Source organism: Aulostomus chinensis, chromosome 12 (assembly GCF_037954235.1).
Source record: "Aulostomus chinensis isolate RoL2024-O1b breed Wild chromosome 12, RoL_Achi_v1.0, whole genome shotgun sequence".
In the NCBI taxonomy this organism is placed as follows: Eukaryota; Metazoa; Chordata; class Actinopteri; order Syngnathiformes; family Aulostomidae; genus Aulostomus; species Aulostomus chinensis.
Window position 1 is genome coordinate 16,704,981 of NC_141331.1, and position 136,377 is coordinate 16,841,357.

At 42.6% G+C, this 136,377-nt stretch overlaps 3 protein-coding genes and 2 long non-coding RNA genes across 8 annotated transcripts in view; 2 read left to right on the top strand and 3 right to left on the bottom strand.

The window, feature by feature from the left end:
- Nucleotides 1-1,292, bottom strand: part of LOC147252278 (uncharacterized) — a 2,656-nt gene extending 1,364 nt beyond the window's left edge. Inside the window, exons 1-3 of the long non-coding RNA XR_015118739.1 lie at nt 1,044-1,292; nt 399-914; nt 1-167 (exon numbers count right to left, since the gene is read on the bottom strand). The exon at nt 1-167 is cut by the window's left edge and continues 90 nt beyond it. This is a non-coding gene — a long non-coding RNA (uncharacterized LOC147252278). The remainder of the gene's footprint in view (nt 168-398; nt 915-1,043) is intronic.
- The window catches only part of klhl6 (kelch-like family member 6), a 5,547-nt gene extending 3,930 nt beyond the window's left edge, over nt 1-1,617 (top strand). Inside the window, exons 6-7 of the mRNA XM_086220527.1 lie at nt 2-215; nt 366-1,617. Coding sequence (XP_086076653.1) covers nt 2-215; nt 366-658 — 507 coding nt within the window. The 3' untranslated portion in view covers nt 659-1,617. The remainder of the gene's footprint in view (nt 1; nt 216-365) is intronic.
- Nucleotides 1,618-6,101: 4,484 nt separating this feature from the next.
- Nucleotides 6,102-43,597, top strand: LOC147252279 (uncharacterized). Its single transcript, XM_086221136.1, has 37 exons — nt 6,102-6,507; nt 7,929-8,219; nt 9,085-9,354; nt 10,444-10,548; nt 10,717-10,773; nt 11,094-11,219; nt 11,611-11,646; nt 11,729-11,815; nt 12,703-12,939; nt 13,487-14,042; nt 15,514-15,653; nt 18,648-18,938; nt 19,804-20,073; nt 20,829-20,933; nt 21,102-21,158; nt 21,300-21,425; nt 21,814-21,849; nt 21,932-22,018; nt 22,903-23,139; nt 23,687-24,242; nt 25,717-25,853; nt 28,843-29,133; nt 29,999-30,268; nt 31,024-31,128; nt 31,297-31,353; nt 31,495-31,620; nt 31,785-31,949; nt 32,929-33,093; nt 33,794-33,946; nt 34,451-34,615; nt 35,295-35,447; nt 35,952-36,116; nt 36,805-36,957; nt 37,462-37,626; nt 38,290-38,442; nt 38,947-39,111; nt 39,830-43,597. The coding sequence occupies exons 1-37, from the start codon at nt 6,420-6,422 to the stop codon at nt 39,904-39,906; spliced, it is 6,423 nt and encodes a 2,140-aa protein (XP_086077262.1). The 5' UTR covers nt 6,102-6,419; the 3' UTR covers nt 39,907-43,597.
- A 6,444-nt stretch (nt 43,598-50,041) lies between these two features.
- Nucleotides 50,042-63,760, bottom strand: LOC147252280 (uncharacterized). Of its 4 annotated transcripts, XR_015118741.1 has the most exons (5): nt 63,618-63,760; nt 62,001-62,111; nt 58,406-58,511; nt 53,455-53,501; nt 50,043-51,444 (listed from the first exon to the last, which is right to left on the bottom strand). It is a non-coding gene; the product is annotated as an uncharacterized LOC147252280 (long non-coding RNA). The 4 variants fall into 4 exon arrangements; XR_015118742.1 differs by lacking the exon at nt 53,455-53,501; XR_015118740.1 differs by lacking the exons at nt 50,043-51,444; nt 53,455-53,501 and adding an exon at nt 53,562-53,850.
- Nucleotides 63,761-81,100: 17,340 nt separating this feature from the next.
- Nucleotides 81,101-126,984, bottom strand: anos1 (anosmin 1). Its single transcript, XM_086220528.1, has 14 exons — nt 126,750-126,984; nt 120,101-120,148; nt 102,397-102,459; nt 101,903-102,125; nt 96,876-97,060; nt 96,421-96,550; nt 93,929-94,134; nt 91,374-91,518; nt 89,696-89,842; nt 87,027-87,115; nt 85,728-85,899; nt 84,221-84,441; nt 83,455-83,596; nt 81,101-82,301 (listed from the first exon to the last, which is right to left on the bottom strand). Exons 1-14 carry the CDS (start codon nt 126,939-126,941, stop codon nt 82,243-82,245), a joined length of 2,022 nt encoding a protein of 673 aa, XP_086076654.1. The 5' UTR covers nt 126,942-126,984; the 3' UTR covers nt 81,101-82,242.
- Nucleotides 126,985-136,377: the final 9,393 nt, after the last annotated feature.

A 136,377-nucleotide genomic window follows, 5' to 3' on the forward strand; every position in this document is an offset into this window, starting at 1 on the left:
GGTTACGCCTCTGGTGGTCGGCGTGAGCTCCTTCGCTGCAGCAAGCCTTGACCGTTCGATCTATGTGATCGGAGGCGGACCGAACGGAAAGTTGGCCACTGATAAGGTTCAGTGCTGGGAACCTGGGAGCAACTGCTGGGAACTGCGGGCCCCCGTTCCAGTCGAAACTAAATGCACAAACGCAGTCAGTTTCAAGAAGTGCATCTATATCGTTGGTAAGTTTCTGTTTCTTTGTTTGACTTCAAATATGAGGACTTTTATTTCAATTATTATTTAAAAACAGAATCCTGATCGAGCTGCAGTTGCTGTGAAGAGATGTGTATTTTCAAAGAAAGCTTACAGTCCAGTTGCTCATGTGCTCCCAGGTGGCGCCATGAACGCCATGTACTGCTACTCACCTGCGTCCGACTCCTGGACACTGGTGACCCATCTGGTGGAGAGGGCAAGCTGCGCCATTGCTGCCTGTAGCAACAAGCTCTTCATCACGGGGGGCCGGGATAACAAGAACCAAGTCATCTCCACGGTGATGTGCTGGGATGTCGTCACCGGAATGTTAACGGAGGAATGTGTTTTACCTATGGGGGTGTCACACCACGGCAGCGTCACACTCATGAAGTCCTACACACACATACACAAAATAACACCTTCTTCAGAGTGAATGAACGAATGCAATAAATCTGTGTCTTTCTGTATGTCTGCCTTTGAGTTGAGGATCTCAACAACTGTCCATCTGATCGACATCAAACTTGACATCATTGCTGGCAACTCCAGGAAGTGCAGTACGGAGTTTGAGGGTCTGGACTCAAAAACTGTCTAACTTTGTTGACACTAACATGGCCATAGACCGTCGTACCAAACAGGACCTGAGTCACGAGGTCATCTGCCTGGAGAGCTTTGATGGTCTGTGACATCATCTGAACTAAAATAAGACATTAAAGTCAGAGCCCTAAAACCTGAATTAGTCAGTGGGATTTTTCCACGTTACTCAGCTCAACCCACGACCCCTAAAACTACTGGCACTGCAAGAGTTAAAAAAGTTTTACCTGCATTACAGTCATCAAATAATGTTATAGCACCACTGTGTTGAGTCTGATGTCACACACAATTCTTTGTCCTCATATTTCTGTTTTCCTTGACCTGTGTCCTTAAAGAAAGAACAAAATTAATTCAATATATAAGATAACCAAGAAATAAAGTCTCAGTATTACAAATTAAACAATAAGTGAGTCTAAAAGGAAACAAAACTATGTACATCGAAACAGAGAACAAATAAAGACTCGGAACAGCGTAGTTTTCATGTGACGCAATCACATGATGAAAAGCGTCATCGCGCTGCAACAGTGGAACATTGTTGATGAGAAGAGAAAAAAAATGGGGGGTACATGATTGACTTTCAAACACTGCCACCTAGTGGTCAGTACATCAAAATGGTTTGTTCTTCTCTGCCTGAAGAAGTTAAGATAAAAAGTATCAAATTTAAAATCTTAGGTAAAACATTTTTTCAGACAAAAAAATGTAACTAGATAAATCAAAAAATCAGCATATGTGCATCATTAGGCCGTTTTTAGGGGGAGCTGAAGCCTCCCTAAAATATCCTTAAACCCTCCCTAAATAATTTGGTGTTTATATATATATATATATATATATATATATATATATATATATATATATATATATATATATATATATATATATTTTTTTTTTTATTTTTTTTTTTTTACAAAAACGTGCAGACAAATTCAATATAAAGATGCAGGAGAATGAGTTTGAATAAAGAATACATATAACCAGTCATTAAATCGGATCATAAATCATTTGGTTTCCCTTCACTTCACGCTGTGAGGTGGCGAGCCTCCGCCAGTGCTTGGTTATCCGATCCGTTCCACTTGTTCATAGCGAGAACCCCCACGTTCCTGACAGCCCAGTCTACGCTCTCCCCATTCTGATCATTAAAAACCTGGCTAGCACATCAAGTTAAATTGTTAACATGATGCTGATAGCTGTCGCTAGCTGCAAAAAGGGAGCTGAGCTCATTCACCTATGATTATCATCAGTGGAAATAAAAATACACCAATAATACTCACTCCACCACCCCTATTGTCCTGTAGGGGTCAGTGCAGACACCACTATTGTGAGGCAGACAGTCTGATGAGAATTTTATGGAACTCAATCCGGATATAAAATGTGAAAAACTTCAGTCATGTTGTACCATATAAGATTTATTTCACTTGAGTTTTTATTTAGAGAGTCAAGATTAGAAAGTGGAGAAAGCCAAGAGATATATATGAGCCAAACCAATATTTTTGGGGTTCTATTATAATATTATTTTAATTGAGTTTTCTTGTGGGTGGCGCAGTGGTGTAGTGGTCAGCACTGTTGCCTCACAGCAAGAAGGTTCCAGGTTTGAGTCCCGCCTCCATGTTCTCCCTGTTCCTGTGTGAGTCTGCATGTTCTCCCTGTTTCTGTGTGGGTTCTCTCTGGTACTCCAGCTTCCTCCCACAGTCCAAAGACATCAAGAGAGGACGAGGCTGATTGATACTCTAAATTGACCGTAGGTGTGACTGTGAGTGTGAATGGTTGTCTGTCTCTATGTGTTGGTCCTGTGATAGACTGGTGACCTGTCCAGGGTGAACCCAGCCTCTCACCTGAAGGCTGTTGAGATAGGCTCCACCCCCCACGACCCTTAACAGGATAAGTGGAAGAAGATGGATGGATGGATGGATGGACGGACATTTGAAGTTCGACTGTAAAGTCAAAATTCTAGGTCAGGTATTTTATTGTTTCCAAACAACAAACTTGTGACCCTTATCGTCTCTCATAAGGTTTCTAATTAAAATCACCAATTTAATATGGCTCTCTTAAAGGTTTTTTCTAAGTTTTGTTTGGTCAAAGGTCAGGGTCATGATGAGGGAGGACACGCCGCGGTTTATTCAGATTACCGCTTTTTTTAATCCGTATCTTCAATTTCAGTAAATTCTCTGGTTGTGTTGCTCCTTCTAAATTTTTATCTTTTTTTCTTCTCTCTCTCTTTGCACTGATAGAAACACACACACACACACACACACTCACTCACACACACACACACACACACACACACACACACACACACACACACACACACACACACATTTATAGGGTTCCTGAAATTTTCAATCCCTACATACTAGTCTCACTAAAGTTCAAGCATTGTATTTAACAGTGATCATGTCCAACATGTAACCTATTCTGTATTGTGTGTGTTGCTATGGTGGATTGAGTTACAGCCTACAGAGGGGTTGGACAGTGTCTAGTAGTTATAGTAAAAGTAGTAGCAGGAGTAATACCAGAAGCAGTAGTACTAGTAATCATCATGATAATGATATATCGAGCGTTGGCGTTAGTTCTGTTAGGCCGTGTCCATCAATCAAACTGATCAATTAGCTGATCTACAGCTGCTCCGCATCAGCTGATCAAATCCCTCACTTCTGATTGGCCCCTCTCAACTTAAATGTCACCTGGCCTCAACTACCGCTCTGCTAGCTTCTGGCTATGCTGCTCTGCCCGCTGTCATCTGCTGCTCTCTGCTGCTCTCTGCTGCTCTCTGCTATCTGCTATCTGCTATCTGCTATCTGCTATCTGCTATCTGCTGCTGCTGCTGCTGCTGCTATTTGCTGTACAGTTGCTCCTGCTCACAACTTGCTACCCTCCACCTCCCCAGCTCCACCTTGTCGTGTATACATGGCATAGTTTGTTCCATGTCATGTTGCTGCTCTGTTCACGGGGGTATGTTTGCTCTTCCAGTCTTAAACTGGGAGAACCTTCCCTCACGCTGCTGGTCCCCAGCATGGTGCTCATGAAAAATGATCAGGGGACTCCTCTGAACAGAGCAGTACTGCCAATCTGTACGATAATAAACTAATCAAGCTCATTATCATCTCTTGTGTTTCTTGACGTGAATGGACCTGACAGAAGTTTATTGAGTACAGCACCTTTCACTATGTCACATGAATGACTCACCAGTGTCCAGGAGGTCATAAAATCAAAACATTAAAATAAACCTTAAACTGTACAATAGCCAACACTTATGCTGCTAGTTTTGATTGCAGTTGACTGTTGTTTTATTATAGTTTATTATAGTGTTATTTTAGTTTAGTTTATTATGTTTAGTTTTAGTACTGAGATTGATCTGCTATTTATTGCCCTTGTACTTGTTTCTGCTGCTGTAACAGTGCCAATTTCCCCACTGAAGGATGAATAAAGGCTTATCTTATCTTATCTTATTAAAAAATAACATAAAAATGTACAAACAATAAACACCTAAGGCCCAGCATATGTCCCTTAATATGTGTAAAATTAGACTTAACAGTCTTCTTTGGTTAATTTAAGCTCAAAAGAGGAGAAAATTCCAGTCGTCATAATCTTATTATTTTAGAAGCACTAAGAAGAAACCAGAGCAAGTCCTCCAGCATGGCCTCGGAGGACCTCGCACAGATAGAGGAGCAATCAGGTGGGCAGAGTTCAGTCAGAGAGCTGTAATCCATGGTCCTCTGCCAAGTCTCAGTCAGAAACTGAAAATCCAGGCCTTTTTTTTCTGCTGAAAAACTGCTCTGCAGGAAGGACTTATTTATGCTAGAGTTAGCATGTAGCAGCACTATCCCGAGGGGCACAGGCCTGTTACTGGCAACAGCTGGACCACGGGGCGCAGGCGCTGCAGCTCTCTATGAAAGATGGGGTAGGTTACTGCACTGGAGCTGCCACTTGGACGGGATAACAGTCATAACAGTCCTGGCTGGCTCCATCTTCTGAACTACTTGTGTGAGTAACGGCAGCACTGGGCTACAGCCGTCGCCTGCGACCCCCGATCCTTCACCTTTGCTGGGTCAATTGAGCAAAACTGTTATGAACAGGAATAAGATAACGCGTTACTGGACAAAGTGATAGTATAACAGTAACACCGTTACAGGAACTTGTTACAAATGAATACTGCTTCTCAGTGACTTTTGGTTGTTTGGTAGTCACTCCATCCACGTGGCTCCAAAGACGAGCCAGTCAAGGTGAGTCTGATAGGTGAAGCTGTTGAGTAGCTTTCATGTAAAAGGACTAAATGAAAGAGGAAATCATGCTAAAGTGATGTGGTAAATATTGCAGAGCAGGCGCCAACAGAGGAAGTTACATGTAAGATGGAATGACAAGGAGCTTCGGGGACTTCCAGGGTAACGCTGTCTAGAGGAAGATGAGTCGTTGAGGTTCCACTTCTGGGAAATTCACATGGAGGGATGAATGTTCTGATAAAATAAAGAAATCATCCAAAATGAGACAAGGACCCAAATAAACAAACTATATTAATGTTGTTAGAATATTGACAAGGAAGTGTGAGTCTACCAAGCAGTTCAAATACTTAAAGCTGACTGAATTAAGTCTCAGTAATACAAATTAATCGATAAGTAAGTCTGAAACAAGTGGCTGCACGGTGGTGGAGGTTCCAGGTTCAAGTCCCGGCTCAGGCGCGGGATCTTTCTGTGTGGAGTCTGCATGTTCTCTTGTTCCTGTGTGGGTTCTCTCTGGTACTCCAGCTTCCTCCCACAGTCCAAAGACATCAAGAGGGGACGAGGCTGATTGATACTCTAAATTGACCGTAGGTGTGACTGTGAGTGTGAATGGTTGTTCGTCTCTGTATGTTGGCCCTGCGATGGACTGGTGACCTGTCCAGGGTGAACCCCGCCTCTCGCCCGTAGATGCTGGGATAGACTCCACCCCCCCGTGACCCTTACTAGTAAGGAATAAGCGGAAGACGACGATGGATGGAAGTCTGAAACAGAGCACAGTTCAACACGTCCAGACATTTTCTATACCGTTCATCCATTAAGCGTGGCCTTCAATCCTGTAATTCAGAAATTGTGGGGAAAAAGATGTGCAGACTGCAAAGCTGTAAAATTATATTAACACAAATTTTAGTTTCTAGTAAACAATATTTTTTGACCAAATATGTTATAACCAGGTAATTAACAAAATACATGTATTGGAATTTTGAGTGTAAAATTACAATTCTGATTTACGTACTTTCCATTTACACATGTAACCCCAGTCTTCTTCCATAAGGTTTCTAACCGAATCACCAAATTTATTTGATTCAATCTTAAAGGTTTGCGCTAACCACTGTCCAGCCGGGCAGATTTGCACTTTTATTGTGAAAAGCTTATCTATCAGACACCGGACACGCTCAGGTGTCACACCTACAGTAAGACTCAGTGCTTTCCCTTTCGGAAAAAAAAAGAAGTACCCAAACGAAACGCATCTAGCAGTTCACCTGTGGTGATATAGGGTTGGGTTGAGGTTTTAACCTGCCAGGACGTGTTCGGGACGACGAGACCGAATAGTTCGGGTTCTGCGAAGCAGGAGGATCCCGATTCACCCTGCAACACCTGCGAGGACTCGGCTCGATGTCCTGCTCGGCGGCCTCGCACCAGAGATTTACTGCCATGGCTTATTCACACATACTGACTCTTTTCTTCTGTAATTTGGCTTTCGGTGAGTTCTCTGGTCGTAAATATCTGTCGAGCCTGACGTGTCGAGAGACGAACCGTGAACTGATAGAAACACTCAGGACGCGGGGAGGTGACGTACAATCAGGGACACAACAAACTGTCGGGAGCCTCTGGTACGCTCACACCGTGTACCTTGTACTGCTGCGTTGAATGGGATTACAGCCTCTTGAGGAGTTTGACAATGGAAGTAGCAGTAGCAGTAGCAGTAGCAGTAGTAGTAGTGTAAGAGGGGGAGGACGAGCAGTAGCAGTAGGAATTCTTACCAAAACGCGACTCGCAGGAAGTGCAGGGCTGCAACTTGTAATCATTTATCATCCCTGATTTATCTGCAATGGACCTTCTCAGTGAATTGTTGTAAATCAAGAAAATTCAATTCATCAAATCAGCTGTTTGACACCAATGATTTAAAGCCCAACGAGGCAGAATTGTAACTATATGATCAAAGATGGAATGATTTAGAAGCTGGAACAAGAGAATATCAGAACTTCTTCTGCCTCAACACCATCCTGCTCTCAGTCAGAAATGGCCTCCAGGACGGTTTGGGACTGACTTGGGAATTACAGCGGTACTGCAACTGGGTAATAATGCTTCATGAGAGAAGTACAGAGGACCAGGCACTTGTAGAGGAAGGACATAACTGACACGAACTTTGTCCATGGTGGCCCCTCCAGTAATGAGAGTAAGAACAATGATAATCAACTTTATTTATATAACACCAGTCGCATCGCGCCAGTGCTTTACGACATAGATGTAAGAGCGTTCAAAGAACCCGACTGTGCCATATCGTTATGATAGAAATTAAAATAAAAACTTTGAATGCAATTTGACATAAAAACAAAATTACAGAGTTCGTTTAAAAAAGTGCAGCAAGAAAGCAATTGCAAGCTAGCCAGAGTCTGAAGTGAAGAGGTGAGCTTCCCTGATGTTGGAGGGGTTTAGGGCCACATTGTGCATCTGATAAAAACTGCATCACTCGATCTTTGTTGTGCTGCTGATGGAAGCCTCCAGTAATCCAGCAGCAAATGACTGCAGTGCTCTTGAGTGGGTGTAGTTTACAGGGGAGTCGCACATCAGTATCTGAGGGAGAAAGAGCTAAAACTTAAGATTTCTCTCATTTCCCATTATTTTTGTACTTATTTATCTGTCTAAAGGGTGGTGGGACACTAGGGGATGGATTTTAAATTCACTAAATTACCCAATAAACGTTTCTACACAAGGACATCAAATGTATCTTGCCAGCACAGATTCATTGAGCTTTTTCACAAGAATTGTGGGATATATCATTTGTATTTTATGTTAGATTGTAAGGGTGTACCAGACAAACTGGTTCTTATTTTGACTTCCACACCCTTCAAAGTTTATTCACGTGTCGTAACCTAAAATATCCACACCTCTCACTCCCAGCTGCTGGACAGATTCCAAAATATGCTCTCAGAGGGCAGGAGATCATCATGGTGCCGACCATCTCTGGACAACCCGATGAGCTTCTCTGGAAACATAATGGCAACAAAGTGGTGGATTTTAATGGCAGAGAAGAAGAAGTATACGGCTCGTTTGAAAACAGGGTCACTCTGGACTGGACCTCTGCAGAACTCAAGATCATAGACCTCAGATATGAAGACAGAGGAGAGTACGAGTTGGAGGCGTTCATGAACAAGAGGTTACATCGTTCAAGTCATCATTTGGAGGTTATAGGTAAGTTACTTCCATACGTTCAATATAAAACACATTTTCTGATGTAACGGGTTTGCTCATATTTGCTATTTGCATTGAAATGTAATCCTGTTTGTGATCAAGTTCTTCTTTTTGTAGAATTAGCATGTTGTTCTACTTATACCACTACCTTTTAACACCGTCAGCTCTCACATGATGACCACCTGCCTAATTCTGGACTCCACCAGACCTGCAGGTTTGCTGTGGTATCTGGTACCAAGCCCTGAGCAGCAGATCCTTTCAGTCCTGCACATTGCAAGTTAGGGCCTCCATGGATCGAACTTATTTGTCCAGCACTTCTTAAAGATGTTCTTTTTGGTCAACATCTAGGGAATCGGTGTAGTAGCTCATCTGTGGGAGGGCATAGCATAGGCTTGTCTTTCCCTCCCCACATACACCAACAAGCCTCGGTCACCCGTATCCTTGTCACCAGTTCACCACCGATCATTCCTTGGGATGCTTTTTTGTTGGTAGTAATCACTGCAGACCAAGAGCAGTCCTTGATACCCAAAGTTAAGGATACGCTGTGACCCGTTCATCGAGACATCAGAACTGGAGCCTTGCCAGAGTGGCTCTGATCCAGACGCTCAGCCATATTTCCTGCTTGCAACCCACCAACTTTAAGGAAAAATGTTCACTTTCTGCCAGACACTGTAAATCCCCCTCTTGACAGGTGCCGCTGGAATGAGACAGCAGTGTTGTTCCCTTCACCTGACAGTGGTCATGAGGTTATGGCTGATGGGTTCATATGGTGAATGTTAGGGCATCGATCCATGTCATTTAGCACAGTATTGTATTTCTTTAGGTTGGCCTAAACATGTTTATTTCCATTCATGTGCCTGCATAGACAAAGTCCCCCAGCCCTCCATTGCCTGTGAGATGAACAACAATGGTCGCGGTAACACGTCGGGAGTCCAGGCAACACTTGTGTGTTCTGCAGAGTCCAAACACCCTCAATTCTTAAAGTTCATGTGGCGCTCAGGTGGAGTCGAGCAGCCTGGGCCAAATTTAACAATATCTCTGGGAGGGCAGCATGAGGAGGAAGAGTACAGCTGTGAAGTGAGCAACCCCCTGAGCAGAGGAGACGCTACATTCAACGCTAAGGACTGTTATCCTGGTAAGAGCTGGTATTTGATCCACTTTATATTTTAAGTCATCATTTCAAGCAGTTGAAGTCAAAGAAGCTAATTTTCCCTCTGACAAGTTGCAGATCAGGAAGGCTTCTTGAACCAAGATGGTTTTCTTTAGTGAGAGGCATGCAGTGAATGAGAAAAACAGACCAGGGTAGACACGTCTCTGAGATGGAGAAGATGCCTTCATCAACTTAGCAATCGGTCCAAGTTCATAAAGGCATTTGAACCATTTTCTAAAGACCTGTGTACCTTGGTCCTCTCTTGTTTTTTCACTCATTTTTACTGTATTTGGTACTTATGACATTGAATTTCTTTGCTGATGTTTTAGTAATGATTTGACTGATAGCCGATACAGACAAAACAAACAAAACAAAACCAAATTTACATGCTGCTGACATTTTGTACAAAGTGAAAATCACATGTAAATGTTGCCTATGTGAGAACGTAATTGAAACATTGCTAAACTGATCTGAAAATGACCACACAATTTCCTCATGAAAAAACAGACCAGCAAAAAGAGTTCGAGCAAAACTGAGCCAATAAAGATAAGTCCATCTGCAGCAGATTACAAAAATGATCCATTAAAATAACTGTACCGATGATGTGCAGGTATTATTGAGAATCACCAGTGGTTCTTTTCTTTAACGTGTACTTTATTAGTGATAAGTTTCATGAAGGTAGAGTTATGTACTGCGGCATTCACTGACCGTGAAGCAGACGCATGAATTTCGATCTCTAGAAAGTTTTATTTCTGTTTTTTTTAGTGACAACAAGAGCAAATCAAAGAAACTAAGAATGAATATATAATGGGATTACTCCTTGATGAAACTGGTGTTTAGCTGCAGCTCTCCTGCTCCACATGATCAGGAACAACAAAAAAATGGATCCGTAGAGCCTTCAGAACGGTGTGATTGGAACAAAGTAAATTCTGTTGCCCAGTGATTGTAATTTAAGAGTGAAGGCTGGTGTTTACGTCCGTGAATCGACACTGCAGTGAAAAACTGAGTGTAACAATGAACACACATACGGTGCATGGACTTTGATGAATGATTGACTGTTGTGTGTCTGTGCAGGCTTCAGTTCTGGAACAGTCGCTCTCCCGGTTGTGGTCGTAATCATCGGTGCGATGTGTTTCTTACTCGCGTTCCTGGCTTACGTGTTCTGCACAAGACTCAAAGGTGCAGTTAAAACAAATGATGTTACAACCAATGACTCAAATTATTACAGTTTGAAATTAGAAGATATTTTTCCATAACTAAGTAAACCAAGCTGGTACACAAAGAGATTTTCCTTGTAAATCATCAGTAAGAGTTCATGTCTTATGTCTTCCTCTTCCATCCTTCCAGCTTGTCACAAGGCAAAGAAGGGTAATTTAGAAGGAGCGTCACCAACTCCAAGTGGAGGTAGGAACTGGAAGGTGTCTCAGCTGCAAGTAACCAGTTGAAGACAGTAGTTGGACTTCAGATTTGTTCTTTTTTAAATCGGGTTTTTCAGGAAATCCAATGAAATATAGATGGCTGGACCGTGAAGCCCCCTCTGTTACCTGTTCTTCAGTTGTTTGTTGATAGTGCAAAACAATTCTTCTTTTGATTATAATTTATTTTGATGCAGGTTGCTGCTCTCGTGTTTTCCCAGAGTGAACGCTCATGCCACTTTTCTCTTGAGTCTTTGATCTCTTTCATTCTGTCTAGTGTTTCTTTCATGTTTCTGTCATGTGTTTCAGGGTCCAGTGATCAAGAGATGCGTCTCCTTCACAGTGCAGCCACACTTGCATCCAAGCAGCAGCTTCAGCCTCTGATCCAAAGGGACTCTGAGGTGGAGTCTCGTGACCCTGACAGCAAACGAACAGGTGAAGGACTCTCATTGTGATTTGGTGTGTTTTCCTGTTTTAGCTGACAACAGGTTACTACTGCTCAACTTTCACTCTGAATATGTGCCGCAACAGTAGCACTGACAGAGGTTTACAGCTGATTGGCTAAAGAAAAAAAGGCAGCATCTTGGACATAAGATGTGATTTATATTTTGGTTTTTGTTTGGTCGTATATAGAATAAAATAAAATACTCACCTTTTATCTTTGATCCCCTCTTTCGGTTCCTGTATTGTACTGTGTTTTTGTACATCAGTTCTACCGTATACTGTAGACTGCAGAGTGAAGTGAGGAAATGTATTTAAAAGTCAGGGAAAAATGTGAGAAATCCTTTTGAATCAAAATTTGACTTGATTGTTTTTCTGTTAACAGCAAAAGAAATGGATCTAGGAGACATTCGAGAAAAAGGTTGAATGAACACAAATGTTGATAACAGAGCAGTTCTGAGAGTGGAAGGATATTGCAGTCTGTGACTGTGGTCTCTTTGCAGGAATTGTCAACAAACATCGACAGAATTTTGAGATTCACTCCAAACAGACTTCATCTGAAACATTTTCCCTGAATAAAAGAGCAACAGGTAAGGTTTTGTTTTGCTGAAGAACACCCGCAACTTTTCATATTAACTTCATGTTTTGATTTTTTTTTTTTTCTTGAATTAATGAACCATTTTATTTGTAATATCCCTGACACGCGTGGTAAATTACTCAAACTCTTAACTGATATCTTCAAGTACTGTTTGGACAGAGATAATAGTACCAGAGAAAAAGTGACATTTTTGGTGATGTCACTTAAAACTATGAATGGATTCTTGAAACTTGAGTTTTTCCAGCGGTTCATCCTTCAGGGATGCGCGTTTGGTTAAAAGTTGTTGTCTGAGGTGGGCTGCTGTCATGGGTTCACTGTTGAGAACTTCAGCTCTCCTCGGCTCTTCCTCTGTTCCAATCCAACTGAAGATGACTTGAGTCACAGCTGTTGTCGACTTTGGTTTCAACATGCATCAACTCGGTTGGAGTGGGAGCCAGAGTACCTGGAGAGAACCCACGCAGGAACAGGGAGAACATGCAGACTCACACAGAAAGATCTCGTGCTGGAGCTGGGGCTCGAACCTTGAACCTTGCTGTGAGGCGACAGTGCTGACCACTGCACCACCGTGCAGCCTTGGTTTCAACAGCACTGCTCAAATATTCTCCCCCTGCTCCACACTTGTTCGCCTGGTAGCTCCTGCTTGTAGCCTCATTAGCAGAGTATTTAAATCTCTGATTTTACCTTCGCAGCAGCAGCAGCAGCTGAGTTAGGCTTGGATGGATGATAGGTGCACGCACTGTGTAATGTGAATGGACATGAAAACATAGCGGTCTGACAGAAAACATTACAAGAAAGACAAAACCTATTGTGAGTTAAAATTGGGTTCAAGTATTTTCCTTGAAAGTATCTGTGGTTTAATTGTATTGATTGTCTCACCAGGAGATGATGAGCTCCCACCATCCCCGAACTCTCCTGAGCAGAAAGAGCCACAAAAAAATCAACCGTTGGAATCCCGGGAGAGAGACGATAACCAGCAAGAGAGGAGCTCAGCAGTTTCTGCAGATGAAGAAGTATCTGACGGGGAAGGTGACCAGCAAGTTACGGAGGAGGAAGATGTTCAGTCCCCAGCTGCCACCCAGGACTCTCAGACCAGCACACTGAGAAAAGCTGACAACGGTAACACAAGGACCTCTCAAGGTTCTCCAGACGCTGCTCATGGAGGTCCAGATCCGTGCAGGTTCTGGCTAGTTTGGGGGATTCTATCAAGCACTTCCAAGTTATTCTTACCTTCACTCAAAAACTCCATTAAAAGCTTAAAACATCCAAAAACTTTTTTGACATTTTTAGGATCAAAGTTTGCCAGCGGTCAGAGTAACGTGCCGCTTTGCAAGTAACACACATTGTAGATTGCAGTTGCTTCATAGCTCTACTTTACATCAGAGTACCAAGGGAGCTGCAGAAATTATGAATGCAGTTTCTTTAGAAAAATAATTTCAGTGTTTCTTGGCTCAAAGAGGAAAGAGAAACTCAACCGGTTTCAAGAAAAAGTGTGTTTACATGATTCGATTGCTCATTTCAGTGTAGTCCATGACTGGCTGTAGAAATGGACCCAAAACTGATTTTTGAAAAGAAAAGCCTCACATTAACATGTAACAGCTTCGCAAATATTTAACTACATGTTCCTGTTCTGATTCACAGTGTCTTATATTTTTTACTGTTTCAGGCTCAGAGGAAGTGGAGGATGAAGATGAGGGAGCAAAGTCTTCTCCTACAAGCGATGTCACTCCTGCTGCTGTTGACCTTGAGTCACAGCAGGTCTCTGATAGAGCAACAGGGGAAACTGTCAGAGAATCCCATTCACCAGGAGATGATGAGCTCCCATCATCCCCGAACTCTCCTGAGCAGAAAGAGCCACAAAAAACTCAACCGTTGGAATCCCGGGAGAGAGACGATAACCAGCAAGAGAGGAGCTCAGCAGTTTCTGCAGATGAAGAAGTATCTGACGGGGAAGGTGACCAGCAAGTTACGGAGGAGGAAGATGTTCAGTCCCCAGCTGCCACCCAGGACTCTCAGACCAGCACACTGAGAAAAGCTGACAACGGTAACACAAGGACCTCTCAAGGTTCTCCAGACGCTGCTCATGGAGGTCCAGATCCAGAAGGTGAAGGCGAGGATGACTCCGGTGTGTCTGACGAGCAACCAGGCAACAGCGCTGAGGAGGAGGAGGACGAAGTGACGGTGAGGAGACAAACAGTGTCCAGAGTGACGAGCCAGTCAAGGTGAGTCTGAAAGGTGAAGCTGTTGAGTAGCTTTCATGTGAAAGGACTGAATGAAAGAAGGAATTCCGCTCAAGCGACGTGGTGAATGTAGAAGAGCAGCCGCCAACAGAGGAAGTTACATGTAAGACGGAATGACAAGGAGCTTCGGGGACTTCCAGGGTAACGCTGTCTAGAGGAAGATGAGTCGTTGAGGTTCCACTTCTGGGAAATTCACATGGAGGGATGAATGTTCTAATAAAATAAAGAAATCAACCAAAAACAAAGGAGCCAAGTTCACAAACAGCACACACTATGAACCGAAGCCTATTTTATCTACTTAAAGAAAGAAACAGACACCTGACTCTGAATCAACAACTTGATCGGCTTATTTCACAAGAACAGAAGCGAATTTGTTTTCTCAAGCGAATGACCGAAGCTTTCGGACGCACCCTTTCCTATCATATCTACCAAGTAGACACAGTTGAACTAGAGGAAGCTCCCCGTGCTCATAAATGCTGCTACACCAGAGGGAGTCCTTGTGTCTGGAAGTCAACAGATTCTGAAAATAACAACGACCATACAGAAGCTGTGGAATCTTTTTGACTTTTATTTTGCTTTTCAATTTTTTTTTTTATTGTGCTTGGGTGGCTGTTTTTTTGTGTGTTTGTTTTTAGTTTGGATATTTTAAAGTATTTCAAAAATGTGTCCAGTGATGATGCTGGTATATGATTTCATGAATTAAGCAATTATGACTAACACGGGTGTAACGCTACCCAGCTTTTGATTTGATGACATCAAGCTTTAATTAACTTACTTAACTTTTAACTGCACGAATCGCTCTCGACGTGACCTTGGATTGGATTAGGAACATTCTACAGTATCAACAGAAAGAATTATATGAACATCAAATCATGACGTTTGACCCACGTCACAATAAAAAGGAGCAGAATAGAAATTAACTGTAGTTGTCAGTTAAATGAATTTTTCTTAGCACAAAAAAACACGGGCTGGACGAGAATGGTCACATATTGAACTTGGGTTCAGGAGGAGCTGAAAAATGACGCTGCACTGTCTGATGATATAAATGTAAAAGCCATGAACAAGTTTAAGAAGATCAAAAGGATGATTCTGTTGACAAATGTCATCTTTTGTACTTAATAAAAAAGAGACTCACCAATTTTTATATTTGCTTTATTTCTACTAAATGGGTGCTGTGTGTAATATTTATTACAGGTATTCTCTATTGTGTGTATTCATTATAACCTTTGTGACACTTTTTCAGGTAGTTTATCTTGAAGTTTTGTGCTTAATCCTAAAACCCTCTGGTCAAGTTTGCACTTTTATTCTGAAAACCCCGTTTCTGAAACGCCAAGAAAGCTCAGGTTTCATGGCCTCAGGCCAGACACTGATACTTTCACTTTCACCGTAAGAGTCGCCCGTGCTAAACACATCTACTGCCTACCCTGAAATGTACAGTGGAGTTGAGGTTTTAATCTGTCGGAACCTGCTGGAGGAGAAGAGACCAAATACATGAGTGTACGTGTGGACTCTCGTCCGTGCCTGGAGACGAGAGATTCACGGCCATGGCTCATTCACGTATCCTGATCTTTTTTATCTGCAACTTCGGTCTTGGTAAATTCTCTGGTTGTTACGCACTATTTAACTCTTGCTTTTTGCTGTCCGAGTGTTTATTATACTCCGCCAGACCAAGTTCATACAGAGACATGTTAAATATTTGAGGAGTTTGATGTCTAGTAGGAGCAGCAGCAGCAGGAGGAGGTGTACTTGCCACTCCTTAAATCAGAGGTCTTGGAAACAAAGTGTTTTCATTCGTGGCCATCTGCAGTGGATTTTCTCAGTTATTTTAATGTTTAAAATAAAATAGTGAAGTTCAACAAATGAATTTTTTTAATGACGTCATTAACGCGGTGCAGTGGTGAGCGCCGTCGCCGACGCTTCACCTGTCCAGGGTGAACCCCGCCTCTCGTCCGAAGGCTGCTGGGATAGGCTCCAGCCCCCCGCGACCCTTCACAGGACAAGAGGTAGAAAATGGATGGATGATGACGTGAAATTGGTCATTAAACAGCGACAATCTGAGGCCTAATGATTACAAATTGTAACACAAGGCCCGTAATGATTCAGTAGAGCTCGAGAATATCAGGTTCACCTCTGCTGTCAGTTGACGAGAGGACAGGAGGCAGGACAAAGATTTCAAATAACTGGAGAGACATACAGTTGTGGCTGGAAATGTTGGCACCCTTGCACATAACAACCCAACAGCTCAACTGTCTGTAAAATAAATTGAAATTGACAAAAGTAATTGGTCTCCAAAATTCTTTATTTAACTGATAATAGCACAGAAGCGTTGTTTTTTAAATCCAAACTTAACATTTCAACACTATAAATAATCGATTGAACAGAAATTGCTGTGTCAAAATGATTGACACCCTAAATTTAATATTTGGTAGAACAGCCTTTGGAGACAATAACTGCTGTCAACCGCTTCCTGTAGGTTTCAATGAGATGCCTGCACCTCTACACTGGCAATTTGGCTCATTCTTCTTTTGCTAACCGCTCCAGTTGACCCAGATTAGAAGGGTGTCTTCTTCCAACTGCCGTTTTCAGATCCCTCCACAGATGTTCAGTGGGATTTAGATCTGGACTCATTGCTGGCCACTTTAGAACAATCCAGCGTTTTCTGGATTCCTGGGTGCTTTTCGATGTGTGTTTTGGATCGTTGTCCTGCTGGATGACTTGCGATGGAGACCCAGCTTCACGACACTCTTGAGAAACATTTCGCTCCAAAATACCTTGGTAATCACCTGATTTCATAATGCCACACACACATGCAAGCACAAAACAACCCCAAAACATTCGTGAACCTCCCCCACGCTTGACTGTTGGGAGGGCGTTCTTTTCTTTGAAGGCTTCATTTTCCCCCCCTGTAAATATGGAGTTCATGTGATCTACCAAAAAGCTCTAATTTGGTCTCATCTGTCCTCAGGACTTTTTCCCAGAATGTTTTTGGCTCGTTCAGGTGTGCTTTGGCGAACTCCAGCCGGGCTTTCTTGTGTCTTCCTTTCAGTAGTGGGGTCTTTCTGGGTCTCCTACCATGGAGGCCTCTTTCATTGAGCTGACGACGGATGGTGCGCGCTGCAACAGTTGTACCCTGTGTTCGAAGATCAGCTTGAATCTGTCTTGCAGTTGTCCGAGGTTCTTCTGCCACCAGTCGAACAATCCTTCGCTGCAATCTCTGGTCAGTAATACTCTTGCAGCCTCTTCCAGGGAGGTTGGCTACAGTACCATGCGCCTTAAACTTCTTAACATTGCGCACAGTGGACACAGGAACACCAAGGTCTCTGGAGATGGACTTGTAGCCTTGAGATTGTCCATGCTTGGCTACAATCTTCTCTCTGACCTCCTCAGACAATTCTCGGCTTTTTTTTCTTTTGTCAATGCTCAGTGTGGGTCATGCAGTGACACAAAACAGCAGAATGAGGGTGTTGCTCCGTTTAAACTGGTTGGATGACTGATTACTAGATTGCAGTCACCTGTTACAGGTGAATCACCTGCTTGAAATTTCTATTTATTTTTTGCAAATCTAGAAGGGTGTCAATAATATTGTCCAGGCCATTTTCATATTTCTGTGTGAAATGAGCGAGGATTCAGTATTTATGCCAGTTTTTTTGTTTTGTTCCTCTGCGAAACAAAGACTTACGCACGTTGATGCCAAATTATGTTTTCATTTCCCAAGTTTCTGGAAGAAATGTTGTGATTTTTGAAAAAAAGAAATGCAAGGGTGCCAATATTTTCAGCCACAACTGTATTTGTGTCTAGATAGAAACATGTTACAAGAGGAGAAGGGTACAATAGTTCAGAGTGTAACGACAAGAGTAGATGTGTTTTTAGAAATGATCATTTTTAAACCTGAAGGCAGGTGGCAAATTAGACCATAAAACATGGATAAAGAAGCAGATTGGGATTAAACCTGTGAGCTGCACCCCTCCTACTGCTGGGTTACTGCAAAAACAACCCTTCAGTACAAGAGTACTACTACATTCTTGTGGAGGAAGGACAGAAGTGTACTACTAAGAGGAGTAATATTAATGATAATCAGCTTTCCTTCATATGGGAATGTTCCCTGACCCAATGAGAAAAAAAACATTATAATTAACATAAGAACCACATTAAAAGAGAATGTTAAGAAAATAAAACCCATAACGCATTTCACAAGATTATATTTGAACATAAAATTACAATTACAACAAGGCCACAATGTGTAAACTTACAGGCACTACACAGGTTGGTAAAGGCTAGAGTAAAGAGTTGATCTGACATCTCTGATGTTGACTTCCAACACCTGGAAACCTCCAATAATCCAGCAGCAACTCAGTTCTGAAGGTAAACCCCCCCCCCCTCCCCCCCCCGGTACACCATCACTGCTGCCAACAACACAATGATCCTACGTTTTCTTCTTGCCAACACAGATTCACCAAACATTAAACACTGATCTCATGATACTAAACATCATATGAAGTAGAATTTTGAGCTCTTAACTTGTTTACCAGTCCCTTCAAAGTTTATTCACGTGTCGTAACCTAAAATATCCACACCTCTCACTCCCAGCTGCTGGACAGATTCCAAAATATGCTCTCAGAGGGCAGGAGATCATCATGGTGCCGACCATCTCTGGACAACCCGATGAGCTTCTCTGGAAACATAATGGCAACAAAGTGGTGGATTTTAATGGCAGAGAAGAAGAAGTATACGGCTCGTTTGAAAACAGGGTCACTCTGGACTGGACCTCTGCAGAACTCAAGATCGTAGACCTCAGATATGAAGACAGAGGAGAGTACGAGTTGGAGGCGTTCATGAACAAGAGGTTACATCGTTCAAGTCATCATTTGGAGGTTATAGGTAAGTTACTTCCATACGTTCAATATAAAACACATTTTCTGAAGTAACGGGTTTGCTCATATTTGCTATTTGCATTGAAATGTAATCCTGTTTGTGATCAAGTTCTTCTTTTTGTAGAATTAGCATGTTGTTCTACTTATACCACTACCTTTTAACACCGTCAGCTCTCACATGATGACCACCTGCCTAATTCTGGACTCCACCAGACCTGCAGGTTTGCTGTGGTATCTGGTACCAAGCCCTGAGCAGCAGATCCTTTCAGTCCTGCACATTGCAAGTTAGGGCCTCCATGGATCGAACTTATTTGTCCAGCACTTCTTAAAGATGTTCTTTTTGGTCAACATCTAGGGAATCGGTGTAGTAGCTCATCTGTGGGAGGGCACAGCATAGGCTTGTCTTTCCCTCCCCACATACACCAACAAGCCTTGGTCACCCGTATCCTTGTCACCAGTTCACCACCGATCATTCCTTGGGATGCTTTTTTGTTGGTAGTAATCACTGCAGACCAAGAGCAGTCCTTGATACCCAAAGTTAAGGATACGCTGTGACCCGTTCATCGAGACATCAGAACTGGAGCCTTGCCAGAGTGGCTCTGATCCAGACGCTCAGCCATATTTCCTGCTTGCAACCCACCAACTTTAAGGAAAAATGTTCACTTTCTGCCAGACACTGTAAATCCCCCTCTTGACAGGTGCCGCTGGAATGAGACAGCAGTGTTGTTCCCTTCACCTGACAGTGGTCATGAGGTTATGGCTGATGGGTTCATATGGTGAATGTTAGGGCATCGATCCATGTCATTTAGCACAGTATTGTATTTCTTTAGGTTGGCCTAAACATGTTTATTTCCATTCATGTGCCTGCATAGACAAAGTCCCCCAGCCCTCCATTGCCTGTGAGATGAACAACAATGGTCGCGGTAACACGTCGGGAGTCCAGGCAACACTTGTGTGTTCTGCAGAGTCCAAACACCCTCAATTCTTAAAGTTCATGTGGCGCTCAGGTGGAGTCGAGCAGCCTGGGCCAAATTTAACAATATCTCTGGGAGGGCAGCATGAGGAGGAAGAGTACAGCTGTGAAGTGAGCAACCCCCTGAGCAGAGGAGACGCAACATTCAACGCTAAGGACTGTTATCCTGGTAAGAGCTGGTATTTGATCTACTCGACCATAGAAGTTTTCTTTTCAAGAAACTAATTTTCGCTGAAAAGTGTACTTTTTTTGCAAGTATTTTATAAATTTTGGCCAACTGCCGATACGATCTAGTGTTAATCAATCTGAATTAAAAACATTTACATAACAAAAAGAGCAAAGAACATGGAAAAATATTCGGTACATTTCAGGGACGCGAATACAGAAAAAAAAACATTCTGCACATTTATAGCTCCTGATGTAATAAATTGATTGACAGCACAAACAACGACATCATGAACAGGCAAATACGCAGCCATTTTGTAGCACTGCAACAATGAAGCGACTAGTCAATCGAAAGAGGATACATTGACAATATTTGGAAAATCAATTACTTTGTACCTTTATTCAAGAAAAACATTTGCTGAATCCAGACTCCAGTTTCTTGACATGCTTTTGATGAAACCATCATCATCTGCTAATTCCTAAAAAATTGTGGATGGATTACTCCTTGATGAAACTGGTGTTTAGCTGCAGCTCTCCTGCTCCACATGATCAGGAACAACAAAAAAATGGATCCGTAGAGCCTTCAGAACGGTGTGATTGGAACAAAGTAAATTCTGTTGCCCAGTGATTGTAATTTAAGAGTGAAGGCTGGTGTTTACGTCCGTGAATCGACACTGCAATGAAAAACTGAGTGTAACAATGAACACACATACGGTGCATGGACTTTGATGAATGATTGACTGTTGTGTGTCTGTGCAGGCTTCAGTTCTGGAACAGTCGCTCTCCTGGTTGTGGTCGTAATCATCAGTGCGATGTGTTTCTTACTCGCGGTCCTGGCTTACGTGTTCCGCACAAGACTCAAAGGTGCAGTTAAAACAAATGATGTTACAACCAATGACTCAAATTATTACAGTTTGAAATTAGAAGATATTTTTCCATAACTAAGTAAACCAAGCTGGTACACAAAGAGATGTTCCTTGTAAATCATCAGTAAGAGTTCATGTCTTATGTCTTCCTCTTCCATCCTTCCAGCTTGTCACAAGGCAAAGAAGGGTAATTTAGAAGGAGCGTCACCAACTCCAAGTGGAGGTAGGAACTGGAAGGTGTCTCAGCTGCAAGTAACCAGTTTCGTGTTTTCCCAGAGTGAACGCTCATGCCACTTTTCTCTTAAGTCTTTGATCTCTTTCATTCTCTCTAGTGTTTCTTTCATGTTTCTGTCATGTGTTTCAGGGTCCAGTGATCAAGAGATGCGTCTCCTTCACAGTGCAGCCACACTTGCATCCAAGCAGCAGCTTCAGCCTCTGATCCAAAGGGACTCTGAGGTGGAGTCTCGTGACCCTGACAGCAAACGAACAGGTGAAGGACACTCATTGTGATTTGGTGTGTTTTCCTGTTTTAGCTGACAACAGGTTACTGCTCAACTTTCACTCTGAATATGTGCCGCAACAGTAGCACTGACAGAGGTTTACAGCTGATTGGCTAAAGAAAAAAAGGCAGCATCTTGGACATAAGATGTGATTTATATTTTGGTTTTTGTTTGGTCGTATATAGAATAAAATAAAATACTCACCTTTTATCTTTGATCCCCTCTTTCGGTTCCTGTATTGTACTGTGTTTTTGTACATCAGTTCTACCGTATACTGTAGACTGCAGAGTGAAGTGAGGAAATGTATTTAAAAGTCAGGGAAAAATGTGAGAAATCCTTTTGAATCAAAATTTGACTTGATTGTTTTTCTGTTAACAGCAAAAGAAATGGATCTAGGAGACATTCGACAAAAAGGTTGAATGAACACAAATGTTGATAACAGAGCAGTTCTGAGAGTGGAAGGATATTGCAGTCTGTGACTGTGGTCTCTTTGCAGGAATTGTCAACAAACATCGACAGAATTTTGAGATTCACTCCAAACAGACTTCATCTGAAACATTTTCCCTGAATAAAAGAGCAACAGGTAAGGTTTTGTTTTGCTGAAGAACACCTGCAACTTTTCATATTAACTTCATGTTTTGTTTTGTTTTTTCTTGAATTAATGAACCATTTTATTTGTAATATCCCTGACACGCGTGGTAAATTACTCAAACTCTTAACTGATATCTTCAAGTACTGTTTGGACAGAGATAATAGTACCAGAGAAAAAGTGACATTTTTGGTGATGTCACTTAAAACTATGAATGGATTCTTGAAACTTGAGTTTTTCCAGCGGTTCATCCTTCAGGGATGCGCGTTTGGTTAAAAGTTGTTGTCTGAGGTGGGCTGCTGTCATGGGTTCACTGTTGAGAACTTCAGCTCTCCTCGGCTCTTCCTCTGTTCCAATCCAACTGAAGATGACTTGAGTCACAGCTGTTGTCGACTTTGGTTTCAACATGCATCAACTCGGTTGGAGTGGGAGCCAGAGTACCTGGAGAGAACCCACGCAGGAACAGGGAGAACATGCAGACTCACACAGAAAGATCTCGTGCTGGAGCTGGGGCTCGAACCTTGAACCTTGCTGTGAGGCGACAGTGCTGACCACTGCACCACCGTGCAGCCTTGGTTTCAACAGCACTGCTCAAATATTCTCCCCCTGCTCCACACTTGTTCGCCTGGTAGCTCCTGCTTGTAGCCTCATTAGCAGAGTATTTAAATCTCTGATTTTACCTTCGCAGCAGCAGCAGCAGCTGAGTTAGGCTTGGATGGATGATAGGTGCACGCACTGTGTAATGTGAATGGACATGAAAACATAGCGGTCTGACAGAAAACATTACAAGAAAGACAAAACCTATTGTGAGTTAAAATTGGGTTCAAGTATTTTCCTTGAAAGTATCTGTGGTTTAATTGTATTGATTGTCTCACCAGGAGATGATGAGCTCCCACCATCCCCGAACTCTCCTGAGCAGAAAGAGCCACAAAAAACTCAACCGTTGGAATCCCGGGAGAGAGACGATAACCAGCAAGAGAGGAGCTCAGCAGTTTCTGCAGATGAAGAAGTATCTGACGGGGAAGGTGACCAGCAAGTTACGGAGGAGGAAGATGTTCAGTCCCCAGCTGCCACCCAGGACTCTCAGACCAGCACACTGAGAAAAGCTGACAACGGTAACACAAGGACCTCTCAAGGTTCTCCAGACGCTGCTCATGGAGGTCCAGATCCGTGCAGGTTCTGGCTAGTTTGGGGGATTCTATCAAGCACTTCCAAGTTATTCTTACCTTCACTCAAAAACTCCATTAAAAGCTTAAAACATCCCAAAACTTTTTTGACATTTTTAGGATCAAAGTTTGCCAGCGGTCAGAGTAACGTGCCGCTTTGCAGGTAACACACATTGTAGATTGCAGTTGCTTCATAGCTCTACTTTACATCAGAGTACCAAGGGAGCTGCAGAAATTATGAATGCAGTTTCTTTAGAAAAATAATTTCAGTGTTTCTTGGCTCAAAGAGGAAAGAGAAACTCAACCGGTTTCAAGAAAAAGTGTGTTTACATGATTCGATTGCTCATTTCGGTGTAGTCCATGACTGGCTGTAGAAATGGACCCAAAACTGATTTTTGAAAAGAAAAGCCTCACATTAACATTTAACAGCTTCGCAAATATTTAACTACATGTTCCTGTTCTGATTCACAGTGTCTTATATTTTTTACTGTTTCAGGCTCAGAGGAAGTGGAGGATGAAGATGAGGGAGCAAAGTCTTCTCCTACAAGCGATGTCACTCCTGCTGCTGTTGACCTTGAGTCACAGCAGGTCTCTGATAGAGCAACAGGGGAAACTGTCAGAGAATCCCATTCACCAGGAGATGATGAGCTCCCATCATCCCCGAACTCTCCCGAGCAGAAAGAGCCACAAAAAACTCAACCGTTGGAATCCCGGGAGAGAGACGATAACCAGCAAGAGAGGAGCTCAGCAGTTTCTGCAGATGAAGAAGTATCTGACGGGGAAGGTGACCAGCAAGTTACGGAGGAGGAAGATGTTCAGTCCCCAGCTGCCACCCAGGACTCTCAGACCAGCACACTGAGAAAAGCTGACAACGGTAACACAAGGACCTCTCAAGGTTCTCCAGACGCTGCTCATGGAGGTCCAGATCCAGAAGGTGAAGGCGAGGATGACTCCGGTGTGTCTGACGAGCAACCAGGCAACAGCGCTGAGGAGGAGGACGACGAAGTGACGGTGAGGAGACAAACAGTGTCCAGAGTGACGAGCCAGTCAAGGTGAGTCTGAAAGGTGAAGCTGTTGATTAGCTTTCATGTGAAAGGACTGAATGAAAGAAGGAATTCTGCTCAAGCGACGTGGTGAATGTAGAAGAGCAGCCGCCAACAGAGGAAGTTACATGTAAGACGGAATGACAAGGAGCTTCGGGGACTTCCAGGGTAACGCTGTCTAGAGGAAGATGAGTCGTTGAGGTTCCACTTCTGGGAAATTCACATGGAGGGATGAATGTTCTGATAAAATAAAGAAATCAACCAAAAACAAAGGAGCCAAGTTCACAAACAGCACACACTATGAACCGAAGCCTATTTTATCTACTTAAAGAAAGAAACAGACACCTGACTCTGAATCAACAACTTGATCGGCTTATTTCACAAGAACAGAAGCGAATTTGTTTTCTCAAGCGAATGACCGAAGCTTTCGGACGCACCCTTTCCTATCATATCTACCAAGTAGACACAGTTGAACTAGAGGAAGCTCCCCGTGCTCATAAATGCTGCTACACCAGAGGGAGTCCTTGTGTCTGGAAGTCAACAGATTCTGAAAATAACAACGACCATACAGAAGCTGTGGAATCTTTTTGACTTTTATTTTGCTTTTCAATTTTTTTTTTTTATTGTGCTTGGGTGGCTGTTTTTTGTGTGTTTGTTTTTAGTTTGGATATTTTAAAGTATTTCAAAAATGTGTCCAGTGATGATGCTGGTATATGATTTCATGAATTAAGCAATTATGACTAACATGGGTGTAACGCTACCCAGCTTTTGATTTGATGACATCAAGCTTTAATTAACTTACTTAACTTTTAACTGCACGAATCGCTCTCGACGTGACCTTGGATTGGATTAGGAACATTCTACAGTATCAACAGAAAGAATTATATGAACATCAAATCATGACGTTTGACCCACGTCACAATAAAAAGGAGCAGAATAGAAATTAACTGTAGTTGTCAGTTAAATGAATTTTTCTTAGCACAAAAAAACACGGGCTGGACGAGAATGGTCACATATTGAACTTGGGTTCAGGAGGAGCTGAAAAATGACGCTGCACTGTCTGATGATATAAATGTAAAAGCCATGAACAAGTTTAAGAAGATCAAAAGGATGATTCTGTTGACAAATGTCATCTTTTGTACTTAATAAAAAAGAGACTCACCAATTTTTATATTTGCTTTATTTCTACTAAATGGGTGCTGTGTGTAATATTTATTACAGGTATTCTCTATTGTGTGTATTCATTATAACCTTTGTGACACTTTTTCAGGTAGTTTATCTTGAAGTTTTGTGCTTAATCCTAAAACCCTCTGGTCAAGTTTGCACTTTTATTCTGAAAACCCCGTTTCTGAAACGCCAAGAAAGCTCAGGTTTCATGGCCTCAGGCCAGACACTGATACTTTCACTTTCACCGTAAGAGTCGCCCGTGCTAAACACATCTACTGCCTACCCTGAAATGTACAGTGGAGTTGAGGTTTTAATCTGTCGGAACCTGCTGGAGGAGAAGAGACCAAATACATGAGTGTACGTGTGGACTCTCGTCCGTGCCTGGAGACGAGAGATTCACGGCCATGGCTCATTCACGTATCCTGATCTTTTTTATCTGCAACTTCGGTCTTGGTAAATTCTCTGGTTGTTACGCACTATTTAACTCTTGCTTTTTGCTGTCTGAGTGTTTATTATACTCCGCCAGACCAAGTTCATACAGAGACATGTTAAATATTTGAGGAGTTTGATGTCTAGTAGGAGCAGCAGCAGCAGGAGGAGGTGTACTTGCCACTCCTTAAATCAGAGGTCTTGTAAACAAAGTGTTTTCATTCGTGGCCATCTGCAGTGGATTTTCTCAGTTATTTTAATGTTTAAAATAAAATAGTGAAGTTCAACAAATGAATTTTTTAATGACGTCATTAACGCGGTGCAGTGGTGAGCGCCGTCGCGGACGCTTCACCTGTCCAGGGTGAACCCCGCCTCTCGTCCGAAGGCTGCTGGGATAGGCTCCAGCCCCCCGCGACCCTTCACAGGACAAGAGGTAGAAAATGGATGGATGATGACGTGAAATTGGTCATTAAACAGCGACAATCTGAGGCCTAATGATTACAAATTGTAACACAAGGCTCGTAATGATTCAGTGGAGCTCGAGAATATCAGGTTCACCTCTGCTGTCAGTTGAAGAGAGGACAGGAGGCAGGACAAAGATTTCAAATAACTGGAGAGACATACAGTTGTGGCTGGAAATATTGGCACCCTTGCACATAACAACCCAACAGCTCAACTGTCTGTAAAATAAATTGAAATTGACAAAAGTAATTGGTCTCCAAAATTCTTTATTTAACTGATAATAGCACAGAAGCGTTGTTTTTTAAATCCAAACTTAACATTTCAACACTATAAATAATCGATTGAACAGAAATTGCTGTGTCAAAATGATTGACACCCTAAATTTAATATTTGGTAGAACAGCCTTTGGAGACAATAACTGCTGTCAACCGCTTCCTGTAGGTTTCAATGAGATGCCTGCACCTCTACACTGGCAATTTGGCTCATTCTTCTTTTGCTAACCGCTCCAGTTGACCCAGATTAGAAGGGTGTCTTCTTCCAACTGCCGTTTTCAGATCCCTCCACAGATGTTCAGTGGGATTTAGATCTGGACTCATTGCTGGCCACTTTAGAACAATCCAGCGTTTTCTGGATTCCTGGGTGCTTTTCGATGTGTGTTTTGGATCGTTGTCCTGCTGGATGACTTGCGATGGAGACCCAGCTTCACGACACTCTTGAGAAACATTTCGCTCCAAAATACCTTGGTAATCACCTGATTTCATAATGCCACACACACATGCAAGCACAAAACAACCCCAAAACATTCGTGAACCTCCCCCACGCTTGACTGTTGGGAGGGTGTTCTTTTCTTTGAAGGCTTCATTTTCCCCCCCTGTAAATATGGAGTTCATGTGATCTACCAAAAAGCTCTAATTTGGTCTCATCTGTCCTCAGGACTTTTTCCCAGAATGTTTTTGGCTCGTTCAGGTGTGCTTTGGCGAACTCCAGCCGGGCTTTCTTGTGTCTTCCTTTCAGTAGTGGGGTCTTTCTGGGTCTCCTACCATGGAGGCCTCTTTCATTGAGCTGACGACGGATGGTGCGCGCTGCAACAGTTGTACCCTGTGTTCGAAGATCAGCTTGAATCTGTCTTGCAGTTGTCCGAGGTTCTTCTGCCACCAGTCGAACAATCCTTCACTGCAATCTCTGGTCAGTAATACTCTTGCAGCCTCTTCCAGGGAGGTTGGCTACAGTACCATGCGCCTTAAACTTCTTAACATTGCGCACAGTGGACACAGGAACACCAAGGTCTCTGGAGATGGACTTGTAGCCTTGAGATTGTCCATGCTTGGCTACAATCTTCTCTCTGACCTCCTCAGACAATTCTCGGCTTTTTTTTTCTTTTGTCAATGCTCAGTGTGGGTCATGCAGTGACACAAAACAGCAGAATGAGGGTGTTGCTCCGTTTAAACTGGTTGGATGACTGATTACTAGATTGCAGTCACCTGTTACAGGTGAATCACCTGCTTGAAATTTCTATTTATTTTTTGCAAATCTAGAAGGGTGTCAATAATATTGTCCAGGCCATTTTCATATTTCTGTGTGAAATGAGCGAGGATTCAGTATTTATGCCAGTTTTTTTGTTTTGTTCCTCTGCGAAACAAAGACTTACGCACGTTGATGCCAAATTATGTTTTCATTTCCCAAGTTTCTGGAAGAAATGTTGTGATTTTTGAAAAAAAGAAATGCAAGGGTGCCAATATTTTCAGCCACAACTGTATTTGTGTCTAGATAGAAACATGTGACAAGAGGAGAAGGGTACAATAGTTCAGAGTGTAACGACAAGAGTAGATGTGTTTTTAGAAATGATCATTTTTAAACCTGAAGGCAGGTGGCAAATTAGACCATAAAACATGGATAAAGAAGCAGATTGGGATTAAACCTGTGAGCTGCACCCCTCCTACTGCTGGGTTACTGCAAAAACAACCCTTCAGTACAAGAGTACTACTACATTCTTGTGGAGGAAGGACAGAAGTGTACTACTGAGAGGAGTAATATTAATGATAATCAGCTTTCCTTCATATGGGAATGTTCCTTGAACCAATGAGAAAAAAAACATTATAATTAACATAAGAACCACATTAAAAGAGAATATTAAGAAAATAAAACCCATAACGCATTTCACAAGATTATATTTGAACATAAAATTACAATTACAACAAGGCCACAATGTGTAAACTTACAGGAACTACACAGGTTGGTAAAGGCTAGAGTAAAGAGTTGATCTGACATCTCTGATGTTGACTTCCAACACCTGGAAACCTCCAATAATCCAGCAGCAACTCAGTTCTGAAGGTAAACCCCCCCCCCCCCCCCGGTACACCATCACTGCTGCCAACAACACAATGATCCTACGTTTTCTTCTTGCCAACACAGATTCACCAAACATTAAACACTGATCTCATGATACTAAACATCATATGAAGTTGACTTTTGAGCTCTTAACTTGTTTACCAGTCCCTTCAAAGTTTATTCACGTGTCGTAACCTAAAATATCCACACCTCTCACTCCCAGCTGCTGGACAGATTCCAAAATATGCTCTCAGAGGGCAGGAGATCATCATGGTGCCGACCATCTCTGGACAACCCGATGAGCTTCTCTGGAAACATAATGGCAACAAAGTGGTGGATTTTAATGGCAGAGAAGAAGAAGTATACGGCTGGTTTGAAAACAGGGTCACTCTGGACTGGACCTCTGCAGAACTCAAGATCGTAGACCTCAGATATGAAGACAGAGGAGAGTACGAGTTGGAGGCGTTCATGAACAAGAGGTTACATCGTTCAAGTCATCATTTGGAGGTTATAGGTAAGTTACTTCCATACGTTCAATATAAAACACATTTTCTGAAGTAACGGGTTTGCTCATATTTGCTATTTGCATTGAAATGTAATCCTGTTTGTGATCAAGTTCTTCTTTTTGTAGAATTAGCATGTTGTTCTACTTATACCACTACCTTTTAACACCGTCAGCTCTCACATGATGACCACCTGCCTAATTCTGGACTCCACCAGACCTGCAGGTTTGCTGTGGTATCTGGTACCAAGCCCTGAGCAGCAGATCCTTTCAGTCCTGCACATTGCAAGTTAGGGGCTCCATGGATCGAACTTATTTGTCCAGCACTTCTTAAAGATGTTCTTTTTGGTCAACATCTAGGGAATCGGTGTAGTAGCTCATCTGTGGGAGGGCACAGCATAGGCTTGTCTTTCCCTCCCCACATACACCAACAAGCCTTGGTCACCCGTATCCTTGTCACCAGTTCACCACCGATCATTCCTTGGGATGCTTTTTTGTTGGTAGTAATCACTGCAGACCAAGAGCAGTCCTTGATACCCAAAGTTAAGGATACGCTGTGACCCGTTCATCGAGACATCAGAACTGGAGCCTTGCCAGAGTGGCTCTGATCCAGACGCTCAGCCATATTTCCTGCTTGCAACCCACCAACTTTAAGGAAAAATGTTCACTTTCTGCCAGACACTGTAAATCCCCCTCTTGACAGGTGCCGCTGGAATGAGACAGCAGTGTTGTTCCCTTCACCTGACAGTGGTCATGAGGTTATGGCTGATGGGTTCATATGGTGAATGTTAGGGCATCGATCCATGTCATTTAGCACAGTATTGTATTTCTTTAGGTTGGCCTAAACATGTTTATTTCCATTCATGTGCCTGCATAGACAAAGTCCCCCAGCCCTCCATTGCCTGTGAGATGAACAACAATGGTCGCGGTAACACGTCGGGAGTCCAGGCAACACTTGTGTGTTCTGCAGAGTCCAAACACCCTCAATTCTTAAAGTTCATGTGGCGCTCAGGTGAAGTCGAGCAGCCTGGGCCAAATTTAACAATATCTCTGGGAGGGCAGCATGAGGAGGAAGAGTACAGCTGTGAAGTGAGCAACCCCCTGAGCAGAGGAGACGCTACATTCAACGCTAAGGACTGTTATCCTGGTAAGAGCTGGTATTTGATCTACTCGACCATAGAAGTTTTCTTTTCAAGAAACTAATTTTCGCTGAAAAGTGTACTTTTTTTGCAAGTATTTTATAAATTTTGGCCAACTGCCGATACGATCTAGTGTTAATCAATCTGAATTAAAAACATTTACATAACAAAAAGAGCAAAGAACATGGAAAAATATTCGGTACATTTCAGGGACGCGAATACAGAAAAAAAAACATTCTGCACATTTATAGCTCCCGATGTAATAAATTGATTGACAGCACAAACAACGACATCATGAACAGGCAAATACGCAGCCATTTTGTAGCACTGCAACAATGAAGCGACTAGTCAATCGAAAGAGGATACATTGACAATATTTGGAAAATCAATTACTTTGTACCTTTATTCAAGAAAAACATTTGCTGAATCCAGACTCCAGTTTCTTGACATGCTTTTGATGAAACCATCATCATCTGCTAATTCCTAAAAAATTGTGGATGGATTACTCCTTGATGAAACTGGTGTTTAGCTGCAGCTCTCCTGCTCCACATGATCAGGAACAACAAAAAAATGGATCCGTAGAGCCTTCAGAACGGTGTGATTGGAACAAAGTAAATTCTGTTGCCCAGTGATTGTAATTTAAGAGTGAAGGCTGGTGTTTACGTCCGTGAATCGACACTGCAATGAAAAACTGAGTGTAACAATGAACACACATACGGTGCATGGACTTTGATGAATGATTGACTGTTGTGTGTCTGTGCAGGCTTCAGTTCTGGAACAGTCGCTCTCCTGGTTGTGGTCGTAATCATCGGTGCGATGTGTTTCTTACTCGCGGTCCTGGCTTACGTGTTCCGCACAAGACTCAAAGGTGCAGTTAAAACAAATGATGTTACAACCAATGACTCAAATTATTACAGTTTGAAATTAGAAGATATTTTTCCATAACTAAGTAAACCAAGCTGGTACACAAAGAGATGTTCCTTGTAAATCATCAGTAAGAGTTCATGTCTTATGTCTTCCTCTTCCATCCTTCCAGCTTGTCACAAGGCAAAGAAGGGTAATTTAGAAGGAGCGTCACCAACTCCAAGTGGAGGTAGGAACTGGAAGGTGTCTCAGCTGCAAGTAACCAGTTTCGTGTTTTCCCAGAGTGAACGCTCATGCCACTTTTCTCTTAAGTCTTTGATCTCTTTCATTCTCTCTAGTGTTTCTTTCATGTTTCTGTCATGTGTTTCAGGGTCCAGTGATCAAGAGATGCGTCTCCTTCACAGTGCAGCCACACTTGCATCCAAGCAGCAGCTTCAGCCTCTGATCCAAAGGGACTCTGAGGTGGAGTCTCGTGACCCTGACAGCAAACGAACAGGTGAAGGACTCTCATTGTGATTTGGTGTGTTTTCCTGTTTTAGCTGACAACAGGTTACTACTCTCACGTTTTCACAGACTGAACGCTCATGCCACTTTTCTCTTGAGTCTTTGATCTCTTTCATTCTCTCTAGTGTTCTTACATGTTTCTGTCATGTGTTTCAGTGTCCATTCAGGAGAGCAATGAGGGCGATCAAAGGATGCGTCTCCCTCACAGTGCACCCAAACCTCCACCCAAACCTCAGCTTCACCCTCGGATCCAAAGTGAATCTGATGTGGAGTCTAATGACCCTGACAGCAACTGTGGAGAAGCGACGGGCACTGCAGGAGGTAAAGGACGCTCAATGGGATTTGGTGTCTTCCGGGTTTTAGGTTCCAAGCAGGTTCGTCTCACTTCCACCATTAATATGGCAGTCGCAAAAACACTCATTTAAAGCAAATTGGCTGAAAAAAGACTGCATAATTAAAATTCAATGGAAGGTCACATTTTTCTCTCATTGTCTTATGTTATTAAAAGAATGAAATGTCTAGAACAGGTTTTGAAAACAATTTTAGAATAATAAGATTCACACTTTTTTTCTTTTATCCTTCCCTTTGTTTACTTCCCTTTGTTTTTGGTACATCAGTTGTGGAAGAAGTTCATAGTCCCGTTCAAGAAAGTAGAAACTCCCAGATAAAGCAGTACTCTGGTAAAGTTACAGGCACCATTCAAACGTCTACTCATGTGAAAGTCGAGAAGTATTTGATAGAAGTCTTTCTTCAGTATAAAAAGAAAGCAGACATGTTAAGGTCATGTCAAAGTTTCATTTGTGCTGCTCTCTTTATGTCCTCTTTCAGTTGGCAGCTTCATCACTGAAGGTCCCTTATCTTCATCCGTTTTAGCCAAGTAAAAAATATTTTTCCTCAAAGTAACTGGTGGTGTAGTGGTGACAGCCTGACAGCAAGGAGGTTCTTGAATATTTTTCGTGCAGAATAAAGGAAGGATGGCCTTGTTGGCCTACGGTCTGAGTGTATGCTCTTATTACTGACCCTCATTTTCACATTCTGAAATCTAAGAGTTCATGTCATCTTTCTCTTTAGTCTTCAGCCTCTGTCTTTCTCTCAAGATACACATAATTACTCATGAGCAATTATATGCTTGTATATTATATACAAGGTATTGCTTCCTACAGGGAAAATTACTATCAGTCTCCATTAGGAAGACACAATGCGAAACATGGAGATTCACAATGAACTCTGAGCTCATGTCGTCTTTCTCCGCAGTCTTCAACCACTTTCTTTTCTCTGGTGTTTCTATTTTGTGTTTCAGGGTCCAGTGAGGGTGAAAGTGATGGCGATCAAAGGATGCGACTCCATCACAGTGCACCCAAACCTCCACCCAAGCCTCAGGCTTGCTCTTTGCTCCAAAGTGTATCTGATGTGGAGTCTAATGACCCTGATAGCAACGGTGGAGAAGCGATGGGCGCTGTTGAAGGTAAAAGACGGCAAATACGATCCGGTGTTTTCTTGTGTGTGTAAGGGACTGACAAAGAGCTAACAAGACTGGCGCGAGACATGCAATTACTCATGAGCATTTACTTTATGTGATATATACAAGGGTGACACAGTGGTCAGCACTGTCGCGTCACAGCAAGAAGGTTCCTGACTCCAGCACAGGGTCTTTCTGTGTGAGTCTCCATGTTCTCCCTGTTCCTGTGTGAGTCTCCATGTTCTCCCTGTTCCTGTGTGGGTTCTCTCTGGTACTCCAGCTTCCTCCCACAGTCCAAAGACATCAAGAGAGGACGAGGCTGATTGATACTCTAAATTGACCGTAGGTGTGACTGTGAGTGTGAATGGTCGTCTGTCTCTATGTGTTGGTGCTGAGATGGACTGGTGACCTGTCCAGGGTGAACCCTGCCTCTCGCCCGAAGGCTGCTGGGATAGGCTCCACCCCCCCATGACCCTTAACAGTTTAGGCAGTAGAAAGTGGATGGATGGATGGATGGATGGATGGATGGATGGATGGATGAATGGATGGCTTCACGCAGGTTCATCTCAACCTACACTGTTATGTGCTGAAACAGTAATGATTTCTTATTGGTCTGAAGCTTTATGTCATCTTTCTCTTTGATCTCTTTTAATCACTCTGATGTTTTGCTCTGCTTATTTTTAAATGTTTCTGTCATGTTCTTAAGGGTCAAAAGAGGGAGGAAGTGAGGTGAATCAAAGGATGCGTCTCCATCACAGTGCACCCAAACCTCCACCCAAACCTCAGCTTCACCCTTTGATCAACCCTGAATCTGATGTGGGGTCTAATGACCTCAGAGAAGCTATGGGTGCTGTCAAAGGTAAAGGACACCCAATAGGATCTGGTGTTTTCTTGTTTGTGTAAAGGACTTGACAAAGAGCTAGCAAGACTGGTTTGAGACCTACAATGACTCATGAGCAACTATATACTTTATACAACATATACAAAGCATCGCCTCTAACCAAGACATACATCTGTTCAAGCTAGGTGACCTAAAGCTTAGCGAAGGGAGCGTCAATGACGCTGGTTCAATCCTCATCACTAACCCTGCCCTCTGTCTGAAAACAAAATCTTGGCTCTTAGTGAATCACCCCTGAATGAGGCTTAACGAAGAGAGTTGAGATTTGCTGCAGTTAAAATTACTATCAATCTCCATGTGGAAAGACAATTTAAAACATGGAGATTTGCAATGAAATCTATTGCTCCTCCTCATCATCTTTATGCAGGTTATCACTCTTCTTTTTATTGGACTGAAGCTCATGTCGTCTTTCTCCGCAGTCTTCAACCACTTTCTTTTCTCTGGTGTTTCTATTTTGTGTTTCAGGGTCCAGTGAGGGTGAAAGTGATGGCGATCAAAGGATGCGACTCCATCACAGTGCACCCAAACCTCCACCCAAGCCTCCACCTCACTCTTTGCTCCAAAGTGTATCTGATGTGGAGTCTAATGACCCTGATAGCAACGGTGAAGAAGCGATGGGCGCTGTTGAAGGTAAAAGACGGCAAATACGATCCGGTGTTTTCTTGTGTGTGGAAGGGACTGACAAAGAGCTAACAAGACTGGCGCGAGACATGCAATTACTCATGAGCATTTACTTTATATGATATATACAAGGGTGGCACAGTGGTCAGCACTGTCGCGTCACAGCAAGAAGGTTCCTGACTCCAGCACAGGGTCTTTCTGTGTGAGTCTGCATGTTCTCCCTGTTCCTGTGTGGGTTCTCTCTGGTACTCCAGCTTCCTCCCACAGTCCAAAGACATCAAGAGGGGACGAGGCTGATTGATACTCTAAATTGACCGTAGGTGTGACTGTGAGTGTGAATGGTCGTCTGTCTCTATGTGTTGGTCCTGTGATGGACTGGTGACCTGTCCAGGGTGAACCACGCCTCTCACCTGAAGGCTGCTGGGATAGGCCCCCCCCCCCCATGACCCTTAACAGTTTAGGCAGTAGAACGTGGATGGATGGATGGATGGATGGATGGATGGATGGATGGATGGATGAATGAATGGATGGCTTCACGCAGGTTCATCTCAACCTACACTGTTAGGTGCTGAAACAGTAATGATTTCTTATTGGTCTGAAGCTTTATGTCATCTTTCTCTTTGATCTCTTTTAATCACTCTGATGTTTTGCTCTGCTTATTTTTAAATGTTTCTGTCATGTTCTTCAGGGTCAAAAGAGGGAGGAAGTGAGGTGAATCAAAGGATGCGTCTCCATCACAGTGCACCCAAACCTCCACCCAAACCTCAGCTTCACCCTTTGATCAACCCTGAATCTGATGTGGGGTCTAATGACCTCAGAGAAGCTATGGGTGCTGTCAAAGGTAAAGGACACCCAATAGGATCTGGTGTTTTCTTGTTTGTGTAAAGGACTTGACAAAGAGCTAGCAAGACTGGTTTGAGACCTACAATGACTCATGAGCAACTACATACTTTATACAACATATACAAAGTATCGCCTCTAACCAAGACATACATCTGTTCAAGCTCGGTGACCTAAAGCTTAGCGAAGGGAGCGTCAATGACGCTGGTTCAATCCTCATCACTAACCCTGCCCTCTGTCTGAAAACAAAATCTTGGCTCTTCGTGAATCACCCCTGAATGAGGCTTAACGAAGAGATTTGAGATTTGCTGCAGTTAAAATTACTATCAATCTCCATGTGGAATGACAATTTAAAACATGGAGATTTGCAATGAAATCTATTGCTCCTCCTCATCATCTTTATGCAGGTTATCACTCTTCTTTTTATTGGACTGAAGCTCATGTCGTCTTTCTCCGCAGTCTTCAACCACTTTCTTTTCTCTGGTGTTTCTATTTTGTGTTTCAGGGTCCAGTGAGGGTGAAAGTGATGGCGATCAAAGGATGCGACTCCATCACAGTGCACCCAAACCTCCACCCAAGCCTCCACCTCACTCTTTGCTCCAAAGTGTATCTGATGTGGAGTCTAATGACCCTGATAGCAACGGTGGAGAAGCGATGGGCGCTGTTGAAGGTAAAAGACGGCAAATACGATCCGGTGTTTTCTTGTGTGTGTAAGGGACTGACAAAGAGCTAACAAGACTGGCGCGAGACATGCAATTACTCATGAGCATTTACTTTATATGATATATACAAGGGTGACACAGTGGTCAGCACTGTCGCGTCACAGCAAGAAGGTTCCTGACTCCAGCACAGGGTCTTTCTGTGTGAGTCTGCATGTTCTCCCTGTTCCTGTGTGGGTTCTCTCTGGTACTCCAGCTTCCTCCCACAGTCCAAAGACATCAAGAGGGGACGAGGCTGATTGATACACTAAATTGACCGTAGGTGTGACTGTGAGTGTGAATGGTCGTCTGTCTCTATGTGTTGGTCCTGTGATGGACTGGTGACCTGTCCAGGGTGAACCACGCCTCTCGCCTGAAGGCTGCTGGGATAGGCTCCCCCCCCCCCCCCCCCCCATGACCCTTAACAGTTTAGGCAGTAGAACGTGGATGGATGGATGGATGGATGGATGGATGGATGGATGGATGGATGAATGAACGGATGGCTTCACGCAGGTTCATCTCAACCTACACTGTTATGTGCTGAAACAGTAATGATTTCTTATTGGTCTGAAGCTTTATGTCATCTTTCTCTTTGATCTCTTTTAATCACTCTGATGTTTTGCTCTGCTTATTTTTAAATGTTTCTGTCATGTTCTTAAGGGTCAAAAGAGGGAGGAAGTGAGGTGAATCAAAGGATGCGTCTCCATCACAGTGCACCCAAACCTCCACCCAAACCTCAGCTTCACCCTTTGATCAACCCTGAATCTGATGTGGGGTCTAATGACCTCAGAGAAGCTATGGGTGCTGTCAAAGGTAAAGGACACCCAATAGGATCTGGTGTTTTCTTGTTTGTGTAAGGGACTTGACAAAGAGCTAGCAAGACTGGTTTGAGACCTACAATGACTCATGAGCAACTATATACTTTATACAACATATACAAAGTATCGCCTATAACCAAGACATACATCTGTTCAAGCTCGGTGACCTAAAGCTTAGCGAAGGGAGCGTCAATGACGCTGGTTCAATCCTCATCACTAACCCTGCCCTCTGTCTGAAAACAAAATCTTGGCTCTTCGTGAATCACCCCTGAATGAGGCTTAACGAAGAGAGTTGAGATTTGCTGCAGTTAAAATTACTATCAATCTCCATGTGGAAAGACAATGCAAAACATGGAGATTTGCAATGAAATCTATTGCTCCTCCTCATCATCTTTATGCAGGTTATCACTCTTCTTTTTATTGGACTGAAGCTCATGTCGTCTTTCTCCGCAGTCTTCAACCACTTTCTTTTCTCTGGTGTTTCTATTTTGTGTTTCAGGGTCCAGTGAGGGTGAAAGTGATGGCGATCAAAGGATGCGACTCCATCACAGTGCACCCAAACCTCCACCCAAGCCTCCACCTCACTCTTTGCTCCAAAGTGTATCTGATGTGGAGTCTAATGACCCTGATAGCAACGGTGGAGAAGCGATGGGCGCTGTTGAAGGTAAAAGACGGCAAATACGATCCGGTGTTTTCTTGTGTGTGTAAGGGACTGACAAAGAGCTAACAAGACTGGCGCGAGACATGCAATTACTCATGAGCATTTACTTTATATGATATATACAAGGGTGACACAGTGGTCAGCACTGTCGCGTCACAGCAAGAAGGTTCCTGACTCCAGCACAGGGTCTTTCTGTGTGAGTCTCCATGTTCTCCCTGTTCCTGTGTGGGTTCTCTCTGGTACTCCAGCTTCCTCCCACAGTCCAAAGACATCAAGAGGGGACGAGGCTGATTGATACTCTAAATTGACCGTAGGTGTGACTGTGAGTGTGAATGGTCGTCTGTCTCTATGTGTTGGTCCTGTGATGGACTGGTGACCTGTCCAGGGTGAACCCCGCCTCTCACCTGAAGGCTGCTGGGATAGGCTCCACCCCCCCATGACCCTTAACAGTTTAGGCAGTAGAACGTGGATGGATGGATGGATGGATGGATGGATGAATGAATGGATGGCTTCACGCAGGTTCATCTCAACCTACACTGTTATGTGCTGAAACAGTAATGATTTCTTATTGGTCTGAAGCTTTATGTCATCTTTCTCTTTGATCTCTTTTAATCACTCTGATGTTTTGCTCTGCTTATTTTTAAATGTTTCTGTCATGTTCTTAAGGGTCAAAAGAGGGAGGAAGTGAGGTGAATCAAAGGATGCGTCTCCATCACAGTGCACCCAAACCTCCACCCAAACCTCAGCTTCACCCTTTGATCAACCCTGAATCTGATGTGGGGTCTAATGACCTCAGAGAAGCTATGGGTGCTGTCAAAGGTAAAGGACACCCAATAGGATCTGGTGTTTTCTTGTTTGTGTAAGGGACTTGACAAAGAGCTAGCAAGACTGGTTTGAGACCTACAATGACTCATGAGCAACTATATACTTTATACAACATATACAAAGTATCGCCTATAACCAAGACATACATCTGTTCAAGCTCGGTGACCTAAAGCTTAGCGAAGGGAGCGTCAATGACGCTGGTTCAATCCTCATCACTAACCCTGCCCTCTGTCTGAAAACAAAATCTTGGCTCTTCGTGAATCACCCCTGAATGAGGCTTAACGAAGAGAGTTGAGATTTGCTGCAGTTAAAATTACTATCAATCTCCATGTGGAAAGACAATGCAAAACATGGAGATTTGCAATGAAATCTATTGCTCCTCCTCATCATCTTTATGCAGGTTATCACTCTTCTTTTTATTGGACTGAAGCTCATGTCGTCTTTCTCCGCAGTCTTCAACCACTTTCTTTTCTCTGGTGTTTCTATTTTGTGTTTCAGGGTCCAGTGAGGGTGAAAGTGATGGCGATCAAAGGATGCGACTCCATCACAGTGCACCCAAACCTCCACCCAAGCCTCCACCTCACTCTTTGCTCCAAAGTGTATCTGATGTGGAGTCTAATGACCCTGATAGCAACGGTGGAGAAGCGATGGGCGCTGTTGAAGGTAAAAGACGGCAAATACGATCCGGTGTTTTCTTGTGTGTGTAAGGGACTGACAAAGAGCTAACAAGCGATGGGCGCTTTAGAAGGTAGGGGACCCTCAATGTGATTCAGTTTGTTACTGTTTGTGAAGGGATTCATCAAAAGGTTTCCACCAGACAAAGACTGTTGTTTTCGCAACACACGTCTATATTATTTATCAGGTTGTGAATCTCGACTTTGTGTAAGGTTCGATCTCGAGCCCCACACTCTGTCTGCACTGAGAGCACTGCTTCAGAGAACAACCCTACCTACAAGGTCATTGATTATATTGCCAGCAATAATTGAAATTTATTTCCAAGCTTCTCCTTTGAAGTAAATTTTAGTCTGATATGTAAAAAAAATTATACACTACATCCAGCCAGCTAAAAGCTTAGAGAAAGCAAGTGTGTAACTTGGAAGTAAATTTACTGGTAGGCTGAATGAATTTCACTGTGGAGGACTCAGTGTGATTCCGTAAGAACATCATCTGCCAAATATACTTAAATTATGTGTTGAAATTGGAAAGTGAAAGAAAAGTAGAAAGGTTTTGGGAAGCAAATTTCCCTCCATATTTTCAGTGTACAAATGAAGATGAAGGATGTTAAAACCAAAATTTCCCATGAACATTAATCCACTTTACAATTTAACAGAATGATGTGGTTCTTATGCCTTTTTTTTTTTTTTTTTTTTTACTATTTCAGGATCAGAGAAGGAGGTGGATGATGAAGAGGGAGCATCCCCATCCTCCTTCAAGTCTCCAGAGCAGAAAGAGCCATAAATAACTGATCATAATCCGGATTCAAATTTGGCACAGGTAAAAAAAAAAAAAAAACAGAGGAGAGATGATAACCAGCAAGAAAGGAACCCGGTAGTTCCTGCAAATGAAAAAATATCTAACGGTACTACCTGGATGCTACCAGGACACTCAGAGGACCACACCAAGAAAACCTGACGACAGTAACAAATGTTCAAATGGTTCTCAAGGTTCTCCAGGTTCTCCAGACACTGCTCATGGAGGAGAAAGCGAGGGCGTAATATGACTCAGACAAAGTCTGAATGGCAGCCAGACTGCAGCGCTGAAGAGGAGGATGAATTCACCTTTATAAGCTGAGGAGAAAAGTGGTGTCCAGAGTGGCTCCAAAGACCAGCCAGGCAAAGGTGAAGCTGCTGAATAGCTTTCATGTCAGAGGAGCGAATGAAAGAAGAAATTGCACAAAAGTGAATGAGTGAATGTAGCAGAACAGGAGCCAACAGAGGAAGTTACATGTAAGATGGCATCACAGGGACAGTTTGAGTCTTTATGTTTACCTACTCCATCATTCTAACCTCGTTAAGTCTCCATCCATCCATCCATTTTCTTCAACTTATCCTGTTGGTGGGTGGAGCCTATCCCAGCAGCCCTTGGGCGAGAAGCGGGGTTCACCCTGGACAGGTCGCCAGCCCATCTCAGGGCCAACACGTATAGACAGACAACCATTCACACTCACAGTCACACCTACGGTCTCCACTCAGAAAGACCCCACGCTTGAACCTGGAACCTTTTCGCTGTGAGGTTCCAGTGCTAACCACTACACCACCGGCCCCCGTGCCCCTCAATGGATAAGCGATACAGAATTTGGATGGATGTATGGATATAAATAATGAGGGTGGAACAGCTTAACAAGGTCAAGCTTGATTTTTATTGTGGTTCTGGTGTGACAGTTTCGGTTCAGTTCCATTATGATTGGTACGTTATGGAGAAGAAAACCTCCAGGCATGAGTGAAAATGATGAAACAACACTAATTTTACTAGTTTGGATTAAGATTATCAAAAATAAGCTTAATGTATATTTAACTGAAATTTTATTTACGTTACGACTCCAGGAGATGTTTAAGTGGTCCACTGATTCCTAATATATTGCCTCACAATGAAAACATGACTGAGAAGAAAAACAGCTTTATTTGTCCATTCCAGGTGGTTTTTATAGGCTTTAGAAAGAGTCATCATGCACGAAAATCCACTTCTAATGAACCTGGATTTCCAGCTGACCAATTCATGGGGCTTTACTGCTCGAAAATATAAATGCAACTCCTCTACACTTAAAAGATGCTTCGATTGGGAGATATGTTCCTCCATATATTGTATTTATGAACAGAATGTGAATGAATCTTTACATTTGTGCTTACTTCTACTAATGAATTGCTTTGTCTAATATATATATATATATATATATATATATATATACACACACACACACACACACACACAGCTCCACTCTGTCTTTCTTAAACTTTTTTTTCCCACATTTTCTTACTCGTGTTAAAAAAAAATTGTATTTGCATTGTCTAGAAAAGTTACTGCTAGTGCAACTAAATTTGGTTTCTATCCAGTTTCATCTCTGCTTTGCAAGGAAGATTCTATGCGTGTCTTTTTTAAACTGTAGTTATGTAGAAGAAGCAACAGTAAAATATTTGGAGGTTTGCTAGATTTGCTGAGAAATGGAGGGACACCAGTTTTAAAAAGTTCAATATTGTGGCAATACTTTCATTTCAATACCACTTTGAAGGTATATATGATTTGTTAAAAAGGTAAATAATAATAATACACAAGTATATAAAATAGTAAAAAAAATACTGATATTTTACAGCTGTATGATTCAACAATAGCAACGAAAATGAATCAAAGGAAAAATATTAAAAGAATAATTTAAATGACTCATACTGTTGCATTTTCTTCAAGATTTCGTCAACTTCTCAACCAAATCATGACTTCTCTCAAACAAGTTTAACATACAATTCTCCATATTAACTCATTTCAGCCTCCTGACAGGGGTCGGCTGAATGATTTACCACATGACAAATTTAAGCTGAGATCTGGTTTCTGTAAAAGCAGTGAGTGACGTCTTCACCCAAGCAGACAGTGCACCCTCAGATCTGTGTGTTTCTTCTGTTCTTCGTGTCCCTCTGTTTATCAGCAGTCTGTACAGAACAGTTGACAAAGTGGAGCTGCAAACAACTGTAAGAACATGCTTGTGTCAGTAGGGGGCAGTGTTAGTCAGTCCTAGGTACAACCTGCTTTTCACACATGAACACAGATGGTTGCAGTACATCCTTCTGTTCAGATTTGACAAAGAAAATTGCTCTGTGTTTACTTTAATTATTGTAAAGAGGAATTGTGCTGGAGCAGTGTGCAGGGATGTGTTGGTCTGAGTTGGTTTCGCGGATAGAAGAGTGCCCAGAGAAATGGTCTAGAGGCCCGTTTGGTGCTGTGTCTACATAATTAAAGAGGATTTAACGAGAAACAGCACAGTTGGTACAGTAAAACAACTGTCGAATCAGAAGTCCTGAGTGGTGTAAAAGCAGGTTCAGCCGTGGCTGGATGACAAGCTGGCGTAGATTTGGGAGTTTGAGCCATGTGAGAAAGTCACGCATGATTAGTTTAACCTCCGAGTCACAGACCGGGCTGGGATCTGCTACCACCTGACCTGTGGGTTCAAGGCACAAGCAGAGAATGAACACTATCATATTTCTGTGGTCACAACAAATACCGAGGGGATATTAGAGTATTGAATTATTTGTGGCTTTGGCTCCTCAGCTGAGGGTCACAATGTGGTTCCACTGAGATGTTGTTGATGTGTTGAAGGCAGCAGGAGAGCCTGCCCTGATCCTCCCGGTGGAGTGCTGCTGTGCTCGTGCATGCCAGTATACTGTTATAACAGAGTCCCTGCTCTGGCGTGATGATTTCTACTTCGCTGAGGGCCCTTTTGAGTTTTTCCAGGATTTTGAAAAACACGACAATGACATGCATACAGGGGTATGTTTCTTATTCCCCATCACATGACACTGGAGTGTAATATTCCCTCGTACAGGTTAGGTCCTTTATGGCCTTGTTGCAGAGACTGAGGGAGAGAGGGGTGGGCTACCCTCCAGGACTGCCTTTTATACCAGGCTGATTAGCATGCTGGCTTGTTTAAATTGCCTCCTGGAGGGCTGACGTGAAATCGAACAATATCCTCTGACTTTAGAGGCTAGCCCCACAGCTTCTCATTTATTTTTATGCAGAGTTCGGACAGAGCCTTGGCACTACACCACTGAGGAAGCTGAGCCTCAGGAGGCCAGATCTGGGTAAGTCAGGACAAATCAATTAAAAACAGCTCAATACTGTTCTTGGCTCCTGGTGGGCTGTACATAAGGGTGACAGCGCGACCTGGACGCCCACCATAATTATGTGGATAAATTGCTGTGTGAGGCACTATATAATGGGATAAAATCATTTCCTTTTTCTATAAAAGACCTCTGTTAAAGCTTGCTTTGTCTTTGGGTACAGTTTTTACAATGTAAGGAGTCATGGCAGAGCATTGTTTGTCATTGTTATTATTACACTGCATTAAACAACATTTCCCTCTTGGCTATTGATGTTTATGACTTTGTGTTCAGGTCCAACTCAGTGTGGATGCTATTATTTCTCTGCTAACATTGAATCATCTTGTAAAATCCAACTGTGCCCAAGGCTGAGATATTATTACACCCATGGCGGTAAGCAACACTGTGGAAACACTTATCAATACACTACTTATGTAAATGCTGCCAGTGGTGTAGATAAAAAAGATGGATGATAGAAGATTAAAAGTGTTTTGGCTGTCCTCTGAGGCAAAACAATCTCAGCTGCCTCATCCACTTACATCAATATAGTTCAGCTTTTTTTTTGGTGATTGCAAAAAAAAATGGAGGTGTGAGTGTGTGTGTGTATGTGTGTGTGTGTAGCAGCAGATATAATCTTTATTGACACTTTTACACAATGCTTTCATTGCACCACTAATATGGAACTTAATTTCAGGATGTGACCCACTGTTTTTGTTTAAGCAATAACGGGTTTATCAGACGCCCCATTGTTGTCATGTACACAAATATACCGAACATGGTTATTAGACCTCCAGGATGAATGAATGTAGCAGCGGCGGCCATGTTTGCGTGATTGTCACGGCGGATTTTTGATTGCTTGAGAAAAGTCTCAGACATCCCTTTGTGGTCTGGCTGAAGTTTGGAGCTCGGTCACATCCTGCGCACTCTCTCCGTCACACAATGTCTTGGCATTAATTTACCTCCGGAGCATAAATTGTGAAGTCAGAAAGTAAACATTTTCCGCTGTGAGACCAGGAAATTTTTTTTTTGAGTATTCGCATGTTTTCATGATAGTTTCTCTGGGGCGTTTTCTTTGGAGAAGGCTTTCATCATTGTGGAACCTGGCCTAACTTGTGTATTTGTCTAAACATTGTGAGTAAGCTGACACAGAGCCAAACACTACTTGGTGTGAAAGGGGCATGACATTTTTTTGTTACATGCCTGAAAACATTATTTTAATGACAACAACATTTAACAACATTGGATGTGGTATGGCTTTACTGTACGTAAGAAGTGTTGGTGGTCAGTGTGCCCACGATCAGAATATTTCCCCCACTTTTGCAACATTAACATGCATGTCATACCAATAGAGAAAGACTCAAAATGAATTTGGTCCTCTGAATTCCCCTCATGCACCCCCCTGGATTTATGTGTGCAGTTTTGGGTGAACTGCTAACAATTAGTTAATTATTTGTCATTAAAAAAAAAAAATGCACCAAATGCCTGCAAAACTTTTGTCCTTCTTATTTGCATACCAACATTAGGAAGCAATTAACATGCAAAATATCCAGCAAAAAATTGCCATGTTGGCTGGTGTGTTAAACAAGATACTGGCTAGCCACGATGCCGTCTGTCACTGCCCGGACAACTACGGCATCGGCACTGCGACAAACCAGTTCCAGGTTACAAGGATATTCTGTGGTGTTACGTATACTGACTTTTAAATGACATGTACAGTTACATATATTAACAACTTTTTAAATATAAACTTTAATAAATCATATTTTCTAATGCTGTGAATATCCACTTGTGCAAAGTTTTTGCTTTGCTACTATCCTATTACGTAGTTGCTTAGCTAATGCTATTAGCTAGTGCCAGTTGCTAATCACAATCACGAGCTAATCTCTCCAGAAGTCGTTTGGTGAAACGCAAAAATGCTTGATTTTTTTTAGTACCTTTCCTTAAACTAAACTTCAACAAAATTTGAGGGATTTATTGTGATTTTTTTTCTTCTGTAAAAAATGGTGATTTGTTGAAAATAATACAGCTTGTAGTGAACATTTGACAGAGCACTGCGAGGCTAACTTCGCAGAGCTACTTGCATGGCTGCAGCTACCGCGTGTGTTTTCATGGCACAAATAGAGACCATCACATTTCTGTTATTCATAAAAACCTTGGAAGTCACATTAACACTTTTATTTAGATAATGTTTCCTTTGCCTAAGTACAACTCATCATCTGCTTTCACACTCCTTTGTTTCAAACAAGATCCGCATGATGCTATTTGCCAAAGAAACACACCGCACAAGTTGATAATTACTCTTGACTTAGCATAAGCAAGGCAGTCACACGAGCTTATGTTTTCCATTTGATCACATACTCAACTCCACTGTAGCCATTTTTAATTCACTCCGGGGTGGGAAAAATGTGCATCGCCCTTCTCAGCAGGCTTTCAGCACCATGGACAGACAGTTTCTGAGAACAGGGGGGAATCTCTTGTTTTGTTTTCTGTTGTCATGTGCCTGTGTTTCTATATGCGTTTCTCAATAGTCAAGTCGCAGAGTTCCGAGATTTGTCAGTTCTTTATTTGAACAAGCTGCCTGTCAATGTGCCACACTGACGTATCTTTGCTTGTGCACTTGCACATCCTGACATAATTCTCTTGTGGCAAAATGGAAAACACTTGCAGCACACTGCCTGCCTCGTATTGTCTGATGGGAAGATTAAAGCCAATCCAAACAACATTCGCTCGTTTCAAGTCTGGGTTGGTCGATGGTGAGACCACCAGAGGGGAACGACTCGCTCAGCTATGTCGTCAGATCACGTTATCATTGATCTCCCACTCTACTCTCTTCATCCTGTGTCTGTCTTTGCCTTCCTGATTCTCACGGCTTCAGTTGCTTCTCATCCCTCCAGTGAAATTGCGATCATTTCAACTTAACTGTTTCTTTACCAGTTCATTTTATTTATTTATATATATATACACTTCAAGAGCCTGCTGCTAACTAAGGATACCTTGTAAAAGTTTTCTCAAATGTAAATAGGTGCAGCATGAACAGAAATCAGGAGTAGGGGAGATTTTAATTTTGTTTTTTTATGAAAATGGCCCACATTTAAACTGTATCTGGGTTAAATTGTTTAATCGGACTCCTCACTGGTCAAATGTAATTCAGGCAAACAAAACTCCCAATATGCTGCTAAAGGTGGCTCTCAAAATAATGTTCCTCTTAGTCGAAGCCCATGTCCTCAGGCGTTAAATTGAGTCTTCAGCCAAAAGAGACATTGAAACCAGTAAAATGAATAATTGAGTTAAATGTAGGTCTTTCAGTGAAATAGATCCTAAATTTGGGGGCAATTGTGGCTACTTAGGATTTTCATGAACATTAAATGTTACCAAAACAAGATGTACAACACCATTTCACGAAAATGAAATGTTACCAAAACAAGATGTACCACACTCTCTCTGGCTCTGTTGTGGTCGATGTGGAGTCTGAATATCTCTAAATGCTCTCCATATGTCTGGCAACTGCACTGACCCCTCTTACTTCAGCGTGCTTCGGTAGATAGTCCTCCACGCCTGGCCAGCATCACATTAGTATCACGAAACACAGGACCAACGCCACTGACCAAAAAATACTTAGCAAAATGAATAAATACACCAAAAACCAAACAAAACCGCAGTGTGGAATATAAAGACATTCCATAATTTCTAAAAATGTTTATTGAATTTGCTTCTGTATTTATTTACCTTTGCTTTAAATTTCTATATTTACTTTCACTTTTTCAACTTTTCATAATTTTCAAAATGAACTTTTCCAACATTTCTGCTTCATTGCCCAAATAAAGAGGGCTGTCATCGGGTCGGATGCCTCATTGGCTGATCAACAGCAGAGTGCATTAGATATATTTTATGAGCACTGGTCAAATTTCATTCAAATGAAAAAATGAAAACTTTTGGTGCATTAAAGTGAAAAAATGCAAAGAGAAAAATAAACTTACCCCCCCCCCCTACTATAAATATAAACTGAAATGTGTAGGTGCATAACTAATTACTAAATAAAACAAAACAAAATTGGGCATTAAATAAACTGGGGGATTTACCCAGTAAATATGAACATACAAAATTAATATTGCTGTGTCAGATGTTCTAAACTAATTTATGCTGTATTTTGATGCATTTAATGGCATTTATTTATCTATTTAGCTATTTATTTGCTACTTTTTTTTTTTAATGATCTTGGCAGGTTCAATCCTCCACAAATATGACAGAAAACGAGCAAGGACAGAGAGACGGACCACTAGGACCCATGTTACGGCATGTGGCGTCTCTGTGGTGTCTCTGAATCTGGAGGAGCAGAAGCTGCCACTGATTCAGATGTTATAGCCAGCAGAGGACTTTTTATGTCGTCCATAATGATGCACATAGTAAGTGTATGGAAAACCACTCCTGCTGCCAAAGCTTCCTCTGTGAGACATAGAGCTGCAAATGTAAAAGTGAGTGTCACAGCCAAACGTTGTAGTGGATTGTTTGTGTCTGCTAAGCTTGATGGTGGTGTCATTTCTGCCTCCCAGATCTCTTTGTGAGGGAATGATTTCTGCTGACAGCACCGCAGATTGTGCTGGTGATAACTCCAAGTAGCCCAGGCGTGTAGCATCGGACTAGATGCGTGCATACATGCATAGGCGTCATTGAATGTGCATAAATATTTGTATTTGTGTCCCAGTGCACACGGACATTATCTTCTAGTGTGTTCACATGCTCGCAGTCATGTGCATGCAGTCTGGGATCTGGCTTTCCACCCATGGTGGGCCTCCCTGAGCCAGATGGATGGTCTCAGCCATGTGTCAGAGAGGTGACAGCTGGCTGGCCTGGCCTCTCCTGGCCGAGGGTCTGGATCCTGTCCTCTGACAGCCCCTGACAGCTCCTGATGGGTGACACGTCTACTGCCCTGCCCCCCCCCCCCACCCCCACCCCCACCCATGAGCTTGCATCATGGAAACTCCTGGGCTGCTGAGAAATCAATGATGTCTCACAGCGTGCTTTAATGAAATGTAAATGATATGAGCCACACCCTGGTGAGATGACGCCTGAACTCATAAGAGCACTAAAGGAAGTAGCCACCCTACAGATGATTGAATAATTAGGCTATTTCAATGGCTGTAAAACATGTTTTACAGAGGAAAGGAGTAATAGCTGCTCTAATAAGAAGACAACAGATCAGGCTTCCTTGAACCCCTGTATCAAAATCCTCATTAAGTAAGCAGTTATAAGATCTTGCATAAAAGTAGTAAATTAGAGCCAACTAGTGCTACTTGTTTCACTTCGCACAACACCTTACTTCCCCGCCTGGTGCCTGGTTCCCTCGCTCTTAAATGGCCTTGAGTCATTAGAGAGGATGGATGTCTAAATAAGCTGGGGAGTGGTGCTGGAACTAGGGACTGTGTACAGGGACTTTGTAATGTGTGAGTCATTATTTTCATCTTCCGTGCTGCAAGTTGTAGTGTTCAGCAGGACGGAGATGGGGCTAAAGCTAAACCCAGCCTGCTGGGCTCTGTGTTAATGAGACAGCTCGGCAGGGATGAGAGGAACACACACAGAGCAACTCAGGAGACGTCTGCTGGCCTCCCGAAGGTAATTCCATTAAATGAAAAGCAGACTGCATACTAGTCATTGTTGCATCAAGGGGGTGAGGATGAATAGTGACGGGGTTGTATTTCAACACACCTCCCCATGCTCTTATTATAGCGCTGAGATGAGTGGAGGCAGGGGTACCTTGTTCAGACACTCCCTGCCGGTGCTCCTTCTTACCCAATTATCTGGACTAGAATGACTTGTGTAGCTCTGGCTGTGTCACGCAGCTTTGAAATGGATGTTTTAGCCCATCAAGGCCTTTTCATTTTTCAGATTAACAGTTACTCTCACTTCCAACCAAGGACGCCAGCGTGACTGACTCCATCTGGGAGACATTAGGGCAACATGGAAGAGGCTCATTTGAGGCTCTTGTTAGCTCACCTGGCGTTTTAAGTAGGACCATTAATATCGATCTGCTTAAAATGTGAACAACCTCGGTTCACACGTCAGATGAAAAAAAAAAAAAGACAAGCAGTTCCTCAGAGTGCACCAGCGTGTCCATTCCAGACTTGCATCAGCCATTGCTATCAAACTGGCCCAAGCTGTGATTCAGCGCGAATAGTCTTTCCAGATGTTCTCCCTTGTATTTCATCGAATCCAACACCTTTGCAGGCCACTGTCCAGCCATAAATCACAGACCGCGTGCTGCATGAGAAGAATCAGGGGATGTGGCTTCATGCATAAGTCACATGCTTGATTCATGAGTTCATTGTGAATATCTTGAGGACACAAGCGAAACAATTAGCTGTTACCTTAACCCCAAGGCCACAAAGTCTCTTAAAGGGGTTTAGTATCCCCTTTATAAGCTCTGAAGCCCCAGCACAAAGCCTCAGGGACAGCAGAGCTTTATAAGAATGATTTGGTTTTATGTGGTATTTTTGGATGACTGTCCACCACGAGTCACTGTGCTCTGTTAGAAACAGTTCACCGCTTTATTTGGTTCTACAAGCTTCGGTTCCAACTGTCTGAGATTAGTTGGTGTGAGCAGATGTCTAATAAAATGTTCCGCTCTCATCCATCGAATGTAAATGTTCTGTGTGACCAAGATTGTCGTTAATCTCTGCTCTACATCAACCAGTTGTTTCCTCCTAATAGCTGAGCCAGAATATTGCTCCTTGTGAAAATTGCATGAATATCAATCCAAATTCAATTTTTTTTGGTCCTAATTAAATTGCCCTCTGAAGCTACGCTAAGTAATTAGCATTTTAACTTTGAGCGGTATCGAGTTTTTATTGCATAGACGCTTCATCTATCTGAAATCGTCAAAATAACACAAACTCAAGATGACTATATTTTACTCAGCAACTGCCTTTCGGGTTGGTGAGGCCTTTGGGAAATCATGTGATTTTAAATCTCTCTCCTTCCTGAGAGGATGTCGCCTCTATTCCTTTTTATAAATGGCAATTGGCAGCTCTGAAGTCATTTAATGTGTAATCCATCTGTTCTTTGGCTGTAGAGGAAATGAACAGATCCATAATCTGTACCTGCCCTGGCAAGGTGAGCTGACGTGCTGAGAAGGAATGATCAATCTGGAATTAAGGTTGATCCGTCCGGAACGTTTCAGTCGGGTTTAGATGTCTGAGTGGAATGATGGGGTTAAAACACAGTCGTAAGCTCGGTTGCTTTCGTGACAACGTACTGTGAGTCATCAAGGATCAAAAGAAAGAAAAAATGCTGCAACAGAGCAAAGACGTTTATGACTCATTACTCGCTCACTCCCACCCTTCATATGTGACGGTGCGTGAATTTGAAGTCATGTGTACATTTACACCCTGGTTTTAACTGTACTTTGCTCCAAAGCTGCTTCCCATGACACATTTCCCATGTCTTCCCTCAGATTGATAACCACTGATTGGTGTCTCTCCGTCTCCCCTTCAAGGAATATGCCAACATTTTTTGGAAATTCACTTACAAACCATCTTCTCCAAATCCAGGCTATAAAAAAAGAAACCCATCTCTCCTGTGCATTTGATAGCTGAGATCCACAGAGACCAGTTAGCTTAGTGCAATGAACAGCACTGGGTGGGAAGTGTGAGCATACCTCGATCAAAAGTCATGGAACATGCTTCTCTCTGAAACTGTCTTTGCCTACATTAATATAAATAGGGCTTTGCAGTACATTTGTTTCAAAATCATGTTAAATGATTTCAATTTTAGGAGGAGGCATAAGGGTGGGACGACTTTCCTGACGAAAACCATCAGGGGAAATGATTTCATGCAACATGTCAAAAGCCCCACTGCAAAGTAAAGCGAGTACTACCTGTAATTATGGCCGGCCTTGTAAGAGACAATGATCGACCAAACAGAAGAGGAACTGCAGGTTTTGCTAAGACTTCCAATCCACGACCATTCATTGTGCTAAGCTAACTAGCGTTCAGTTGGCTTCTGTATAGGTCTCAGCTCCCTAACGCGCACACAGAGGAGATAAAAGATATCCATCCTCGTGTCTGGCTCTGAAGAGAATGGACGTAGAAGCTCATTCTCCCCAGAATGTTGTTCCTTTAGATCTCTGTAGAAACCTCGTCACCAGCGCTCCACGGTTATTCTGTTCTTACTCCACATGGTGTTAGGGTTGCTTCTTTGTCTGAAACACAGATTTATAATGTTTGTCCTAAAACGCGAAGACAACAAGTAGATGCTGCAACAGCTCAAGTCAACAGGAATTGCTGTAGGTGTAATCAGAAATAAACAACGAACACAAGCGAGCAGTTACCTCAATGATGTTTCATTGTTGTATTGTCTGGCGACCGTAGCTGTAGTGAAGGTTGATGTCATGCACTGTGTTCATCAACATGGAAACTTTGAGACCACTGAAGGGCTTTTAAGCCGCAGTTTCAGCTGTACATCCTAGTTACCGAGTTGGACTCAAAACCTGATACAGATTCGGTTCAGGGAGGCAGAGCCGCAGAGCCATTGAATTTTTCAACACACTCCAACTCGAAAAGAGGAAGCTGACAGTGACAAATTGTTACTGGGAAAGTTTGATGATATATACCTCTCACTACAAAAGAATGTAATTCATGAAAGCTACATAAACCCTTCACGCACGCACCAGCAAAACGAGACTTTTGACAGCTTTGGAGCTCAGATGCGTGACTTCACTGATCTGAAAGGTTCCATGGTTTGTGGCCAAATTGTGTTAGGAATTTATGATTTGAGGGTCAGAGAGGAAGAGAGAGATGCTGGGGATGAGAGCAACGAAACTCTCCTGCTCAAACAGCATCGACGAAAAGCAACAAAGACTAACTGACTAACTGTAAAGCAGTGAGAATGACTGCAAATATTTTCCCATGGACAGAACACAAAGGGACACTCTGTCCATGTAGTTAAGGGCACTGATCTAGCAGAAACGTTTTTTTTTTGGGGGGGGGGGGGGGCATGTGACAACACTGATACAAGCAGAAAATGTTTGGCCTGCAGCCAACAGCGCGGACAGAGATAAGACAGCGAATGAAGACAAATGGAGTACCCAGACGCCTGTGAGTGAGACATTCATCACACTACAACTGGACACAGCACATCTCATCATACTTCATCTATGAAGTGAAAGTGAAATGATGAAAGGGAAAATCCAAAGAACATCTAATCCACCTGTCTCGGTCCATCCTTGATGAAGTTAACAGAGACGCTGTAATACCCACACAAAAATATCTGAACACTTCGTATGAAGTTCAGCTCGCAAAAAAAAAAAATCTTCAATGCGCGCAGTTATTAGAGCACTGCAAAATGTCCATGAGTCCTGAATTCTGTTTTAAGCCCTCACAAGAAAGGAACGGTTTGACGAAGTGGGATGCTTAACTTTGATGTGACGATTCGGTTCATTCTAAACCGTCTAGTTAAAATAGTCGTATTAATTTCATTAAGGTAGACTAAAAAGGGTTTTTGGATAAGGCTGACTTAAAACAAGAAACGTCTGCACACTGTAGCTCCCCTTCCGTGCAGTTTATTGGCGCACACTCGAGAAGGATGCACCACTAAACTGCACAGAGCACCGTTGCTACGTATTTGTTGAACAGGCCTACACTTCCTCGGATTATGTTGACTAAAATGATGCTCAAATTTCGAAATACCTTTAAAAAAAAAAAAAACCAAAACCCCCCCGAAACTCCTACAGAGACACTTCAAGGCTCACTGCAAAGAAATGAAAGTCAATTTTCCTTGACAAAAAACAAGACTTACTTAAAACTTCTGCTTTTTGTCAACTGGAACTTCACTAAAGGAGTAGAGAGTGAAGGATATTTCACACGACTAAGACTATAAACATCTATAAAAAAACAAAAAAATTACACCACAGAACAGTAGCCATGCAAGAACTCCTACACAACCAACGTGACTGAGAGTGGATGCGGTGTTATTTCCCGCTTGCTATTTCGCGTGTGTTGTCACTTAAGTGACAACAGGATGCATCCCTTTGCATCAGACATGAAAAAGGACCCAAGTGTTATCAGATGCACTGCAGTGAGTCTTGGGAGCATGACGTGAGTCAGCGTGGGTGTAGGAGAAGTCACACACAATAACTGGGTCACTGCCACACTCCCAAGGTAAAGACACACTTTGTGTTATATATTTGGTTCTTCAGTACTTCTGTCTTCACCTGTGTGAAAGTCGAGAGGCAGGACCTCTTCAGTACCGTGGCAGATCCTTTTAAGACAGAGAAAAACGGATTTTGTGTAAAGTGTCGTTCAAGTTTTAATATTTTATTTAACCAAGAGAAAGTCTCATTGAGATGAAAAATCTGTTTTGTGGCCGGTGTCCTGTCCAAGTCAGCAGCACAATTAATAGCCGTGCAGACAGGACATGCGCAAGCACATCTATCAAATATACAGAACTACAGATCGTGATGAAAAATATCAATCAAGGTCGGCCTAAAGGATCCTGTCCAAGATACTACCACATGAGATCAGAGCTCAGCATTGCAAATGGAATGTTACAGAGACGGAATAGAACGATCATTCTTCAAGAGACGCTCCAGAAAATCCATGAGGGACACCTTGGAATGGAAACATGCAAAAGATGAGCAAAACACAGGCTACTGGCCAGGGATGAATCAGGACGTCAGAAGACTCATAGACCGATGTGAGACTTGCCAGAAACATCAAGCCAATAATGTAGATTACTGATCTGCCTACAGCATCCTGGCAGAGGGTAGTGACAGATCTGTTTCATTTGAATGGAAATGACTTTTTAAAAGTGACAGATTACTTTTCCAACTATCCTGAGGTGGCACTGCTGCTTCACATGTAAAACGTATCCTTGAAAGACATGCGATACTGAGGGTTGCTGGGCGGGACAATGAGCCTGAGCTTCATCGTGTCACCAAAATCAGTGACACGGAACCACAGTTAAGTTTAGTAGCCCAGAACATCTTTAATCACAATTTTAATGTATTTATTGACAACAGCTTCTCGAAATGAAAGTTCCTGTTGGAAAATAAAGTTTTATGATGTGTCAATACGTGACATTATGTAGCGTTTTTAGCTTAAACTAAAACTTGTGCACAAATGCTCCATCTTTCATTCCTCCTCCGAGCTCTGTACATCTGTTCACTAGATCGTGTAGTAGTGCTGCTTTTGGGTGCTCCTCTAGAAGTTAGCATGCATTCTCAAATGAAAGAAGGTTCATGGAGGAGGCTAAGAGGGCCCCACTGCTAATTGGCTCTTAGCAACTGCATTTTAACACCAAGACAAGTACTGGGGGTCGATTTTGACAGTCACGGTTATGAAATCAATCATTAAGGATATTCCGGTAGAAGCAAATTTCTTTCCATCTTGCGCGAAACTGTGTTCCTGTTCCTCTCTGTCCCAGTCAGGTTGTCAAAATCGTTTAGGCATGTGACAAATAAATTGAAATCTTTGAAAATCAGTTCCTTCATTTATCATATTCGTGCTGTAGTTGTCACTGTTGTCAGCAGAGGTCACTGTTACTCAGCAAAGCTGCATAATTCTGCTTTAATTTTTGACCATGTGACCTGAACTGGTATTTCTTAAATTTAGATTAACTCAGTTTGTACATGAGTCTCACTGCAGTGAGGACGACATCCATGATTTTATTTTGATCAAACGGGACATTGGCTTCCGGTCAGACTCTCATGTATCAGATAAACTGGAGTGTATTTGTAGCAACACTGTGTGCGTCGTTATATTTACCACTCCACACTTAAGTCCTAGACAGACCGATGATTGCACCCAAATGACTAAATCAGAGGTCTGCTCTGCTGCTTTGGAAAATTAGATGTCACAATATTTGTCAGGGTTCTGATCAAACTCAGATGTTGGTCGCACACACGCACACACACACACACAAACTGTGATTGCTCAACATTTGACAGCCAAGAATCCGGGTGTTTCATTTAATCCTACCCTCTATTGATCAGATCATCAAAGGAATGACTACAGTAAGACCGCCTTCACTAAATAATGCTAAAATTCATTATTTGCTGTTCATGATGGCTACAAAGACTTTAATCTCGGTCTTTGTTTTTCCATCCAGAAATTATTATTGGATATTTTTTTGTGTTTTTTTTCCAGGCCTGTTTCCGTCCGTCACCACAGTTCAAAGGCTATAAAGTCGCTACCAGCAGGCCCTTTTTCTCTGGAATCATTTACCTGCTCTTGGACTCTAAAATATTCCAGCTGGTTTATCCAAATGACTTAATGAAGCCTCAGTAATTAAAGTCCAGGTCTGTGTGGCTGATGAGACTTTCCAATAACCAAGGCATCTCTAACCTTGCCTGTCCCACAAGCGGGAAAATCTTTCGTTCGTCTCCTCGTCTCACTCTTTTCTCCTCTTTGCCCTCTTCTCTTCATTGTCTTCATTGGCGCTTTTGTCCAAAGCAATGTGCAACACAAGCAAGAATTTAGACTGGAGGGAAAGCCTTAGTAAGTACCACAAAGTGCTTCAGGTTTGAAGCTTCAAGATTTTCTTCTTCTCATCGTCTCTTTTAAACCGAGATGTGACAATTTCACAACATGATATAAAAATATTCTGGGACTGTTCATGTACATTTTAAGCCACTCCCTCCCAGGGCAGAGATCCCGCTCCCTCATATTAAACTAGATTTTCCAAGAAAAGAATCTCATTTCAAGAAGCTTTTGTAAGTGAGTAATGATAAATTCTTATAAAATCTCGTCCAAAAAACATGAACCGATGTCCCGTATATTATGTTGTTGGACCAGGAATTTCATGTGTTCAACAAAAAACAAAAACCAAAACCATTGTCTTTCAGCTGACATTGCTGCTGTGTTCCATTTTCTATTGTCGGGGGGTTGTTGTCAGCTCATGGGTTTTCTCTGAGATCAGGAACCAGGAAATATACGGTGTGTACAAGTGTGCTGTGTGTTCATGAAATACCATCAAGCGTGGAGTGCAATATCCAATTATGCTAACCTAGAAGAGGCTGCTCCAAGGAGGTCGTGATCACTGGCGTTAGTTTGACTTTTAGCAGAATAACTCAAAAAGTTCTGGATGGATTTTGATTGGATTTGGTAGCATGACTGAACTTGAGTTGAACAACCAACATGAGTTTAGTACTGATTCAGAATTCTGATCTGATGATGTCAAAGTTAGGTTAGTTAGGGCAAATGTTACTCCTGTGAAATGCAGGTGAAATCTTTACGTTTCTGTCAAAGGTTGAGTCAGATATGTAAACAAAGTGGCCTATTTTAGCTCTCACTCTCAGCGGACGGTTAACAGCCAACGATAAAGTGAGCTTGTTCAGTTACGCAACTGTCACACCTGGCCTCGAACTACTTAGGAGCGGCTCCAGGCGTCCACATCGACAGTGAACAGTTTGGCGCGTTTGCCTCAACAACAACGAAGCCCAGAGCAGCTGCACTGACTATCATCGGATCATCCTGTTATTTATTCTATCCAAATGACTTGCACATGTTCAGCACCGCCTTGCCCTCAGGGTTAAAGCTCTCATCTGAGCCCTGAGGATGGATGGAGAGAGGACAGTTGACAGAGTGGATCTACTCTCAGTGTAGCCGCGATGTTCTCTCTCATTTCCAGCAAGATCCAGAAACTGAGCCAAATGAGTTCCAGAGATTCTCAGGAACTTGTTGATTCTTGGCCTGTTCGCGATCTAACGTTCAAATTCAGATTTCCCTCTGACCAGGAGAAAGTCGAGGCAAGCACCTTCACATGGTGATCGATTACGATCAATGTCATTCGTCCTCGCTGAGCTGCCTGGTGTGATGGAAAGTGGGGAAGGTGATGAATTATGAAAAGAGAGGTCTTGGTTTCAGAATCACTGTAGTCAGTGTTGAAGATTGACTGATAAATGAGGAAAATAATTCGAGGGAAGTAGTCCTGCGGTGGTGCTACAAGTTTTGCAACATGGAGCTGTCAGGATGCTCTGTGGTTTGTGCGGCTGTAGGGCAGGCTGACATTTTGCCCTACAGGACACCCAACCATGTGAGAAAATGAAGCCTGAAACAGCTATCCGCATTCATCATGGGCCTTGTAAATGTCAGGCCAGGAACTGTTCCAGACATGACATGCAAACGAAGGTGAATCTAAACAAAAATAGGTCATAACCTGGATTCTATTACTCTCCCAAACCTCCTGCCTGGGCTCCTATTCAGCCGCTTGGCCGAGTTGTTGCTCTACTTGTGCAGTTTTGACTAAAGTGGAGGATCTTTTTTGCAACAGCCTATTTATAATCTATGTTAATAATATTCGGTCATTTGTAGGATAAATCACATTGACTCAGGCAGGTCAAAGGTAGCAAAGTTAATGACAACAATGGAACAGACCTGAAGAAACACTTCTGTTTCACTTCCCGTCTGCTTTCCAGCTCAATTTAATGACATCTGAAGATACTGGCGGAGTTCGATAGTGAACTTTCATCCATAATAAAGTGAACTTATTGTGTGTGGACAGAGTCTTTCCACAGTATCCGTTCCTCCAGTTCATCCTAGTTAATAGATGTCAATGCAGAAAACCTCGGTTCTTGTGGAAAATATGGTTCCGCTTTCTTTAATAGGCAGAAAATACTAATTCTAATACATCAATTCTGCATCCTGCTCTTACATGAGCTCAATATTTCAGATGCAGAAACTGGACAGACTGCAACAATTTGCAGTGTCCTGCTATAGCAGAAGGGTTCATTTACTCCACCAGGGAGGTCATGGGATCGTTGCAGGGTAACTTAGAATGCTGCTGAGAGATTTTGAATTTTGATTCAATTTGTCAGGATGATGGCATTTTGGTAGACGAACAAGCGATTTGATTTTGAGGTTGATCAGGAGACTTTTTTGCATCTGATTTTGTCCAGTAGAGAGATGATGGATATTATCAGCATGTTATTGCTGTATTTTGTGTGTGTGTGTGTGTGTGTGTTCATGTGTTTTTCTTTTTTTAAAAATTGAATTGATAAAATCAACACCAATAAATATAAACTGTTGGAAATATTCGATATCTGCAAAACAAATCCCTGACTCATTCCTGGCCTCCCTCCTGGTCTTGTTTGATGTCTGATTCAACCGTCCCTCTCTCAGCTGTTACATTTGCTGTGAACGCATCTTGAATAAAATGATTCAGACCTTCACTTTCGCCCGACGCGTAGTGATCGCAAAAGCAGCCCCGTGATGACAGCTGACCTGGGTGTGTCCCTCCTCTCGCCCATCATCAAGCAGATTTAGCTCCAACCTGCAGTACATAGATAGCATGGAGACGATAGGTGGATGGAGATAGCAGTTGGAGCCCAGTTCTGTCTTAGAACTTTGTCCTTCCTGGAATGGGACATCCAAGAGTTCTTGATATTTGCCTTTTAACCAGCTTGCAGAGACACGTGAAACTTTCTTCGTCTATTCAGAGAACAGGGTTGACGCAACTCTTCTCTGCAGATTCTCAGAGGACTTTTTCATGCAACATCTGAGAGGAATATGAATAAATCAAAAAGTAATACTTTTACTATGCATAGAGGCTTAAAAAAACATATTTCAGTGTTTCTGAAAACTCTGAGTTTATACAAAAGTAGCTGATTGTTATTCTGTGAGCGAACTGTCCACTAAATGGATGCTAATTGATATTCCACTGAATCAACTACCACTAAACCCCCAAACTTATGCTAGTCTTTTATGGTTTTAAGCTAATTTCCTCCTTGTAACATGATTCATAAATATTCTAGTGAAGAGGATGTAATGATTAAGATAAACACTTTGATGGTTTGCTTTTGTTTTGAAATACGGATCTATTATAAATGGGCGTCTGACAAACAAACACATGCCTGGTTTCCACCAGACGTCCTCAGAGGTCTGTGAAGCTTACACAGAAACAATGCCACAACAATCATGAAAGGGAATAGAAAATCCTCTGCATACCATGTGCTCTCACCATAGCCAGAAAGCTTGAAAGGCTTGCTTTAGAATGGCTGGACGAAATATACATAACCCTGGATTTCACATGGAATTATTTGAACCTCCGCAGCCGGGGCATAAATCCAGCCTGTCCTAATCCCGTGGAAACTTGTAAACAGTCTACTGCTCGAATGACATACCTCATACACACTGAAGCATGTTGAGTCTTTCTTCTCTCATAATACAACATGCTTAATTTTTTTTTTTTTTTTTTTTAAGTGATTCCACATAAATCCAAAAAGGTAATTTGAAATTATGGCAGGGGGTCTTAAATCTCTGGCGGTGGGTTCGGACTAAACAACATATCCAAAATCTGCTAATTCTGTGACGTTGAACTACGAATGGAATTGATTTTTTTTTTCCATTCTCTTCGTGATTTTGCCCAAATATTTTTTTATCACATTACATGTGGTGGGTGGCAAAAATACACAGAATACATACTTGAGTGCTGGACACTCCTGGTTGAATGTTACTCCACTACAAGTGCAAGTTGCCCAGTCAAATTTGTACTTCTACACCAATCCAAGTACTTGCTTTTAAAAATACGCAAATGTTCAAAGCTGCGTTTCATTTCATACCTGTTATGTGTGTCACCTGAGAAGTTGGATTACTCAGAGCACACTGAGTAATCCAAGGTAACTTCTAGCGCCTGAAAGCAACACTACTAGCTAGTATCTTTGCATGCGGTCAACTCCACAGAGCAGAAACAGATGTGCGGAGCTCGGAGGAGGAATGAAAGTGGGGCCCTTCTCCTCAAACTGACACTTCACGTGCTTAAAATGCTGCATGATGGGATTTTTTAAACTCTTTGCTTGAACGGGCTACCATTAATCATTTTAACAATTCATTTGATTTTTGGTGTGTTGCAACCTTCTTGTGGGTCCAGACCCCAACTTTGTAAATTTGTGTGCTTGGTGTCACGCCTCCTCTCCAACCAACCAACCAGCCGTGTGTTTAGTGCTACGTTGAGAGGTGACTGGATGCTGTGTTGCTATACAGAATCTTTGAACTGGACGCAGTGTCAGAGGACGTGAACTCTCCTAACTTCGTGCTATGGGACAAATACTCTTTTTACAGCAAAATTTTTTATCGGCTCATGCTAGGATAAATGAATTTTCTAACAAAAGCCTTACTTTTATGATTTGATCTGAAGCACATGTTGAGCACACCTCCGATTATAAAGCTACAGTTGTAAAGTGAGCCATGGGTAGATATGTCATCTTCTCAATGACTCACTGAATTAATTTTGCATTAAAAACCCTCTACAATAGAAAATGTCATCCATAGATGACGTAATTGCTGTGTCACTTCAGGCATGCCCTTTTTTAAGCGTCCAAAGCTCGGATCAGCTGCAGTGTATGCGTCTTCCTCAGTATATCAGCGAGCAAGGGCCCCGCTGCCCTCATAAACACATCCAGAAGGGAGTGATTATTTCTCAAGATGTGGAGATGGAGGACTTGCCAGTTCATGCCTTTTTATAAGTGTTTTGGCATGACAGCCTGTTCCATCTCACAATGCGTTTGTTCCTCTTGTTGGAAGAATGCGGTCGTCCCAACCACCCTGCGAGCCATGTGTCACCTTGAGCGCAGGCAGAGCAACGACACCGCTGCCGCTGCTGCTTTCTGCATCGCGCCACCATATCAAGTGTCCCCAAATTAGTAACAGTTTTGCAGGTCATAAAACATGGCATCTCCTTTAATCCGCAGCGACACCACTATGCCCGCATTCTCTCGTGTTGCAACATCAGGAATGCATTTTCATCTAATATGAGCCGTTTTATCCGCGCTCGTGCATTTTTGAGGGGACCAATTTGTCCCCAGATTGTGAAATTTGAAGATGTAATAAATCAGGACATCTTGGTCGGATATTATGAGCGGTTGAAGTGTGGGCTTTGGAAAAGGATTAAAAAAAAAACATCATATGGGCTCAGTCATAAGTGTTATTTTCTCAGTTTTTTTTTTGATTGGATCCTGTGAGGAAATGCCAACAAGTACGTTTGTCATTAAAAAGAGACAGATAAGCTGAGTCAATTCACAGAGGTCAGCTGCATCTTCCTGCATCGCTCCCATCTACTTCGAAACTCCAACTGGGAAACAAAAAGCATGTTTGTTGTACTAAATAGTATACAAATGTGATCAAAGGCAAATACATAAACTGGCAAAATCAGCATCTTTTACAAGTGGTAGCCAGTTTGGTGACAAATTCGTGGTCATATTTTGCACAATGTATCTTTACATCACCCACACATGCAGCTCGTCATCCAAGCAGTGGCGTAGTGGGCTTTTGTTCCTTTTTTAGACTGTGCCTACGTGAATGCGTGATTTATTATTGATTAGACAATTTAAATAAGTAGGGTAGTGCCTTTGGTTTAGGGGAGAGGATGTGGGTGGTGTGATGTCACGTACAGCAAAGCCTTTTTACTGCTGACCTTATTCTCAGAATGAAGAAAGCTGCACTAATTTGGACGAGGAGCAAAATTTTAAAAAAAAAAAGCCATCCTGTCATCACTACTTCATGCCACAGAGTACAGTGCCGGTTGTCCAGGGGGCGGGGCAATAGGTTGTGTGATGATGTCGCAATGCTGTTGCCTCAGCGATTTTGACCGAATCACAAATCCATCCAACGACAATGTGGCCCAACAGAAGAAAAAACAACTTTGGGCACCCAAGAATGAGACCCACCCCTCCAAACTTCACCAACACTTCTTTGAGGCACCACGAAACACAAATTTTGCAGTTTGATTACCTGTTGTTGAAGTAACTGAGAAAACGGATCTTACCTTTTAGAGGTTAGACTGCGGATGGCGACCATATTACACGAGTTAACGATCCAGAACTGCTTCACTTAAACGTCGTGGCGGGGGCCGTTGTAGGATAGAGGTGCTCGGGCCCTGAAGGAGAACGTGACAGTCACACACAGAAAACTGATGATTCACAAATATCGCTGGATTTTTTTTTTTTTTTTTTTAATGACCGTATTAATGAAGCAATGCGAGTTTCACACCACAAATGAAAAAAACTAGCCATTTCCTCCAAGAAGTTCGGAGTTTGTTTTATCATGTGTGTCTTCATCACTTAAGTCTCCCTCAGTGTCTGCAATAAGACAACAAGAGGGGCCGACTAATGAAATTGTCACTTCTCCTCAGAGGGCATCTCATCTCTGAATACCCATCATTTTAATTATATCGTCGAGAAACTCCTGGCACCTTTCCCAGACCTCTACCTATAGAAGCAGTCACACAAGATGGGGCTTGGCAAATGTTTATTTTCCCCAAACTAAATGGGACCCTGGGGATATTATGCTTCATTCCACTTTGTCTCTCACTTCAAAGACACTGCTGAGAGTTAACTGAAATATTTCAGCTACTAGAAACAGAAGGGAGCACAATCATGTAACCATCTTTATATTTTTTTTTTCCTCAAGTGATCTTTTGTAAGGAAAATAATTGAAGAAATCTGCATAGTAACAAGCAAAAAAAAAACAAAAAAAACAAAACACTATTTTCATTCCGCCTTGGGATCTTTATTTCCCCTGGCTAAAAACCATCCCTCTGCGTCAACATTAGGGAGGAATGTGCTGGCTTCATAGCTACAGACCTCATAAATTAAAATATGTAGACAAATTGCTCACAACGGCAAAAATTCACATGAAAGAAATTTGAGTTGTATATACAGCAGCATGCTGTTTGACTGGCTGGCTCAACAATAGAGCGTTTATTATTGTGTTGTTTCCAGGGCTCGTCAAACAAACTCTCACAATTGCTTATTTAAATCCTCCATTGAATAAGTGTGTGGAAAGAAAGGAGATATCCCGTGCAGAAAACACTTTTGCACAGCCCTTTGTTTTCCCAGAGAGGGTTGCTCTTACTCCAACCCGGATTATGTCTGTGTTTGTTGGCTTTTAAGTGTGTAAATTTATTTCCAATAGTCTCTTTTTTTTTTCTTTCCCTTTCAGCATCTGTGACGGTGGCGGTGTTATTGCACGGCTGTAAACTGACAGTCAAGCAGAGACTCCTGTCGTACAAGTAATTAAAGTACTCTAGGCATCCAGGATTCCATACCTGAGACTGCGGTGGGATTTATGACAGTAATGAGACATCCGGCTCACTATAGGGACAAGGGGGTGGGTCCTTTGACAGTGTGCATTCTTGGTTTATTCGCAGCCTTCATCACCTCTAATGGTTCGTGTCATCAAGACGGTTGTTTTTGAGAGCTCATAGGATGAACTGTGGCGCTACGCTAATTTCTGACAAGTCTGCAGAACAGCCAGACACCCTCTATACAACAAACTCTCAAGATGACACACAGCAAAGGGAATTAAGGTTGAACCACAATCTGACATTTGGGCAAAACTGAAGCTTCACCCATAAATAGGTTTTCATTTTAAAAGGCCTAACCTGACATTGGTGGCGGCGTGGGAGGTTCCAAATGTTGAAAACAGCAAAGAGGACAGATACCAAGAACTTAAGGTCTTGAATGCCAATGTATAAAAACTGAGTGGTTAGACTTCACGAAAGCAAAGAACACCGAGGCGAAGACAGGCAGGGTGACAAGTGAGCTCAACTCAACTAATTGCACAATAAGAAACAGGTGTGGGAACATGAGGGCAGGGAGGGAGCTGATTGGGTAAGAGACAGAAGGAGCAGGGCCGTGACTGAGGAGGACTGACGAGCTGCAGGTGAAGCACTCAAAAAGACAGGAAGTGTCAAACCCACCAAGACGCAGGAGAAAAGTGACTACGAAATAAAACGGGAACAGACCAGACTGAACTAAAACGCAGAGAGAAACACGAATGTAAACACGCTCAAGTAAAACAAGAAACACAATTAAAAATACAACTACAAAACAATATTGCCGGGAATAAAAGACCTGATATAACCTTTGCTATGTTTTCACCTCACATCCAAGTTACATGTGAGGACGTGTGTTCAAGTCCCTTTGTCACGCCACGTCGTTCACCTTACTGACAGTTGGGTATTTTTTCTTTTAAACACCTTAACAGAACATTAATTTTCCACGGTGACTGTTGTTTCAAGGAGGTGTTGTCAGTGAATAACAATAAAATAAAGTTTTGTAGGCTACGTAACAACATTAACCTCCGTCCAGAGCGCTCTGTTGGTGAACCGGGGATTTTGTTTCATCCGTGATAAAAGTTTCTATTGCTTCAATGCTGCTGGCTCGAACATTGAACAGATGTCAGTCTACCACCACGTAATGTGTTTGTGGTCATTTCATGGTCATCTCATATATTTTCTGCTGGAAAAATATCGGACCCTGTTTTAGTTTGGAAGATCCAAATGGATTATGTTTCAGACATGTTCGTATGGACAGACATCTAAATTGAAGCTGAAATGCTTTCATGCCTGGAGACTTTCTAGCGCTGTACCTGACGCGGTGAGCATTCATACTTATTTGCCGTTGTTGTTGTGTTGCTCCGTGCTTACGCTTCTGTAATGGCAGTTCAAGCTGACCACATCATTTTTGAGTTGGAACTAATAAATGCTGAAGAACGGTTACATTTCCTGGAATAGGTTTATAACCAAAAAAGAGCTCCGACCAGAAGAGAAGGAAATGAGACGTTACAAAGTCACAGCTGTGTTGCTGCGGTGGGCTGTTACATTTTTAGCGAGGTGCACATCAGGCTACGCCGAAGTATAAATCGGCCTTAAGAAAACTGCGTTGGTAAGTTAGGGAGAAGATGAGTAATGATTTTTGCATGTTAGAGTGAAAAACCACAGACCAATTCTCACTTAGCGCTGCTTTCTTGTACAAGATTTGTGTTTTGTTTTTGTGGTTTTGGACGTTGTAAGTGGAGTCCACAGCAGTGATGACAGGTCGGCTGTGATTGACACCTTTCAAGTGGGATTTTCAGGAATTAGACAGAACTCGAGTAGAGACGTGATGCCAAAGGCAACAACATTTTTTTTTAAAGACAATGAGTATCGGCCAGTGAAATCCAGAGGAAAAAGAATGATGCTTCTTCATGCCTGTCATTCATGTCTTTGCTGCTCTTTAGCAGTGAGATGATGTGAAATTTGTTTTTTCATTCCATCCCTGTAAGCTAGTCTTTAGAGGGCAAATACCCAGGATGAGGTGGAGCCCGATGGAGGCTGGAATACAGGAGGGATGGTAGCTGTGAGAGTGTTCTTCCTGTAATGAGAAGCAGACAGGAGGAACTCAGAGCTGCTATTGTTGTCCGCTGGTTTGCTTTGGATTCCAGTCTCACTCCTGCAGGCTACAGACCCATGAATATGTAAATGGGAAAGGGACTTCCTCTAAACATCAATCAAAACCCTATCTATTCAATTACTAGCTTTAGATGTGAGATGTTCGACCAACAGCAGCTTCTGATGAGAGGAGGTTCAGCAGCCCATGGCCATTCCCGCGAATATTCCAACCATGTGGACAAAGAGTCAATTAAAAACAGCCTCGCAATGGCTGGCAGACCTTCAAGAAAGGAGAGTCAGTGGATATTTATTTAGTGATACTGCAGTTGGAAGACATTCACAGGAGCTTTACATCCATTGAAAGAAGATGAGGATAGAGCAGAATAATCACAGCGAAGAAATATGATCCTCCTGTCTAGAGAATAAAAAAGAAAAAAGAAGAACCAGAATGAAAACTTAACTCAATTCCATATTATTCATATAGTGTGTTGGATGCTGGAATTCAAAGGTATGCTCTTTCTGAGAATATTTCATCTTTGATAAATGCCAGAGGCGAACACCTTATTCTGTTATATGAAAGGAGAGTCAGTGTGAGTTTGTGCGTGTGGGACGGCTGAAGTGGAATCAGATACCTAAAAAAAAAAAAAAAAAGCAAAAGAACTAAAGAAAAACAACAGCTTTGGACACCTGTTCAAAGACATTTTTAGGCTTGTGCCATGAGAAAAAAGATGACTCACACTGGCAGAGGATCAGTAGACTGGAGGTGTGTCATCTCGCAGACCCGACATCTCTGTCAGTAAGTGATCCCACTAAACAATCCCACAATCTTTTCTAACCACAACAACAACACCGCTCGGCGTGCAGAGAAGCAGTGCTTGACACAAACCTATCCTGCACTAACAAGAGCCAGACACATCAGCTAGAGTGCTATTCTTGGCAGCCTGCACTGGTCGTCTCAGAAAGACAGATCGTGCAGGAAGGCTGAGAGGACTACTAGAGGGATTTTACTCCCACCACCACGACCACCACCACACCGGTGGTTAGTCAATATAATGCTTGTTTTTGAATATTATCTTTACAGACTGGGGCTCGCTGTTCTTCTTTTTTTTTAAATTTTTTATTCATGCTAATATTCTGGAATCAGAGAGAGAAAGAAGCCAGGCAACAAGTTGGTTAAACACGGCTCTACCCAGTGACACAATTGTTACTAATACTAAAGGTGCTATTGGTAAGATTCGCTACTACATTGGACGCTGTTGCTCAAACCGCGTCACATCCAGGCCATTCTGGACAATCCTTGGGTTTCCACCAGAAGTGCCGTGGGGTGTTTCAGACACGTCCCAGAAGCAGCTTGGCACTCTGCTCCCTGAAGGACAAGTGAGCCCATTTGTGACAGGCGTAGCGTCAATCTGCACAGGGCAGATCCAGCCAGGCAGGAATTCCCCACTCAAATGCAATAGTGTAGCTAGTCAATTTTCACAATAAAAGACCCTGTGCAGGCACATTATAGCCACTCTACATGCACAAGATAGAACCACATAAACCAAGTGACAACATCAAATCAGCAAAATCTGTGCAAATTAAGAAAGCTGGGCAGGCGAAGCGTCTGACACACTGCCGGTGGGAATGGCAGAGGACATAAAAACCATCACAGCTGGAACACGGCGCAACCACGTCTGGTGGAAATTAAGGACAAATGTTTGCTAGTTTGTTGGAAATATTCATTCTCAAGTTGAACTAGAGTTAGACCAGTATGGTTCTGGTACTGCGGCATGGTGGTGCAGTGGTCAGCACTGTCGCCTCACAGCAAGAAGGTTCCTGGTTCGAGTCCCGGCTCCAGCACAGGATCTTTCTGTGTGAGTCTGCATGTTCTCCCTGTTCCAGTGTGGGTTCTCTCTGGTACTCCAGCTTCCTCCCACAGTCCAAAGACATCAAGAGAGGACGAGGCTGATTGATACTCTAAATTGACTGTAGGTGTGACTGTGAGTGTGAATGGTTGTCTGTCTCTATGTGTTGGTCCTGTGATGGACTGGTGATCTGTCCAGGGTGAACCCCGCCTCTCACCTGAAGGCTGCTGGGATAGGCTCCAGCCCCCCCACAACCCTTGACAGGATAAGCGGAAGAAAATGGATGGATGGATGTTTCTGGTCCTGGTCCTGGTCTTCTGTTTCCCTTTACATTACTACTATTCAGCCACATGCTCACCATCACGTTTCTGATACGAATCATGGATTCACGGCCCCATTCATTCCTATGAAAGCTGCTCAGTAGCACATAAAGCAAAAAAACACTTCAGCTTTTGGGTATAAAGGAATCATTGGTAATTCCACTTTAGAGGCCAGACATATAGATCAAGTGCACCAGGGATTCCCACAGGCCGAGTCTTTTAACTCACAGTTTAAACACCCCCATTCACTTGAGCTGAGACAGAACTATTTAATCAGATGCCATCGTTGTAATTACGCGGTTTGACCACTGTTTAAAACTGGTTTTAATGGCTGGCACTCTTCCCGCATCCAATCCGCCTTACGCTCTGCGTCCATGATTTTAACTTTAACCAGACTATTTATCAGAGGTGACAGTGAAAACTTGTTATACGACAGGCTCATCAGTCCTGCAGGCCTTGACTTAAGCAAAATATTATTTTGAACCCCCACCTTTTACACAATAATCATAACATTCTTTCAGGAAAAGCAATACTTTTATTTCACTCCCTTCTGAGAAACACTTTTAAAAAATATTTATAATACTCTCCTCTTAGGTGGCTGTACGGCCTGCAAATCGTCAAAGGCAGCGCGAGGCATCAAATCACAATTAAAATCAATTTATTGTTTGTTTTACTCCCTTAGTGGCGCAGACACTGGAAACCAAAGTCAACTCTGGAGTAAAAAAAAAATCGTTTGAGGAGCTCTCATGAGAGAATTTATCTCCTGGTCTTTCTCTTTCTCTGCTCCTCTGAAAAATGCCATTTGCCATGAACTCATTTGTTTCTTTGTGCACCTGCAGCCTTTTGGCACTTGTGCGACATGAAGTATTGAGGTAATGATGCAGTTTTCTCCTTGATCTATGTGACTATGGGCTGTGTTGTTTTGGACAACGCCGTCGTCCAAAGAAATAAATCTACATGTAAAGGTAATTGAAACCTGATCCAGTGAGCTACTAAAATGATGACGGTAAAATATTGTCAGAGCTGAAAAGAATCTGCAACGCATTAAAAGCCTTGCTTGGAGGATCAGACGAAAAGCGCTGCCCTTATATTAAAAGAACTGCTGGGGAGGTGAAGGATTCTTCTCAGGAGAAACCAGAAACACTCTTTCCCCCCTGGCGCACTGACAGTAACTCACCAGCCTGTCAATCCATTTTAATCAAATTACTGTGATGTTTCCAATGGTCTCTTTTAAGAATGCAGTGACATAAATCTGCTAGTTTCACATTATGAAGCCTGTTTTCCATCAGATTTGCACAATATCTCATTGTCTTGGAAGACCTGCTTTACCGAGAATATGAGGTTTAGAGTTGAGGGACAAAGAGAGCAAATACAGGTAAAGACAGTGCTCATCATTTCACGCCGTAAATTAACAATATATGTGACAGAAACTGAGAGTTTTTCCAGGGAATGATTTATCTTGGGGTGATTTGCTTCAGTAAAATTACAGCCAGTGCATCATAAAACCGAGTCTCATGTGTGGAGTCATTAAACTTCAAGCAAAAATATGAGGCTGCAGCCATCGGATGTTTTCGTGTGCAGGATTTTGTAGCCTTGTGTGTCATGACAGATGAAAAACAGATAGCCCCCCCCCCCCCCACCTCAAAAAAAGTATCAGATAAGTAGCTGATAATATCACTTATCCCTAAGGTGGGAGGTGGTTAACAGCCCCTCACCATCAAAGCGTGGAAAAAGACAGATCATGCCTTGTTTTACTGTGCCGTGTAAACCTCCCTAACATGTATTCCATATGTCTTGCACCTCTTGAGTGTCATAAATGTGTTGCAGAGCTGCAATGGCACAGCGGCCTGTCCTGACACTGAATCACAGGAGTCCCTCCGCTCACCTAAATCTCCCAACCACTCAACACCTCAATGCAAACGGAACTGTTTATGTTGCAAAACAGGATAAAAACAGCACGCAGGCAACGGTGCATTTCAAGGAGGGATTTATGAGTGAGATGCTCCCGCTCCGCTGCGTTCGAGTGTTTCGTTCACGCTGTGCAGAGCGAACACTTCATATATTTACACCTCATATATGTTTATAACAATTACATAACGATTTTCCTATTGTCCATGAAATCATCTGTCATTTTTTTTTTCTCTTTTTTTTGAGTGTGTGTAATGGTTTTGGAAGGGATGTGACCAGAACCAGGCAGCGCCTCTAAACACGCTGAGGCGCAGGAAACGGTCCGTCATCACTTCAAACATAAATTCCTCTCACAAGTATTGGCTCTGGCTGGAACTCTGCATACTGAAGGATCCACGAGTTGTAACTAACGACAATTTAAAAAAAAAAAAATCCAATATAGAAAAGTCATAAAACTTAATAAGAACAATCTTTGGGGAGACTTTATACCTTATTAGATATATAAAAAAAAAACAGAACCCACTGTAATATCTTGCTAATAGTTCAGACTTAAGTGAGCAGGTGCAGGATGAAACACATGCATTAAAGAGATGATTATCGTTTGGTTATCAAGTACTTGCCATTGGATATTCTGATATTCTTGTCTAATTCTTATTCCTATGTTCTTGATATTCTTTTTTTTTTCCCTTGCAAAGTCAAGGATTCAGACATGCTGCTGAAGATTCCATAGCAACAGTAAAACTGACCAGCAGATTCTCACACCTGTAACACGAGTCCGGCCGCGACACGTAGCCTCACGTTAGCGTAGCAGTCAATAATCATTGGAATCAACTGAAGCTGCCTCTGTGCAACCCGTCTCTTTGTTTCATAGCAGGGGTGGGGGGGGTTTTTGTTTTTATTTTTGTTTTTCTTCTTGTCGCATGACAACACAATCTTCAAGTCAAAATATCAGAATCTGCTTTGGGCTGCAATCCCAGATACGCGCCGCTGACTTAATACATCACGCAGGTCTCCAGTTTCGTCACCCTTCTATAATCCAAAACTTCCTTCGAGCTGTTCGCTCAATAGCCCGCGAACACTGTGGTCTGAGCTAAAAAAGACTGAAACTGAAACAGTTCTGCATCTACGCTTCCAGCACAAGGTCACGCATTCAGTGTAAATCTCAGGTCGAGTCTGCGTCAAAGGTTCCAACGCGCTCACGCCACTGACTGTTTCAATCAGTCGTGCTCAGCTCAGATCCATTTGCTTCCAGCAACAAGTGTGTGGCTGGAGCTTTATGAATTCTCAAAGTAGAAATCAATGACAAGGGGAGATTTGCATGATTGTTTTTTTTTGTGGGGGGGGTGGTGAAGTATCACTTCAAAGCAAATGTCAGCCAAAATGAATCTTTTCAAACTCAAATCTGTTCTGATCTGTTCATGAATTATTTATTAATCATTAACTAAACTATTATAAATTCTTATAAAGAAGTTCTTTTAAATCAAATCGTAAAAAACATAATCTGAATTGTTCAAGAGGGAGCACGACTCAAAAGAGTGAAGCTGCACTCTATTGTCCGTCGGATGCTGTTAATATTGATACATTTGCATGAAATTTAAATATCGAATTCTCTGTGGAAATCAGAGCAACCACCTTTTCTTTTTCTTTTTTCTTTTTTTCCATCGCTGACCGCAGCATCCCCAGTTCTACAGCTCTCAGGGGCCAGCGGCTGGACGAGCAGTTGGCTTTCACCATCCAGGCCCTCTGCTTGACATCATGTTCAGCTAACGAGAGCCAGGTGCCCGCAGCATCAGCATTCCACTTCATAGCAGCATAAAAAAAACATGAAAGTTAGGACTTTAAACATGTCCAGATTCCTTTGTACGCCACGGGCAGAATTAGCCTGCTCGTCAGCATTACAATCAATGGTGCCTGTGATGATCAAGGGTGGAAATGAGCTCTTAGCCTGAGAGCGCACACACACATACACACACACACACACGAGGCAAAAAAACAAAACAACCATATTCGATTATAGAAACATTTCACGTTGGCCGACCATGTGCCTGCCTTTCTTTTATTTAAATCTTCAACTTTCAATATCAAAATAAAACAATCCTATTATTCTGGTGCTAATTTATTTGTGGAGTCAGTTCCATGTTTTCGGGGGTTATAAAAGCATTTCCCTCTGTGATTGCACATTTCAACTCTTTTTTTTTTCTACTTCTTCTTCTTTTTTGTTTTTCGAATCAAATCCGTTCCCAGCAATAATAACCTCTGATGCCATCTTACTACATTCTAAGAACTCGGTATAAGTAGAACAGGAGTCAGATGTTGATCCACTGCAATCGTACATGTGAGAAAGAACCACCTTTTTGCAACAACGATCCAAATGATCTCCAAATGAAGTTTAAGAATTTTTTTGTAAAAAAAAAAAAAAAGCTATATTAGGCAGAGTTTTAGTTCATGCACCTCAAAACCCATTTTTCCCTCCACTCTTTCTTCTGTCACACAAGTTTATTTCCAGATACTGTGGAAGCAGAGGTGCTGAAGCATAGTGTTTACACATCAAATTATACCTGTCATAATTTCCTTTTTTACCATAACTGCCACTTTGGATGGCAGATGTGTTATCTTAACACCTCTGAATTAGTGCTTCCATGTGTTTACGGCCGTCTCTGCGCCTGGTTTGTGGATTCTTAGATGCAGGGCGGTCGGAAAAGCGGAGGGACTCCTCGTCTCCCCTGACAATATCTGTTTCCTCTGTGTGGATTCCATCTGAACTCCACCCCTGACCTTTCCCTTGTTCCTGAGCCTGGGTCCTGCCCTCCGCACTGCCATCCATCCCCTCGGGGTGCACGGTGACCTGTGAACTTTGCCTCGCCTCTGAGGTTCTGCTGCCATCTCTGCTCTCTGACTTCACAGGGGAGGATGGAAAGTTGCACCTCGTCGCCGATGACGCCTGAGGGTGCCGCGTATGGTGAGAGGCTGGTGATGCTCATTTTAATGAGCCATTAAGATCGGATCATTTCTGTTTCAGGTTTCCATAACATTCAGTCGACCACTAGATTATAGATCATGTTAAGCTCCGTGGCTGAAGAAACTTCCTAACTTCATTAATTAGGAGTGGGTCACTCAGGTCAAAATGTCTTTATTCTCAGGAAAGCGCTTTAAGGGGATTAACACTAATCAGAGGGGATTATAAACAGCTATTAGCCAGCTGGATGGCCCTTTCCTGCCTGATCACTTCACTTTGTGGGCCTGCGGAGAAGGATGTTTGGTTTGGGGAGAGAGAGCGGGATCTGGATAATGATTCCTCGGGTGACGTTTGCTTTGTAAACACAAACACACTGGACCTCTCACTTACCTTTGACCCAAACTCCAAAGAAACAAGTCCTTCAAACAAAGTGAAGTCAGAATAGAGTCAGAAATATGCCTCATTCAAGAGATACCGTGTTGGAGTAAATTAATCAGGTGCTTCTCCGTACGGTTCCAACATACTTGATTTTCCATTTTTTGGCACTCTACACTTTTACCCCACAAGATTTCAGAGGAAATTAACAAATCCACTATCAACTGTTGACCTGTGTGACTGCTATTAGTTAGAAGATTGCAGTTTGACTTTCAAAGGCAATAAGCTCATGCAGTATATTTGCACACTGCTATAAACAAGTGATCAAGTATATGAGTAGTTTAATCAGCTCCTCGACAGATGAATATATCACCAAAATGCTGCAGATGCTGTGTTGCTGCTTTACTGGACTCTGAACGTGGGACTTTTATTTTGGGAGATCTACAGTTTTGGGGTTTTTTTAATGAATAAAAAGATATATAAAGATGTTATTGGGCTGCACGTAAGGAAGAATTCCCTGTATGTCTGGGGCTTTTTTTAGATTATTATTTTCGCTACAACCAACTGCGGTCTACTCCAGATTTCTGTATCTGCTTTCTACTTGAAAAAGATCAACTGGAACGACAGATGCTGTCCACATCAGGGCTGCAGTGGCGACGAAGGTGGTTGAGTGATCGGAGTTTTAAGAAAGAAATTCAAGAGTTTAGAGTTGTGCACGTCCTCCTAATTAGAAAAGTGAGATCAGCGCCGCTATCCATGGAATCACACACGTTACAAATCACCTGGACAAACAAACCTACCAAGTCAACTATAGTGATACACAGCAGCTCAGCGGTCAACACAGCTGTGTGAAGAAAGCCAACAAGGTCAATGTCTGGCTGTGCCATAATTCCATCTGTTGAGTTATAAATATAGACGACAAATAGGATAAAAGACTTCTTTATTTTTTATTTTTTTACTGGACAGGGACAGCGCACAGCCTCTTAGCTGCACCAGAGTTAGCTATAAGCTAATTTATATCTGCAGTGCAGGCCAGGAGTAAACAGAACAATATATCGGCAATTCTAAAGCAACACATTATCACTATGCAGAACATCGACGCCCCAAGTGAACGCGATGACAACCAAGACTCAAGTGCACTCATGAATGATGAGTAAACATTTGGATTGATTTTAGCCATGATTTCATCTTCCATTTAAATGATGCCGTGGCACTCTGATTTTACTCTGTACAGAGTTCCAAATGAAACGTTCTAATGGAGAGGACTGGTTAGCCAAACTTTGAGGATCTGTGTTGTGTCTCCCATTATCTGAAAGTAATGTTATAAACTCTTTAAATGGGGGAGGAGCCAGACCAGTATCCACCAGTAATCACTTTGTACACTATAAACAAGCATCAGTATCAAAATTCTTCAAAATTAAAATATGAGATGTATGAAAAACCATTGAGTCCATTTTCCAGTTTTGCTGTGTTTACAGGTAGTTGATTGCAAATGAATTTCAAATTCCTTAAATTAAATGTACAATGTTACGTATTTTTTACACGCATTTTTTTAGAAGATAAATGTGGGGGAATAAGAGTACGTGAATGTTTTGATCGTAAGACGTGATCGTAAGACGTGATCGTAAGACGTTCTAGCCAGTCAGAGATGGTGGCTTTTGCTTAGTTAATTTGGTCACCAATTTCTAACTGTCTTTACAATGTGTGAGAGAGACGGTGTCATCTGCATACATGTGGCTTTAAAATTAGCTCATTAACATATGATCCCAAGTGGTGCTAAGATTGAGCCCTGGGGGATTCCAACACAGCAAATGAAAAAGGATGAATACCAAGACTCCATCCATGCCAACTGCCTTAACAGGAAAGCTAGAATTAGACAATTTTGAGAAAAGAACATTGTGTTTTACTATATCAAATCCTTTCATACATACATCCTTGCCCACCAGGCTTTATAGCACGACAAAGTTTCATCCCCGTGTTTCTTTTTGAGTCGAGAGCATTTGGTCCCTGTTGGTCTGCTACGTAGAGCAGGGTTCTGTTGCAGTCTCTGCAATGGCAATGAAGCAGCCTGGAACCAACATAGAAGTATGTGAAATGATCATAACAATAACAGCGACGTTACGTAATCAAATTAGATGTTGTTAAAAGGATGTGCCTCCACCAGGAAACAATAGCAGTACAAAATGAATTGGGATCAGGAAGACAGAAGTCCCTGGATCAGCATCCTGCGGGCGGAGGTTAATGTTGTTAATGAGCTTATTTGTTTTTTTATAGCTGGAAAAGAATGCTTTAATGACGTGACAATACATTTCAATACAATGCAGTTAAATTAGGTAATGAAAATACTTAATACAGGACAACCTGCATCGTAATGTGAACCTTCTTTAGTTTTAACAGCAGCAACCACCACCCACCGCATGACATCACCGAACCAAAGAATCCGTGTGCAGTGCTTCCCTACTGCCATAAAACGTCCTTCATTTTGAACTTTTTCTTTAATGAACAGATCCTTTTAATTAACTTCAAAGAGCTACCACAGCAGTTGAATAAACTAACAAATTTAAGTGAAATAAACTCAGACCTTAGCTAACACAACATGTGGTTTTTTCATCAAGATAACATTTGCAATAACTTTTTTTTCTTTGAGAATTCACGAAAAAAGAAATTCAGCTGGCTGTTTCAGTCGTAAGTTGATGGTGAACAAAAGGTCTTGTTTGACAGTGACGTTCATGCTTGGACAGTGTTTGATTGCACAAAAATATTCAAATATAGAGATAAAAATCTAGGTTAACCTTTAGAAAGTCCACTGTGTACCCTTCAGCTCACTTTGTACCTTTTCCATTAGTCAAATTTGCACTTCTGGCTTCTTGAAGGCCAATATTCTACTTTTGAGGTAATAAATGTACCTTTGAGGGATCATTTATCAAAAGAATCTCAGTACAGAACTGTTCCTGTCTCCATTTTTGAGTGCGTAATGTACTGTTGCCATGGTACCGTTTGTGTGGTTTCATTATAAAGCACAGCTGATTCCTACCCAGAAGAATCTTCCATCTCATCAAAAAAATATACTCCAAAGAACTTTCTCAGGTTCCCTGTGGAGCCATAGAGGCGAGGAACAGATAAAACAAACACAAGATCTGTCTGGATCTGTTTATGTTTTTAATTCGGCTCTCTGCTTTTACTGATTTTGAATCACAGCAACACACACGTGCACCTACCCAGCCTTAAAGGAACATGAGAAAAGCACAAAGCTGGTCAACAGCGCTGGGCATGCATGTTCTCAGGACTGTCCGTGTGTTCTGGTCTTCATTAGACTTCGAGGGAACATCTCTGCGGCCTGACAGAGGGAGTCTTTCATGTGTCCCTTGCCTGTTCCTGCTCACTAGAGCCTAACCAGAAACATGCCACTGCCCAGGGCAAGGTCAGACTTCTCACCGTACCACAGCATTACAGCTACATCGCTTCCTAATGGGGGGGGGGGGGGGGGGGGGGCACTCTGGTTATTTCTCATCAATCTCACTGACAATATATTCCATCTCATCATATTGAAAGAGTGAATGGCAAATGGAGGTATCGTCCATGTGGTAGTAATCTGCGTCTGCTCTATGATCTCACTGACCTGAGACTCACATCAGAGCTTTCAGAACCTTCAGGTTAGCATCCATGTCAACTGAGGAAGGAAAGTCCATCCATTGGAGTTTTTTTGCCTCATATTTCAAAGTCCAGCTCAGATCGTACCCATCATCAAAATTCCACCCATCCTCGGAGGAGTAATGTTACACTCGCTCAGTGGTATATGACCTGAAAAAGTGACTCGTTGAGTTGATGAATAGTAATGAACGGCTCATTGCAGCGGTAATCTGCAGAACAGAGGCTGCGTAGAGAGGAACTTCGCTACACGCAGATGGGACACGCTGGAATATTAAGTGGTAGACTTTTAGTTTTTGCATCTACTCAGTTATGACCCTCGTTGTTTTTCCGTAGCTCCTGCCTGTCTTCTGTTCTACCTGTTTCATCTGTTTCTCCCCTGCTTCCCGTCAGCTCGTTAGTCCTCACCAGTCGCTGCCCTCCCCCTTCTGCCTCGCAACCAATCAGCTCCTCCCCTGCCCTGTCTGTCAAAGCTATTTCTTGTGGCGTGATGAAGTTCTGTTTGGTTCTCAGTTTCGGTCCGATTATTTTCCTTTTTTTTTTCTTCCTGCTGTCCACCTGTCTGTTAATTATCCAGGTGTTTGGTTAGTTTTCTAAGTACTTATATGTTTAGTTTGCAAGTTTAGTTTTTTATTTTGATTATCCAATGTTCACTTTTTAAGTAAAGAAATCCTTCCTCTTCTCTGCGTTTGGATCCAACTTCCTCCTCACGCCGTGGCAGTCACGGACAGAGTAGGTTTAAATGTGGTGGAAAGATAAAATTACAAGGTAGGAATGCACGATATTGTTGACATGATATTCACATTTTGCACATTTTCACGACCCATAACATTTCTTTATTTGCAGAGCTTCAGAAAAACTGATAAATCTTGTCTATTGTCATGTGTTTATTGTTCTTAAGTCCTTGAGAAAGAGAACTGGGCTGAGGAAAATATCAGCTGTCAGATGACAATGATATATTTCAGAAAAGGACCAGTGAGATTATTGTGTCCGTTACGAGGAACAAGTGATTCATTTTTGGAGGCGACCTCGGTTCTGGAGTCAGACGACTGTTGTGGACCCATGGCCGGTTATTAGCCCCGTTTTTCTAGACATGTCATCAAATTCCTTGAGTCTGCGTGAAATGGTTGAAAAGAAGAACATCGCCACGTCTGGTAATCGTCTTGATCATAGTCAGGATCTGTGATTCTATTCTATTTTCCTAAATTGTGTTTGGAATATTTCTCTAAGAAAGTTGAGAATATTTGGTTAAATTCACCAAGGAGTAAAGCACGAAGCTCCTGGAGTTGGTGTGGCTCATGTTCTGGGTCAGTGATGCAGAAGACCTATTTTTGGCGGATGAGAAGAACATTTACTCTGTATCCACGAAGCCTTCTTGGCAGGGCGATGTTTTCCTTCTGACTTTAATGCAATGGAAATGACCAGACAATATTGTTTTCCGAAATATACCTTCGAATTTAAAAGCAATATCGCCGCCTGACTTTGAGCACAGTGATGTAATGTCATGCAAAGAGAATACGCCTTGTAACATCAGAGAAAAGGCTTTTGTATGGGTCTATTATTTAGTTGTAGCGTTTCGTTTCTTTCTTGTGTCTGCCGAGACTTGGACGTCTTGCAACATGCCTCAAAGGAGGCTGGAGTCCCTTTTGTTTTGAGGTTTTCACACTTGAGGGCCATGGTATTTGCTGTGTGTAGAGAGGGGGACCGTGACAGCCTGAAAGGGAGAGGGGCTGGGCTGGCTCTCATAGAAAGAAGCCTTGGCTAAACACTGGCTCGGCTCCTAGAAAAGAGCGAGGGATTAGCATGCACAGCCCAAGAGGAACTAATCTCCTCTGCCATAATAGAACTGTACATAAACAACATCCCTGAGAAGTGAGTGGCGAAGCCTTGACTGACTTGAGTGTGTGAAAACAAGCAAAACATTTGTTGCTGGGTTTGGAGATCTGCGATGAGAACAGGCTTCACAGAAATCTAAACATCTGGCCACCGTACGTCTCTTCACATATGCACTTACAAAAACAAGCACACGCAAATATGCAAACACCTCGCGCCTCCCATACAGACACAAAGCTTACATTAGCTATACTGAATCAACACTGGTTAACCTCTAACACCAGTAGAGAAAAGAAGCCTTTTACTGGTGCAACGCTGGAATAATATCCAGCGATCTGGGGACACTAATTGTCCTTTTGTCAAATATAAAGAATATTAGAAGTGAAACCCGACACAAGAACACGGCTCAGCGTTGAATCGATTTGAAAGTGGAAAGCAAACCACAATGTTTGGAAAAGTTGGGGAAAATTTAAAGTGATTACAAAGAGCGATGAATTGCCTGGTTGTCTGTTTTACTTCAAAGTACCAATCTATTGTCCTCCGAGGCTTCAAGTTTGGCTTAGTTAATCCCGGTATATGAATTGGCAGAGCCGTTATGATTTTTGGAAATGTATCTGATGTAATTTGGACTCATTCCTGATCCTACTGATGCACTGACTCCTTGCTGAAATAACACAAAATAAATACGACTACTAATGGATTCACGTCACGCAGAATGGCGTTACAACAATGAACGTCAGTATCTTTCTGAAAGAGGGCGGATGCGGTGACCTGGGAGCTCTGGAGCTGCAGACGCGGGTCTCAAGACACCTAAATAACCTTCAGCCCTCAAAGAAATAATACATCTGCTTATTTAAATTCACGTAAAAGAAAATCTCAAAATAGAAACACTGAAGTAGCATCTCAGTCAGATAAAGAGGTGAGATAGTTTTGATAACTGCCTTGGCAGATTATTTATTTTCTTAAAATTATCACACTACGGAGCCCCCTGAGGGTGTTTGTTAAAGTTCCCTCACAATACTTTCAAATTCACTTGATCCAACACAGTCGTTTCATCATTAACGCTGAAAGGCTTTAATTTGACATCCCTCCAGGATCCAGCTCTGTCACGATCGGTATGTTTTCTTACTCGTAAGAACATCCTATTTATATTTAGAGCTCACCTCGAGAACGCTAAGTGGTCACGAAGGAAACCGGCGTCATCCTGCTGTTAACCACGCTGCTCTCTACGAGACCCGTGACCTCTTGATCTAAAAATGCATCTTCTTTAAACTTGAATAATTACATAAACACGCCTAATGAGCAGTTCAAAGAAAACCTGAATGTGTTGATCCATCCTGGCGCTAAGCTGGGAGCTACAGAGCAGAAACAGACACACGGTCTGGAACTGGAACAGGAACTGAGGGAGAGAAGTATAATATTGCGAGATCATGTTTCACCTCTCAACTAAGAAGCTTGTTTGGTTCATATGGTGAGCAAATATTGTAATTAATGTTGCAAAGTGACGAAAAGTGAAGAAAATTCTCATCGTGACCCTAACACGGGACTCCCTATTCAAGCGGTCCTTTGCCCAAATAGTGTACTTTTCCTTTTGAGTTCTCACCAGTGTCTATAGCTCACAAATGTTTTGTCTCTCCAGAATGCTGAAAGAGCCAGCTACGTATTTAGCTTAAGGCTAATTGCGACTGAAGGCTAACGACCGCAAAACTGTCCATAAATGATGGTTTGTAAACTTTCGAGCACATCATCTGGTAGAATCCACATCTTCTTCATCCGGCTGTAATCTCAGTAATTGTCTTTCTCTGTCTCTGATTTCTTTGATCAGACATTGGCCCAAAAACACACAAACAAAAGAACGAAACTGTGATTCTGATGTTCTTGTAGGTCGCTTAGGACAGACAAAGGAAATTAAGACTGAAGACAAAGGAAATTAAGAGATGGTGAGCCTGTGATTATTCAAACGATAACTCCTACATTCCCATAACTAAATCATTCTAAAATGTGACACTAAATAATGACTAAAAGATATTTTAATTCATATATAATCAATATGCTGTTGCTATGGTGACCTAAGCAACCATCTGCTCAGTGGAACAGCAGAGCAGCAGTGGTCCATCAAGTGATGCACCACACTGATTATTGGTAATTGATAAATCAGTATTGAGTATTCAAGAGCGCTGTTTTCTAAATGTATGTAAATACATCAGTAATACTGTCTAAAACACCCCTTTATCTCTCAGGTATCCAAGCAATACTTTTCAGGTGCCTCTTTCTAAGTCACTATGGTTAAAACGAACACACACTCTCACTCTCTCTCTCTCTCACACACACACACACACACACACACAATCATCTGCGTCCACTCCTCACAGGATAATGTTTTACTGAATAAAATCTGTCACATGACAAACGCAAATAACTCCGCTCGTGGTATTAAACACTAAAAATCATGAACTCCGCACATAGAGGCTTAACTCTGCGTCTCACTTTTTTAGCTTTATCTTCTTGTAAACATTTCCACTTTTCATTTTATGGAGGTGAAAGGCTGCTGAGCCGAGGAGGGATTTAATGCTTCTCAAACACACAAGTGCTCTGAGAAGCTGCCTGACCTCAGCGATGGTAAATTCACTCGGGCTGTTGAGCTCGATGACCTGTTTATTTGGACTTGCAGAGCGCATGTCCCTGGCTCCTGCACCGATCTGTGAATACGCTGTACGGGTAAGTCTGCCATGATGGGTTTTACAGCCAAAATAAGCAACAGTAACTGCCAAATAGTTGAAGCAGAGGGAGGAGAAGCACGTTTATTTACTGCTCACAGCGACTTCAATTAAACAAACAGCAAAAGGAACTGGTTAAGGATTATTTTATTACTTCGTTTGTACAGTTTCTACCATGGAAAAATAACATGTAACATAAGACTGTATTTACAATTCCATTTTTACAAAATGTCTTTACAAGATTTTTGTTGGTTCAAAAATTGGAGAGACTAAAACACACAGAACATACACATCCACACACATCCAAACCAAACTTTGTAATACACACATAAATAAATATAGACATTCACTGACTGTTCCACGACAAACATTTCTACAGCCAAGAACATGTACAATTCATCATTTCCACACGTAATAATTTCATTAATAAACATTACATATTACTCCCAGTATAACTCTTTGTTAATGGAATATTGCTAACATATTGAAAAGACATTATTTCATGCCAACAGAATGCTAACGGTTGTCATGCAAAAGCTTTCAATTTGAAGCACGTACTTGTAATTCATTTACAGGTCAAAAAATCAAATGTACTACATGCAACATACTAGGTGAGAGATTCTGGGTTAGACAACAATGACTTAACTTACATGATCCATCAGTTCTGACTGTGTGTGTGTGTGTGTGTGTGTGTGTGTGTGTGTGTGCCTAAGCGCCTTTTAAAATGGGTAACACAAAATAAATAGATTAATTTCTACTTTTCTTCATGAATAAACAATTGTTGTACAGTTTTACGCCTTTCCCAACATCCGTCGTCAAACCAGCTTCCATCAATTTGTAGTTGTTTATATTTAAACCATGAACAAACAATCGCTTGAGCGTGTGTTGTGAGTTCTCCCTGATCAAATCAAACTGTGTTGCTGTTTACAATGAGATTTTGGGGGTTTGCAAGGAATTTTCTTATTTGTATTGGGGGGGGGGGGGGGGGGGAGACGACGACTGCAGACTAACAAATGCAAAACAATACAGACCAACTCGCCCGGTGACATATCAGTCAAGAGGGGTTTAAGAAGGTAAAGCTGATGTGCCGTGGGAGCCGTAGAGGATGAGGACCCATATTTCACAAGCAGGAGGGGAGGGGAGGGCATTGGTTCGCGGTGCAGCGGCTTGTGTTTCTGTTCCACACGTTCCTTCTCTGACAGGTCAGAGCAAAGAACCACCGGTACTTCTCCATGTTGGGTTCCTCGCAGCTCAGTGTCTCTCTACTGACGGCTTCTGGTGATGAGATTGGTGCTGTCGGAGTCTGGGCCCTATAAAACACACAAGATCCATCAATTGCCAACCTACGCCCTTGTCACGCAGACTGTACAAGCCTGGGCCCCTGTGGCGCTGTTCTGGGACAGATAAAAAAAGGGGCGGCTCATTGAAAACACTGCTGGGTTTACACGATATTAGGGGATATTCCAGAATGTCCACGTGAAAATGGCTCTAGAGATACAGATGTTTGTAATAACTGCACACTTTTTCCACATAGAATATTGTATAGGTGCTTATTTTGCATTTTGCATTTTTAAAAATATAATTCTGTGCTAAATCTACAGTGTACTTCACCCCAAATGGTTGTTTTGTTATTTTCCTTTCAACTAGTCCCACTTAGGTGTCTCTAACAAAACAGAGCGCTTGCCGTTTGACATGACTGGGAACAAGCGTGAACGAATTCAACTGAAATGGAAATTTTTGGACACTTTTGCTGTTGTTAGTAGTCGATCTCCATTAGCTTCAAGCTTAAAATATGCGACTGGTGTTTTCTGATATCTGGAGTCACCTAGAAGTCACGCAGGAGTGGAAAAAAGTCTTCAAGACAAGTGGGAACTTGAAAGACAAATTACAATTGTGTGTGTGTGTGTGTGTGTGTGTGTGTGTGTGAGAAGTATTGTATGAAGTGGGACTTCGCAGAGAAATTTACAAGAATAAGCTGATCTAACTTGATCCAAAGATAGAAACTACATAAGAAGTTAGCAGGGCTCTCACGCCTTCAGTTTGTAGCTTTGGCCCAAATCAGTAGATGAGCTGCTACTTTAGCTTTGTACTGTCACAGACAGACACGCTTTAGTTGGTTTCATTATTACATTATGCTATATTACTCGAATTAAACTGCAGAAAGATATACTAGACATAAGGGACTGAGATAATTGAGGGCTGTGGTGTTGATTAGCTCATTTAACTGTAATTTTTAATACATCGGTGTAATTAGTTATTTCACTGCAGCCTCTCGTCCCTCCTCTGTCTAGCTGCAGCAGCCATCACCAGCCCACAGTGCTCTGCGTTTTGGTCCTATATAAAGTCTGGCAGCAGTCTCTGCACCAGGGTTCACTAGGTAACGGCTACCCTTGGTCAGGTGATTTAATTTGGGGCCAGGTAGGAGTGAGAGGGCCCCAAAAGGTCCACGACAGCATGACTTACGGTGTTGGACGACTGGTAATGTGCTGGGAGTCTGGAAGGTCTTGACAGTGGCGGGACCTTCCCCTCCAGTCGTTATTACTTGTACCTCCAGTCTGTAATAAGTGGACGGTCGGAGGTTGGACACTACAAGCAAATTATGATCCTGCCAAGAGAGGAAAACCAACAATCAGATAAAATACACCACAGCGAATCTTTGAATGTGACAGACTTGGTATTGGACCGGCCTTTACAGCAGGGTGACTACTGAGCACAACGAACCAGCCCACAGACAATGCTTTATTTTCATGAAGCTGTCTCTCTCTCCCTCTCTCTCTCTTTTTTGCAGCCAGCTTGATAACGTGTGCAGTGGGTGGTGTTATTTATAGTTGAGCTCCAGAGGCTGGGTGGTGCAGATAGGCGGAACGTGTTGTTGATGGAGCAGATTATGTCAAAAAGCGGCTTTTTCACAGCTCTCACTGAGGATGAAAGAGGAAGACGTGATGGCAGATGAAAAGATAGAGGAGGAGAACTTCCAGCAGGACACAACGCCGCCTCAGATCTCTCCTCATGTCCATCTACACGCCAGCACTTATCACAAGATTCATGCAAAGAGGCAGTGGCGGCGGCGGTGTTATCCTGAAACCACCCTCACCCCTGACAAATGGAATGAAATGTTGAGGATAGGAGGGCTGTGTGTCAGAGGATCCTGTGAGACGTGAGCTAACTGCAACACGGTTTTAATTAAAAAAAAACACACACCACTGATATAGAACCAAACTGGACTTACTGGAGGCAGAATCTGGGACTGGGAGATGATGCTGTTGGGAAGGCTGTTCTGTCGACTCTCTGTGGTGATTTCAGCCCACGTGACCTGAAAGCCTGTGATTCGCTGATGAGGCGCCACCCGGGACACACGCCACAGGAAGCTGCCGGTGATGTTTCCCTCACTGACGGAGAAAGCGGCGGTCAGGTTTTCTGGCTTGGCCAAGACTTTTGGAACTCCTGTAGCTGGTGGAAGAAAGGTGGTCTCAGTCTGGATGTTGATATTAAAGAAAATACGTGTTCTGGTTTTTGTTTTCTTTGATAAGAATTAGATGAGACGGTAGTATTTTCATGCCTGTATGCTAATTATGCAGCGTTGAGGATTATTGAAATATGCACTTTCTCGCACCGACGGTAACAATATCCAAGAGCAAAAAAGGACATGATGTGGTTTTGTTGCGCCAGACTTGTTCTTGGACCTGTGGAGTAACTTCCTACAATCCCAGCCTAGGAACCTGACGGTGACGACCAGTTGAGGAGCCGTGGATTCACCAGGAAAAGAGACCAGCAGCTCAGGTACTGGAAACCAGTTTGTCTTTGAGCGATCAAAATGCTCCACTGGTGGGGAGATTTAGAGTTTCCTGTTGGGTTCTTCTTCCTCTTCAAAATGAATCAGAGCGAAGCGGCGCACAGCAGTGACCACTGTTCCCCGCTGATAAACTGTAGGTCAAAAGCCACAGCAGAGCACGTCCAACTGAAGTCTGAAGTCCTAAAGTCCAAAATTCATCAAAGATTGAAGCCAATCTAAAACCTATCGAGTATTAGATCGGGAACATTCCGGGTTATTGTTGGACCGACTCCAGTTCACAGTGTGAATGCAGCAGATGAGTGTTGATACAGGAATCCACTCACCCAATCTAGTCTTGTTCCACTTTAGAATATCAATCCAAACTTTTTAGCAAGAAAACACATGAAATTAAATGATCTACAGTGTTGAAGTATGGTCTTGAGATTAATTACCGCATCGCTATGCAGTAATGGGCCGCAATTACAAGCCAAAATGGAGTGACGCAGCCCTTGAGTGCTTATAGGCCCGAGATTTGGACCGTACCCGCCCCCCCACCCCCCCAGATATCAGACCCGCGTCATCTGTAGACCATTTCATGAAACAGCTCAAAACCTACTTTTACAGTCTTGCTTTTAACTGAACCATGCAGTTTTATCTTGCTTTTATGATTTTCTTATCATAATACTGTTTTTTTGATCATTTTACTGGTTTTACTGTCATCGTCCCAGACATCTGTACCGCTTCAAACTTTGAACTGAGCCACATGTATCTAGATTTTTGTTGTTTGTATGATTTCTATAAATCAATCCTGCCTGTTTTGTTTTTATTCAGTGTTGATGAAAAGCACGCTGACCGTCATTTCACGATCCGAAAAGTTCTCTATATTTTCATTATTTTTACTCGTACACGCACAAATTAAAACTAAAAAAAAATCCTTTTCCTGGTCATGTGTGTAAGCACTCACCTCCCTCCCCTGGACAGGGGATGTGTTTCTGAGTCTTGCTCCGGATGGTAGCACAGGAAGGGGTGAGGAAGGTGGTGCTCTCATCTTTAGAGCGTCTCTTGGACTTCAGCATGTGAACTGTGACTTTGTACTTGCAGGAGAACAGCAGGCCCGGGAGGTTGATGTAGTTCTCCTGAGCCAAGAAACACATTATTCAGTCCCGATGACTTTGACGTGTCACCCAGGTCAGGTCCCGTGGAGCTTCAGAGATAATTAAATACACAGCAGCGAGGCGGATCACATTCCCACTCAGGCCTCAGGAACATGCCCCACATTACAGGACTACTTTGAACACTCATATGGTAGAGTTTAAACCAGTATTCTTCTATTCTAACAGCAATATAAATGATTTTTATAGCTGCCAAATGCAACACACGCTCTCCTCGTGTTTATGTGACTTGCAAAATAAGATGCAGCTAAAGCGCTTTCATGTGTAATTTGAAATGGGAATTGCCTGTAAATCAATGGTAATGAATTCTACGCAGCGGTCTGAGCTTCACACTCATTTCAAACTTTCATCATGTATTGATCGCTACAAAGAAAAAATGCTTTTCTCACCCTTTTTTGTTGGAGGAAACAAACCCAAAATCCTGCTGACTTGTGGATTTAAATCTTGAAATTGTAATAAAGAGGTTCAACGTTCGGCAGTCCCTGGAGAACGAGTGTGTATATTCTCTCTGATATAAAACAGCTTTGATTAAAAGTGAATGAGGCACTGTGCTCAGATGAAAGCACAAGCCTGGAACCTTTCCCAGTGATCTATAGAAAATGGATGTATATTTCCTAGCAACCAGAGTCCCGCTCCCCGAAGAATGTGTTGATTGCAAGGCCTGGGCCATCTAGTATCAGCCTGAGCCCAAATAGTTAACCCCACCCCCCGAGACTCTCCCAGCCCCTACACAGACCCCTCTGCGTCCTAAAAGAAGCCCCACGTAGAAGCATAAGGAGGTGAATAAATCCCCCATTCCGGGAAACATTGTTTAAGTAAATGCGTTTTATTGGCCGACGCCCCACAAGCCTGACCACACGACTGACTCATAATATTCCAAACAACAGCCAGTGATTTGGCCACAACAGGGCCTCAGGTTCACTCTGTGGAGTTGTTTTCTTTAGAGGAGCTGTCCTCTCTAAGCTGCGGACAAAAGGCAAAGGCACGTGCTTTGCATGGCACAGAGCTGCTGATCAGGCCACAGCTCTTTGCACTGCCCTCTGTGTCCAGAACCTCGATGGGAGGATGTGAAAAGGCTGCTTGACACTAACCTGCGTGACAGATTTCTCTGGTCCTCGGGTCTCATTGTGGTTGCAGTATTCGGGCATCCACTGGACATGGTAACGACTCGCTCCGGGCTCTGAAAAAGAGGAGGAGTAAATAACAGGTCACATGATAAAGCAACAGATCAGATAAATTAAGTGTAAATGAAACAAAAGAAATACTAAATTACATAAAAGAATGACCTTTTTCATGATTTTTTATGAAATGAAAGAATCAAAATCGACTTTACTGAATGGGAAAGAACATTCTTATCAGTCATAATATTGGCTAATAATTACGAGCGCAAATATTGGGTCAATAACTTGATGCGTCGGCTGGTTTGTTTCACAAAAGTTGCCCAGATAGAGAACATGATTGGATGAACCATCTATCAGCGTGTATCCAACACTGACTTCTACTAATCAGGTCAGAAGTAGGTAGAAGTCGGTAGACGAGGCACTGATTACTAATTCTCCAGGTCTGATGTCAGGGATGCTAGTAGCATCGATGCTAGCCTCTTCTTGATATATGATGCCTTCAGATTTTTATCAGTTTCACAAGAAGACACAATTTGAACGCTCCCCTCTAGTCCTGTTTTTTAGGACATGGGAAGCGTCAAGTTCACAACTTGTGACATATTTGATGATGTTTTTAGAAATGGCAGAGTGGAGTTTTAAGAACAATTATTGTATTTTCTTTCTTATTTTTATGATTGTCCTTGTGAAAATGTGAATATCACACGATGTGATCACGTTCTAAGCCTTCTCATTCGCTTCAGTTAGGTTACAAGCTTGATAACCCACATTGCTTCCTGATGGCGACAGTAATGTTAGCCAATGGTAAAAGCCATGTCCCACTAGCGGCGGTGTTCCCGTCTAGTAGCCTTTCCTGTACGTGACTTAACGAGTTCCATTTGAATGCAGCAACAGTCTCATCAAGCCAGGTTCCATAGCGTGAAAACGTGTCTTTTCTCTTAAAAACAACTACAAAGAAAGGCTGCACTCTTAGGAAGCCCTGTTTCGGTTCACTCTCATGCTTTATTCTGGATTTCAGCAGAGGCAGTCATCAGTTTTTCATAGTAAAACGCTCCAAACACATCAGCAACTAGCTTGGTGAAGCTTAAGCTGCTAACGAGGCAGGCGTTTCCCTCAGGAGAGGGTTGATACCAAACAGAGTTAAAGGACCATAAATGTTGGTCAAAAAGAAATCAATATGCAACCAACGTTCGGATTTACCGGAGCGGTGATGATACGCTCCTCATGAACTCAGCACTGCTGTTTATATACATCATCCTCATCTTGTGTGGCTCGGTTTATTATTCATTCAACCATGTTGCTTGAATACGTGAAATATTTGCAGCTTTATTATCAATGTGCTTTATTCAACTGCTGCCCCTCGGTGTGGGGGGCCTATTGCAGGGAGAAAAAAAATGGCTCCTTTCAAAGCTTAAACACAGATCTGCTACTTGGAGCCACTGAGCTCTCTGGAAGCAGAAGAGAGAAATCGCCAGGAAACAATAAATAAGATATGCTCGGCTGGTCTGGTGGGGGCGGGGGGGGTGAAAGGTAAAACATAAAGCGGGACATGGAAATCAGGTAGGAACAGAGCAGCCGTGCTGTTAAATCATGAGTGGAAGTGGGTCTCCAGAGTGCCGCCACCAGCGGACTGCTGCCTATTGTCTGGGCAGACAGCGATGTATTATCTGATATGATGTACAGCGAGGCTCCGTCTGCTGGAGACAACCCAGATGCTGCGCTGCTTTGGATCACGGACCAAATGAATGAGAGATTAATCCTGGTTCAGTTAACCTGTCCCTTCTCCCTGTCACACTAACCAGATGTCTAGAGACCCCAACTCTCTAGACCGTCTGGATGTTTATATTAGTGGAACGCAGGTTGTCAGGGTCATCCCTCAAGACTAATGAGAGGAACATCCACCACAGACCAGGACAAACGAGAGGCAGAGACAGGATTAACGCCGCTCTGAAACATAGTGATTCCCCAGCCATGCTCGATCGCCGTCAGCATCACTCAGCTCTCCCCGTCCAAGCCAAATCGCTCCGGCCAAACTCTCCCTCTCTCTCTCTGATTCAGCAGTTGGTGTCTCACCAGGCCTTTCTTTCAGCCAGGGTTTGCATTCTTGACTCTAAGATGTAGAGTTTGGCTTGGGCGATGACATATATTAGTAACATAACATAGACCAGTGAATGGGACTTGACAGGTTACCCTGAGAGCGTTGCTTTCAAGGTTTCCATATTTCCACTCTGGTATTAACAGAAGGGTTGGGGAACGGATGGTGCTGGGACAGGCATTCCTATAGGCTTTAACCCCTTGTGGTGCTGCAACCCACAACCCTCTCTGTTCCCTGTGACATTGGGTCTTGTTGAACAAAATGGACCACTTCAATGCTGAAGGGAGGGTGAGGATCTATTAAATACAGCTGTCAATAAATCCCATCGCACGGCTCCGGCTCTATGTGTTTATTGTTCTATACTAAACAGTGGCTCCGCTCTAGCAGCCTCGTGTACACCAATTTCCCCGGCACAAAGACACTCATTCATTTCATTTCCACAAGCTGATAACAGATTTATAAAACTGAATACTGCATGGGCCAACCATAATTATGGGTCATAATGGGGTGTAAATTTGATTCGAGCAAAGTTTTAAGTCACACATACCTCCCCGGTTCTTCCAGTAGACACGGACCTGTAGCTGGCCATCCTGGTAGAAGGGTGTGCCTACCTCGAGAGGGCCAGAAGGGCGTTTGGCCAAGGTTGAACCAAGAGGGGATATCTCCCCCTTCTTGGACTTGAGCACTGATTTTACTAGGAAGAGAAAGGAGACATGTTTTCTGCGGTAGCTAAGACACAACACTGACTCTGTTGTGGCAGCATGGTAACAGAAACAATTATTTCTTTGTATAATTGCTGAAGTTACAACACGTTCTTTATGCTTAAAATGTGGTGTATAACTCGATGGGCACACGCAGCACCGACACTGCCAAGGTTACAGGTTCAGCTCCCTCTGGAGCCACACGTACTAAAATATACAGCACTGAGGTTTAGTCTGTGCTTTCTAGACATGCAGGAGAAGCAAATAAAATCAGATGTGCTGTCAGAGCCATTTGCCTTTCTCATATGACTGTCTGTCAGAGGCTTCTTAATAATTGATAAGAAAATCCAATTCTTGAGGAAAACAACTGGATTTTGCTGGTTAGTTGAGTTAATCCCATGTGGATCTGCGATCAAAAACAACCGCTTCTTACAGGTTTTTCTTTGATAGCACGTACGCTCTTGACTGCTGTGACAAAGCTGGTTCCTTTTGGTAAATTTTTGAGGGGAGCCCAAACCAGCAATGAAGGAAGAGACTGATGTGGCAACCAGAGACTGTGGAATGTCAAAAAAAATGTGATGGCTTGGAGCTTTGACAGAAAAAATAACTTTTGGCGACAGAAGCTGGGCGGGTACTGAATCAAACTAATCTGAACATTGAGGAAAATACCAATGGGAGCGAAGATTAGAACTGATGGGCAGATGTGAGGTATGGGAAATATACAAGAGGGTAACCTAGGCAACAGAATGTCAACAACAAATCAAGCGGTGATGAGAGAGTGGCTGAGAAACGTGAACGGCCAAACAAGCGCCACTGTTGCATGCGATTGTTAGCATGCTAATAATACCAATGTGCGATGTTCAGCAAAACATAACATTGAGCATGTTTATCACTTTAGTTTTCACCAACCTTTTCCCAGACTCTGCATGACTCTCATAGGTCATATTTACATTGGTTTTAACTTAATACAACCAAACTGAGGAATTAAGTCATCAAACCTGGTGTGGTTGATCAGCACCAAACTCCACTAATAAAATGAGCAATTTAAACATCAAGCTTGTCATCTCGTGCAAAGACACAAGGAGGAGAGAATTCATTCTAAGTACAAATAAGCATCATTATGTAGTATTTCAGCAGTATTTTTTACAATCAAATCAGGAAAAAAAATCTAAATTGGAGCTAGCAGCCATTGAGACACAGTTCCTAGGGACGACTGAAGCGCACAGGTATTCTAATGCACCTGAAGTGTGAAGGATCTACTTCAAATCTTGCAAAGACAGACCACTTAATCACAATCAACAGGCTGGTGACTGGCTGCTATTCTAAACTGGAAACATTTGCGTATTAATGGCAGTAGATGAAAGCTTAGGGCATGACCAGGTTTAATCATTCATGCTAAGGGTAGTGTGACTGTCTGTAATCAGTTCCATCACAATCCATCAGATAGTTGTAGACGTTTCCCCAGAAAACTCTAAATGTCCCACTCACGGTGGTGATTGATGACGATTCAGTGATGGTGTTTACCTGATTCATTATTCTGGGTGGTGCTGAAGTGGAGCGACGCCTTGGAACTCTTCAGTCGCACCTGTCCCCAGTACGTCACTGCCTGCAGCTCCACGGTGTAACTGCTGTTCCCCTGCAGCCCCTCCAGGTCCACCCAGTTCTGAGCCTGCAGCGAGAGAAAATACTAAAAAGTTGGCATTTATTGTTGTTGCTACAATGTCACTTGAGCCTCTTTTCAAATCCCTGTCACCATCTAAGTCTCAGCTCAGCTCAGCCACAGCTGAACAAGGCCTGTGGGAAAGCCCTGTTTATTAAGAACACATGTGGAGCTGAGGAAGGCATCGTGGTGAGGAGATGGCCTTCAGGGCCTTCTGAGGGAACCGTGTTATCAGAACCTCCTGCCGTTTCCTCACTGTGTTTGACTTCTAGCATTCCACCAACAGCGTGAGCTATTGATGGCTCCTTGTTATTGACTGTGCATGTTTTGACATTCTTCCACCAGCAGGGTTCCTTCAAAGCCCCAAGGTGCCAAAGTGGAAACCAGTAGTACATGTGTCAATAGGTGTCTGGTGTCTCCCAACACTATCTCCTCTGTGCTACATCTGCTATTCATTTCAAAAACTAATTCAGGGGAAGACTGCAGGTGTGTGGACTGTCTAGACAATCTGTCTTTCTGCTGGCTCCTCAAATCAAATGATCTTCACGGATATGAAGTCATATTCTACTGGAGATTTTATGCAAATGAGTCAAAAAATGTAGTTTTACTTCATTTTTATGAAGCCATTAAGTTCAACGCAGTCTCAGAGGAGAGTGGTTGATTGAGAGGTATGATTTATTTATAAGGTGAGTTAAATGAAAGTGAAGCTTCTGCCGCAATTATGTTTCATTACCGAGGTCTGTGACAGTCCAGTAAATAGCTGAAAACATGAATATGTATTGTTCGCAAATGCGTTAGAATTCCAGGGTTCATCTGTTTGACTTCCTAATAGATGATAAAATAAGCAGATATGTGTCTGATAAGTAAGGACAACATAGAAGTGACATAAACCTGCCATATTTCTTCTGACCAGAAGGGGGCGACTGATTATCTAGCAGTATAGGAGACATAAGTCAACATTATCTTCATTGGTTTCTGGTCTCAATCGTAAGTTTACCTCCTCGATACAGTATAATGTTCCTTTTATAAAATAGAGAGTATGTTTTTAGAATGTGGCTGCTTCGCTGTACTCAAGTCAACACCACTGTGACCACCACGTCTCCACCTTTTCATCCAAATATGATCGCTTCTGCTCCAAAAAAAAAGGCCGATATGTCAAAAACCAAGGCTGGACTTTGCAAACAGCAAACATGGTGTGTTTATGACATCTGCCGAGGTTTACGCTCTGAACCGTGTCTGTTGGTTTGCCTGTCTGTTAACAGAATTATTTTAAAAAACAAAGGATTTTCACTGAACTTCTTGGAGAGGTGAAGCATGGACCAATAAAGAATCCATTAAATTTTGGCCAGATCTTAGTAACATGGAGGAAAAAAAGCATTTCTTAAAGTTTGGCGTTGGTTATTTTGTTCTCTCTCAGTGTTTGTCTCTCAGCAGGGTTACACAGAAAATTCCACGCCAATTTTCCTGAAATGTAGTAGAGGGGTGACACACAGGCCAAGGAAGAACCCATAAATTTTTGGGGCAGGTCCGTTGAACATGGCAAAAAAAAAACTGCATTTTGTTATTTTATTTTTTAATCCACTGGGCTGGGTGAAAGAAAGTGCCCAACAGATGCCCTTCGAGTTCAACTCATTAAGAACAGATACTGCTTTCAGAAGTCCCATCTTAGTTTGAAACTATGCATTCACGTATAAGTTGATAAACCAAGAATTTGAGAGTGAGGTTAAACTTGGCAGCTGCTCCAAATCTAATCTATCTTCCTCAATCCTGCCTGAACCTCCTTGTTCTTACAGAAAGCCCTCATATAAGAGCGGGATGAAACTGTTGCATTTTTCACTGATGCAGTAGCGGCCATTTTCTGGAAGCGACATCAGCTCTGCCACGCTGCATGACACGTCACGGCCTTGTGTACGCGTTCATGTGAAAACTATGAAGACAGCAAAATCGTCTCAATTCCAAACAAAGATAGCTGCAAAAGATTGTGTCAACCAGTTTCCTGATGCCTTACAGGAAAGAGTTGGAGAGTCGACGCTGGAGAGCCAATTTTCTAGCCTGAAACACTTGCAAGTGGTCAAACAAATGCTCAACCTCACAAGGTTCACAAAAATAATGCGCATCTACCTAGTGATTTCCGTCTGCTTCCAATTTTAATGACTTCTTCTTTGGCTGATACCCCACGCCATCACCAAGTTGTATGAAAATTGGCCCTGTAGTTTTTGCGAAACAACCTCCCAAGCCGAGGTAAATACATGCAACTCCTGCTCCATGTTTATCTTCCCTTCCATTGCAGGCTTGCGTGGATATTCATGCTGACGTGTCCAGAGAAGACGATGCTGAAACAATCTTGGATGAGACCCCGTACAGAGAGAGAGAAAGACCAGAGAAAGAACACATCATTGAGACAGTATAAGAAGATTACCCCGTTGGTGGTCTTTCTCCTTTTCTTCTTTGATGGAACCATAGACTTGGAGGGTACAGTCCAACTCCAGAACACTTTATAGTGATGGACAGGGATATCTGGCTCCTCTGGCAGCGTCCAGTTGAGACGAACTGTCACCAGGCCTTCGTCTCCCAGCGTCACGTTGGTGACACGCACACTGGTTGGGCTCGGTGGGGCGGATGGATCTGAAAACAAAGCAAGGACAACAAACACTGTCAGGAGGTAACAGACATCTGCAGACATTTAGGAACAACGAGGACTTTTTTATCGTATAATTTCAGCCTTGGTGTAAAGCGGCTTTCACAACTTGAAGGTTTGCGCCGCATTTCAGGAGGGGAACCGCTGTGACTCTGTAAAGTAATTAGTTGTCCTCTGACAATCTGCTGGGAGATGTTATGACAGGTGTCATGTCACATCTATGACAGTGTACGACAGCACCCGAAAGCGCAGGTCAGGGGTTAACAAACACATGCTGCTCACTCTGGCTCAACATTTGGGCACTAATGTGTGTGTGTGTGTGGGTGTGTGTGTGAGACCAGGGTAAAGTTGGTTCTAAACCTATTCATAAGTGCTGTGACTTGTTATGTCAGCCCGCAGCAGGAGGAGACTCAGGGCCACATGCCAGACACCAGAGCAGAAGGAAAAAGCCCTGTAATGAGAAAATGATTCACACCACAACCCCCGCCTCTCGTCTCTCCTGCCCTCTCGCACCTGAAACGCATTTAAACCCATCCAAAAACACACTTGGTCACATCGGTTCCCCTGTACCAGCTGATGCAAGATAAATAAGCAGTCAGTTATTACAAATTGACCCAACAAAGAATAGAAGAGCTAAATTGCAATCAGATGATACAGCGATGCTATATAAATAATGATAGGACACTCGTGACAGCTCCCATCAATCTAACCACCAGACTGATTGGGGATCAGTTTTCAGTCCTGCAGCAGAACCTTTTTTCCCCACCTGGTGTCCAGCTCTGTCAGACATCCAAACACTCAGGGAGTGGAGGACTGACAGGACAGGTCAACACACACACACACACACACACACACACACACACACACACACACACACACACACACACACACACACACACACACACACACTGAACACTCTTTCCTCCTGAGCCTGTAAATCACAACATATCCCGGCTTCTACATGTCAAACACACACGCTTATTTAGCCTCATTCAATGTGCGGTGCACGGGAGTCGAGCAGGACACCATTGGAGCTTTCAGGCTAATCTGCAGCGGAGATCTGAAGTGACCTCACTCCCTCCAGAGGCAAGACAACACTAGCATTCATTTGAAACCTGCAATATTCTGACTAATTCAGACACATTACACGTTATATGACTGTAAAGAGGGGGAATCCCCTCCTTTGAAGACATCCGTGGATATCTGGTTGCAACACGGAAAATAAATACTCTTGGCAGCCAATCTGCTCTCATTACCTGCTTTTGATTTAGTGTGTCTGTGAATTACACTTTCCATTTAGCTCACTGGTGTGGAAAAGAAACATTTTAACAACCTGGCTCTACTGTAAAGCATTTTGAGCACTTAAAAAATACTGCACAACATCTAAATGTTGTTTTTATTATTAGGTTTAAACTACGAATCATCAGTTTGAGCAAACATTAAAAGTGTTAAATGTTTATTTGGCTATGCTACTAATCCTAACAGCTAAACCGAGCCAATGACAATAATTTTTTTTTAATGTATTATGTCGATGTTGTTTTTCAGCCTTCTGTGTCACGGTAACACAGAAATCCTCATTATTAGATTGAATAACAAAACCGAAAGTATTTCTGTCCTTCAACACGTCATTTGTGAACAAATTCAATCACTCAAAAATATAAACAAAACCGTCACCAGATGGTTGTACATAGAATAGTTGTTTTATTCCCAAATTAAATTGGATGGTCTATGAAACTGGGATTTTGTTTCTAAATATCGTAATTGAAAAGGTTTATATAAGTAAAGTCTAGTAATTATACTTCTTCCTAATCTTTTTTGAACATGTATCACTCAATTTGTTTTGTTTATGAATTATTTTTTTTATATTTTTTCACCTATCTACTGTTCTTGCATTGCCATATCTCATATTTTCATTTTTTTACATGTTAGAACTTGTATCTATTCAACATCGGCAACCACAAACAACTAAATGATGTAAAAGTGTAAATAGCAATCTTCTGAGCGTTCTTGCTTCTTAGCAGGCAAGACATTTTTAGATCAGAATGCTACTTTCTATAAGTCAGTGTAAATTTGGATGACGTGCAAATGGAAGATGCACCACACGCGGAATGTTTGCATGAACAGATAAATTGTCAAATCAGGTTTCAAAGCTCCACCTGCTCCAAGGTCTTAACCATAACAAATGGAGGGCAGTGGGTGTCAAACAAGAACTTACACACAAAGCAAAGGCCACACACACACGCACACACACACACACACACACACACACAGACCTCTAGAGGAGCGGAAGTGTTTGCTGGGCGCAGTGAAGCCGCGGGTCCCGTGGACATTGACTGCAGCAATCCTGAACTGGTACCATCTGCTGGCTCTGATGTCGGCCAGTTGGACGCGCTCCTCTGCAGTCTGAAGGACAGATGGGGAGAGAGCAAACCGCAGGGGTCAGGGTTCACGAGGGGTCAAAGCCCCGTGTGAGTTTGCTGCCACATCAGTCATCCGTGTGTTTCTCTCTACCCAACTTTAAAAGACACCGTGACTTTGAGGAATGTGCAACTGTGTGCAACTGTCTGTCAGCGCGGCGCAGCGCGTTCGCAGCTGCAGCACGAGGCACGCTATGACATATGAGGCAGAAATTTGCTTGCAAATCTGAAAATCATCACAAAAACCCCCCCCCCCAAAAAACTTGCAGGCTCTAAACACGTTTCTTTTGCATGTGTGTCTAGACTCCTACCTGCGCCACAGTCTCCCACTCGGTGGCATCATCCTCACTGGGATGGATGCCATAGTTCCAACGCCGCTGCACCACATAGAGGACCGGCTCCACTGAGATGTTGAACTTGGAAGACCAGCGGATCTCCAGCTGACCTGACGGCTGCTCCAGAAACACCAACTCTTTCCGAGGTTTCAGAGGAACGCCTGAAAATGCAGGCGAGGAAGACGATATTGTGACAATAGCACTTTAAATCTGCACTCGCCGCTATGTGGAACATCTAAGGCGAAGTTGAGCGTAAAATTTCTTGTTTTCCTCTCAAGGGAAAGTCAAGATAAATGACACCACACGTACTGGAGAATGAGACATGACCTCACTGCGATAGATTTAATGCATGCTGTGGGTCAACAGCATCATCTCTCTACTGTGACAGATGTGTTTTAGTAGCCACGCTTCCTTGTAAGGATTCACATAGTTAGTGTCTTGGTATGCATGATGGTGCACAGAGCATCCTTCTCTTGCACACACTCGGAGCAAAACACACATTTCACTTGCAGCTTTCGGACGGTGTCCTTGTGTGCAATGAATCGGAGATTTATAAAGTGGCGAACTGGGCCAAACGCTCAGCCAAGTTCAAGGGAATTTATTGCTGCAGAGACGTAGTGAGTTGCTGATTGAGCATCGGCTGCAGTGATAATGAGATGGAGATTGGCTAAGCAAGGTTGGATGTACAAGAGAAGGCTGAACACATCCAACAGTTCTCGACTAACCGCCGAGCCCATTATCATAGACCTCAATGCTGAGCCGCTTCGCATTTTGTAAACACGCTATCAAGGTTACCGCGAAGCTTGTGGGCGAACAACCTAATCAAGGCTGTTTAGAATGTGGAGTCTTTCATCTACACTTACTCTCTATTCAGTCCTCATTCAGGGCATGTAAACGTGATTGATTGATGCTAATAAAATCCTGGAAGATGAAGAAAGACCCATGAGCCACATGCGCATACTTTGGGTTTTTTTTCCCTGCTGATAACACATTTCTACAAACGGACAGCTGGGGGTTATTGTGTTGTGGTTTCACAGTTCCACAGCACTGTGTGTGTCAGTGTGTGTGGGTGTGTGACTGTGTGTGTAACGTGTCACATTTCCTCCGCAATAACACACGCCAAGGTAACGACAGCATTCCACCTCTCCCTCCGTCTTAGCTCATCTTCCCACACAGTCAGTCCTGCTACCGCACCACACACGGGCCTACACAAAAATACCAACTCACATCTGCACCCGACCTCTCTCTCTCCCTCTCTCTATCTCTCTTTCTCTTTCTCTCTCTCTTCCGCAATATGTGGGAGGGTATCAAATACACTTTCTCTCAGTTTGCTCTTTCCAAAGATAACTTTAGAGTGAGGTTTAGTCCAAGAATCATAAGGCTTTCATTTTTCAATGGCCACATGCTTAATCCACGCACTCCAGAGCATGACGTAACCGCCGCTGAAGCACGATCAAGAGCACACACTCCATTCATGTCTTATTAATGCACATACTGTTACAATGACCGCTCTAATCAAAAACACAGCGATTCCTGCTGGTAGCACCACACAAACTCAGGACGGCTAACAAGGACACATGATGGACTGATAAGTTCTGTCAGTGTGAATGCGGCGCTCGCTGGGTCGCTGATAAAACGCAGTCGTTTCCTGTTTTTCTCGTCTACTGTGCATGGCTTTTGATGAGAGGTTGTAGTTTTTCTCAAAGTAATGTAGAAATGAAAGGAAAAAAGACCACCTATTTCCCTTCAAGAACCGCATATTTCATCTCATTCAACCCAAAACAGTTTTGAGACAATAGAGAGTAATTTTTGCAAAAGAATTGCGGTCTTTTGTTGTGAAGAGTCGTTTTGTTACCCATCAAAACCGCAGTGAGGTCCAATGTCTCTTAGAGACAGAGATCCTCAATGTGTAAGTTTTTCTGTCAGCCACATTGGGGGCCTGAAGACACCCCCCCCCCCCCCCACACACACACACACACACACATCTGAGAGTGATCTCAGTGGGGGAAATGCTCCATTTCACCCTGCTTGTGTTTGCTAATGGCTTCCAGCATCATAGATCATCATGGCTACACACACTTGTGCACACGTAGAAACAATTACACTGTTTAAACCATGAGCAACTAATTAGACCTTTAACACCACAGATCGAGACGGGATTCCTTTTGAGAGCTCACCCAAATACAATCGCGTAAATGAGGGCGTGTCGATGTAGCGCCGACCGTGAAATGTCATGCACTCAGAAGTCTCTTTCATGATTTGAAAGTTTTACAATATAGTTAATAGTTATTATTCTTGCTTTTCATACATTGCGCAAGCAAACGTAATAAAAATAATAATCAACACTGCGATCCAAAAGATAAATTATTGCAAGTGAAATAGATTAACGATTACAATCATAGTGACGCAAAGGCAAGACAGGCCTCTTGACTTGCAGCTGGTCAGTAGAGATGTGTGTTACAGCGCATTCATGAGCAAACAGGAAGTGGTTAAAGGTGCAAGGTCCGAGGTGGACTTGGACTCTGCTACGGAGCTGATGTTCTGGGGCGACCATGTTTGTTATGTGACCTCTTTTGTCCACTTCACCGCTGCATGAACGCACTATTACATCTTTCAGCCTTACGTCCAACTAAATCCCATTAAATAGAAAACAAAAGCTCTTGGATTTGCACAAAAAAAAAAAAATGTTGGATTCACATGAATACCTTTTTAAACCGCACATTTCAGCACCAATTCTTTTTTCTTTTGATCGTAAATCTATTCCGTTCGATTGTGCAATAAAGATAGAAAAGTAACTCCATATCACAATGTGGTTTTCATTGACTGGGTCGTTTTCAAAGTTACACCTCTTTTGCATACCGTCCATCTTTTGAGCACCATGATGTCACTCAGGATTTTACCCGATTCCAAAACACATAAGAGCACGCTAATCTGCGTGCACAGATCCAAAAATCACACGCACTTGCCTCTTGCTACCTAATACACAAAAGCGCACAAACATGCTCACTGCAGTATGATTCAAAGCGTATACACAGTCTTTCACGGCTGTGTTCCTAAGCTGGATTTAGACACATATTCCACTGCTCTCACTTCAACATCTTCTCAACTTTGTTATGGCCTCAGGGCTGCCAATGATTGTGTGCTGATAGTGTATATAATGTAGTTCCAACTCGTATCTCTAAGCTCAGATCTCCAAGTTCAGAGACGTTCATTCCTCTCACATAATAACTCAGCACCATCAACAACGTTGGGCTGCTTGGGCAGAACTATTAAACTGTCTCGCTGGAGCGGAGATGCTGGGGTACATCTGTGGCTGGCGGTGAGTCCAATTTATAAGAGAAAAGGAATGAGAGATGTGTTGGTGAAGAGCAACACAAATTCTTCTAAGCAGGTTGTTACAAAATGATCCGCGATTGACGTCATCTTGATTTAAAACGAATATCTGACAGATGCGGATTAATTGGTTTGACAGGATGAAAATTATGCAAACCGCCTAAGTTAAGCACATTAAAACGGTGATGGTGATTACATTGGATCTTTTTAGATATCAAAAGTTATTCTTGAACGGGATAAATGGAGATCTCATTTGTTTGTTTGTGCTCAAACTTCTTTCTTGTCTGAATTCTGAAACATCTCTGATGTGTGTTGCTTAATGCTCGCTTTCCTTCAATGTCGTAAATTTCACCAACCTGCCAGAGGGCCGGTCGTTACACACTTGAGCCGTGCAGCCAGACTTCTTTCTTCGAAGCCACAGAACATGATTTAAAGCCCTAGTTAAGATCTGAAATAACACTGGAATTGTTTGGGGAGATGTGTAATAAAATGATGCTTGAGAAGTCCAGAAAGAGAAACACTGGGATACACATCAAGAACTCACACAAGTTTCTGTTAGTAAATGTTCAAGAAGTCAGTAGCATGTATTCGTGTATAAAGGTGCAAGTGATTGGTGATGTAAACAATGTAACACAACGTATTTCACAAATCGTTAGTGAGGCGTCCATGGAGTATGTCTCTTGTATGGAAAAGCCCTGTTTGGAGGTACTTTTATTTCATAGGCAATATTTGGCATTTTGGAAGGAAGATGGCAGCAAAATGGAATGTGATCATGATGAAGTGTTAAACAGGTACAGCTCTCTCTGCAAATGACTGTTGAACTCCCTGTGGTTAACATTTTCAATTATCATACTTTGATTGACTCATGATAGCAGAGGATTTGATCTACTGTTGACTGGTAACAGCTGAGGGGAGCGGCCGCGGGTTGATGACGAGAGAAACACTCCTGTTACACCTTCGCACGAGCTTCCACAACATCCCCTCGGCTGCACGTCACGCCGGTGCAGAGTTCTGACTTCCGTAGATGTTCTGAGTTCTGAACAGGATGGATTCTCAGCATCCAGTCTGCTGAAAATGCAAAAAGAACGTTCTGGCAAAAGGCAGAAACACGTCCAACTTGTGGACATGTGGACCACCCAGTTGTTAAAACCAGGTTGTTTTGTTTTTTGTGTTTTCTTTTTTACATTTGAACAATAGCATTATAATACTGATAACTGGGATAATTTTTCAATATTTGTGATAAGAAATCCTCACCTTGATAAATCAAGATACATCACTTACAAGTAAGTACTGACAGGATGTAAATATGGGATTCTGTGTGATCTCCCACAGAGAGTCGGTGCATTCTCCGTTCTCACTCACGCAGAAAAAGAGAGAGGTTGTCGGGTGTGTTTTTGTTTATTTTGTACTACGTAGGTATGCAGATTCTGTGTTCATTAAATACATGTAACTATAAAAGAAGTTCTGTCTCTCGCGGTTCATACCTACATGAATGTAGCCAATGAGGAATAAAGCAGAGCTGCGAGACCCTCAGGAGCAATATGAGCTTGTTCAGGTGAAAACTGTCAAGATTAGTACTTTCATTTGAAATTTGCAGTACCTTGCAATACTTCAGGAAATGCAATACTCTCCTGCAGCTATAATACAAGAATGTTGTGTTCCTGTATTACCTTTGTAGAGGTTCTTAGGCAGCTGGCAGGTGTGTCCGCAGCCATTGGAGCAGCACTTTTTGACGGCCGAGCACTCTCCATCCTCCTCGCAACTCTCCACGCAGGCTGCCGCAAACCCACTGGCCTTCTCCGGAGCAGGACAGTCACCCTGCTTCACTCCCTCCACTGACTTCAGGAACTCACAGCTCGTAAGACACTCATAGTGCTTCTTCGGAAAAAGAGGCTAGGGAGTACAGGGAAGAGGAGGAGAAGGAGAAGGAAATATATGTTAGATTTCTTTTCCGGCTGCAAGCTCAGTGAGCAAACAGGGATTGTCCTGTTTACATTCTGACTCACTGGCGTGGGGAGTACATTAAACTGCAGAGAGTTACTCAACCCTCCCCACCCCCACACCCTACCCCTACCCCCCAAATTTCCTCACACTGAATTTTCCCACTATGTATGCAAACCTCGAACAGTCCGAGGCAACACCAGTTTTTCTGCTAGCGACATACCTCGCATAAATCCTGGCACTGGTTTTCCTTCAGGTCCCAGGATTCCTTGCAGGGCTCCAGGCACTATGAAAAGGAGAAGGGATGTCAGTTCTTCAAAGAGCCAGGCACATCAAAGAGCCATTGCTATGGAGATGGCGCTTTTCTGTGCTCCTACGCTTGCTGCCTGACAGGTACATCGCTCAGACACTTCCCCTGTGTATTCACAATAACCAACTCGTTTTAAAAGGCTGAACGTACCTTCAAAGACCAATATAAAGCAAACACAGGCTAAAGGGTTTGCCCATTATGAGCAGGCGGACATGCCCTGTCTAGTAATCGACTGGTGCTTTGATTTTATCTGACGTGGCCCCTGACAGATGGCGTCTTCATGCCTTAACACCACTAGTCACCCATACTGCCGACCCCTCAATGTCTTCCTGCTGCTTCTGCTCCCTATTTTCATGTATCAGCCTGATACTGCCTGGCATTGGTATCAAACTCCTTCGCTTTGCCACGCTCAACGCTAGCGAGTGCTTAATAAACACATGGTTTAATGTTCTTGGGATTCCCTTTTTTTTCAACACGTGGAACAAATTTACTGAATGTTTGGCACAGGCGTGGGATAAAAAGCAAAAACCTCAGCGAGAGTGCAGCACAAAGTCATTCTGACAAACATAATGGGATGATAAAATTTTAAATGAAAGTTTACCAATTGAGTCGAACTCCTCTAAATAGAAGCGCTCACCCTGAACAAATCAAACTCAATAAAAGGGGATGCAAATCCATGCATGTTCAATAGAATCAGGCAGATGCTGCCGCAGGACAGGGCATGTGTTCAGATGGGACTGTGAGAAGCCGGGGTCTTATGTGCTCCTGCTGCTGGCCACTGAGAGCTGGTGTGAAAACACTGGAGCGTTTGCCAGGCTGCTTCTGTGAAGCACTGGGAGCGGCCCAAACCACACCAACCAGAGACCTGCCAAAGTCACTCATTCTGCTCATGCCTCGTCTTAATGCCGCAGCAGCAGCACCGAGACACAAGGCAAGGCTGTAAATTCTCAGCACATTCTCCGACATTCTTCTTCTGGGACGCTCCAATATGTTGGTTAGTGGGGGGTGGAAATATGATAGGGTAGACATGGAGGGCTGCCATCAGCAAAGCAGCTGCAGTGATTCACAAGCTCACAAAAAAGACCATCTCTTTAGAGGTAATCATCAGAGGAATATATGGTGTGAAGAAGGTACAGAACTGCTTGCTCGTGAGATGAAGGCGCCAACACAGGAGGTTGCATTCAACAAAAAAGTTGATATAAGACATTTCACATCTCAGTCAGGGGCCAGAACTGTATTTATAGCTATTCAGTTCGCTCATTAGCTCACTCTGTCATTATTATGCCATTGCTAGTGAAAAGTTTATTTGCTTTTTATGGAGTGTGGTGGACGAGCGCATGATGAGACATAAACTTTGCTTCTGGAGGAACATGCTGTAATCAGGACCGTGCGCATGCCTGCCAGCTCTCAGACACACTCAACTTCTCTGTCAGACTTCTGCTACCCCTTACTAAAAACCTGCTGCAGGTTGAGAGATGGTTCTTGAAAGAAATTAGGAGAAGCTCTGCACTAGAACGTTCCTGCTTTTCTTGCTTTGCAAGAGCCTGCTTGACAAACCAGTCCAATGAATTTATGTTGTGTGGGAAGGAAGATTACGGTTAAATTGTTGTTTATGATAATCCTGGCTTCAGGCCCTGACATACGTGGTTATAGGTTCTTCAGCAACAAAGTGTTGGTACTGCTTTGGATCCAGTTGACACAAAATGTTAAGAGCTGGTCCAGGATTAGGCACCTCCTCCAAACCAGCTCTCAATCAGTCCGTGTGGAAAAGGGGTGGATTATGTCCTCCAAAGATTTGTCTAGAGAATACAACACAATCTGTGCAGCCCCTTTGTTTGTTCTTTTATCATGGACTTCAACGCTGAGAGAGAGGAGGAGGTTGGTCGAGAGGGACTTTTCTTAATTTCTGGATAACGATAAAGATATTGAGGTCACAATGTGATGAGATCACGTGAGTAACTGACTAGAGATGTCAGCGCAGCTGCTGTTACAGCAATGGTTAATTTCTTCTTTTCAAGAAGAGTAAAAAGGGCCACTGAATGGTTTTCTCAATGGAAATTTCGCTCTTCTACCAACTGGCTTCGGCCTGTAGTTCGATGATCTGATTGGCTGTGACAGATGTTGATGGACAGATGGTGAATCCAATCACCTGCCAAATATATTTTGTCTCTTTTCACAACATGTTCTTGGTACTGTGAAACAAAGCATATGATGTTACACAACTGGAGAGCCTGAGAGTTTAAGGCTGGTATGCAGTTGCTGCGTCCTATCCTCACGATCCAGTGAGTTTTACCATCATCTGATATTCATAAAATGATGACTTAATATCTTAATTATGATCTCAAATGTGTCCTGCCTGTGGCCCAGTCAGTAGCAGCAAGCTCAGCACTGCAGCCTCACAAAAGCACCACACTGGAACAATGAGGTGTTGAGGCAATAACTTGTGCCGCAGCAGCGTCTAAAGGACATTCTGCCAGTAGACGCACATGCTAAAGCCCCCAAATCCCTTCTACAAATCACTGAACATACACACATAAGCCTGGGGATCAAGCTCATTTTACTCATTGAAAGGTCTTGTGTGCACGGACTGAATGCATTCCACTGGCTTTTCTTAAGGATGAATCTCTTTTTGGTTCACCGCAATCACGACCATACAAGTGAAAATAGAATCATCGTTACCTCGAGATGCTCAAGTTGTGTGTGCCAAACTGCATGAATTAACACAGCTCATTGCTTACAGCATTACAGATATTGCAACACAGAACAGAATGCTGGCTGTGTTCAGCGTTGTCTCACCCGCCCAGTCCTGTTAGGGTTTTTTTTTTTGTTGTTGTTATTTTTTTTCCCTCATTCCCTTTTCCGAGCAAAGGTTCCCATCAAACAATAACTGGGAAGTTGTATTTCAGAATTCTTTATCAGGAGAGGCAGTGAGAGCTCCCTGCAGGTGTGCTGGAAACTGACAATCTGTCAGCGTTTGTCCCCGGCCACACCCACTACCCGACATTTAAGTAGGGAAGAGGAGGGCCGACGACAGATGTCTTGCCAAAGCAAATACAACGTCTGTATATAATTACAAAGGTGCACTCATCAATCAAGTGCTTGATTCTTATTTACACAGTTTGGTGCTCCATCTAAACCATGCCAATGCTGCAAACATGTTCGGGAAAGTGCTGTATTTGCTGTAAGCTTTGGCCGCCATCACACGCAGATGTACCGGCTCCTTCAGAAGCTTTGATATGTTGAGGGTTTGTTTTTTGTTTTTTTTATATGTGCTGAGTTTGGCCTCTAGCATGTCAGAACTACTTATAATGAACCCACCAAAAAATCCTTTCCACACCACGAGTAAAACATCCTGCATGTATAAACAGTTTTATTAATTGAGGTGCATTAATTTTTTACACTTTGCACTAAATCAGAGTTTGACTTCTGAGATCTAATGTGGGGAAAACACACCATAAAAGTGGGATGTAATCGAGTTGTACTGAAGTCTATCTACTGGGTTTGAGCGCCAACGTCTGAGGGTCCCTCAAGCAAATCTCTCAGGCTGGCAACACAGCAGCCACCATCTGTTTGAGTAGCCTTAGGATTGCATGCAATTATTCTATGTGATGTTAACATATTTCTGAGCAAATTTCACCTAAAAGGACACAAATGGCTTTGGTCTGAGATGTAAACAAGAGCTTGGGTTGTTTCTATGGACTTCAGCTGTTTAGTCTGAACAAAAGCGTTTGAGCGGCTGATTTCCCCTTTGTCCTCTTATCTCCCAGCCCAACGGTGACACATTCTGCATGGCTAAGTAGGAACATCCATAGCAGTCTTTCACTCCCCATTTCACGCTGTAATAAAACGCAGCAGTTGTTACTCTGGGGGACCCTTAAAGGCGTTCTGTGGGGCCGATGAGAGACTCGGGCTGAATGGCAGCCAATGCCACAGCCCATCTTCACTTGTCAAGGCTGCGATGAGGCAGGGAGCTGGGGGGGGGGGGGGATATCTCTGATGTAGAAGCATGGTAATCCCTATCCATTTTGAAAATGCGTTTGCTGACTGGACAACAACATGGACTATGAAACAACATGGACTATGAAAATACTTCATATCTATGAAAAATGCCATATATATATATGTGTGTGTGTGTGTGTGTGTGTGTGTGTGTGTGTCTGTGTGTGTGTGTGTGTGTGTGTATTAATACAGCATGAACCTCTCACCAATTCCAGGCAACTCACAAGGATGCCGATGACATTTCCCCATACGGCCTGAGGATATTTGTGCTAATGACAGCTAGTGCCCATGGGTTTTAGCCTCCTTGCTAGCTCGTCTGCCAATGGTAAAGGGTTTGAGTCCAGTAGCAGGTGGTGCAGGTTACATACACTCATAAAACGGTGGGCTGTAACCGATTCTATAATGTGTCATATTTGTCACTTCCTCCATAGGTGCACCACCATTAAATGTGGACACATGTATGCTGCTTGCTCCTACAGAATTGTTGCAATTCCATTCAGTGATAAGTCATTATTTTCCAATAATCATAATTCAAAAAAAAAATCAAAGAGCTAATGGCACTTACACCACTTCAAGAAATGCATTTTCCCATGTATTATCGGCCTTCAGTACCAATACGTTATTATCACCAGTAGGTGGCAGTTATGAAACTAAAAGCTGATATTAAGCGATTACTAAAAGAGGAGTTAATACCAGTGTGGTTTCTGGTTCTGGTGACAGCTTAGTAAGAGAAGGCTCGGTGCTCATTTTACCGGAATATGCTGATCATATTCATACAGTTACACATCACACCTAGAGAGCGCTCGCTACAACCACAGGCTCATCTGCTGCTGGGGCCTTGCTCAAGGGCACCTCAGTGGTGGTTATGACAGTGGGGAAAGAGCTGCTCCTTCACTTTCCTCATCAAGATTTCTCCTACCGGTCCTGGAGACTGAGCAGCCCCTCCCTCTACTAGACCCACCAGCAACGCTGATTATACAAGCACCTTTCTTAGCAAAATATGAGACACTACAGGAAGACGCTCATCCCAGCTTCAGAGTGGACAGAGCAGCCTCGCTAGTGTCAAGCTGTGAGGGTACAGCCCAGCTGTTTACATCCTCACACTGTGGTGCGGTGATGCGTAGGTAGTTTCTAAATTGGGCTGCAGCATGTATTTGCTGATAACTGCAGCTTAACCTGCACACTCACTGCAAAAGCTTACAGTCTTTTACTGGCAACTTTACTGCTCTTACTCTGCTCTGCTTTCATTCCCTCACACACCACACACACACCACGGTAGGTTTTTGGTCCATCTGGTGACAAACTGGAATGGTATCCCAGTGAATTTGAATAGAATTTCTGTTTGAAACGCCCATTTATAACCAACGTCCTCCATAAGGATGAACACAATATCTGATGTTAGTCCGCTTGCATCGACTACAAACAGGCAATCCAGTCAAAAGCAGTGCAAACATAAAAAGAGGCTGAAGGTATCGATCCCATCACGGACGGTCAGTGTCAAGCTCAAATGATGCCACCTGATATTTATAATGCGCCTCCCTCTGCCGACGGAGCCTCGGGTCCTCTGGGAGGCTCAGGTATATGCTTGTTGGTGATCACGTTGTAAATCTCACCATTAATCTTACCGAGTTGTGGCTATTTTCTGCAGCCATGGCAGTTTTCATACTCTCAATAAAAGAGACACAATTATTCCAGCAGCTGTCAGCTCTCTGCTCATATCTACTGACCCATCCAGGAGCAAGTCGCCAGGCAACAGCCACCCGATCCACATATTCACTCACTTCTCACTCCATTTCACTTTTATTTGCTTTTCATCTGCCCTCAACTTCCTTTCTCAGCTCTCATCTCCTCTTTTCTTCTTGTTTCCCATCCCCGCCTCTCATTTTTCTTTCCCCACTCGGACCATGTCCACTCTAATCCAGATGAATCTTCAAACTCAACTTTTCTCACTCTCTTTTTCAACCTTCCATCTGCGTTAAGCCTGTGTTCATACTTAGAAAAATGATCTTTTCCAAAAGTCTCTCCAAGGAAGATAAATTTGACAACACCAGGCTCACATTGCTTTGCGGACAAAATGAGATTTTTATCTTGTGATATATCTTTCACAAACATTGCCAAGACCCTCTCCCTCGCCAGCAATGTCGTGATGCCGTGTTTCTGCAGCCTCCAACCTTTTACTCTGAGAGGTTTTTGTTTCCAAAGCCTATAACTACATATCACACAAAGTAAGGTGATGTCACATGACTCATTTTAGTGCAAAACATTGGACGGTAGAAAAACATCAATGGCCTCTGAAGAGACATTGATGGTTTACCATTTTGGCAGATGCAATATTTGGGAAGTTCAATTATGGAACCTTGAATCTGCCAAAAAATTCCTTCCATTCAGTTTGCTATAGCTAGAAAAACACACTCATAACCTGCTAACGTAAATTTCCCCCCCCCTTTTTTTTTCTTTTTTTTTTACTTATCTATTTTATATCAGAATGCAAAATTCAAACAACACCTGGTATTTTCAGGGAGTAAATAGTCTTGCTTGTCTCTGAGATCCACCTCTTAAAGTCTGGGGATCTTTGAATGCCGGGTAGGTAGCTTGGATGGTACTGAGAGCGTCCTATCACAAACCCAAAATCATGACATGTTGTCAAGAACACGCTCTATTAGGAACATGATCATGAACATGAATTTTTGTTTTCAATCAATCATTGTTAAGAACAATCAATAATGACTGAAAGAGGTTTATTTGAGAACTGTAACTGGAGCATCCCATGTACGTGTTGCTGGTGGGACAGTTTTTACTGATACACAACCTCTGCATGGAACTGTGCAAGCCGAAAGACTCAATTGGTTGGTTCTGCAATGCTTTTTTTTTTTTCTCCTAAGGTTTTGTTCAAGGTTATTTAAGGTTAGGTTTCGTCTCCACCTACTTCTGAGCTTGTCCTCAATCTGTACAACATTGCCAAATTGACCCGTGAGTCTAGGAAATAGGCGACCACACACTCAAAGTAACCAGACTTGGCGAGTATCATTAGCAACATGTCAAAACATATTTAGATTCAGAACGCATATTGTCATTTAAAACCAAACTTACGCACAGAAGAGGAGAACGTTTGTGCACATTAATCAAGTCTTGTCACTTGTTGTGGGACACGGAGGAATGTTTTTTTTTTTTTTCTGTTTTCTCGTTCGCTCTCAGTCACTACACATCCCCAACTTCAAGCTCCCTTGCAGCATCAGTCATCTTCAATCAAAAAAGATGTGTAGTGGACACAGAAAATGAGTAGCATGCCTAAAACCTTTATGCCTCCTCTTGGAGATTCTCATTAAAGGTAACCCAGGCTGAAACATACTCCATTAAGTGTAAAATCACATGCTTGCAAGGTTTTCCAGTATGTCTGTAATGTTCCATTAAATTCCGTAAGAATATAGCAAATAAATCAGGAAGAAGATATGGCTGTGTTGAGCTGTTATTAAGTCTAGACGCACTATTTCGCCAACCTTCTGTGACCTTATTGAGTGTAACGTCCACGAGATATCAGGTGTTTAATTTTTGCACGGCTGTAAATCAGCATAGGGGTGTTCGTGTGTGTGTGTGTGTGTGTCTGTGTGTGTGTGTGTGTGTGTGTGTGTGTGTGTGTTCAGCAGACAGTGATCAGGTGTAGATCAAAAAGAATAACAACTTGCTGACTTGAGATGGGAGTCTGCAACTCTAGACGCTTGACAGCTGTAAATAGAAATGAGGTTTTCCGATGTGGGTGAAGATAGATTTTATTAAAGCTGGTGGAATCATAAGCAGGTTTTACACAGAAATTCTGCAATAGCTCGGAAAAAATGCCAACATTATTATACCTGCTTGTTCACACAGAACCCAGCTATACCAAACCATTATGCAACAGAGGGGCGACGTGTAAAGCCCACAGCGTGTGTTTTTTGAATAAGCTATTACACCATGAAAGCCAGATTTATTCCTGATGCAATGTGATGTCATGCTGGCAGACACGCCCCTTCCCAAAGATCCCATTTTCTCACTTCACAGACACGGATGTGCTGGCAAAATGGCGAAACTTTGAGGAGCTGCTGGTGACAGATTAAGGACGAACTGAGAGATCATCTGAATGTGACGCAACAAGGCATCAAATCAGTGTGAAGACATTTGGAAGTACTTGAAGCGTATTTCTTCATCTATCTGAAGCATCGGCCTCACAGGAATGTTGTCCCCCCGCCCCCACCGATTATTAAGGTTAGGGTTAGTGGCAGTATGGGCCATCTGGCGTTCCGCGATAGAGGTACCACGTGTAAACTCAACATGGTCTGTTTCCCATTGTTTCAGCTGTCCTGTTTACACATACACTGATTTGGTGCTGTTGCTTCCTCCTCTGCCAGAAGTCTGAGCTCACATTCTGCACTGGTGTACTTTTAGTACATCGGCAGCACAACATTCCTGCCTTGGAAGGTTTGTGTAAAAAGGGCTTTTGTTTTGAACGCGACTAAACAGCTGAAAGCAAGTTCATTTTTCACATATATTAAAAAAACAACAACAAATATGTTCAATTCTGACATTTCAGGGGTCCTGCAGTGGCTCCTGTGGGTTTGATATTCTCCTATAAAACAAGCATTGGCAAACTAATGAGACACCGAAATGGCTCAGCCTGGGAGAATTTACACAACATTAAAAGAGGTGTGGTAGTCCAACTAAAACACCGTTCCAATTGAAAATTGTACGATTCAAAGTATATAAACTATACAATGCAGCTGGGTATCTATTCACTTTGGCATGTATACACTTCAATCAGCCCAAAAGCCAGGACAAGCACGTTTCCCTCTCTGAACACCACATGTATATACCACAGGATTGGAGGTACTCGATGTACCTGTGGTAGTCTGGAATCCTACAAGTCTTCTGTCTCCCTGAAGGTATCCAGATTATATGGAAATTGCAACCTGAGTGCTATAGTGGCCTATCTCCTTTCTATCTGCTTGTTTGAGGAGGAACAGCAGCAGTATCCGGCACAAAACTGAGAAATACCTCCTAGAAATGATCATCTGGAATAAACTGCGTAACATTTGCTTTATAGGTATTATCACTGGAACATTACAAGTAATACAAGATGCAGTTATGTTAACTACGAATTGAACTGATTAGTTCTGACTCAGACTGAATCAAATTTCCCTTTCACCAGTAATGACATATTTTCCAAATCACCAAGTGAGGAACGTGGGCCGCTGAACGCTGCCAGCGTCATAATTCCTTGATATTTACAACCAACTAAAACACTTCTTACTCCAGCTCTAGTGGGCTGCACTGAAATGTAGACTTTTCTGTTTTGTTTAACAAACCAGGCCGGGAGATGGCGAGTAGCATAGCAGGTGGTGTCATCGACATTCTTTGAGCATCGCTTTAATTATTAATTTAAATGCAATCGAGGGTGCCGACAACAAAGGGCTGAAAAGGAAGAGCTTGGCAGAAAGTGAGAAGAAAAAGAGGAGGAGCAGGAGGGGCAGTGCATGAATTATACATTTAGCCCACAATCAGAGGTGCCTTCCTTATTTATGAGGGGAAAAAAAAAAGCCCACACAGCTTTGTCTTCAAAGTTAATGAGTCTGAAGTTTCACCCAGACACTCACACCACAGGTCCTCGGCCTTCTCACGTTGTTATCGTCGGCACAGTGACAAGAGTCGGGACTACATTGGCCGTAACTAGAGCAGCGGTTACCACCTACCGCTGGGCTCAGTTTACATTTCATGACAATTAGAGTCAACAGGATGTATCCATCATGTGGGGTCCGGTTGGTGATAAAGAGGTGGTTTTGCTGTGACGTAGCATGGGAAAGCCAAACCCTTCTGTCCTGTTTTCTGAAGGCCAACAGATGATTTAGTGTATTTACTCCCCCACCATCCATCCTGAATGAAGCAAGATGGATCGGAACAGATATGAAAAGGAATCACATGGTAAAACGCCAAAGACATTTATTCCGACAGCGCTCAGCTACAGCAACGATAATGAACTCACATTTTCCGATGCGGAAAATAAAAAAGAAAAACAAAACGCATCTCTGCCGTGGCAACCGTTGAAGATTGAGCAGATAGTAAACAAGATATAGGATTTCAGGGATTGTTTGTTCCTACGGTGACCACTCAAGCTGGCTCAATCCCCTCTCATCTCAAATGAAATAAGGGCCAGGAGACTGTCTCGATGTGGGCTGACAACATGTAAAACATGGCTGGGCTGTTGACGGGAGGAGAGCCGTCTTAATCCCACGCTGCGGTCACATTCCACCACTATCGCCGTTTGTTTATTCAAGTCACAGAAACACTTCAGATTCACTAATCCTACTTGTCCTTTCCTGTTTTAACCAAACAGCTCCTCGCAGAAGAGGATACTTCGCTGTCTTTAAAGTAACATCTCTAGCTTTGGATTACACGTATTTCAAACATGGAGATTAGTGATAAAAGTTTAATTTGTGAAGGAAGCAATTTTCTCCACCGCTGCTCCAGTCAGACATATTATTTACTTTGATTGCTCCAAGTCAAAGGTTAAGATAGCTGTCGATTACTGAGTCTGTGACACAAATTTTGGTTTCCCATCATCCTCGAACTGTCACACACAGTCTTTAAAGGTTTAACTGTAGGATGCAGCAGCTTTGACTGGAGCTGGAATAAATCTACTAAGCACATCAGCTTTAGGATTCTTACAGTCTAATCTTCCTTTCGCTGATCATGTTGGCGTGATCAGTCCACTAACCACAAAAATATTAACGTGGACCATAACTAAAGCGGCATTTCTTTGTTGAGACCTCTGGAGAAATTAGTCTCAACATGTGAGCTAGTGAAGGAGTAAAGTAAGAGGTGTCTCCAAAGTGAGAGTAAACACTCGGATGACGGTAGATTGTCTCAGTGTGACCGGTCATTATTGCTGAAAGAGGATTTTACAGCGGCTTTGATTACGATAATCCTTCAACAGAACAAAATCCCTTCTGACACGGAAAACATGAGAAATCAGGTTATCTGTGAAAGGTTGATTATCTTGGAAAATTGAACGGACATTATTGGCGAGCTCCTATGATCTGTGGGATCGATACAAATAATACTTTTTTTTTAAAAAGTACTGGTGAAGAAAACTCAACAGCCTCCCCTCCTGTGGCCACCTCTTTAGTTTTTTTTTGCTGTTGGGGGTTTCCATTCTCTGCCACCCACCATGTGAATAATGAGCTCCACAGATAGCAGCCAATGAAGAACCCCCCCACCCCTCCCCTTTAGCCAGTGAAACTTAACAACCATGTCCAGATCAGGTCCTTCCTGCTGGGACTGACCAGCCTTGTTTCACACTTCTCCACCACCCACATGCACGTCCTCCAACTAAACTAACAGAGAAAACAGCATCATCCACAAACCTACGAATGAAACTATCTTGCTTCCTTGTCACGCTGACTGGCTCTCCTAGTTTCCTTTGAGGTGTCGCTGCTGGTAATGTGGTCAACACGGCGAGGTGAGACAAGCGTCTGGCCTCAGCAGGACCAAAAGGTGCTTTGAAGTTTGCTTAACAATCCCAGCCATGCCTGGCTGTAACCTACCAACCAGCACACACTTTATCACGTCTTTTCAGCATGCTTAGAGATATACTACCAACCGCCAAAGACGAGATGACCACACAAAAGCCTGGTCAACCACGATGACACGCTCTTCGTGGAAGCGGGGAGGGGGGTGACACACCTATGTCTTCTAATTAAGATGAATGCTAATTAAAGAATGTTTCTTAATTCATAGGACGGAAAAAAAAAACCAGATGAGAAGCTACTTATTTTGTCGTGAGAAAACGTGGGGGATGGTGGGGGGGTTGACAGTCGGCTTTGAAAGACACTTCTGAATGAGACGTAGTAGCATTCCAGGGATTGTTATTCAGGCAAAGCACTCCCAAGCTTCCAACACATGAAAACGAAGGCGCATGTAATCCAAAAGAGTAAACACTTCTTATTCTTATTCTGGCATGTGAAGCTCAGGGTGTGATTGGGAGGAGAGAGAGGGAGGAGAGAGAGAGAGAGAGAGAGAGAGAGAGAGAGAGAGAGAGAGAGCGAGCTCACAAGAGCCACCTGGATTATGTGAGAGACCAATGAAAGACATGCACGACTCATTGCTGTCAAAAGAAGAGCAGACGACACTGCTTTCTAAAGCCTCAGCAGACTCTTGAAAAATAAAATGCAGCTGCTACACAAAGAAACGGAAGGGTTAAAGCAACGTGTCGGTCTTGACTGCTGCTTTAATTGTCTTCAGGTCAGTCTCCAGGACACAATCTAATTCACTGATAGGTACTGCTAGATATTCACTGGCTACACTAACACACTGTCGCTGAAAAACAACAAACCGCACGCACAAGCACCATGACTGAGTTAAACTCCGTCTGAAATAACACGACCGAAAACACACGTCAGATGACTGTACAGGAAGCAGATTGTCTATTCTGTTGATGGTCGTGGAAAATATTTCAGAGGAGGAGCAGCAGTGGTGAAGAGTAAGATCAGATTTCTGTGCTTGGACCACCGACGAGGTGCAACTGCTACGAACGAAGCAAGTTTAGGACATCGCGAGGTCACACGAGGGAACACCTTTGTGTGTTTCTCAAACGGTTTCCTGCAACAAAGCATCTGAAGCGTCACTATACTGTGTGTTTGGTCGCGGATACTTCAGTACTTCCGTACTTCTAAACGCTTGTGCTGATGTCTGGACGTGGGAGGACAGCGGTGGCTTTACAGAGTCATAAAGTACGAGTGGAATCCCTGTGAACAATTACGCGTTACGATATATTCACGTTGTTACCTGGACATACTGTTTGGCTGAAGTTGGGCAAAAAAAAAAAAAAAAAAAGTTTTGTCATTATAAATCTGTGCAGAAATGACCCCTAAAACCCTGATCAAATTTGCACTGCAGGAAATCTGGTTCCCTTGCCGAAAAGTCAATGGGATTTCTTACATTGGTTGTCAATTAAATACCTGGAAAAAAAATCCATAAAGCTCCTAATGTTTTGTTCTGCGGAATGAAGTGCATTGGTAAATATCGCGCGAGCGAATTTCAAAGCCTTTATGTATCTTTACACTGGTGATAGCTCACAAGCTGACAGTGGCGAGAGAAGCTTGCTGTGGTGAGTCCTGCTGTAGAATTTGTCCGTAGCCTAAAGTTAGCTCTGTATTTCTAACGATTTCATTTTATTCTTCACAATTAATAAACTGGTGTTCATTTGTGAAGATGATCTTTCAAATCATGTATATTTTCTGCAGTAACCAAAATCCGATGTAAAAATCCCATTGGCGTTTGGTGGGGGGAACCCATTACCATGCATTACCTCCAAACCCTGTAGCACTCTATTCCTCTGGAACAACAACTACGATAAACTACTGCTAGTAAATTGAGTTCTGGCAAATAATTATTGCTGTCAAATTAAGCTCTCATAGTCAAGGCTGATGTCATTAATTGTTTTGGGTGTTTTTCCCAGGAAGGGAAAAAGGGGGGAGGGAAACCAACTCCGTATGCTGATGTTGACCACATCATTGTTTTAAGCGTTCCGTACACTAAAGTAACCGCAGAGTTTTCAAACTGATCCAGGCTCAGTTTTCCAGTTATGTGGGATTAGTGTGGATGAGAGCTGCAAACATAGCAAAAAAATAAGTTCTACGTGTGGATGTAGCCTCGGAGAGACAATGAGCCTTCCTTCCCCTGGAATTATGAGTGAAGGGCACTTTCCGCTGGCTCACCATAGGCCAACTTTTCTGGACATAATGCAAATGTCCTTTATTCTCTTCCTTCCCTGACAGTAATTTTGAAACGCAGCTTTGTTTCAGGCTGGCATTTAGCTGCCTTTAAGTCAAGTCTAGCATTTGATTGGGAGCCTGGTTCACACTCGTGGGGAGAGCAGCCCGGCTAATATCAGCTACGGTTGGAGAGAAAAAGCTTCTTGGCTCCACACACTCAAATGCACATGCAAAAAAAAAAAAAATTGATGTTTTATGCACCAGCAGAGAAAGCGAACACCCTGGAGTTTTTCAAACTTTCAGGGAGCACATCCAAACTTCTCCAGTGAAGCTTTAACAGTAGGGAGACAAAATGACAATGGCTCATAGAAATGCCTGCTGTCTCCCTGCGGAATGTCTGCTGGTCCAGTGTTATGGTGTGATAATGGCTCTCCAAATGCCACCTCGCTCTGCTTTAGAGAGAGGGCAAGCAGGTTAATTACCATGACAATGGGGACACTGAGCGTGGGGGCCGACTCCGGACACTGCATATGAGATGACCGGGATGACTTTCTCATCACAAATGGAAACGAGGGGTGGCTTTGATTTCCTAAAATGCCGACAGATGGACGAGGTCACAGCATCTTTGTCTAAATCATTAGGCGTTTTTCTTCAGCGGCTGCGTTGCGGCTAAACTGAGCCCTGGGTGGACTGACACCCTCCCCGGGAAGCCGCTTCCTTTGTGCGTCTGTTTGACTGGGCCGCTGTTTATGAAGTGAAGAGGCTAATCAGTGGCTGTAGAGCTATTCACAGGGAACCACTGTACAGCGTGGACCCATTTAGCGCAATTGTTAGAGTGGCTACAATAGCTGAGCCCTAAGTGTGCACTCAAGTTTGATGTGGATGAGGATGTGAAGTGTGAGGCTGTTTGCTACCAAAATATTGACTTTTGGCCCCAAATTACACCTCCTTACTGTGTCTTGCATCCCGGCTGGCTTAAATAAGACTGAAAATACAATTAAATCAATGTAAAGAACCCTTGAACCTATTCATAGCAGCACAGTAGGAGAGTATTACCGCACTTGTGCAGATTGTATTTAAAGATTTACATCAAATTGAGTCACATTTCTTAACAGCTCACAGTCGGGATAAAGAAGTGCTAACTGACAAGCTTGTTAAAACAAGAGAGAAGAAAAAGAGTCATTAAAAAAAATTTGGCCCTTTGCTGAGTTTCAGCGATGTTAACTGGTTGATTATGAAAACAGTATGCTGTGTTTGGACTTGCAGGCAGCGAAAAGCCCTTTCAAACATTAAAACTCCGCCGAATGACTGGGGAGTGACGAGTGCCAAGAGCTGATGTTGGCCATCAGAGTGGAAATAAGAGAAACAAGCTTCACAGCACAAAGGAGTTCCGCCTTCTTTTACATTAACATTAAAATACCCACTGGTCACAGATGGTTTAAGGTAATAAAAGGGACATATTTTGTTAAAGAGGCAATCAGACGATGTTCAAGTGCTCTGCTGTGAAGTTCCTCTCTTACCACATGGAGTTTTCTAACAGTTATTAAAAGTAATCAACTTACACACACAATTTACAGCCAGATTAGGAGGTTTTATTGATGTCACAGAACACCCTGCTGTAAAAATGTACCCCGCAAGAAACAGCCTCCATGTATGCAGATGTACTAGAGAGCACGGTCACTGCGCTGTGCGGAGTTCCATTCCACATTCACAAAAGGAATCATAAAAATCAAACGGAAGATGAGATGTTTAATATATACATCAAATGTGAGGCCACGCTAAGATGAAAAAAGAAAAGAAGAAACTCCTCTGCGTTTTCCTGAATTTCCAATTAATCACCATCATTGTGATACTGTGATTCACTTCCATCCCAGCATGCATTCCTCTTTAAGTGCACCAAAGTCTGTGGACTTTTGAGAGGAGCCAATAAATACACACAAGGATTAGGGAATAATTTGTTAGAGGATAGAGGAAAGTTAAATGGGACCTATTACGCTCGTCCTTATTTTCTGTCATATATAATGTTACAATGTCGGATGTTCTTATTAAATGTGGCTTCAGTTTCAAATAATGAGGTAAACATATGTAATCCCTCGCGAGCTAAAAGCTCAGGCCTCAGACCGCTCAGAACGATCGGCTTCCAACTCTTTTTTTTTTTCTACTTTCGTGTCAAACTAATGTCAGTTCATCACGGATGTCTTCACATGGCTGATCCAGGAGCAGCCGGGCTGGGCCTGATCATATCGTCCATGATATATGGTTACAAATCCTCCTCGCGATTAGAATAGTTCATTACATCAGAAGTATCAGTGGGAATATTTGCAATATTTTAAACATGACTTGTACTTTTACAGAGGAAATGTATTTTTATAACATTTCTATTTGATTGTCGTATTGTTAAATTATGAATACTGCGAGTACTACTGTCTGTATTTCCGCATGAGAGTCGGTAACTTCATGTGGTGATTTCAAACCAACTTAATTAAGAAGTATTTTATGACAGTCTTGGATCACTTCTTATATCATTACGACAGACTAAACAGCATTAAGTGTTGTGATGCTGTTTGAAACCTATGTCGACCCTCTGTATAACCTAGAGTTGCTTCCCCCCTGCAGGCTTCCAGAAGTTGGCCAATCATCAAAAAGGGGTTTTTAAGAAGGGGGGGGGGGGGCAGGAGACATGAGCTAAATCGGCTTGTGTCAGATACAAAGCGTGTTCCCATTTAATTGTTGAGTGTGTTTTTCTCAAACTTTGGAAACATGCTAAAAATAATAAAAGCACATGCAAATTAGGCACGTTTTCGTCGTCTTGTTCAGAGCGAATAATGTTGTGCTTTCATCAGAAAGAAGATGGCAGTATAGTCGACGTGGAAGCAGGAGGCTAGAATAGAAGAAGAAGAAGAAGTCATTCTGGCCGGCGAGCTACGAGGCATGGAGAGAGGGGTCTTTGCTGTCTGTTGGACGAGTTCTAATATTTCCTTCTCACCAGTTGGTGCTGGGACTCGTGCTAAAGTTGAGAATCATTCAGGAAGATTCAAGTCAGTCACACGATGTTTAAAAAAATGCAAAAAACCTACCTCAAGTGAGCATAAAAACATTGCAAAACTGATTTTTTTTAATCAAACGTAGCCGTTTCCATCGACAGTATCTAATGCGATACTTCAAAATGCACGACACAATGTAACTTTAAACGCTATCTTGTTATCAAAATAAAAACCTCTGGGCAATAACTTCATTTATTTTACTTAAACAGAGAAGTCATCTAACATACATACATATAAAACTTGGGTTGAACACATCCTCAGCATTAAATGCTGCTTTCCATCTCAGCACGAGGAAGTGTGGGAGCCTTTGGACAGCTATAGAACGCATTGTTCCCATTTCAAACTTGGACCATGCTATGCTTGCGAATCTTCCTTATTCCATCTCGGCGGCGCTCTGTCACTGCTGTCTATGCAGCACATCCCTCTTGTCAACAGATCCAGGAGCGCCTGTCAGTGCCGTCTTTTCAGAGGAGCTGTCAACACCAGCTTTGTGTATCAACCCTCTTAGGGATGAGGAAAGAAACATAAACAAGCCCTGCAGGAAGCGTACCGTAACGCATCCTACAGGATCCCTACATGATAAAGAGTCCAAAACCTTTTAACATAACTTGTTCGAATATTCTTTAATTGTATCTAATTAACAAATGAGTGTCGCTGGATGGGCTGGAAGGAATTCTTAGTGATAGTTTGTGTCAACACGTCTCAAAGTGATTCCCGCGGGCATGACAAAACTAGTCCTGTCGTGACTCGTACACTTTATGTTGAATTATCCCCTGATAATGAGGCATGCATGTGGCATGTGTCTCATTCATGAAAGAAGTGAAACCACATTACCTTGGAGCACTGCTTGTGATTCTGGCACCAAACCAAGGATCCATTATTCTGCGAGAGAGAAGGAAAAAAAAATATCATCAGTCATTTGGCTGCATGGCGTGAGAAAACCAGGGGGGTGTTGGACTGCGTTAGAATACATTTACAACAACTTCATCGCATTAAAGTTGCAGCTTTGACCCTGATCTTTATTATCACAGTGCGTCTTATTTCCGCTTTCCTCACATCTTGGCCTTTCTTTTTTTTGATGATCTATATCGATCAGCTACGAGAGAATGTGTGTGTGTGTGTGTGTGTATGTGTGCGTGCGTGTGTGTAACTTAAGCAGGGAAGCGGGGTCACCGCACCCGGTCCAGGCCCCAGGGCAAACCTCTGGTCAGTTTCAGCAGAGCGTGGTGACCTCAGCTTTTCTGAGGACCTGTTTGATCTCTCAACAGACGTCCCAGAGGTCACAAAAGCGGGAACTGATGTCAGCACTCCTGTGAAGACTGCACATACTGCCAATTTCCTCTAATTGCTGTGGAAGTGCCACCTTCTACAACAAGGCAAACATTTGGTCCTAATAGAGCCGTGTATTTATAAATCCTGCATGTGTAAATATGGAGAGCCGATGAGCGAGAGGACGAGTGGGGCTAAATAGCTTGTGCAAGTGGTCATTTCCTGAATTCTAGGGAGAGGAATTATGCTGTCATTCTCTGCAAGCATAATTGAGCAGGGAATGGCAAGTACAAGGCTAGTGCTTGAGAGACAACGTTCAGCTGATCCGCATGAGAGAGATGAAATGTTTCAACGCGTTGCAGAAAACAAGACACGGTCAAGATTTTAAGCACGTAATAGCGGACTTCTAGGAATACCTTTTCAAATAATTTCAATTCACAGTTGCTTTTTGGTTCATCCGGCAAACAGCCAGAGCAACATGAGCGCGAAGTCATGTTTCTGGCCACCTGATGGATATTTGTCCATTATTCACTCAGCAACTATCTCCGCTGACACGGAGGTTGTTTTTTTTTTTAAACAGCTGCACGAGCTAATTATGACATTTGTTGGACATGTTAGGTCTTTAAATTTACAGGCTACAAAACTAAAACCATGCACAGAAATAAGCCAAAGAAAAAAAAAAAAAGAACACCTCACAGCAGATTCAAATATTATCAGACCGTTATATCATCTATCTGGAGTAGTCGATGCTAAAAGGTGTCCCTCTACTGACCGGTGTGATGATGAAGGATTCAGCTTGAGGTGACAGAAAGGTCAAACAAACGGTGGCTTTTACGACGACAGGCCTTTGTTGGATCCCTATTTTGACATTTTGTTTCCAACCACCGGATACACGTTGCTGTTTTTCTCCCTCTCCGCCAATCACCGGCAGAACATCTCCCAAATGAACCGAACGATTTTGATGAAACTTTGTGCAGAGGTTAGGTAATATTACAGGGAACACATCATCGTAGTTCTTGAGACGGTCTGAGTCACATTGTGGATCCTGAAGACTGTTCAAGGCCGTCGACCCGATAGAGCTGCAACAAGCTGAAGAGGGAATTTTCATCAGAGTTCATTTGCCTGAACGGTCTCAGCTTATGGAATCCAGAGTACGTATCTTTGATAACATGGTGGGAATCTCCAAAATAATGGGAGCATATATTTATGGCCTTGTACTTTAATCAGAGACAAGAGTTGATCTTCCGGAGAGGGTGTGGATTGTGTTCTCCATGAGAAATCTTACTTTTCGGCGGTTGTAAAGACCGTTTCTGAATTGATTCCGATATACTTCGTTCATTTCCTGTATCCAGGTCATCTCCTTGGCATTCCTTCTTTGTTTGTTTGCTTTTTCAACGCCACAACCTGCACTGTAATCTTTCCCTGACTAATTTTGTTATTGCGAAACCCGACTTGACCTCAACCACTGACACGCCATAAAACATCATTATTTCTAATGTAGATATCCAGGCGTCATACCTCCAGAGGTGCTGGTTCATCAATGATAATAATTGATGACATCAATCTTCTTGGCAGGTGGAGTTCGCCCCATCGGAGCCATTCAAATGGTAGTCATCACAACCAATACGGCACCCATTTAATGAACAGATAATATCTGCAATGACGGGAGGGAAAATATTTCTCCGTTTTTTTTTTTTTAATTTTCATACGCTTTTGAATAACTCATTAAAATCTGAAGATAAAGTCATATTAATGAAATTCTTTAATAAGCAATGACCCGGATCTGTGCCTCACTTTTAGTGACATCTTTTTGTGTGCGTGTTTGTGTGCGCGCGAGGGTAGCTGCAGGATACAGTCAAACTTTAGGGGTCTGCAGACAAAAAAAAAAAAAAAGTCTGCTTAAGTTCAATGTCAAGTTCAAAGCTTTTTTCCCCACAATGTAATCCAGAAAGAAATTCCCATGAGACCTTAGGAGAGAACTTATCATTAAAGGGTTTAATTTGACATCCAGTACCAGTAACGGCTCTGCTTTTAGTGTCAAGGATAATGGTCAAATGGCTTCAAAGGAATTCATGATTGTATGCTCATGTCTTCAGAGGGTATCTTTCACCAAAAAAAAAGAAAAAAGAAGAAGCAGATAAGGATGAAAAATATATGTGTGTTTTAGGAAAGATTTGTTTCATGAAGTGAAAATGAGCCCTGAAGCGTTTAAGCCGGCATCAGCACTTTTGCATGGAATAGAACGTATTAAATCTGTTTGGCCGAATATTGATTATAATAAGAATTATTCCTCAATACTTCATTTTATATGGCGTTGCATTAAAATCCCTTCGGGTTCCTTAATTTATGAGGAATGATCAATACAACCAGGCTAGATCCCCTGTGGCATACAGCCCGTAAATAAGTCCTTGACTCTTGCAGCCAAAGTCTCAGGACAATTTATACAGATTGTCATGATCTAGACCGCGTCCTAAATCATCACCCCTCTTCTTTGACACCTTTCTTCACCCATCAATAAACAAGGACGGGGCCAGATCCACCGAGGAGCTAATTTTGTTTCGTGACAGCATCCCTCGTAGCAGAGAAGCTCAGCAGGATGTTGCCCCAGCTGTCCAGGCCTGACCCCCAGCATGTCAGGGACCAACCGGGAATAATTATAGGTCAGGACTTCATCCCTCTGTCTCACCGTGACATTCCTCTGCAGTCTGAACATTGAACAGTGATGAGGACTGTCAAGGACTGGGCTTGAATGAATGTTTTCCAGATATCCTCCAGTGTGATTGGAGGTCGAGGCCAGACAGTGCGAATCTGACACTAGCCGGGTCGTGTAAACGGGGCATTTATCACGGAGGTACATTATGGCTGCTGTCAGCTGAGAAGTTAGAGCAGGTGGCCAGGGGCGTGTGGTATTGTCTAGACAACTGAAGAACATGGACACCCCCCCCCCCCCTTTTATCTCAGAGAACAGCATTCCACCTTTGGAAAATGCTGTCCTTTTGTTTCCTACGGGGCGTTTGGTCGGGATTAAACGAATCTCAGTTTACGCCGGAGAAGAGCTTCTGAATAGAGCCGATATGTTTGCCAGCATTAAACTACCTTTTTTTCTAAGCGGAGCGCCTCAATAGATTTCCAGCCACCTAGACAGGAAGGAGGACTTCAAAGGAGAGTGGTGTCCTTTGCAGGCGCGGGGGTCCTGAGGCAACACCAAAATAACTGATCCTTCAGGGCACATACGCTGCACTAAAATAAAGAGCCAAACATTGAAGCTCGAGTGGGTGTGAAGGGCTGTGGTCATTCCGCTTATCAATTATTCACTTTATATGAATTATTTGACAAGGGTAGTGAAAGTGAGCTAATGTGTTGGACATAAGAGGGTGCTTGAGACGCAACGCTTGTCTCCAGTTAGGAATGAAGTAGCTGAGGGGTGTAGCAGCGCTGGCCGCCGGGGATTTACAGACAGGACTGTCATGGTTTAAAAGCATTTACAGGGAGGTGAGGCCAAGCTACATAGACCCCTATTCATGCGCTGTCTTCACCAATGAAAAACTCCACACATGAGACGAGCAACTGGCTGAGGTTTGATTCCACCGCAGGTTATTTAATATCAAAGGCGAAAACAAGGGGACGCGGAAAAACTACTTTCCAATGTTTTTTCTTCCCCTTTCGCTTAACACACAAATCTCTCAAGTCAAGATGCTCAGGCTTTACTGCGCCGCACGTTTGAAATGAATGACTGAATTTAAAATGTTAGACTTTTATTGCTAAGCATGTAATAACAAGGCCTCGTGGACACACCTTGTTTTTGGCTTCACGGGTCCCCACATAAATAATCCACTACAAGGCTGATGCTTTCAGAATACATTATTGCGCGGTTCTCCCAGGTCGCTCTTAATATTTTAAAGTGTCCGAGACTAATATTTATGGTTGGGTGTTCCCCTCTGTATATTGTACAGGGGTGACAAGTTCCCCAAATGTGGAGTGAAATGTCAATAAATCTGTATTTGGAAATACTATTACATCAATAAATCTGCTGTTGCTATAAATCTGACAAGCAATGGGACGACCCAGGGGTTTTCTAACTCTGCATGCATGCTTGTTTCCATTTCAAGACATAACTGTAAAAATTAAAACAAAGTTTTGTCCTCTGATTTAGACCAAAATGGAAAGATACGTGTTCATAACATCTGCGAGTGTTAAATTCTCACAGTGTCATTCCAGCAATTCAAATCAAATTAAAGCTGATATGAAAAACAGATTCATAAATTACAGCTGCAAAATATGTTAAGAGGACAAATGAACTCCAGCAGAATAAGTAGCAGATCGTATAGATAACTAGATATTGAAATATTAAGAGTTACTGCGTTGACATACGGCCCACTCCTTTAATTTCCATTGAAACGGAAAGTCTTCTATCGAGTATTAAATGACTCCTGATTAAGAAGTCTGTCATCTCAACAGAGCGGAGCTGTGAACTGCCAGTTGGCCTGTTACCGTAATAAGATCCGGCAGAGGGAGCAGATCCACCTGTAGGTCGTGCTGACTGAGCATGCTCAGATGTTGTGGCAACAGCACATTAGAGCTCATCACATTTAGCACAAACGGGGCGCCAGCGTTTAGCAGGAAGGTGACCTCGCCGGGGAAGCATCAGTGTGTTGTACACCTTTGAGGTGTTGCGCTGGCATTTATTAGTAGAGGGGGGGGGGGCAAGAGGGGGGTGGGAGCCATGTGTTTTTGCAGCTGACCAGACCTCCCATTTTCACATGAAAGGAGTGTAGGGAGTACATAATTGCAAATGATCAACAAATGTCTTCTGTTTTGAAGTTGCACAAGCTCGCTCAAGCAAACCTTGCATATCACTAACCACAAAAATGCACCTCTCTCCACACAAATACCTCTCTCTCTCTGAATAAGTCTGACTCACACGCTGAAGTCAATTATATAGTCTATTAGCTGTCCATTAGAGGTGGACGGGGGGGGGGGGGGGTACTTCATCAGTTATTTGACTGTTCGGTCGGCTGCTGGCTGATTTAATGTCCTAACTTTGCAACCCAAGGCAGCAATAAACTCTGAATATTTAATGAGCAAATCCTTAACAAGAAACACTGCTTGTAATCCTCTGGATGCTAGTTCTGTCCTACCAGGACGTTAACCGAAGCCTCACGACATGTAAAAACTGAAACTGCAATAATAAAAAAAAAAGCTGTGTGAAGTGTAGCAGGTCTGTGCAGCTGATCAATTAGTGTTTTCAAACTAAATTGGTGCCACAGAAACAAACAATAAACTCTTGTTGATTCATTACAAAAGTGCCTCGCCTCACAGCGTTTCCTGACAACTGGGGGATTCATTACTGCACTTTGAGAAGCCTTGCAAATGCAAATGGAGCCAGTCTAAAGGTAGCCACCAGACAGATAGCTGGGGGATCAGTGACCAGTCCTTTTCTCTCCAGTCCTGCAGGAGAACAGTGGGACCAGTGGAGGGTGAAAAACAACTTCTGACATCACATGGAGCCAAGAACCATACACAGAATACAGCTTCTTCACAGTAGCACCGCACATCCTTATATATATGTGTGTGTGTGTGTGTGTGTGTGTGTGTGTGTGTGTGTGTGTGTGTGTGTGTGTGTGTGTCAAAAGACTGCAGACTGCATCTCACTCTCACTGGTGATGAATCATTTGAAATGACATAAATAACCTTAAGAATGACAGAAAAGTTCACACAAATCTATAGAGTTCTGACCAAATGATGAGCTTGTTTCCACAGACAAGGATCTAATTGATTCATCATGAATACAGGCCTGCTTCTCTGATCTGATCCATCATGCTCAGTCTACCAAGTACTGCAATGTGTTGATCCGGTCTATACAACACGCACACAGCAGTGACATACTGTTGGCCAATGAAGCAACTTTGCAAGTATAATAAAGCATTTTAATATCTGCAACTTGTATGTATATTTTCATGACCTTCATCACAGATCTCATTTGTCACTGGATTTCAGAAACACACAAAGTGAGAAAGTATTTCAGCACCACGAGCTGCCCGCTTCAAAACGGGCTCAAGAGAAACAGGTTTATGTGGAGAGAAAAGATCGACCAGCTCACATTCATTCATACCACAACAACACGAATGAATTATTTCTTATTTCACACACAGAAGTTTGAGGCTACGCGCGCGCGCACACACACACACACAAACGCGCGCGCACACACTCGTACCTGGGAGTGCTTGAAAAAGGCAGAGATGCGAGTGATGTGCAGGCTTAGGCATCTCGAGGCGCATCTTGCTCGGTAAACACTGGCAGTGAAGAAAGAGTCGTCATGCTTCCTCGCAGACACACTTCCCGGGCTCGTTAACGCGATAATCCATAAACACAGGGCCACACACACGTTCAGCTTCCTAGATGACATGGTCCGGCGGTGGTGTATTAAATCCCTCCACGGATCGGACAATACTGCGTGCAGGCTGCGCCGGAGAAACTAAAGAAACTTCAATTATACACCGGGGAGGAGTCACGGGCTCACGGGCCCTCTGATTGGAGGATCCAGCGGTGACTGACAGGCACGAGGAGGGTCGAGCAGGTAGACTGCTGCAGAGTCTGAATACTATTCAAAGCATGGACTGGTTGTCCCGAGCAGGGCCGCGACTAGAAGGTTTTGGGCCCCATGAAAACATGTTATTTCAGGCCCCATCTATTCCTGAAATTTAATATGTGTATATATATATGGATGTATGGATCTATCTATCTGTCTGTCTGTCTTCATCCCTATTTTCTGACTATCCCAGGAGTGGTTGAACAGGGCACAACATGGGGTAACAACTGAGCTTAGGCCCCCTATGGCCCCCGCTCAAAATGTCAATCATAAATTTCACTTCTTCACCTTTTGCAAAAGTGCTCATGCAGAGGATAAATCAGAAGTGTGTCTCAGCGATCCATGACAGATCTGCTCTATGGGAGTACGCTGTCCCTGGCTAAGCCTGATTATAAAAAAGCCAAATATACCCTTAAATTCTGAAACAAACACTGCTGAAATCGATAATGTCACAGAAACTGGTATTTTTTTTGACCATTTTAAAATGAAATTATCATTGAATATAGACAATGGATACCTATTCCACAACCAATAGATATTTTTGCTTGTCTGTCCACCCCGTGGTGTCACAATTGGTCATCCCTTAATTCATGTGACGCTCCTGTCAGTGATGGAGCCTCCTCGAGGGGCTGCAGTCACTAAATGTGTTTTCAGATGTCCTTTCTTCTGCACTACACCTTCTCCTCTCTTGCAGCACCAACTGCAGCTCACTGTGCCATTGCATGACAGCGAGCAGCCACTTACCATGTGTAACAGCAGCCAGCGTTAAAGTGCTGCACAAAGATAATGACTCATTTCTGCACAGATCTGTCTAGTGTCCATAATTCAATATGATATATGAAGAATGCTATAGTATTCAATGCAAGGAATTGCACCGGGAAGCTAATTTCATCAGTTTTTCACCACCCAGTCTTAAAGCAGCGGAGCACAACAGAAATAGCGGCAGGGATAGCGCTAGCGTGTTAGCTAACATGTAGACTGTTAGCTTGTTTTACAGAATCTTCACAAAATTTTTCAAAATATTCAAGGTGAATAGTGACTAAAAAATAAACGTAGGAGTGTAAATCCATTGGATATCACAGAGGTTTCCTTATTCCAGTTGACTCATCGACACTTTATTAAAGTGTGCTGGTGACACACTGGTTTTAGCCTCTTAGCATGTCTGCCTCCCGCGCTGTGATTGTGGCAATGGCACTGAGTCCAGTGTCTTCACTATGCTGCTTGATAGCACAATCACTCACTTTATATCATACATCGAATTGGAATAAGGTTTTTTTCTGGTTGAATGAGCCTGGACAGGTAACAGCCGTGTGTCTCTGTGCAGGAACCATGTCAGTGAGGAGCAAACTCTGCCTGTCGTAAGCTGAAAGATTCCTCCTGACGACTGCAGTCATTTGACGCAGTAATGACCGCTAATTGTCTAGCTTCAAAAGGCAGACAAAAGCCAGATGTGAGAAGGTGTTAGTGGGCTTCTTGTGTAATATATTAGGGGGTATAATGCAGTATTTTTGTCTCTCCTGCAAAAAAGAAAAGCTGAGGTCACCCAATGACACCATCAGGGTGACCTCAGCTTTTTTTTTTTTTCAAAGAGCTTCCCCAGGGATAAGGTGTCTAATCAGTTGAGTGCCCCTTTAATATTGAATTCACAAAGGTAAATGACATTCTGTCCTTTTATATATAATGATGAAAAAAAACTTGGCTATTTGTGCTTCAGTACTTATTTCTTTCCATCCTAGTCACATTGAAAACTACACTCCAATATGCTAAAACTAATATAAGCAGACAGATTCAGCCTACGTTTGCTGATGTCACAACCTAGTGGGAGAGAAGAACTGACAGGTTTTCTTTATCAATTCTTCACATATGGCCTCGGTGAACCTCGCCAGCATCCCAGGGAAGCCCTCTCTCTTAGCTCTTGCCTCCTGGTTTAACAGTAGCTTAGAAAAACAATTCTACATGGAAAACTATTAAAACCATCTTGACTAAATTCCTCAAGATGTACTCCCAACTTCTGGCATGGTTTCATTGCCTAAAGAATGGAGAAAATATGACATGTAGGAAAAGCTTGAGTAAAGCAGAGAGTGTTTATTTAGAAAGTTCCCCTTTACAAGACACTCCTGCTTTTGTCAGCTCACGGAGAACTTCCCTGAACCCCATTACCACAGCGGCATAATGAACTTTTATAGGTGTTGCTCTTAAACTGAATGCAGAGTGAGAGCGAAACACGCAACGTTATTAGATTTGGCGTAAATTGCCACCCTGCCTCGGGCCATTATGCATTGTGCTAAATAGATTGACCCGTGGCTCTCCGCTGAAATGATAATATGAGCACGTCCTTCACGGCAGACACTGTCTGATGGGAATCACACAAACAATAAAAATGACCCGCAGCCACAAATTCCCATGTCATTCATAAGAACTCCACATTGTGTTGAGTGAAAGTAAGCAGAGCGCAGTAATGAGAGCACTGGCCTGTCATAATTTTGTGAAATTGTGGCGATGTATCATACAAATCATCTCTCTAATGATAAGATGTCTGTGTTCATTTCCTGGTGGTCTCAGACATACAGTGGAACTTGCAGTGAGAGATCCCTTGTTACTCTTAAACTATTTAAACACGGATGTCTGTGTACCTTAAAAACAGTATAATGGCTTAATTTGTTGGCTTATTACAGCCATGTGTGGTGAGGGGTTTTATGGTGTGCAGTGAAGGAAACATACTGTCTGTGTGCGGTCCTGATGTCTCCTGCAGCCTGTGGGACACGTAGCCCTTCGACGCCATCGACCGGGAGAAGCCTCTTCTGGCCTAGAGAGGGCATGTTTGCCTGACCTCAGGTGGGATCGGATTCCATCGCTAACAAACGTCACTGCGTTAATTCACACCTATAATTGCACCGAGTTTCCATTTGCAACACATGTTTTCCTACGTAAATAGATGTAGATAAACTGGCTCGCAATCTAATAAAACATGTACACGTTTTCCTATGTTGCACGGAAGAATTAATAGGGTTGCACACTAGGCAGAAATTCTTGAAGATTTAGTAAATGTTTCAGATACCAAAAGTGAAGCTCAGCTTTCTGCTTACAAGAGCGCGTGTCATATTTCCTCCCAATGGATCCAGCAGCTTAAAACTGCTTTAACTACTCTCAGTCAACTAGAGCTTGACAATATGTAAAAGATATATACTTAAATGCTGTATCAATTACATTATACGATCATATTTGTTTGGGTATGGAAAATCGCATGTCAGATAACCCAGTCAAGATTGGTCCTGCAAGGTAATGAGGAGTTTGATACAATCAGTTGAAACAGTCGCTTTAGGAGCGATTGGGTGAAGAAGAAAAAAATACGATGCAATATCGAAGTTACGCAATATTCTGTACCCATAACTGTGCTATTCCTCAATAAATAATCTCATAATCTCTATCACCGATAAATGAATATGTTTCATCTGAATGTAACAACCAATAAATAGCCCATTGTGGAGTGGGAACCAAGAACTGACCTAAATTATAAGAGAATGAATTCGCAAAACAGATCAAACCATTTTAAATTAGATAAATAATGAATTGCTTAATTTTTGTCTTTATCCATTTTTCAGAATGGCATATCTTTTTTTTGCCAATGCAATCTTCATACTTTATATTTAGCTTGCATTCAATCATGGCATGATGGCTGTGGGGGATTTTGTTCAAGGACACACAACCTCTCCACTTCTGCTTCTGTGTATCAATAGAGGGCACTTTTGGTTTACAGCATAAAAAGAACAGATTTTTGCTCAGTTATGCTTTATAACAGGGTGGGTTATTAGGGCCTGAGCCAGAAGGTTCTTCAGGCGAAGACCCTATTATGTTTTATTATATCTGGTTCTTTCACAGTAATTCACTCATTATTCATGTTTTATTACGCGTGTAACATCTTCACAAACTTAAAACGAGCCCGAAAGATAAGCTGGTGGTTTTGGCTACGGTCAAAAAAAGGAGGTATCTGTTATCTGATCTGACAAAAGGAGTCTCAAACGACAACAATCCGCTATCAGTTTCCGTCCTGCATCCTCCAGAGAGGGAGGTCACATGGCGATCAAACGCGGGAGTATCTTTGATACTTAAAGGTGCAGGTGGACTCCTGCTTCATACCTTTGATGAGGAACCTCCCACATCAGTGAGGCACCAAACAAAGGGGAGGATTTATTATTCCATGGAGGAACGATTGGATAACTTGTGTACTCCAGAAGTGAATGTAGTTATGTAAACCGTTACAAGAAAGACCAAAAAAATTCCGGTCCATCATCCATTCCCTCCATTTTTAATTACAAACACAAGCACTATGTCAACAATAATTTGGAATGAATATTGTGTTGCACATGACAGATTTTATAAGATCTAATATTATTTCCAGAGTTTGAAGTATAAATACTTCCAACCTGCAACAGAACAGGTCGGCACTGGCTAGACGGAGAAGTTCAAAGTGCATGTGATAACAGCTCCAACTGGGAGTCGACAGTTCCAACACCTCTTATCACTGTTTAATCTGTGCAGCCTATGATTTAATAGAACTCACATTTCTTGAGTGATACTAATTGTAAGTAAATCGCTGCAGGCGCATCAGCAGCCAACGTGAAATGAAAAAACCCTATCTTTGAGGGCGGGCTGGGGCAATGACATCACGGCGGCAGATTAACATCTACCAAGTAGAGGCTTAACACATCACAGGTCCGTCCAAGTCTGCATTCATACTGATTGAACAACTTTCATTGCATGCCAAGATCAGAGTGAGGGAGGAGGAAGGAGAAAAAAAAGCATTATTCACAATTTCATGACAAGTATTGATCCTTTTAAAGTCATATAGCGTGTGCGGTTGCAGGAAAAGCAAGCCCTTTTGTAATATATTCAATAACTGTCAGTCATATTCTTTTCTTTTTACTCAAGATAACTAGATGTGCTTGCAATTTGCAGGCGATAATTATTCCTTTGGCAGATTTTTTTTTTTCCACACTGAGTGTTAATATGTCTGTCAAAAATGTGGATCTCTTACAGAGGATCTACAATTTGCACGCACGCACGCACGCGCTCACACGCCACATTCCTTTGTATGTTTATGATAGATCCAGGTGAACCATTATTTCTTGAAAGCACCAAAACTTCTCGCCGGACACCCACTCTTTTGTCTGTTCATAATCTGAAGTCTGTGGTGTGTACGCAAAAACATTCCCTGTAAAAATATTTGTCTTGTATATGAGGTTGGAAAAAAAAAAACCACTTGGCATGAAAGACTTCTAAATAGATGTCTGCATGGAATATTTTTCCTTTCTTTTACAATTTCCTCCAAACAATGCAGTGTTGTGAAATAGTAGGGGGATTGTAGTCAATACCACATGCTGTATTTCACATATAAACCACCCACTCAGAGCTAAAGTTAGATTTAACCTCTTTGTATAGACGGTGATGGTTGAGTGACAGCTCAGTGTCCCTCGGTGGCTGTTATCATGTCAGGTGATCATAAAGGCACCTTTTTATAAGGTGGGCTGCTGCTCAGATTGGATACTATAAATAGAAAAAGAGGAAATGGGGTAGAGTTATGAAACACATTCAGTACAGTACATTATCCACACAAAGGGAAAACCAGTGCTTGTTAATAGGAAGAGTACCACTGTGTACCACTAGATGGCACTGTGTCCTCAGGTAACTTTTAGTCCAAGCCAAGCATATTGACACCTCTCTCTCTCTCTCTCTCTCTCTCTCTCTCTCTCTCTGTATCTCTCTTTCTCTCTCTTTCTCTCTCTCTCTCTCTCTTCATTTCTCACAATAGTTTCCAGGAGATGATCCAGCATTAATACCCAACAATGAATAATTTAACGCGGGGATTTTGCTCTCGTCTGTTGCAAACAACTATCAGATATGATGGAAAATAGGACACATTTCACAACAGTCCAAAACTTAATGTAATTTTTTTTTGTGTGTATGTCACGCACCCAAATGTTAACACAGAGATGTAAACACACACATATTTTTAATGTATCTGTGCATGCATTTCCAAAAAAAAAACCCCAACAAATTTCATATTTAAATATCATCCCCTGAACCTTGAGGTCAGTAGTTTATGCAGAGTAACATGTCACCAGTGGCGTACTGACTGAGTGGAAGCCCATTACACAGCATTATGTTGCTATGACAAAGCAGGAGGCTGAAGCCAGGGATCCACTGCACAGCAGAGGTGCCCATCCCCCAACCTCTAACCACTACAGTGTCACTAGGAGATCACTCCTGGCTAGAAATAATACAGTAAGAAATGCTTTTGAACACCTCGATTTGTAACCTGAGAGCTAACCTAACAGCCCCCCCCCCCCCCCCACACACACACACACACACACACACAGCTTCTGGAAAGCTGTAAACGTTTGTTTGGCATACAGTGATAAATGTACCATTATTAGTGAAGCAGGAATATATGATATAATACAGGATAGACTGGGAAACCTGGCCAGAAAATAACTACAACAAATGTGCAGAATGCTACATATATATATATATATATATATATATATATATATATATATATATATATATATATATATATATATATGTATACACACACACAAAGGTGCTGTGGCTCGGAAAGTCAAGGTAACTCGATGAATCGGTCTTTTCTCTTGTGACTGCTTGTTCAAATATGTTTACATTCCTCTTTGTCTGGTCGGTCTCGTTGAAATTATTAGTTTCACTGTACCAACGTCCTGTGTTTTAGCGCATCTACCAGCGGAGGCCACTGCTGCACAGCAAAACTGTACTGAACAAAAATATAAACATAACACTCAAGATATAAAACATGACATTTGTTTTTTTTTAATTAAAGAACTAGAATAGAACAGGACATTTTTTTGTTGAATATCGTCCAATTCCTCCAGAGAGATTTCACGTATTCTCTGGCAAGGGAACATGATCTTAAATCCAGGACGTTTAGTGAGAACAAATGGGTTTTTTTCAATTTACTTCAAATTATAATCAGTGTGCCCAACTTCGACACAAGGACAAACTGATACGATAGTTTACATCCAACTGGTTTGTTCTCGCTGTTTACTTCTGATATCTATTGTAATGTGATGTGACAAATCTGGAGGTTAGGGTGTCGCCTCTATTGATTATGGGCTTGTACACAGAATCTTGATATTCTGCATCTTTGGAATTATCTTGACAAAGGGAAAATAGAGACACACAGGACAATTCAATAGTTTATTACTTAAACAGGCTGACAATGACTGCCAAAATAAAACTGCTGCATTTATCTACTTTAATTTTTTGCACATGCATAGCGCTGTTTAATATCTGATTTTACTGTGTGTGATTTATACAGTCATATCTATCAATATTATATCATGAGTGAAAATGTGTCATGTGTAAGGCAACATATAAAGTAGATGGTTCTTAATCAATGACATACAGGACATGACCAACGATGCTTTTGTGTTCCAATTTTCCTCCTTGTGATTTTAAATCAGAGCCTTTATCCTTTACGTTGATGCTACCTTCTTCACACAAACTTAATGAATTTCTCACAACACAGTGCTGGGTCAAACAACTAAAGACACAACCCCCAAAGTGAAAGCACACCATCTGTCTTCAGGTGTGGCAAGTAATAAAAATATAAATGTCACAGAATCTCTGTGAACTGTACCATTCTGTTATTTCCTCACAAAATTAGTTAAGAAACAGTCAGATGTCATTAATTATGTTTTGGTCTGCAATGTTGCTATCGTAAAAAAAAAATCCATTTTGTTATATTTATCTATCTAAAATGAAGCAAAATTCAAAGCTTCACCGTGTGGTTCTGCAGGTCACTGGTGCATTCATAACTGGTTGAGTTTAGGAAGTAGGGTCGTACCACACTATCCATCCATCCATTTTCTATTCCGCGCATCCGTTAAGGGTTGTGGAGCCTATCCCAACTGACATTAAGTGAGGGGGGGGGGTGTCACCTTGGACGAGTCGCCAGTCCGTCCCAGGGCCATCGGGAGCAGTTAAAGACACACTATCTTGCTCTAGAACTCTTTGACATGGTCGCCGGGGGAAGTGAGGATCGAACCAGCGACTCTTGGGTTGTTAAATGGCCATTCTACCTCTGTGCCATGCCTCCCATTGTTCCACACTATTGTAGCATAATTTTAGGTGATTTTAACAACAATATTATAACTGAGATGGACAGGAAAACGTTTTAACGTGAAATTTGAAAAAAATGTTGTTGTTTTTTTACCTCAACTTCCCTCGTGCATATTTTTAGTTCGGAAGGATACAGAAGAGTCCCTGCAGAATACAAACGTGCAACACCCAGTGTTCACAGAGGGTACAGGCTGAATGACTTGTTGTGCAAACACTAGTTCTTGAAGTTGGTTTCTTGTGTCTTTGCCCTGAAGCCTTGGACACGCCAGGCTGACAGTCAGACATCAGTTAATTTTTGCAGATGTCTGTTAGTATCGTTGGCCCTTGAATCTGAGGTGTGTCCTGCATGTTGGCTCTAGTCACTCCTTGTTGGCTGCTTCTGAACATCCAAGAGGATTCAACTGAAACTGTTTCAACTCACAAATCACCATACCTGAAGCGTTTTTTTTACATATATGTATATTCTTGATTGCAACTAGCTCCGTAAGATAACGCGTGAGAGCAGTGCGCCACCTGCTGGTATGGCAAGTTATTTCTTCTCAGGCAGGCACGAGGCAACAGTCTGCCTTGCTGCTGCTAGTTCTTTAACGCTGGCTTGGTGTGGCCTCACTCTAAGAGGAAAACATTGTAAAGTCATTGGCTGCCATTGTACTGGAGGTGGAGAAAAGGGACGAGGAGTCAGTTGGATGGCCAGGTCACCAACCCTTGACCTCTGTCCTCGACCCTTGAATCTCTGACATCTGTCAGCTTTTCCCGCCTTCTCTCCCTCCCCCTGCTCCGTCAAAGGAATTTGATTATGGGAGGGGGAGGAATGCAGCTTCCTAAAGTACAAACGATGTCAACTATCTTTGACAGTACTATCTAACAAGTGTGAAATAAATACAGCACGTGTGCAGCAAGTCCCAAGCCATAAAATTGTTTTTTATCTTCAGGTTTCAGACAACCACTATTGTATATTTCTTTGCTTAGGTGAAGTCAGGATATTTAAATATGAGAATATATATTAGCTTTCTATTCCATTCTGCCAGGCTTTGTCTGGAAAATGAGTCCATAGGCTATGACATAACAGTGTAGCATAGAAACCCTTCTACATGTCTAG

Coding starts and splice junctions, on each gene's coding strand:
- LOC147252279 (XM_086221136.1), top strand. CDS start 6,420: ATGTCCTGCTCGGCGGCCTCGCACCAGAGATTTACTGCCATGGCTTAT. Junction 11,220..11,610: donor CCCTGACAGCAAACGAACAG/GTGAAGGACTCT, acceptor TTCTGTTAACAG/CAAAAGAAATGGATCTAGGA. Junction 24,243..25,716: donor AGAGTGACGAGCCAGTCAAG/GTGAGTCTGAAA, acceptor GAGGTTTTAATC/TGTCGGAACCTGCTGGAGGA.
- anos1 (XM_086220528.1), bottom strand. CDS start 126,941: ATGTCATCTAGGAAGCTGAACGTGTGTGTGGCCCTGTGTTTATGGATT. Junction 102,460..120,100: donor ATCACAAGCAGTGCTCCAAG/GTAATGTGGTTT, acceptor TCCTTTTCATAG/TGCCTGGAGCCCTGCAAGGA. Junction 87,116..89,695: donor CTACTGGAAGAACCGGGGAG/GTATGTGTGACT, acceptor CCTCTTTTTCAG/AGCCCGGAGCGAGTCGTTAC.